General features: G+C 52.3%; 1 protein-coding gene across 1 annotated transcript; it reads left to right on the top strand.

The window, feature by feature from the left end:
• Positions 1-21,481: 21,481 nt before the first annotated feature.
• Positions 21,482-100,596, top strand: COL13A1 (collagen type XIII alpha 1 chain). Its single transcript, XM_064594743.1, has 39 exons — positions 21,482-21,502; positions 24,292-24,327; positions 26,866-26,892; positions 29,229-29,279; positions 35,696-35,731; positions 36,564-36,590; positions 37,657-37,683; positions 42,082-42,108; positions 42,205-42,231; positions 43,028-43,054; positions 44,947-45,003; positions 49,717-49,824; positions 52,117-52,143; positions 52,934-52,969; positions 62,511-62,555; positions 63,499-63,531; positions 64,226-64,252; positions 66,644-66,697; positions 67,489-67,575; positions 69,055-69,108; positions 70,259-70,303; positions 70,691-70,759; positions 71,812-71,835; positions 73,745-73,798; positions 74,829-74,873; positions 75,254-75,406; positions 76,009-76,107; positions 77,439-77,483; positions 79,749-79,790; positions 80,671-80,697; positions 81,648-81,728; positions 85,021-85,056; positions 87,752-87,805; positions 88,910-88,963; positions 89,882-89,917; positions 94,738-94,824; positions 95,735-95,812; positions 98,695-98,733; positions 100,157-100,596. Exons 2-39 carry the CDS (start codon positions 24,313-24,315, stop codon positions 100,157-100,159), a joined length of 1,863 nt encoding a protein of 620 aa, XP_064450813.1. The 5' UTR covers positions 21,482-21,502; positions 24,292-24,312; the 3' UTR covers positions 100,160-100,596.
• The last annotated feature ends 36,691 nt before the right edge of the window (positions 100,597-137,287 follow it).

The following is a 137,287-nucleotide window of genomic DNA, read 5'->3' on the forward strand; positions in this document are numbered from 1 at the left end:
TAGGGGCTGTTAGCACATCAAAGCCGTGATTGTAGAGCCTGGAAAAGTAGAGACCATGACAGATGACAGACAGTAGCTGTGGCCACACCATCAAACCCACTCCGTGAGCAGGGGGTGGAGGGAGAGGGTGTCACTTTGGTTCTTGGCTCCAGCACAGGTGAAATGAGATCCAAGTGTCCGTGTTCCTTAACATGGAGTCGTCCTTCGATGCACGAACCCTTGGGTGTGGAACTCTGGAAGTCTCGGCTGTCCGGTGCAAGGCAGGCAAAAAGAGTGGATTCTGGAATCTCTAAGATGGGAATTCAAATCCCATCTCTGGCCTCTGGGACCTGGGGGAAATGGGGCTCATCATGGGCTCTCGAAAGCCTGGGCCTTGCTTCCGGCAAGATGCAGATTACAACACCGCTCTTGGAGGCCTAGGGAGAGGCCTGGGGAGGGCACATGGGCCCACGTGTGTAAACTGCATGGCTGGGGGAGCTCGGCAGATAGGATTTCTCAACACAGGGCCCTGTGGGGACTTCTCGGTGGCCATCCCCGCTTGGAGGAGGACGCCGCCTCTGCTCAGGGCTGTGCTGGACGTTGCCGTGCTGTCCGGTTCCTCGGCTGTCTCCCACCCGTGCGCTAACAGACAGGCTGTTCTTTTTTTTTTTTAAAGATTTTATTTATTTATTTGACAGAGAGAGGCACAGCGAGAGAGGGAACACAAGCAGGGGGAGTGGGAGAGGGAGAAGCAGGCTTCCCGCTGAGCGGGGAGCCCGGTGTGGGGCTCGATCCCAGGACCCTAGGATCATGACCTGAGCCGAAGGCAGACGCTTAATGACTGAGCCACCCAGGCATCCCCAGACAGGTTGTTCTGTGAGCCGAGGCGCCGGGGCGGCTTAGACAAGGTGGTGCTCTTCAGCCAAGACAGTTCCTGAAGACAACGGACAACGGCACTGCTTTCAGCGTCTGGGGGACAGTCCTTCACCCTCTGAAGGGGAGCCGGGGAGCACGGCACCCACCCCTGGGGCCTTTGTACTGGCGCCAGGACATAGCCTGGACCAGACACTCCACCTCGGCCTTCACAACGGGGAGCCGCGCATCCCTTGGGCAAGTGCCGGGTCCCTGGAAGTTTCTGTGGCATTCTTGTTTACTCTTCAGAACTGGGAGGTTTATCAGACTCGGTGAACACATCTGTTCCCCTTCGGCTCTGACTTTTGAGGATTCCTCTGGCTCAGACAAGTGGGAGAATCAGAGGGAGCTCCACCTCTACCCCTAAGCCAAAGTCTGGACACCCCAAAGGTCTCCCAGTGCACTGGGGACGAGACCAAGCTCCTCAGTCTGGCCTCCAAGATCCTCTGAAGTCTGGTCCCTGCGTGGCCTTCCTGCCAAATCTCATGTCAATCTCTTCTTTTCTCCCAAAGCTCTAAGGCAGAGCTGCTTAATGGAACTTTCTACAATGATGAAAATATTTTATACCTGTGCTGTCTGATAGAGTAACTGTTAGTCACATGTGGCTATTCAATACTTGAAGTGGGGTTAGTGAGACTGAGGAACTGAATTCTAATTTTATTTAATTTTAACATAAATGGCCCCAGGTAGCTTCTGGCTACCATATGAGACATCACAGTTCCAGCCACTTAGGCCTTTTTCTCTATTTCCCAGAGACCCAGGATTGTTCCTACCTCAGGGCCTTTACACTTGTCATAGTTTGTGTGGAATGATTAGCCCTTGGATCCTCGCACACCGGCTCCTTCTCATTTGTTAAGTTTCAATTCCAATAACTTCCTCAGAAAAGCTTTTCTCTACCACTGAGGCTAAAGCTTTTTCCCCAGTCCCAGGCCCATCCAGTGCATTACCATATACTTCTTCATAGCAGTTACCAATGCCTGAATTTTCTCACTTAATTATTTCTGTTTAATGTTTGTTGCTTGCAACTAGAAAGAATAGTAACAATGTAAAACGTAATAATGTACATGGACGTACTGCGTGTTGGCTACGAGTTTGAACACCTCACATACATTGTCCCATGGAATTCTCACCACGCCCCCATGAGGTAGGTGCTGCTTCGTGCCCATTTTACAGATGAGGACACTAAGGCTCAGAGGTTGACTTGCCTAGCGTCACATGCCAGGACTCACTCTCTTTTTCAGCTCTGTAACCGCAGCGGCAACTTTGGACAGTGTCAGACACCAAGGGCGAGGCCTCCAGAAGTAACTGTTGACCCTGGGCTGGCTAGGACTCTGCTGGGTGAGGAGGCTGGCCCATATGGCCCCAGGAAGGCCCTGGCCCTGGGTGTGGGCACTGGCTCTGCAGCTCCGTAGAACGCCAGGCTGGAACAGTGAGCTGGGGGTGAGGTCCAGGGTGGCACTGAGTATGACCTAGAGTCTCACCCATTCAATCCTAGGAGACTCCAGTGGACTGACTGGGGAGAGTAGTGGGCTTGGCTGGGCCAAACGGACAGATCTTTCTCCTGGGCAGTGAAATGTGCTCTCAGCCAAGGTGGACTCTCACTGGCTAAGGCTGGGCTGGGGTTGGGGCTGGGGCAGAGAGGCAGGGGCAGAGGCAGGGCTGGGGCAGAGAGGCAGGGGTTAGAGGCAGGGCTGGGGCAGAAATAAGGGCGAAGTTGAGACTAGGGCAGAGGCAGGGCTGGGGCAGAGACAGAGGCTGGGCTGGGGCTGAGGCAGAGACAGAGGCTGGGCTGGGGCTGGGGCAGAGACAGAGGCTGGGCTGGGGCTGGGGCAGGGGCAGGGGCTGGGCTGGGGCTGAGGCAGGGGCAGGGGCTGGGCTGGGGATGAGGCAGGGGTTGGATTGGGGCAGAGGTTGCTCAGTCTGTGTTTATTGTACTTTCCTGGTGCCTCGGGCAGAAAAGGACCAGAACTTTGGAGACCACCCAGCTTTTTCCTCTGCAGAGAGCTCTCACACTCTCCTGCCCTCCCCGCCAAAGCCCAAGCCTGGGGCTGTCCAGCTGCAGGAAGGTGGGGTGGAGGGGCTCTGTGCAGAGCCGCAGTGGGGAGAGGCTTCTCTGCTGTGAGCTCCTTCATGGGAATCAGCACCTAGTAACACAACCTGGTGTCCTGGGGGACCTGCCCACCCCACCCACCCCCGCCCAAATGGCATCTTCTCATATTTAAAAAGCCAGACAGGGCCTCCTGTGGGGAAGGGACATTCCACAAGGAGGGGATGCTGGTGGGCACAATTGAGAGAGACTTCACCCTCCTCTTGATGCTGTGGTTCTGTCCCCATTTCCTGTAGGGTCTGCACAGCACCCCCTCCCCCTGAACAGACCCCCCCACCCCCGTCACTACACATGGGGCTTAGAGGGGTGCAGGAGTTTTGGATAAGGAGACTGAGGGACACGTGTTAGTTCCAACAGAGCCTCTTTTCTGCTGGGTGACCTGGGTAAGCTTCCTGACCTCCAAGCTCGAAGTACAGTGCTCTGAAAACTCCCAGGAGGGGCACCTGGGTGGCTCAGTTGGTTAAGCAACTGCCTTCGGCTCAGGTCATGATCCTGGAGTCCTGGGATCGAGTCCCGCATCGGGCTCCCTGCTCCGTGGGGAGTCTGCTTCTCCCTCTGACCCTATCCCCTCTCATGCTCTTTCTATCTCATTGTCTCTCTCAAATAAATAAATAAAATCTTTAAAAAAAAAAAAGAAAACTCCCAGGAGTTTTTACGTGCGAGGTCAACAGCAAGTGCAAAAAAAAAAAAGTCATAACGACGGTGTTCATACAAGTTTCTGTGTTGACCCAACAATTCCACTACCTTAGCCTAAGAAAATAATTTATCAAATGTGCTAAAGGCACAAAGGTATTTATTGTAGCATAAAATAGGAAAAAACATAGAAACTTCCAGATCTAGCAGCCAACAAATCTAGGTAAATCATGTTCTATTGTGCAGCCCTTTGAAAAATGGTATTTGGAAGGCTGCACGATGTGGGAATATGTTTACCTTGTCACGTTAAGGGAAAGAGGCAGTGTGCCACGTTACGTGCGTGCTCCTTCCCACCCTGCAAATGTAGGGCTGCGTGTGGAGGAGGATCAGATGTTTCCAGGAGAGAAACTGGAAACAGTTGTGGGAGAAAGGGGGCTGGGGGGTGAGCGACGATGCTTTTCTTTCACAAAATGTCCTTTAATGTTCTTAAAGAGCTGTTTTAACAATAAATAAATGTCAGAAAAACAAACCTTTTTTTTAGAAAGCAAAGCCAAATGTAAGATCCAAAGTGTTTTCACTCTTCTCAGCTCAGATGTCTCCAGTTCTTGGATCCTCCTTCACCCCCAACACCCCACAGCTCCCACATGTACTCTCGAGGTCCTGTGCCAGCCCCACCCCCAGCCTGTCTGGCCTGGCGCACAGCCTACGGGGCCTCACCTCATCCTCTCCTTTCCCTCCTGTCCCTTCTCCTGTCACGTGTCTAAGATAGCGGTTTCTATCTCTGGCTGGAGCCTCTACATCCTCTGTTATGAAAGTTCTTTCACTTGCAGCTGCAGCTGAGACCCTGGCCAAGGAAGGCAACTATGTTTCCTCACAGATGCCAGCTCCAGTGGATTGGTTGTGGCTGCCAAAAGTATAAGAAGCCGTGCTGAAATCGACTAGTTATGTCTGCCATGGGCCCGGGCTGGAGGGTAGGGATACGTGTCTCACGTATTTGCTCTCCCAGAGTCGTCTGGTACTAAAAATAGGGCTCTGACATCTGGGTTTCATCTCAGCCCTGCCAGTGGTTCCCTGGAGAATGGTGGATGCTGTACCCCTTTGTCCTGTGGAAGGAAGAGTGGAAGCGCCCAGTGCTCCCGGCAGTGCACTGGTGTGGAAAGAGGGTGGGCTTTGCAGTCTGACAGACCCCGGTGAGAATCCTGGCCCCATCATTTATTAGCTATTTGGTCTTAGACAATCAATTTAACTTTATTGAACCGTCCTATTTCCACCTGGAAGTGAACATATTTGCAGAAAAGTTGTGTTATGAAAATTAGAAGTCGTGACTAGAAAGCATGCAGTCTGCTGTCTGGCACGCAGTAGGTGTTTTCGTGGCCATCCTGGGGCTCAGGCGTGTGTGGTGGTGTTGAGGCAGGTGGTGTGACAGAAGGCCCACGCAGGGGCTCCAGGCTATCGCCCACGTATTTCTTTCTAGCTTCCTGGCCCATAGCCACACATGCACGCCTTCACCACGGCCTTGTGGGCAAAGAACACAGCTGCTTGAGATATAACTAATTGAAAGACAGACAAGCAAATTTTTCACTTGATTATGCCATTATAAATGAAAACATTCTGTACTATGACCAAGCGTTAACATTTACTAATTACTAATCATGGTATATATTTTTAACTGTATGCAAATTAAAGTAAGATTTAAGAAAAATAGATAGCCAGGGGCAGTTAAGTACCTCACTGATTATTAATTTTTCCCAGTCACGGCTCCATGTAACCCTGCTTCCCCTCCAGGCCTGAGTAAAGCCCTGCTTTCTTCCTCACCTGACATCCTGAGGTTTGGGCCTTGGTCATTGTTAGGCTTCGGCTCGGGGCTTCCATGCCTCGTGGAAGGACGGAGGCAAAGGGGGAGAGATGTAAGCACTCTCGAAGGTGGCATAACCAAACAATTCCACACTGGGGTAAAGCTCACACTCCAACACAAGTCAGTTTCCAAATGCTGTGACAACATCGTTCCTTCCTAGATCCTTAGTTCGGGTGCTAGCCAGGGGACCTGCCCACATACCCATTCACGAATTCGGCAAGGATTAACCGAGCACACATTCTGGGCCGGCAGCTTCGGGCTGTGGAATTGGAATACATCAGGCCTGGAAGGCCCCCAGAGACTGTGTATTGCGAATCAGCAACTTGCGGCCCAAATGCAGCTTCTTTTTTGCCTTGCAGAGTAGTTTTTTAGATTTTCTTCAGTTTATATCTATATTTAGACACCAGAAGATTTTGCGTAAAACATCCCATTTTTCTTGAATATTTTCAAGATCCAATAATAGTGAGACTGCCTCCCATCCTGGCAGTATTTGGTCGGAGCCAACGAGTGGTAACTCCGTTGTAGGCACACAGGCTAGCCCCTAGCACTTGGCCCCAGTATCTGTCCTGCCCTATTGCAGCACGCCTGGTCTGCTCCATTCATTTGTTACTTATCTGGCTCCTTGAGGGCCCTGGGGTTTGCAGCCTCTGGTCTCCCTCAGCTCCTCTTGGACTAGTGACTAAAAAGTGAATGAGCGCACCCATCAGAAAACTTACATTCTAACAGAAAAGACAAGACAAGGAAAACAAGACAAGGAATTAGCATCTGTACATAGAAATGAGAACGACAACTAACTGAATATTTGGAGGGCTTGGGAGAGAATTGAGCATGGTACCATGGGGTCGTGGTAAATCAAGGCCAACAGCTTGGAAGAGGTGGTGTGCAGCGGCCGTACTTAATGATGCGACCTTTGCTGGAGAACATTTTGTGCATTTTAGATATGGGAGGGGAGCACTGTTTGCTCAACTGCCGACTTCCTCAGCCGCTCACTTCCTGGGAAGGACCTAAGGGGAGGGCTGGGGTGGGAACTCTCCTTGAGAGCTATCTCCAGGTCACACGGAGGACCTCGCTGCTTCTCGGAGATTCGGTCAAAGGTGACAAGTTCAAGTGGGACTCCAGATCCATATCGAAATAGAATCGGGGATCAGACCCAGCAGAGCTTGATGGGTGCCCCATCCTTGATGGATCTCCACCCCGACTACACAGGCGGGTGACTTGATGGAGAACTTCTCCCCAGCCCCGGCCCCCTGCCCTCATCTGTGCTCAGGCAGCTCGGCCCTTCTGCTCCGAGCCGGAGGCTGTTGGGGAAGCTGGCTGCCAGAGAACAATGCCAGCAGCCCTGGCCCGAATCTAGAGTTGGGCCTGTAACCTCCACCAGCAAGACCTACCCCCCAGACTTCCTCACTCAGGACCCCAACGGGGAAGGGTGAGGGGCCCAAGGAAGCAAGAAATGCATAATTTGTCCCACTGGTTCAAAGCTGGCGACTTTAATCTGTACTATTTTAGTCAAATGATCACCCAGCCCCATCCTGCTCTGCTGATCTCCGCTTGCTCTGACCCCTGTCTGTTTGTTCTCCCTGGTTTCCAGGGTTTCGGGGGCTCATCTGAGAGAAAGTGCAGCAGACGGACTAAGAGCGGGGGCCCCAGAGTCAGCCTGTGACCCCAAGCAGGGACGTACCACCTCGCCATGCCTCTGTCCTCTTGTCTGTGGAATGAGAGTGGTAGAGGTGGCCGCCGTGTAAGGCTCGGGAAGGGTTGAATGCGGTAATATCCCTAAAACACGAAGAACGATGCTTGGTGCGTGGAGAGAGCTGTTAGCCGTCCTTCCGGTTAGAACACAGAGGAAGGTAGCAGACCCTCCTGGGAGAGGACATCATTATTCAGAACCAGAAGAAGTGTCAGAGCTCCCGTCTCCTGCGTGCTTCCTCTAAGCCAGGACCCGTGCTAAAACCCCTTACCTGCATTCTGGCATTTACTCCTTGAAATCCAAAGAGGTTGATAATATCGTTACCCCATTTTACGGGAGAGGACACTGGGCCTAGAGAAGTGAAGCAACTGGCTCAAGGTCACACAGCTCGCAAGCAGCAAAACTGGGATTTGAACCAGTGGCTGTTTGTCTCCCAAACTGATGCTCTTACCCACCGTTCCGGGCCGGGGCCTGGTTTGATAAGCAAAAGACCCAAGTTGTCAAGTCATGTCAAGTCTGTTCCATTACTTCTCTGTAAAGGAGGGAACAATGAAAGCCCGAGACCATGTGTACGGGTGGCTGGCTGGGGTTCCCGCTCAGATGCGCAATGTCTGCGTGGGGTTGGCAGCCATCCGCAGTCGGAGCGCTCAGGGCACTGGCTTTAAGAAAGAGATGACAGGGGTCTGAAGTAAGCCCGTGGATGAGGTCGCGCCGTCCTCAGGGGGACTAGAAAGGGCATACTGCGGATTTTCTTTCTCCACAGTCTGACCCTCTCGCCCCATCATCTAAGTTTTATTGACTCTTACTTGCTTCCACGGTTGAAGCAATACACGCAGTGGTTAAAGAGAAAAGCTTCAGGGTGTAGCTAGTTCCGGATGTCAGCTCAGCCACTTACCAGCTGTGTGACCTTGGATAAATTATGTAACTTCTCTGTGCCTCAAGAGCCCCATCTGTACCGAACCTGCCTGCCAGGGTTGTTAGGGCTCTTTGGTGAGGATCTGCATAGCTCTGGGGCTACGGATATGCTCAGGTGCCCCTGTCTGACTGTGGGCCTGTAACTTGGCCTTTGTGCCTCAGCTCCCTTATCTGTTAGGTGTGGATAGTAGGAGTGTTACTTGTAGGACTGGAGTCAATGAGACGACGTGTAACACATCTGGCTCCTGTTGGAGGTTGGTGAGTACTCAGGACCTATTAGTGTTGACAACAAAGCTGAGACAGAAGATTCAGGAGGCCAGCCCCTACTGGGTCATCAATAAATGTGACTTGAAAATTAAAAAGCCCTTCCCCAGGAGGTAGAGGTTTGTGTCTAAAGATAAGACTACAAAGCCTATGGCCTGGCCGGGGCTTCTGAGGGATAACGTCCTGTGTGGGTCTGATCAGGGCCTCGACCCTTAGCTGGCCGCCCTCCCTTCTCTCCTTCCAGCAGTTGCCCAGTGGGACCCTGCCCGCAGGGTGGTGACGCGTGAGCTGCCCCAAGCAGGGCCTTCCACGGGAACATCGGATACGGGCAGCCAGATCCGGTGTCAGGAAGAAGGACCAGGGTCAGAGGTGTGGTCCTCCTGCAGGGACCGATGTGACAGCCCAGGGAAGAAAGTAAAGCCCGGCTCCAGGCTGGAGCGGCAGTGCAGGGTCTCGTGAGGACCGCCTGCCCCTACGGCCCTGTCTCCGGCGGTGAGCACGGGTCTGCAGGCCAGGAGCCGCCCAGATGGCTGGAGCCAGAGCAGAGGCTCGCTGGCTGGGCTCTCCCCAAGAGGCTGTGGGCAGCAAGTCCCCCACTGTATCATGGCTCGCCCCCCATAAATGTTCCCACCTTTCAGGGTTTTTTTTCATGGATCAAATGAGGAAAGGTGAAACCAGAGGCTCAAGAAGGCAAAATCTAGCCGCAGAGCACCCCAGGCAGGAGCTCTCTGGGGAGTGGGCACCCAGGTGGCTAAAGGCCCTGAGGGGGAGGGGACAGCAAGACCCACAGCACACCTGGCCCAGATGGCACTCAGGGTCTGGAGCTGAACCCGGGGGGCCGCGGCGGGGCCCGGGGCTGACTCGAGGGTCTGGGAGGTCTGCGGGCGGCCGTAAGTGGGGCGACCAGCACGTGAGCTCTGCTGGAGGGAGAAGCTGGCCCGAAGCTCAGGCTCAGGGATGGGGTGTTGGGGGCGGGGGGGTTGTCACTTGGAGTTGGGGCGGCATCTCCTGAGCTGGAGAAGAAGCGCCCCAAGAACAGCGGTAGCGTGTGATTTCACCCCATCCAGCACAGCTGCCCACACGGCCGGCGTTGAGCGGATGTTTGTGATAAGAAACATGTGTGCAGTGAGCATGGTGGGGACGCAGGTCAAGTGTGCCAGGACACACTTCTTCACCATCCTAATCCTGCGCCCAGCGCTGCCCTCAAGCCCCGGCCTCTGCTGAGGGCGGGCAGACTAGGTAGGGTTAACTCAGCCACTTCCTGCCCACCACTTAGCCTTCCAGGCGCCCTGCTCCCAGGGCTGCAGCTGAGGGGACACAGGGGTGGCCGGTGGCCATCTGTGATCTGAACTGTTGTCCATCCTGCCTGGGGCTGGGCATGGCCCTCTGTCCCCTGGGCAGGACCCCCACGGCCAGGTCCCCACGCTCCTTCTCCTCCCCGCCTATAAGAGCCCTCCCAGCAGCCCTTCAGCCACTTCCCGGGGCCTGGGGGCTGCCTCCCCCAGGGACAGGGCCTGTGGGGGTCTGCAGTGGAGGGAACTGCAGTGCTTCCCTGGTGAACAGATCTCCCATCCCTTGGTGTCCTCAGCTGTGGGCTTCCCCGCTTGGCCTGCTCAAACTGACTCCACCAGAGCCATCTTCATGAGGGTCCTGGCCCTGGGCACTCAACCCTCACCGCTTCCTAGCTGGGCCTGGGCTGGGCTCCTCTGAGGACCTGGGGCCGTGTGGAGAATGGTGGAGACCCGAGGAAACTCGGGGTCACATTAGGAAGGAGGCAGGGAGAACAAGTGCTGGGGAGGCAACCGAGAGAGTGTGAGATCCAGGCATACCCTCTGGGTCCCCAAGTGCCAGGCAAGGCATGGAGCCTACCCTCATCCCGCCACCCTCTGCCTGTCCCCAGGCACTCACCAAAGAAGATGGGAAACCAGGACATGAAAGGGGACAGTCTCCAGATTGAAGGGAAGGGTTTCCAAGGGCAGAATGCTCCAGAAACCCCTGGAGCCAGCCTGAGGCCCCTCCAGGGATGAAGACCACCTCCGTGGTATCTGCAGGGAGGTGGCCACTTGAATTGCCCTCTGATGGCTCCAGATGGGGCAGCAGTAGGTCACCTGGGGACCTCCTGGGGCCGGAGGATGAAGTGAACTGGAGGGGAATCTCCCTGGCTGCTCCCTTCCCTGCTCACGCCTCCCACTCCCTCTGCCATTCTGGACAGCGGGATGGGGTGGGGAGAGAGCGCTGCAGTGAAAGCTAGTCTCTACCCCTGGTGTGAGGCGTATCTGGGGGTTCTGGGTTACCAGCCTCTCCATCCCCATCTCCGCTGTGCCCCAAGGCTAGACTCAGCTCACCCGATAAGTCAGAAAAGGACCCTCATGCTTCTGCTACTGGCTTCCCCGAGTCTCAGCCCCCGGGTGCTTCTAGTTCCAAGATGACTAATAGGTTCCATCTCACGTGCCAGTTCCTGCTGATTTATAGTGGCTGTGTTGGAAAGAATGATGAAGCCTTGTCAAGGCTCGTTGGGGAAAGACTAGCTGTGATTGATTAGCAATGTCTGCAATGAGTGCAGAAGGAGATCATGTGGGATGTGTGATTTTAACTGCTGCCCACTCCTCTCAGGACCTGTTACTCTCCACCAGCCACACTGGAAAGGTCTGTGGATGTCTTGTGGCCAGGAGACATCATCATGGGACAGATCTAAACTGCACTGCACTGGGAAATGATTAACAGATGGCTCTGGGGGTGGGGGAAGCTACTTTGTAGCTTTTGCCAATTTCTGTGGTGTGACTACTCCCACAGTGGCCAAATTCCAGCTGCCAATGTGAAGTCACTGAACACAGAGTTGGAAAGAGATGCGTACAATCGGCTCTCACAAGACTATAGGATGAGCTGGCTTTGGCACACCCTTGTCTGAGTAGTTGTATATTTTTTTCTCAGAAATGTAAAGCCCCTTCCACCCCCCCCACCCCCCCACCAATGCTCTGCCAATGCTCTGGGAAGAGCACTGGACTAGGATTCAGGATCACTTACCAGCCATGAACCATAGGCAAGTATGTCCCTTCTGAGCCTCAGTGTCCTCATCTGTAAAATGGGAATTGGGCTGTGGTGAAGCTCACTGAGTGTTCTGTTAGTCATAGAGCTGGATTGGTCAGGCATGCTCCCAGAGCATCACATCCAGGGGCGCTGCCCAGAAATCGGCCTTGGCCCTCCCTTGAAAGCCAGTGTTCCTGCCATGGGGCTGGAAGGGAGAAGGGCTTCTTATTCTCTTTGATGTGAACCTCAAAAACGGAGGCTGCCTGAGAGCTCATTCAGTTTCCCTTAACAGGCCATCATGCCCGTCACTGATGGATTTCTCGCGATGGTTTTTGAAGCTACTCATGCTTCTCTCCTTTACCACCCCTTAAGACAGAAGTGGCTCCATTTATTTCTCATGCACTTAACTTCAAGCTCCAGGGAGCCCATGGTCCCGGAAGGCTGGGTGCCGCTGCATTCATGCCGCCGTGGCGTCAGGCAGATCTGGGTTCGAGTGACAGCTCAGGCATGCATGAGCTCTGGACCATGAATATATGTCTTAAACTCTTCCTGGGCCACAGCATTTTCATCTGTAGAATGGGAATAATAATAATAATAGTAGCAACTTCACCAGGCTGTTGGGTGGACTGAGTGACATAAAATACCTAAGGGCCTTTGAATAGTGCCAGGCACAGAATAAATGCTCAATACATGAATTATTACTTGTCTTAACAAGGTCTTGAGTGGAGGTAGAACAGGTCAACCTATAGAAGAATGGGATCCCCAAAGTTGGCAGGCCACAAGGTTGAGTGACGGCTGGGGCCTCAATATCGGGGCACGGGCAAGATTGTAGGTACACGAGGAGCCCCCAGACAGGACGGGTCCCATTAGTCTGGGGCAGAGTTTCTTACCCTCAGCAGAGATGACATTTGGGGCCACCTGATTCTTTGTTGTAGGAAGCTGCCTGTGCATCTTGGGATGTTTAGTGGCATCCCTGGCCTCTACCTACTGGAGACCAGAAGCAGCCTCCCGGTTGTAATTATCAAAAAAGGTCTCCAGATATTGCCAATGAACTATCCCCTGGGGTGCAGAATTGCCCTCGTTTGAGAAACCTGGCTCCAGGAGGCACAGCATGACCAGCTCTGTCTGTCACCCCAGCTCCAAGGAGAGCCTGGATGCAAAGCATTTGTCCTGGCAGAATGGGTGGGTCGGCACGTGGCAGAGCCAAGCGGCAGGTGGTCAGCACAGGCGGCTGGCAGCAGGCAGTAGGAGGCATGGGTCGAGGCTCGGACCCCAGCTGCCAGGAGCCCCGCGGTCAAGCAGGGTCAGATCACGGCTCATATGACATGGAACCTGGGCACACCCTGTGGCTCTCTGCTTCCCCCTCCAGGACCAGGACTGGATCCAGGGTCTGGACAGGGCCAAACCCTCAGAGGAGCGGGGAGAGGCTTACCTGCCCACATTAGAAGGGTGTGAGGCTGAGGGCCAGGCATCCCCTCCCACCCCTCATGACTTTCGTGACCTCTAGCTCGAGAGCACAGGCTTCTGGGTAAGAGAGACCTGGTTCAAATCCAGGCTCTGCTGTGCGGAAATTCAGCCTAAAAAAAAACAAAAAAAAAACAAGCAAAAAACCCGCACACACGTAAAAGCCAGACACCACCACTTAAGACAAGGAGATCACCTTAGGTTGATCACTTTGCCTCGAAGCCTCAGGTTCCTCGTGCATGATGTGAGGATGCTGGTGGCCACCTCACATAGTTATTGTAAGGATTAAATGTGCTGTTCTAATGACCGTGCTCAGCAGGACGCTTGCCACATAGTAGGCACTCAGTAAATGTTGTTGATTGAATGGATGCATCCTCCTGCGGCAAACCTTTCTCCCTATATCCTTTTGTTCATTTGTTCTCTTCTCTGGAATTTCTCCAGCTTTCTAATGTAGGGAACTGTTGCCTTCTCAAGGGGAGGAAATGAGTTATTCATCTCTGTATCACTAGAGCTTAGCCTGGGGCCTAGTAGGTATTAGGTGCTTAAATAATGAAGTTTTTCTTCCTCAAAGGGCAACGACTGTGCCTTATCCATCTCTACATAGCCACAGGCCGGCACAGCCCGGCACAGCAAATGACACATGGTAGGCAATTGTCAAATGTTTGTTGAATGAATGAATGAACGAACATACAAAAAATGGTTGAAGAAAGGCATGACCCAGAACGATACCCCAGGATTTTTCCTAGAAGTCCATTCCTCCATGTCTGTTCAGGAGGACCATCACTGTTTACTTGAAGGAGGTCAGCCAAACCCTGGAGAGGACAGCAGCATCCTCACCGAGGTGGTAGGTGACAGACATCAGGCAGAGGGAGGAGGGTCTCAGGCAGAACCTCTGCTGTGGACCCTGCCCTGGGAGCTTCGCTGCAGGCTGCTCTGCGCACCCCAGGGCACTGGGGTGGTCTTGGAAGTTCTCCCAGCTGTGTCAGGCCCAGTGGTGGAGTCAGGTGTCTCCCTCCTCCCTTGGGCTGTGGCAGTGTGGGCGTGACTTTGTTTGGAAGACCCAGGGCTGGGGAGTCAGGAGCCCTGGGTTCTGGCCCCATCCCTATGCCCACCCACACCATGACTGCATGGTCACTACCCTCCCTGGGCTCTGTTTTCCCCTCTGTACAATGAGGACTTGGTATTACCTTGGGGTGAGTCCGCCCTTCGGTGTCTGGCTGTGGGACAGGTCAGTCAGTGGCCATGTTACTGAGGATGGCCAGGTGGCCACATGGGAGACCCATCTGTAACATCAAGGCACTGGTGGATTTCACAAGCCACCTTCCAGCTGCTGGGCATTGAATACAGCATGAGGTGGCATCCAGGGCTGTTGGGGGGCAGGGCAGCAGTTAGGTTTTCCAAGGGCCAGAAGATTTTCCAGGGGAACACTTGAGGATCATCAGTGACAGGGAAACATGTTTATGATAGAAAGTCTTCTTCTTCTTCTTCTTCTTTTTTTTTTTTTTTAATAATTCCCTTATCCCTCTTTCCCTTCTTAAGGTACAGAATCAAGTAACAAACGGGGGCTCTCCCCATTCCTAAAGTCTGGGTGGGGGAGTGGGGGCCTGGAAGAGATTGACACAGCCAGATGCCCTTGCATAACAAGGATCCTATAACCGAGAGATGGAAGGATCTAGAGAGAGGAGCCAGAGGCTGAAAAGCTGGGCAGGCAGGCGAGGGAGAGGTGTGGAGAGGGGACAGATCTGTGAGCAGTTTGGGGGTAAGCGTGGAGAGAGACACTGTAGTGAAGGGTCTGGGGACAGTAGCTCAGATTTTCTGTGCCTCAGTGTCTTCATCTGCAAAGTGGGGATAATAGAACTGTCCCCCAAATGGGAAACACTTAGAATCATGCCGGGCACCTAGTAAGGACCATGGAGGTGATGTGCAGTGACGATGGTGGTGAGGATGATATAAAAACCCTTGAAATCTTCAATAGAATTTCTGTTCTGTCCACTCTGGGGTGGACCCAACAAACAGCTCTCTTGTGCTATGCGCCAGAGCCCCGGGTCGGGGGCCCAGCCGCATCCAGCACACACACACGGCAGGGGCGCCTAACAGCAGGCTGGGCCATCGCCGAAGCAAGGCCCTGTCGCCAGAGATTCCTCTAGAGCCTGCGGCACTGGCAGCTGGGGCCCTGTCAGGCCCGGAAGGTGCAGGGCATCTGCTCTCCATGTGGCTAAACCATCCGAAACTTGCCATGGACTGAACTTTGTCACCAGCCTGCTTCTCATGAGGACACTTCCCTCCGGCAAGCTGCACTCAAGGGATATTTTCAGATTCTGGGTGACATCGCCCTGCCTCACCGCCTAATAGGTCCCAGATGCTCCCTGCCTCATGCCATCTCCCTCCCTCCGGCTGTTCTGCAAACGGAGCCGGCCTGCCCCGGCCCTCCCCACCCAGGCACTACTCCTCTTGACTTATTATTACTTTCCAATTTTAGTATATGTGTTGCCGCAGTGAGCACTTGACTTACTATTTTCTTAATTTAAAACATTTTGTTCCTCCTTAACGTGACGGCTTGACAGGGGCCAGCATGAAAGAGGCTGTTTCCTCCTGGCTGGACAGAGAAGCAGGCAGATGAAGGCAGGGAGAAGGAAGCTGGCTCGGGGAATGCGCGGGGGCCAGGGGAAACATAAGGAGTCTTTCTTGGCCGAGCATAAAACAAGCGGAGTAGCAGCTGTGTTAACGTGGCCAGGTCACCAGGGGCCCGGCAGACGCACCAGGCCCAGCTGGGAATCCCACGGGCCCAGGGGGTGTCATGACTCACGTTGGGCATAAATGCCTTCAGTTCAGCATCCTGCAGCGGCTCCCTCTTCTGCACCGTCGCTCTGCATCCACCCTCCTGCCCCCTTCCTGGAACGTGGGGTTTGTGATTCTTGGCTGTCATGGGCAATGAGAGGGGGCTAATGCTGAGGCATCTGGGGGGCTGGGGGGGGCAGGGTAGACAGAAGTAGAAGAGAAGAGGGGCGTCTGGGTGGCTCAGTTGTTAAGCGTCTTCCTTCGGCTCAGGTCATGATCCCAGGGTCCTGGGATCAAGCCCCACGTAGGGGTCCCTGCTCAACAGGGAGCCTGCTTCTCCCTCCCCCACTCCCCCTGCTTGTGCTCCCTCTCTCGCTCGCTGTCTCTTTCTCTCTCTGTGTCAATTAAATAAATAAATAAAGTCTTAAAAAAAAAAAAAGGAAGTAGAAGAGAAAAAAAGAGAGAGGCGTGGAGGGAGGGGACCCCTGGGCACAGGAGGGCGGGGAGACGAAGGGAGTGGGCAGCAGACCCAGGAGGGTAGAAACGCCTGACTCACAGCTAAACAGAAACCAGGACAGGCCAGATAGACATCAGGTGGGGAACCTAGTGAAGCATGTCATTCGTCCCAGCTGCTTCCTGCTTGTTTTCCGTGCTACTTCGTGGAAGCGTGGAGAGGACAGCGAGCAAGCTAGTAACCATCATCTCTTGAGGTTCTGTCACACCGTTGATGTTCTGCAATGTCGCCTCGGTGCCCACGGCCCTGCGTTCTGCAAAGCAACCGCGTCCCCAGGTTGGGGCGGGACCCCGAGGAGCCCATTTTACGGGGCGGGAAGTTAGGGCCCCAGCTGGGCTGCGCCTGGGGCCCAGACATCTAGATTTCTCATCCAATAATGAAAATATGGAGATGAAATAAAGGGGGAGAGATTATTTTGGTGAAAGTGGGCCAGGAAAATACAAACGTCGAAGACCAGATGGAAAGCCCTCAGCCGAAGGATTTTCGGACGCTGCTTCTGAGGCAGGTCTGCTTCTCCTTCCAGCCGTGACACTGACCCTGGCATTTTCTCTGTCTCTTTCAGGACCTCCTGTAAGTAACACCAGCCGCAGCCGGGGCTAGCACATCTGAAAGGCCTCGCTCCCTGCTGGTAACCGGGCCCTGGGAGGGGGGACTGACAGCTGGGCTCGCCGTCTTCCAGGGGAGCCCCTGTACTCTCCGCACAACTCTGCGGGGTCCCTCCAGAATGCTGACACGGGGAAGGAGGCCTCCATTTCGCTTTCCAACCACCTCTGCACCTCTCCAGGGCAAGACAATGGCCGCCCCTGGGGCACAGCGGGTCCCAATTTCAATCTGAAAAGCTGGCTTGCCCCATTGTTAGGCCCAGCTCCTTTGTCCCCAGAGGAAGCAACTGGACTCAAAGAAGCTCCAGGTATAAGAAAGAAGAAAGATAATCTCTACTCAGTTCTGGTCCTGAAAGGTCTCTTGGCCTTTCAGGAGACAGGTCAGCATGTGGCTCTGCGTGGACGGCTCCCCGGGACCTGCTGTCCACCCTGCTGTGTGGGCGGCTCCATTCCGGCCCACTTAAGTGATCAGCAGGTGGTCGTTGCTGGTGGTGCTGGTGCTGGTGGTATTTTGATGTGAGAGATCAGTTTCAGTGGGCTAGACAGTGTGAGACAACAGATGACCGCAGGTCTGGCTCCTTCCCCTGGCGTCGCCCTAAGGCCCAGGGCGGGGCCGGGAGCCCAATCGCTTCCAAAGAACCTGAGAAGAGCCCAAGGAGACTGTCTCCCTGAAGTAATGAATCCGGAGAATAGGAGCACATCTTCTTTCAGGACAGCATTTGATACCCCAAAAAAAGGCCCAGAGGTTGTTGGCAGGTTGGGCGGGTTGGGGGGGGCGGGGAGAAGCTGGGGATTGGCGTTGAAAGGGCGGAGCCCCCACACCAGATCTTTGTCAAGGTTCCTGAGATCAGCGCTATCCCTGGCCTTGCTCAGAGCCGCCATTGCATGGTCGGTCCTCTCTCCGTCTGCCCTTCGGGAGCAGCCGGCCCAATTTGCAGTCAGACCATTATTTACTATCCTGTCTGGTCCTGAAAAGGCACATTGAGCTCGTGCCGCCCATCCTGCCCAGCTCTCCGACCGCCGCTTACAGAGGGAGGAAAACCGTGTCAGTCCCCAAAAGCAGGGGGATGATTTATCATGGCAGGTTTTAGATGTCAGATCTCAATTCCTGTCATCAATCTTCCAAAATAAACTCCACCATAGGAAACTTCAACAGACCACCTGCTGGAAATGGGCTGCTTTTCAAAACCCTTCTTTCTTGACAAAGCCAAAAAGAGTCCTCACTTCCCCCACTCCTGGGAGCTCCCCCCCGCCAGACACCCGGCCCATCCCCCCGCCACCCCCAGGCTGCGAGGCCAAGCCGCCAGTGTCAGCTCGGGATGAAGCCTCACCTGCCAGCCTCACTCCCCAGATGGTTCCCAGCCAGAGATGGTGCTGCTGCCCCTGGGGGTTATGCAGTAGGGATGGATATGGGTCTCCCTCAGTCCCTGCCCGCCTGGCCACCACCTGAGCCAGGAGTAAGGGGCAGGAGCCCAAGTAGTTTCCCGACCCGGCCTCTGTGCGTGGCCTGCACCTTCACCCTTCCCTGGCTGAAACCACAAAGAGGAAATGGGAAGCTGGCCAGGGTGGGAGTCACCTCCTAGCCCTGTTCTATCTGCTTCCTGCAAAGGAAGAATGCTGTTGAGGGAGGCAAGGGATAGAGAGATGGCGGCTGGTGGCAGTGCCTGTTGCCACCCTGAGTGTCTCTTAGGAGCCCCTCCAGTTGGAAGACCCAGGTTCCCAAGGGCATAGGATGGCCACTGCCTAGAGAACACAACCAAGCAGGATGGATTTAAGTAGCAGCAGGAAACATTTAGATGGTAGAAAAATTGTGGACACCACCACCCCACCCCTCGTGCCCATGGCAGACATTGCTAATCAATCAGGAGGTTTCTTAACAGAACGCTTTACTCAGTCGCTACCAATCCACCTGAGTTTGCACATTGGAGCTGACACCTGCGGGCCACGCCTGCTGTAGATTTCAGAGAACTTCGTAATGGAAACTGTGAAGCTGAAACAGAAGGCGGAGGGAGGTAGGGAGGCCTCTTTCTTCGGAGGAATACAGGGAAGTACATGATGTCCAGCTGCCACCCTGGCTGAAGGTGATCCTTGCTGAAATCCTAGCTAGCACTTACTGTTAGGCACTGTTGTGTTTGCATACAAGCATGGACTGTGGAGCCAGCCTGCCTGCATCCGAATCCTGACTCTGCCACTTCTAGCTATGTCAGCTTGGGCAAGGTGCTTTACCTCTTTGGGCCTCGGTTTCCTCATCTGTAAAATGGGGTTAGTAATAGTGTCTGCCTCTTCCAGGAGTTGTGAGGAATATATATGTAATGGTATGTGTGTATGCATGTATGTATATATGCATATACATATGTATATATGCATATACATATATATACACACATATATACACACACAGTGTGTGTTAGAATATATTCCCAGTTAGAATATATTAACTCATTTAAATCCTAGAGGATCCACAAAGATTCTGGTAAGCCTTTCATTTTAAAGAGGAAATGATTATTCTGTGGTTTTTATTAATTTGTTTATTTCATCTATTTCTACCCACCTTATTCTAAAAAAAAACATTTTGGGGTGATTTATAAACGAGATATGGAAACGATGGAGGAGGGTGGAGAGCCGAGGCAGAAGGATCCAGAGCTAATGACATGACAACCTCTTATGCAAGATGAGCCACTGACTGGGCTCCAAGCTTCCTGGTGGCCAGAGCAAAGAGGAAAGCAGAGTTGTTCAAGTCAGGCTGCAGGAAGGTAGGAGCACCCCTGGCGCTTGACTGAAACACAGCTCTTCCTGGTACTGAGACCCAAAGGAAGTCCCTCCCGTGTGCAGATGAGGTAGGATGAGTAGGTGGTGGGTACACAGGAGTGGTAGTAATCTGTCCCTTCTGTCCCTATTTGGGGTAGACCCACTGTGTGGGGTTGGAAACCCTCAGCAGACCTGTTCCCGTCCCTGGGATGTGAAGGAGGTGGCTGCCCCATGTCTTGCCCACTCCCTGGTGGCATCAGGACCAAGCAACATAGAAGTGACAGGAAGAGGGTACTGGCTCAGTGCGAAAACTCTGGATTAAGGAGGCTATTTGGTGCCTGAGCTGTCTTTGTGGGGGCCTGGGAAAGGAGGCTGAGTTCCCAGGTTCTGAGCATCCGCCCTCAGGTTCCTTGGTCCACAAATAGGAATGAAGGACTGACCATGAGCTCAGCACTCCGCAAGGCACTGGAAACATTCATGAACAGAACAGAAAAATCCCTGACCCCGGGAGCTTACCTTTTAGTGCCATGGGGGCAAAATCAAGCAGAGTGAAGAGATGGGGACGCGTCCTGTTCCCATGAGAACCATTACCCAGCATTCCCCAAGGACTCCCTGACCTTGATTCTCTGTGGGTGAGTCACTGCACCACTGCCTCCGGGGTGTCCTCAGGAACAAGGCCCAGAGGGGGGATGACTTATGCCTGGTGCTGCCCGGGTTTGCCTGAGCAGCCCTGCAGCAGATGGGCTTGTGTTCCAGTGAGCACCCCGAGACCCTGGTCCTGCCTCGGCTTCACAGGAAGAGCAGGACATCTGGAAGGAGAGAAAACACATCTGTAGCAACGTCTCTGCAGGGAGAAACCGAGGCCCGCTCCACACACCTCCTGCCAGTGCTCTTTTCCAATAACTGTAATAGGTAGCATTTATTTAGCACTTGCTGTATGCCAGCCCCTGTGCTTCGCATACATTATCTCCTGTGATCCTAAGAGATAGCTGTCATTGTTCTCCCATTTACAAGATGAGGAAACTGAGATACAGGGAGGCCAAGCAGCTCATTAAGGTGCCAACTCGGGAGTGACAGAGCCGGGATTTGAGCACAGGCAGGCTGACTCCAGAGCCCGTGCTTATAACTAAATCCTTCCTACTGTCTCTGTCACCACCTCTCCTGGACCCCGTGCCCCAGCCCTGCCAGCGCTGCATCTCAGCTCCAGAAGCTCTTTCCAGGTGTTTCCTCCCCTTTACAAGGTGCTCCATGATGCCCCCAAGGCACCATTTGTGCTGTTTCTCAGCCACCCTCTTGTAGCAGATCCATCTGGAAGCTGAGCGCCAGAACTAGAAAGACATGATTTTCTTAGGATTTGCTTGGTTTCGGAGCCACCCGCTCTGCATGTTGCTCGGATGGTAATTATTAGCCCTGATACACATTTTGTTGAAGGTCTTCCTCTTTCCAGTGGGATTTCCGATCCATTACATGGAGCCTTTAGTCTGTGCCCCGGATTGTGCTAGGCAGGAGTAGGAGGGTAATGGGGACAGGGCTGAAAGACCATGCTGTGGTCAGTGAAGACAGGCTCCTGGAGCAACACAGGGCCGGAAAAGAGTGGTAGAATATCGCACTGACTGAGACAGAAAGACTCAAAGAGAGGAGGTGTTGGTGAGACCCACAGCCCTGATGATCCTTGAGTCATGAGGGGCAGAGACATGGGAGGGAACATTCTTGTCTTTCTTTTCCTTGCATCTTCCCTGGGCCTGACATGGAGGAGACCCCCACTAACTGCTTTTCTAAATGAATGAATGAATGAATGAATGAATGAATGAATGCTAAAACTGAAAGGAAGCTTAGTGATCAAGGTCCTGCCTTCAGTTTGTTCATACAATAACAGAGGCTTCTAGAGAACAGTGGCTTCAGGCCACGCGGCTGGTTGGGCAGAGTGTGGGACGCTCGGGTATTAACACCGTGACCTTCGTAAACCTCACGCTTTCCCTCTTTATTTCAGGGTCCCGCTGGAAGACCCGGCCACCCAGTAAGTAGCTTTCATTTCATCCTTCCTTTCTATCTCCCTCAGCTGCTCTCCTCGCGCCAAGGGCTGGCTAGGTTGGGTGGCTGCTTTCCTTCAGGTGTGTCTGGGTGCAAGGCCTCTCTCCAGCACCTCTAACCTACAGCCGAGGGTGAAGCTCCTGGGGAGCCCTCCTGGGGCCCCAGGCAGGCAGATGACAGCATGCAGGCCCTTCCAAGGCTGGACCTGACCTCTAGACTGAAGGCCCTCTAATGGGGGTCTGGAAGGGTGGCAGCCTAACTGGCTATCCTCTTGCATACCAGCTTAGCTTAAGACCACTGTCCCTCCTTTGTCCTGTGACCTCCGGTAAAAGGAGATGCAAAAACTTTGTTTTCCCCCCCAGTTACCATTTCTGAATGCCGGAGAGGCTGAGCCAAGTAACCATGGGGACTTTGGATTAAAAGTAGAAGTAATACCACTAGCCATCTCTTATTGAGACCCTACTACAGGCCAGGCACTATGCTCATCACTCTTCATATATTTGATTTGTTCAACAACTCAGTGAAATGGCTGTTATCATACCCATTTTATAGATGAGGAAACTGAGACTCAAGAGAGCAAAATACCTTGTCCAATTGTCCAAGCTTCAGTGGAGCCCTGTGGGGGCCATGTTGTCACACACATTTCATACCTCTGTTTCCTATGGTCCATGCTTGACATTTGAGAACAGTCTGTAAAGTCTTCAGAGACATGGCTCTGTGGGATGTAGCCTGGGGCATAGATGCATTGAGTGCTAGATGACGGAGGGCCCAGGAATAGCCGGGGAGTCGGGTGAGATGTGGTAGCCAACTAGAGGGCCAAGGTGGGGTGTGGAGGGTGAGCCGGGGCTGGCCCCGGGCTGCCCTCCCTGCACCGAGGACCACATCCATTGGATTCCAGACCCTTCTGTGCATCCTGGTTACTCTTCTTTTAGACATGAATTACACTGTAACGTCTTGACTAATCTAGCAGCTTCTAGAATTCAAGCCCAGCAGTGATTTTCTTAATGAAATGCATGTGGGAGGGTGTTTAGCCTTGGAACTGGAAACTCTCCCAGTAAGTACCGAGCCCCAGAGCAAAGGAGGATGGGTGAATCAGTCCCATGAAATCCAAGGAGGGGAAAAATCAGATGACTGGGGAGAACGTGGGCAGACTTTGTTTTTTTCTGACAACGTCCACCTTTAAAAAGCATTTGGGGGCAATTCACAGAGCAGGGGCTGCTACACAGAGTTCCTAGTCTCTGGCCCTTCCATGCCTGTCCCTAACCTGAGCATTTTATGGCCAGGACTGCAAAGAACATTAGTTTTAAAAAAGAAACGAAGAGAAACCAAAATACACAGCCTGCAATATCATTCAGAAGCCCAGGAGTGAGCGGGCCATGGGGGTGTCTCAGCCCGCGTGCGGCAGGCCTGGTGTCCTCAGCAGGAAGGGCGGACCGCTGGCCCCCAGGTCCTCGCCCCCCTCGTGCTTCCACGTGGGGGAACCTGGGAGGGACCCGCACAAAGAATTGCTGCAGCCAGCCCCTTGTGAAATGCAAAACTCTGAAGCACAAACATGCTGTACAATTCACTTGCCCACAGCCGTGCTGGGCTCCCTACCTGTAGACCCCGAATACGCGACATGCTCCAGGTGCCAAGCGCTGGGAGAAGGCTTTCCCGGGGCATCATTTACTGCATCCTCCCAGCAGCCCCTTGAGAGAGACACGGGTGCTGAGGGAGGCACGGAAACAGATCCAGGCTTATCACCAATGCTGCTAACCCGGCACTCTTTTGCAAAGGGTGAGCCGTTTCCTAGAGACACCACTGACCCGTGTGTGTAAGAAGACCCTAATTGCAGAGCACTTGCTGTCCTCGGGTGCATCCAGATACATCTTGAGATGCTAATTGTCCCTCAAGGCTTGTTGCCTCAGTGGGGTCAGCAGACACAGAATTGCCCCAGAAATGCCCACACCCTTCAGGGGAACCCACAAACCCAGCTCTCTCCTGCCCAGGAAGCCAGGACAAACACTGTCTGATTTTTGGCCCCCATTGCTTTCCGTCCTTCTAGATTCCTAGTGTACCCCAGGCCCCACCCCAGATTTTATGATGTCTGCACACGTATTATTGCAAAAAAATATTTTCTACCAAAAAGGAGAGGAACAAAACTTACTAAGCAGATTTCCAGAGTAAGAAGATGTAACTCCTGGCTACGAAACAAAGTGGATCCTTCTGAGCGGCTGAAACTCGTAATGCGGCCGTATCTACGTGGCTCACTGTCCTTCCTGTTGGTGCCGGGGGTGGCCGAGAGGAGGGCAGGGAGAGCACTCTGTCGTAGCCTTCTTGGATGGAGAGCCTGGGGAGGAGTCGGGGGACGTGGGCACTGCGCCTCAGCTCTGGCACAGATAGACCATTCACCTGGCACATGGGGCCACCACTCTCTGGGCTCTGTGCCTTGGAGTTGAGCGGGACGAAGATATGGCACATCCTGGGTGAAGCCGAAGCTAGACTGTGATAGCAGAAGTCTAAGAGAGGAAGGGCCTTGGATGCTTTGTGAAACGCATAGGGAAACTGAGGCTCAGGCTGGGGACCAGACTCCTAGTTTAGTGCACTTTCCACAGCACCGCGCTGAGAGCAGATCGTGGCAGGGGTGGCTGCTTGCCTAACAGTCCTTGGGGGCTGAGTGGGCATCATCCCAACCGCCCATGCAAAGCAGGTCTTGGGTGCATAGCTAGCCCATGGGGTCCTTCCTACGCTGGCCTGGCTCCAGCCACATCTAATTGTTTCTGCCTCCTTCATCAGGGGGACAAAGGTGCCATTGGGATGCCTGGACGTGTGGTGAGTTGGCGCATTTGTACTTGCTTGGGTGGCTGTTGCTTGCTTCTTCATGCCGCCCTGTCCTCGAAACCATGGCAACCTCCCCAGCCCCAAGGAGGGGGTCAGATGTCTCTCTTCCTCCACCCAAGTCGGCTTCAGAGAGGGACTAGAGAGAAGAAAGGAGGAAGTTTTATTCCAATCCTTCAGATCTTACAGTAGGACTCTACTCTCCATACAGCTGCCATGGCAAAGGAAAAATCCAAGAAATGGCACTGATAAAGCTCTTTGTCGATCCCCCACCGAGGGACAGGATGAGGCCCAAGCCCCTCATGACATCAGGAGGACTCCCACCCACTCCACCGCCCCCCCCCCCACCTCCCAAGGCTAGCAGCTCTTCTTCAGACTTCCAGCTGCTTTGCCACCACTCCCCAGCAAGAGCAGCAACAGATGGTGACAAATGCAGCCTCAAGATGCCCATGGAAGCTGCAGCGGAGCCGGCTTCCAGAGGCGCCTTCCCTAGGCAGAGACTAGAAGCTGGTGGGGGACAGGGCTGACTCCCAGGCAGTGCCTCCAAATCCTCACCATGAGGCTAGGAGTTAGACACTGAATGTTTCCTGCTGAAAACTCAGGATGAAGAAAGGGAAACAGGAATGTTCCGCAGGGAGGGGATAGCTCAGAAATGGGAGGGCCGGCACTAGATCTTGGGGTCCCAGATCCAGGCTGGTCCCGGGTGCCTGCTAGCCTCCAAGGGGCTAGAAAGGGCAGCTCAGGTACTGGGGCAGCCCAAGGGGGTGATGGCCACACGCCGGCCTCACCAGCACCAAGTGAGTCTAGGACATGCCCAAGCTACTCTCCCCATCTACCCTCGACTCCCCTACAGCTATCAGCCTCGACCTCCCTCTGGCTCCCCAGGGCCCCCCAGCTCCCCCACGCCATCCTTCTATGCCACTCACATGCCTTGCCTCTTGACCTCACCTCCTCACGGGTTGGCCTCAGGCCTGGGTATGGCATTCTTGCGGGAGCTTGCTTGCCTGGTGTGAGCCTGGTGCTCAGAGAGGCCTCCGAATCACAGTTAACACCCGAGAGCGCTCACTCTGCGCTGGGCATTGTGCTGAGAGCCTCACTCACATTAGCTCATTGGGTCCCAAGAGCTGCCGGAGGTAGGCACAATTTCTACCCATTGCTCAGATGAGAAAACTGAGGCTCAGATGTTAAGTGTCTTTCCCGAGGTCCTGCCTGACCCTGTCCCTCTGCCTTAGTTCTCTCACTCCAAACCCTGAGTCCCCCAGGCTGTCACTGGTCCTTTTGTGTGTGCAGCAGGGAGAATAGAGCCAGCCAGCCTTTCTCAGGGGCTCACCGTGCATGGGCCTGAAGCAGGCACGTTCTCCATCAGAGCTTTCCAGGAACCCGTCCTATTGATGAGCTTGTTGAGACTCAGTTTGCCTGGGATTGGGGGGTGGAGCTGGGGCTTGCACCCAAGCTGACTGTCAGACGCCGAGATCCTGGCTCCTAACAGGTGGGCGTCAGGACTCTATACCCTGAGTGCCGCTGCCTGCCCTCCCCCTCCTGCCCTCCTTCTTGGGCCCTTGTGGATGTGTGCGCCCAAGAAGTGTCCATCTGAGCCGAGTTCTGACCCTCAGCGGTGGGGGCAGGAGGGAAGGCCACAGGAAGCCCCCTATTTCTGTTTTCCAGCCACTTGGGGGTTTTCATGCTGCTTGTGCTATTTTCAATGTGACAATGGACCCATTTGGCTGCCCAGTAGGAGTCCTGGCCCCAGCCACCTGATAAGGACGAGGGTGGCCGGGGGGTGTGAAATGCCTGAGTTGCCCCTGTGGTTCTCACTGGAGCTGGTACCCCTGGCTTCAGTGGATTAGGGTAGATCGGAGCTGTCTCTCTGCGCATTGCTGTGGTTACAGGGGCCCTTGGTGACTGCCCAGTTTCCTCTGCATCCCAGACCCATCCTCCATCCCCCCAGATGTCTGTCCTACTGTCTGTCCTCCCGTATTCCTCTAGTCTCTCTCCCGACATCTTGCCTGGCCAGGCCTGACGGCTCCCAGCGTGTGTAGCTTGGCAAAACTTTGTGCTTGGTGCTCAGTTGGACCTTCAAACTAACTAAACTCCACTTCACAACACAGTCCTTGGACAAGTCTCCCTCATGCTCCCTCCCCACCAACCACCACCACCTCAGGTGACCCAGTGAGCTGGGGACATGGCTTCTCATGGCTTCTCAGGCAGATTTGCTGCCCTGGATGGGTTTCTCTCTCTCTCTCTCACACACACACACATCTTGCCTCTGTTTCTCTCGGTTATCTAGAATGGCTGACTGGGGCCGGGCCCCGGGGGTAAATCTGTAGCCAACCCTGCACTGTGCTTGTTGGAGGAGGGACACCTGTCATGTGTCAACATCTATGTTTTGTTTTGTTTCTTACTTCACAGCGATTTCTTTTGTTTGGTCTTTGTGCCTTTAACACAGATTCTCACGTGTGTGCCTCTCTCTTATCCTTTCTTTTTTCTCTCCCCCTCTCTCCTCCCCACCCTGTGTTGCATGTGGCTGCCCAGGGAGTAAAGGGCCAACCAGGCGAGAAGGTGAGTCCTCACTTTGCCCTCCACCTTTCTGCCCCAGTCTCTTCCCCTTGGATTCTCGGGGTGCTTCCAGAGGCCCCCATCTCAGCCCTTCCCCCAGCACACAGGCCCCAGCACTCTGCCTTCGCAGGCTCTCCAGGCCCAGTGTCCAGGCCCCTGACTCCTGGCTAAGGGCCCAGCCTCCCTGCTGCATGGGTCTCCCCACACACCCAGGCTGCCTGTGGCCTCGCCGTCCCCCTTCCCCGAGCCGAGGGGAGCACCATCGCTGTTTGGGGCAGCTGGTTCTAGTCCCTCCCCAGCCTACTGCTGGTGCCCTCAGACATAGAAATTCTCTTCGTGCTGCCCCAGAGAGACTCCCAGGGGCCTAGAGTGAAGCCCCCTCGGAAGCCAGAAGCCCAAGAGACCATTCTGGAGCGTTAGCCCTGGTGGATCCTGAGGAATCAGAGAGCAACACATCTAACCAGTTCCCTTTACAGAGAAGGAAACTGAGGCCCAGAGCGGGGGTGTGGCTTGCTGAAGATCCCACGCCAATAATGACGAGCGGGGGCGAGAAGCCAGACCTCCCGATGCCCAGCTTAGTACTTCCTTGCCTGTACATGGCAGTGCGTGTTTCTCGAGTCTCTCCGTCTCCAAAATAATGACAATGGCAGCAGAACACTCGCAGCTGCAATGTCCTAAGCACAAACCGCCAGGTGCCGCGGTGTTTGGCCTCTGTTCTCCCAACTAACACTGACATAGCCCTTCCAGGGAGGCTTCAATATTCTTATTTACATGAGAGCACAGAGAGGCAGCTTCACAGACCCAAGGTCACACAGCAGCAAGTGATAGAGCTGGAGAGGAGCCCCACCCTCACGGCGTCCCCTCCTAGAGCTCCACGCTGCCCAGGAGAAAGATGAAGGACACGATCGGTGCCTGAGGACAATTGCAAACACTTGCTAGCCCCTTCATGCACCGGGCATTCTTTTCAGCACTTTACAACATTATCTCACGAAACGTTCACACCCATCCTATGAGATAGGTAAGGAAACTGAGGCAGAAGGAAGTTAAGTGGCCCAAGGTGACACAGCTGGGAAGGAGCAGAGCTGGGCTTCAAACCCAAGGGCTCTGGCTGGCTCCTAGCCATTGCACTACCCTGCCTCGTGTGGTCATTACCGCTGCCGTGGTGTAAACAGTTACAAATCTGAGATCACTGCTCACCTGGGCGTGAGGCATGACAGTCACAAATACATTTAGGGCCTTTGCTTGGAAGGGTAGCCGAGCAGCCCTCAGCACCCGGTTCACAGAGGGCGGATGTGGGCTGGGAGAGGTTCTGTGACTTGCCTGGCAGAGCAAGACCTGGGAGGGAGGCCTGGGAGCCCCCCTGGTGGGAAGCAGCAGTCAGCCCTCCGCACATCAGGGCACCGTCTAGATCCTTCTGCCCGGGCATCATCTCTGACCCCCATCTGTGTCCCTGACACCTTCATCTTTCTGTCGCCCTCCCTGCCCCCAGCACCCACACGCGTGTGCATGCGCACGCGCGCACACACACACACACGGGTGTAGATATCTGGGCAGCCCGGCCACCCTTGGATGGCACTTGGAGCTCCCAGCTCAGCAGCAGCCGCCATCCTCTCAGGACTGAGAATTCTGGCCCGACTTCACCCCTCTGTGTCACTCTCACATCAGGCCTAGGAGGTCCGAGGCAGCCCCGTCTGCAGGCTCAGGGCCGTGGGGCCCACACGGCGAGCATGGGTCTTGTCCCCACCCCTGTTCCGAGCAACTCCATCCACGGAGCAGCTGGGCTCACCTGCTGCGGGGGCGTGCGCCACATGGGCATCTGGGGGGCTGGGGCGGGGACGAAGGCCTCAGGGGCTCTGAGGCTAGGGTGGGGCTGGGGCAGATTGGAGGGCACCGAGCAGGGCCTAGAGGAGGCCTCTGCGGCCTGAGCGGCGTGGCTGTGTGCCTTCCCCTCCCTGAGCTGCCCTTGCTTATCCCTGCACTGAATCCCTTCTTCCCTCTTCTGCCTGGGGTCCCACCCCCCTCTGTCCCTGGTCCCACATCTTATGCTACCGCTCACCTCTCTTCCGTCTTCCTTCCTCCGGCCTCCCGCTGCCCTTCTCACTCCCTCCCGGATGCTCCCTGTGCCCCCTTGTCTCCTCTCCTGTGATCCCCCACCTCCCTCCACACTGCCCTCCACTCCCCCCCGCCCCCTCTGTTCTCCCGGCCTCTGGCTGGGCAACCCCCCACCCACTCCCCTTCCCCACCTGCCGTCTCCCTTCTTTACCTCCTCCTTTGCCCACCCCTCCCCCCTCCTGTCCCTGCCCCTGTCCCTCTCCCTCTCCTCTCTCTCTTTCCCACAGGGGGCCCCAGGAGATTCCGGCATGTCCATCATCGGCCCCCGTGGCCCCCCTGTAAGTGGTTTTTGCTCTTCTTCAGGGTGCGGGGGCTGGGCTAGCTAATGGCAAGGGTTTGGGTGGAGGGGAGCGAGTCCTGGCTGTGCCTCTGGGCCTGGCGGCCACCACCTATAATGTAGTCAACCAGGGCAGGCCTGCCTAAATATACCGAAATTATAGCTTCTCGGGAGGGTTCATGAGACCACCCTTTGGCCAGGAAGCCAGCAGCTGCAAGGTGGCCCTGCTGTTTACAGGCAGGGAGAAAGTACTCGCCCCTCCCCAGATGGGCTGCTCCAGCTTTCCAGGGGACAAGCCTTGTTTCCAGAAGCCCCTGGAGCAGGTACCCAGCATCCAGATCTGCTGCCCCAAGCACACGCTCCTGGTCTCGGCAGAGGCCTGACCCACCATTCGTCCTCAAAGGCCTCGTTCTTGGTGCCTCTACCCAGTGGCCCGGGGCTCGGAGAAATCAGAAGCTTCCCCTCCGATATGTTTCCTTAGGGACCAAAAGGGGACCTGGGTGACAATGTGGGAAGATACTGTGACTATGGGAAGGAGAGCCCAAACCACGGGGCATCAGGACAATCACCAAATGTCAGGGTAGAAAGGACCTCAGCGATGGTCTAGCACAGCCCCCTCAGAAGGGGAAACTGAGGTCCAGCAAGGGGCCAGGGGCCCACACATAGAGGCTGGGACAGGATTAGAACCCAGCACCCTTGGCACCAAGAGCTTCCCCCATAAATCAGGCCACCATCTCCATGCTCTACTGTGCACTTTTCCTGTCCTGCCTGCACAGTGAGAGGGAGAGGAAAGCAGAGGGCTAGCCTCAGACTCCCAGAGGCTAGCCCAGTGGAGGTGTGGAGTCCAGCCTGCCCATTCCCCTGCCTTCACCAGAGGGAGCCAGTGCAAGCGGGAACATCTCCTACCCATAGTCTAGGGAGCGGGCTCAGAGAGCCGATCGCTAAATCCCATCCACAGGAGGGGCTGTGCCGTTCAGGGCTGCTTGGAGGTGGGGGACGGGTCAGGGTGGGGAGCCAAAGGGCAGAGCTGGGGAGCAGGGCTGGCAGACTGGTCGGGGGCCGAGGCTGGAGGCAGGGTTGAAAGGGTCCCGGGCTGCAGAGTCCTGGCCTCCTGGGCAAGATTCCCTCTGGCTCTGACCCCAGCGATGATGTTATGGATTGACGCATGGCACTGAAGTTTGGGCAGGCAGCGTCCTAAGACCGCTACACACTGTAACTCACCTAATCCTCACAAGAAGCCCACCGGGAGGTACTATTAGCCCCTCCATTTCATGGGTGAGAAAAGCCGGGCACAGAGAGGCCGAGTGACTTGCCCAGGATCATTCACTCGACTGTGGCCACGTGGGGATTCAGGTGCTCAGCCCGGGCCGCATGGCTCAGAGTCTACACTCTGCACCCCACTGCTCAACAGACCGCCAGGCCGCGGGGTTACTGGCATCCGGGCCTCTGGGCTCATGTGGCCACTGCTCCGATGGGCCGTTAGCTTCATGAGAGGAACCGCCATGTGCATGTCCTGAGCCCAGCCGCTCCTGGCAAGGTCACCGAGAAAGGTCACCGAGAAAGCCAGTCCCCAGATTCTAACAGCCAGGACCAAGCCAGGACGGGCCTGTTGGGTGGACAGAAGAGTAACAGAATACAGGCCCTACCCCTTGGCCACCACCTCGGCCTGCCTCCCAGTCTGACCAGAGACCCCATTGTGTCGATCACGGCGGTCCTCCAATACCCTTTTGGCAGTACCGTGCGAATGAGCTACCTAAAAGTTGTTGAAAAGGCCCCCTTTTGGGGGACACGCTCGGGGGATGGGGTCTGCCTCAGCTCCCCTGGCTTCTGGCTCAGTGTGCATCATGAGGAACCGTACCTCCTGCATGGGGTTTGACTCCAATGGCAAAAAGTACTTTCTATCCAGGTAATAGTGATAAATTCCATCCCCTGGGCACCTATCCTGTCCTAGGGCCTATGCTGAGAGCCCACCTATGCCCAGGCCTCTATCGGTCCTCCCAACAAAGCTGTGGGGCAGGCCCGCCAGGCCACCTCCCAGAGAAGGAGACTGAGAGTTTCATAACTCACCTGAGGCCACTCAGCAGGTCAGTGCTAGAGCTTGGGCTGGTCCAGCTTCACCTCATTCCAAAGCCAACATTCTCGCCGCAATTCTGCCCTCCCTGTTTCAAGCTCTACCCTTTAAAAGGGCTATTTACCTTCAGGAGAAGAAACAGTTCTCCGTGTGGGTGCAGCCTTGGTGGTAGGAGAAGGATTATGGTACCAGGAGGCTTAACGAAGCCCAGCCTACTTCTACTTTGGACTGTGGGGGTGACCATCACCCCAGTGACTGGGGCCTCCCCCGCTGAGTCCTCACTAGAGACCACTAGAGACCAGGGCAACCACCTCAACTCCTCCCAGGAAGCCACGCAGAGCTGGTGAGCGCAGGGAGCAGGGGAAGACAAAGGGGGTGGGGTGTTTGTCATTAAGGGGGAGAGGCCAAGTGGGCAAGCCTTCTGTGGCCGAGGATTATGGGGAATGATATACGGAGGAGGCACCTGCCTTGGGGTGTGGGCAGACAGAGAAGGCTTCCAAGAAGGAGGGGTAACTAAACTGTGATCAAAGAAGAGCAGAGGTTCCCAGGTTGTGAGGCTGGGGAGGAGCCCCCGCCGTAAGACAGGTTCTTATGAACTACTGGAGAAACAGGGAAAGTGCGCTGCGTAGCAAAGCCAGGCCGAGGCTAGTGAGGTGAGCAAGGGCCCAGTCGAGAAGGACCTGGACAGGGTCTTCAGGAGTCGGGACTCTATCCTGAGGGCAGTGGAGAGCCTTGGTGTGTGTTCAGCTGAGGATGGACATGCTCAGATTTGCAGTTTAAAAAGATCTATCCCTCCCTGCCCTGGCATGGAGCGCGTTTAGAAGCGGCTACAGGTGGGGGACTGGCTGGTAGGCGCTTGCAGTAATCAAGGGCTGGACTGGTGGGACCTTTGGAGGTGGAATTGACCAATTTACTGATGATAAAAGTGGGGATTGAGAAAGAAAGAGGAGTTCAAGATGACTCCACCTTTCTGACTTGAGTAACCAAGTAGATGGTGGTACCCTTCTCCAAATAGGGGAGCGGATTTTGCCGGGGAAGATGAGTTTAACCAGAACATGATGAACTTGAGATGTCCTTATAATGTCCAAAGGGAGATGTTTGGCCCCCCATTTGCTGCTGGAAGTCAGAGTTGGAGTTGGCTCACCCGGCTCACGAGAGCAGATCATGCACACCCCCTCCCAACTCTGTGTTCAGTGACATCACGTTGGTAGCTTAAAATCAGCTGTGGTGGGAGGTTTATTTACACCACAGAGATTAGCAGATCCTATACAAAGCAGGGCTCTTCTCTCCCACTCTCTATCACCTTAGCCAACGATTACACACTGCCCAACACGGGGGTCTTGTTTGAAAGATAGTCAGCACTGACTTGGAGTGGGAGGCAGGCTCTGGGCAGATATGGGACTGACCCTCATTCAGGGGTCAGAGAGAAGGGAAGGGAGAGTTAGCCTTCTGTCTGTCTATGTGGCTTTACCCCACACGAATTACAGGTAGGAGTAGACATCAGGGTCCACTTCCAAAAAGCAGGGATCTACTTGGCTCCCTTTCCACCCTGGCCTTGAATTAAGGGAAGAGATTTGGGAGAGCAATGTAAAGCTTATCCCCCTTGTTCTTACATGGAAGGACATAGTATTAATGCATTATTAATCTATGAATAAATCTATAATCCATAATTTTAATATGATCCCAATCCCAGTGAATTTCTTATGGGGTTGGAGTCCAACAGAATAATATTCATTTCATTTGGAAGAAAAAAGTAAGCTTTCATAAGGATGTCAGGAAATTTCTGAAAAATAGAGTAAGGGGAGTAGGGGAGGACAGGACTGGTTGTTCTACTCGATATCCAATGTATTATAAAAACAGAGCAGTTAAATAGGACAGAATGGGAAGGCCAGAAATAAAGCCAAACGCATCTGGGAAGTTAGTCCGCGGTAAAGGTTTCATTTCACAGTAGGAAGAGGAAAATAGATTGTTTAAGAGATGATGCTGAGACAGGGGACAAGCCATTTACCAAAAGGTAAAACCAAAAAAAAAAAAAAAAGGTGAATCTGTACCTCACTTGTTATATCAGAATAAATACCAAATGGATAAAATACTTAGATGTAAAACATGAAACCATAAAATACGAGGACAAAGCGTGAGCAGACATTTATGAAGTCCTCACTGGGAGGTCCCCTGGAAACATGGCATAAAACCCAGGAGCCATAGAAGAAGATTGATAAGTGTGTCCACCTGAATGCAAAACTTCCATCGGGCAGGAAATACAGCATGAAAAAAACAAATGCCAAATTGGAAGGACTATTGGCGATGCACGTGACCCTCAAAGAGTTACCGACCTTGACAAAGAGCTGTCCTCGGGCCAATGGGAAACAAACAAGCGAGGGGAAATTTTTGGTAAGGAACACAAACAGGCAGTTCACGAGTAAATGACCGGCCAATAAACACTGCAAGAGAGGTCCAACTTCAGGTTATAACTGAAGAGACGTAATTAAAATCCAGTTCCAGGCCTCCCCGAGTGCCTTACCCAGCCCAGCATCTCCAGGAAGTAGAGTCCCAGTTTCCATTTGGTCAGTGACAACATTCTTCCCAAAATCCCGAAAAAGCCTTGGTTAGCCCCGGATTTGGCTCTGAGTTGGGGAGATGCATCCTGCTCCCGGGCAGGCTCTGTAATTAGCAAACCATGTGCTTATCCCTACCGTGTAAACATTATCCTGAGCAGGACATGAAGATGTTTCTTGGAATCCTCCCCTCCTGACCTTTGTCCTCGGGCCTCTCAGCATTCGGAGTAGTTGAAAGTTTACACTGCGAGGTTCCAGAGGCCACATCGCAGGGTTTCCGGGTTTTCTCCTTAGTGCTATTCTTAGCATCACTTACCCTTGAAAGAGAGTAAGTGAGCCCGGGGCTCTCCGACATTTGAGTGGCATGTCCTCCCTCCTGCCCTTGGGCTGCCTGCCACAAACCCATCCTGACCCCGTAGGACACTGCAGGTCTGTCCCCACTTGACTGACGCTCCCACCCTGATGGCAGGGTCCCCGTCCCACTCAGCCGTGTCCCCCGAGCAGAGGCCTCTGGGCACTCCTGTCCGTGGCTTCCAGGAAGACCCAAGCAGCCTGGTTCCCACTTCACAGCAGATGGATGTGGAGAAATCTCCCTCCCGCCGGGGTCTGATTCGGAAACTGCCACTTGGCAGGGCCCATCGTCCATGGCTCCGAAGGCTTTATTCTGGCGCTCCTTGGTTCGGTTCAATCCAGCAAATATTGATGGATTAGTGGCAGCCACCATTTCAGCAGGCTTCACGAGTACAATCGGATGTGATTCAGTGACCCTGTGAGGTTACGCTCTTGTCCCCATGCTATAGGACCGAGGAAAGGGAAGCCTAAGGACTTAGTCACCCAGCTGAGGCTGCTGGAGGAAGGACTATAGCTCAGCCTGCCAGACTTGGAGGCCCAAGCTTGAGAGGACACTGTGGCCGCCTCAGTCAAAGGGAGACTCCTAGCTGAGGGCTGACAGTGGGAAAGATGGGGTATGTCTGGGGAAAGCAGGGGAACCGTATGCCTGAGCGAGGAGTAGGGGAGATGGGGCAGGAGCAGGGCTAGTGAGACCGGGTCGGCTGTGAATGACACGTGAGAAGAAGGGACCACTGGCTTTGACCTCCCGCTCAGCCCTCCCCAGCCCTGGGTCTGCTCAGCCCCACGCTGCTTCTGACCTCAGCACATCTCTGTTGTCCTGAGTCTGGACCGGAGGCCACCGGGCTGTGACCGGCGGCTTCTAGTCTCCAGCCCAAACACCGACCCGAGTGGCCCTCTGCACCTGCAAGAGAATGGGCGTGAATGGGCACAAAGATTGGGGGACCCAGAGATTGCCCAACTGGGGGCGGGACCTGCTGGGCCAGGGCAAGAGAAAAATGAGAGATCTGACCCGTGTGGCCTGAAAACACACCTTCTGAAGGTCAGCTTCTGCTATGCAAGCCATCCTCATGTAAGTAGCCCTGGGCAACGACTGTATAAATAAAAAGGACTCAGAAGATCGCAGCCGGGAGTTCAGGGTACACCAGGCCGGTCCCCACTGTCCGTGCCCTCCAGCCACCTGCTCATATGTCGGGGTTCAGGGCATGGAGGACCCGAAAAGGGCTGGGCCCCTCCTTTTCCCCAGGCCCCGGAGGAGGCTTCCTCTGGTGTTCTTTCCATCTTTCTCCAGCCTCCCCGCTAGCCAGCTCACCACGGGGAGTATCTCCCCCGGAGGACCCCAGAGGAGTGGGAGGGAACCCACAGACCCTCTGAGAGCAAAGGGGACTCGGTCTAGCTTCATCCCCTCCTCACCCATCCTCACTCCTCTCCTGCTCTTTCCAGGGTCAGCCAGGCACTCGAGGTTTCCCTGGATTTCCGGTAAGTAGGGAGGGCCCAGATGAGCCATGTCCCCAGTGACCCCTGGGCCTGGCTGGGTTAAACTTCATGTGGGGCCAGCCCTCAAGCTCCTCTTGACCTTCCAACTCTGGTCAGTAAGGACCCTTTCCTGCAGCCTCTCCCAGAGAGCCACTCAGGAGAGTAGCTGACACTCAGCCCAGAGTGCAAGACAGGACAGGGACAGTCATAGGGAAATGAAGGGACAGCAGGACAGGGACAGGCGGGGGAAGTCACAGGCTGGGTTAACCTCAGCGGGACACTGGAAGGTGGGACAGATGATGCACCTCAGGGAAGCAACCTCCGACCTGGTCTGGAGAGGAGACCCGCCTGCAGGAGGCGGTCAGGTGACCATCTGGATGCCCGGTGACCCCTGCCCGAGGGGTCGAGGACAGGTTCTAAGAGGAGGGCAGGAAAGCAACTAGCTCTCCTTTTCCCCGGGCCTTGGTGCTAGCCCGCCCCAGGCTTCCTAGCAACACCAGGTTCACTTTCCACTCGGGGTAAGGAGGAGGAGGTAGGTCTGTGATCGCCATGGTGACTGTCATCCCTCAGGCTGTCCCTCGTGCCGGGTGCTGGCCAGGTGGCATTTCGTTCACTCCTCACAAAGACCCCTCGTGGAAGACTCTATTATCCCCATGGTAGGATAGGAAACAGGCTTAAGCTTACCCATGGTCATACAACCAGTAAGTGGTCAAGCAGACACTTGAACTCCAACTTGGAGTCCAGAACCTGTGCGCCCTTAAACCCCGCCCCGGGCCGCCTCTTTGGCAGGAGACCTGTGCTGTTTGTCTTGACGCGGGGCCTCTTTCCCTTTCAGGGTCCCATTGGGCTCGATGGCAAACCGGTGAGTGGACCCTCTCGGGCTGTGAGCTCCTCTCCCTCGCTTGATCCAGGTCACTAACCCTGGGTCCTCAGTCCTTCTGCAAGACCCTTACTCAGTGGGAGAAACTCCAGAGAGAATGGATGTTCCTGGGGCGGGAAATCGTTGCCAATGTGAGGTGGAGAGGGGCCATTGGAATGAGCTGCCCCAGCCCCCAGTGGGCCTCCCCTGGGCACAAGTCCACGGCCGCCAAGCTGGGTTCTCGGCGTCTGGAGCAAGAACTACCCCTAGAAGCTGGTGTTTCTGAGGCGCCCTTCGAAGGGGCTGCGGTAGGGGGTGAGGCGGGGAGGCAGCTGGGAGGGAAGACGGGTGGAGAGCTCAAGCCGCTGACTTGAAGTGGAGCGTGGGCACTGGTCCACACCTGCTCCCCAGCACCACCAGGCAGCTGCCTGCGCCACCCTGTCTCCTCGGGTCTCCCGCCCTGGTGGACCCCCCACACACCCATGTCCAGATGGAGTCTGTGTCCCCATCTGTAGCTCCTCTGTCTGTCCATTTTAATCCTTTGGGCTTGGGTCCCAGACCCAAATATTCATGGCGGAAGGGAGACCCCACCCCACTCCTCGGACGGAGTGAGCCGGGGGAGAGCTGGACCCCTCTGATGTCCTCAGAGATGACAAGGGAAGGCAACAAGTGCCAAGCCCAGCCCCACACACTCGTCTCGCCCCGGAGCCCAGCACGCCGCTGTGAGGGCCTGGCCACCCACCTGGTCAGTTCCCCACTGCAGGCCAGAGCTGAGCACAGCGAGGTGTTTGGTGGTCTTTCCCACTCAGCCCCCAGGACCCGGCGTGCCTCCAAGCTGCCCTGGGTGTGTGCATGGGGCAGGGGCTCTTGAGGGGTTGCCAGCTGCTAAGTAAGACCCAGCAAAGGGGGAGGGGCGGGTGACCACGCCTGAGCCAGCAGGTCCAGGACGGGGAGCAAGAGGACAGGTGAGGAGGAAAGACGTGTGCAAAATGAGCAGTGGGTGATGGAGGGGGCAGGGCGGGGGTTTCAGGGTGCAGTGTACCCGGCACTCACACTCTTCTCCTTCCAGGGCCACCCCGGACCCAAAGGGAAGATGGTAAGACCCCAGCTTTCCTGCCTTCCCTTGAGGGGTGGGGGGTCAGCCTGGTTGCAGCCAAGTGCCGCCCTGCAAAGGGGGCCCACAGGGACCGTCAAGTGGCTGCCCCCACGGTCACTCCCCAGCTGTATACAACGAAACCCCTAGGTCCTCACATCAACGCAGGGGGGAGAGGTGGGCAGGGGGCTTCTCCACCTGAAAAATGAGGAAAAGGAGGTCCGGAGAGGCAGGTGCTCCCAAACTGCCATGCCTTTGCCTCAGGGCTGAATGTAAACTCGGGGGTGGGGGGGTGGGGGGAGGAGCCCATCTAGCTCTTTTTCTGCAACCGGATTTCCTAGTGCTGGCCCTGCGGGGGGCTGCCCCAGGACTCCAAGTACTCCTGTCCCAGCTGGGCACAAAGCCGACTTGGAGAGTCAGACGGTTGTCCCCACCTTCCTCCCAGCCCCTTCCACATTCTGCAAGGCCTTGTAAAGGGATTTCCTGTCTCTACAGTCTCCCCCAGGCAGGCCACTCCTTCCAGAAGGGAGAACCTCCCCTTCTCCAGTGCCGCCCCCTCCAGGGGAGGGGGCCAGTTCTCCATGGAAGGGATGGGCCATTAAAAGTAGATGGGCCAGCCCCTAGCTGGGATGCTATCCAGCCTCCCCGGGTGGTCATCTCTATACTGGGAGGACCCCCCTCCTGCAGAAGGGCCTGGAATGTGCAGCATGGCAGGCTCCCCGCCTCCCTGTCCAGCCCGGCTCTGGTGCACGTCTTGCTCCAAGTGCAGGCATGAGGACACGCTCCGCTCACAACCGGGGTGCAGAGGTGGCTGACTTCGTGGATGGGAAAGGAGACCTGACCTTCGCCCCAGCTCCCCCTAAATTGCACTGGACCTTTAGCAACTCAGCACCCTCTGGACTTCAGCCTATCCAGTTAACTCAGTCCCAGCTAACATTCCTTGAGGGTTTTCTATGTGGTGGGCACGGAGCTAAGTCCTATGCGTGTCTTATCTCCTTCATCCTCAGCAGAAGCCTGTGCTCCAGGTCCTACTAGTAGCCCCTTGACACGGTGGAAACTGAAGCTCAGAGAGTCTAAGTAACTTGCCTTAAGTCACACAGCTAGGGAGCATCAGAAACAGGATCCAAGCCCAATTCTCTAATTCCTTCCCTCCACATTTTATTGCCTTTCTCCCTCCTTCTTTCCCTCTCACCTTCCCTATCTCCCCGCCTCCTGCCTTCCCTTAACACATTCTTACTGAGTATCTGCACTACGCTGGGCACTGTGCCAGGTAGCAGGGGTACAGACAGGAGTAAGCCATCCTGTAGCTCACCATCTAGCAGGGGAGCATGCAGTTAAACAATCAGACACATAATTAACAAATGACCTTGGCAGTCGTTCTATAAAAAGGCCGTGCCAGTTAGCCTGAGAAACCCCAGCATAACAGCTCCTCACCCAGGCTGAGGGTCAGAGAGGCTTTCTGAGAAAGACGTGAACTGCGGCCCGAGGGATGAGGGTTTAACTGAGAGAAAAAGGAATGGGAAAGAGCATTCTGGACATGGGAGAACAGCACGTGCAAAGAACAGCACGTGCAAAGGCCTGAGGCAGGCAAGTCCTTAAAATAGCCACAGAAAAAGGGCAGTGAGGCTCTGGAGGCCGTGGTGTCCGGCCAGCTTTCCTGTCCATCACGGCCAGCCCCACTGCAGGTGCATGTCCTATTGCCCCTCCCCTGTTCCAAGCATTGCTCAGCACATGTGGGAAGCCGTGGAGACCAAGGCAGGAACCCTTCCATGCTGCCATTGTTCCAGAGGCATTGGGGTTTAGATGCCAGGAGTTTGGGGTGCTTCCTCCCTCAACCCCTCCCTGCCACCCTCTTTCCCTTCCAAGTGGCCTGACACTAACCGTAACACAGTCCGTGGCAACCCAGAAGTAATAAGATGGTCAACTAGGCACTGTTCTGTAATCCTCGTAACGGCTTATTATCCCCACTCTACAAAAGGGGAGATCGAGGCACGGAGGGGTTGAGTATATTGCCCAAGGCTACACAGCTTCTAAATCACAGAGCTGGGATTGAGACCCATGTGGTGGGGTCTTACCACATTCCTTTCTGCTGCCAGAGCCCTTTGTCTTGAGGGAAAGGAACCCTTTTATGGGGCACCTCCTCTGCCATCCCACTGCCCCACCCCACTGAGCCACCCATGAGTCTCCCCTGTCTGTTTGGGGGACAGAACTAACTTGGCAGGGGGAAGGGTGAGGTCATCCCAAGTCCCATGAGCCCACACCAGTGTAATAGATCCCCTGTCTGCCTCTTAGTCATCCATCAAAATCTGACAGGCCCCAGAACCATTAGGCTTCTGTTTGGCTTAGCACAGGGACCCCGCACTATTAATTCAATACACTGTCTAGTGTAATTATCTTGGCCTGCTTATCATCTGTCTGTCTCCCACTCACCTCCATCCCCAGATGGTTTCCCCTCTGCTAGGCATCCAACATGGGGGGCTAGGGCTCGCTCTCACATGCTTAGCCAGTGTCCTCACCTCAAAAGGGGATCACCCCGGCTCCACCCACCCCACAGGAGCCCCCAGAACTGAATGTAAGGTATAGACAAGATCGGGGATCCCACAAGTGCCAGGAAGGAGAGCTGGGACTCTGAAGGCACTTCTTATCCCATTGCTCAGAGCTGCCCTAAGGGTGGGAGGATGTCATTAACACCAAGCGCTCACGACAGTGCCCGGCACAGGGGAGGGACCAAGCACCTTAGCGCACCACCTGTGACCCATCTTACGGGGGCAGCCGCTACTCAGCTAGAGCTAATTGGTGCCGTGTGTTGTTGGACCTTGAAATATTTAAGAGAAACTTGAAATCCAGATTTGTGTCGTACTCTCTTGCTCTTAAATGTTGGCAATCCACTGAAATAAAACTGTGTGGTGTCAACGCAATACCTCTGGGGACCGCTGTTGTGCCACGGCCACCATCAGGGACATCTGGATTGGAAGCTCCAAGGTCCTACAGCCCCAAACCTTTGTGTTGCTGTCCTCAGCCGCTGGCCCTCCCCTTCTCATCCCTTGCCTCTCTTTTTCATGAGAGGGGGCGGCCCGGTCACCTGCAGGCTGCTTCCCTGCCAGATGCGGCATGTTCTGTGGGCCTTATGCTGAACACCTGGTCAGCCGGATGGGCTGCGGCGCCCCATGGATTGTCCCAAAGGCCACTTGTCCCCTCCCATGAACCTGCTGGGAATTTCCCAGTTTGTTGGTTGGTCCAGTTGACAAGTCGGGGAGCAAGAGAGGCTCTTCTCCCACCCACATGAGCCCCTGCAGGAAGATCCCAAAGAGACGGGTCCAGCAGGTGGATCCTCAGGATGGTGGCTGGAGGGGACCTCAGGGCCCCAGAGGCTGAGACACTGCCTGTGACTCCAGCCAAGTCTAGAAGCCCTGCCTTCTGAGCCCCAGCTCAGTTCGGAGAGCGTGGCGGAGTGTAAACAGCTGGACTTTTGCAGTCAGTGGACCCTAGCTCTCGTCCCAGCGCCCCCCACTCACTGAGCTGCAGGGCCCCGTCTCCATCACCTCGTTTGGGAGGTGGAGCTGACGTGAGCGTCTTCTCCGTGGGCCAGTGTGGGTGTGAGTCCAGCACATCCTGAACACCAGCCTCGGAGCAGGTCCTCAAAGCACGAGGCGCGTGTCCTCCCCTCTTCCCTCCACACCAGCCTCAGGTCAGCTCCTGAGACAACCAGCTGAACCCTGTGTCCTCCTCAAAGGACAGGGGTCCACCCTGAACCCAGACTTCTTTCTCAGCCCTGCAAACTTGACAAGACACCCCAGAAGGAGCCCCAAGACCCCTTTTGTTCCTCTGAGGGGCCCAGAACATGGCTCAAGTCGCCAACCTCCTGCTTCCTCTCTTCACCAAAGGTTTCTCCAAAGCCCCCCGCATGTACCCCGAAGCCCTTCTGGCTCAGTGGGTTTCATGCTGAGGCAGTGCTGAGCAGAAGACAGAATGTGCCAGCGTCCCCTAGAGGCTTTGGACCTCTACTTCTTGGCTCCATGAGGAGATGGCCATGCGTGAGGCAGGACAGCCCACAACAGCAGAGCACCCCCTGAGGTGTCCATGCAGTCTCCTTCGCTGCTGGCCCATGAGGGGACAATGGAGGAACGAGGAGGGATGGTGTCTTCTCTTTATCACGGCCCCGTGCGGGCACCAGTCACCTAGTCACACCCACAATGGAGGAGGAAGCTGAGACTTGCTGGGCGGGCCACACCACCTAGAACATCTCGGGCACAGGAGGACCAGGCCATGGGTGGTGGAGGCCAGCCTTCAGGACTCTGTGCATTAGCCCCGGGCCCAGCACGATCCCCACCCGGGGCCCACACCTCTGCCCCTGCCCGGCCTCAGTGCGCCCACTGACCTGTGTGTGTTTCCTCCCCGCAGGGCCTGACGGGTCCCCGAGGACAGCCGGTTGGTACCTCGCCTTCAAGTTCCCCAGCAGGGAGGCTTCGGGCCCCTGGGGCCTTAGCTTCACTTTCTAACTCTGCCATTTCTGTCTCTTCATAGGGACCTCAAGGACAAAAAGGAGAAAAGGTAAGCCTGATAGAGGTTTCCTAGAATTTTCATCACAGGAAACCGCCTCCCTAACAGTAGAAAGTGGTCCAGAGCGGTTATTTTCAAATGCTAGTGTTTCTCCCCAGAGCCAGGGCATCCTTGGTGGTGCCGCAGTAGGTGAGAGAGAAGAGGGAGGGTGCTCTGGAGGAAGGGTGGCTGGGAGCCTGGCCCTCCGCAGACTCCTTCTCTGCCCAGCATGCTTCCTGATGCACCGTCATGCGCCTCTAGGGTTTTGAGGTGTCCCTTTGTAAACCACTGGCCTGACTCCCTTCCTGGCCTCGTACATTCTCCATTCCCTTAAATTTCTAATGGAGACTCTGCTGGGCTGGCCTTGGGCGAACGGTACAGGGACCTGGCACCCCCACCTCAGAGAAAGCATCTCCGAGGGCCCACAGCCCGCCTCCATATCTGCACTTCCCATCCAGGGGCTCCTGCTCAGGGCCCTTGCGTGGGCCCACCCAGAGGGTTGACCTTTCTGGAAGCTACCTCCAGCCGGGCATGGAGCATAACTCCTGACTGCGGTCATGGCAAGTGGGATATGGCAGCAGAATCCTGTCCTGTGTTCCATGGGGCCGTGTCCAGGCATGCCTTCGGGGTTTCTTCTCTGCTGCCAGCCAGGGGAGAGGGAGGGAGTTAGTTCTCCTGCCTCAGACAGTTAAATCCAGGACCAGTGCAGGGCTGGTGGGTGGAGAGTACGTGTGGTCCTGAGGATGCTTCTGAGGCGCAATTTCCCCAGAGTGCCTAACGCCCTCTTCTCCTTCCCTCCGTTCCCCAGGGTCAGTGTGGAGAGTACCCACATCGGGTAAGTGAACCCCTAAAACTGACCCATCCCTGGGGCACCGCCCCCAGCTCAGCCTCATCCACCTGGGGCCCCCAGCACCCACAGAGGTTGGGGAACAGAAGCATACACCCCCTTCTGTACTCAGCAGCCCCAGAGCAGCTGTGGGGGAGGGGGAGCCGGCCCCCAGGAGTGTGCCCGGTGGTCCGTAGCGTGCTTGTGCAGAGCTGGCCTCCAGCGCCCGTGTTCCCCCACCCGAGCGTGTCTCCGGGTGTTTGCGCCTGCGCTGGCCGGCGTGCAAACCTTCCAGCGTGTGTGTGCATCTGGAACTCCGGGTGTCTGGCCCTGCGTCTCCTCTGCACATCCCCTCTCTGTAAGGCCGTGCAGCTATGTGAGTCTGTGGGTCTGACTCCCTGCCCGGCGTGCGTGTGTGACTGGGTGTGCATGTCTGGCTGCCTGCCCCGGCTGAATCAGAGGGACTTTTGGGTTAGTCATTGCTGCAGATGACCCAACCCTCAATGGTGGGAGATAACTGGGGGCTGGTTGTATCGATTCAAGGATAAAGTCTCTGCTTTGCCTCCTTTGTTGGGGGCTGGTTGTATCGATTCAAGGATAAAGTCTCTGCTTTGCCTTCTCCAAAACAGGGTGGGGATTTCTGAGCTGGGATGGTCTCCCAGTCACCCCCAGGCCCCAGCTCCTTCCTTTGCTTTGCTTTGTCCCCAGATATAGAGCCCAAAGCCTGCTGCAGTCCTACTAGGAAGCTGCAGAGGTGGGCACCAGTCGTAAGGGGTCATTCTTGGGACAGGGAGGGCGAAGATGTGGGCCCTCCGGTGAGAGCCCCAGTGAGCTGGGACCAGAAACATGTCGCTCTCAGACCCTAGTATCTTTGTGTGCCCATCCCTGTGCCACGGGCCTCACTGTGCCCAGAAGCACACACAGGATGTGGCTTCCCGGGCTGCCACCCCATCAGGCAAGGAGACCAGGGAAGTGGAGACAAGTGCGAGTCAGGCTCAGAGTCAGCACGGCTCCGGAAGGCCACCGGGAGGCCTTTCTAGCAGTGCCCTGCCGCTCGGACTCTGACCCCTGGGTTCCCGGGCCAGGGAGAGGCTGCAGGGGGTCTTCACCACAAGCAGCTGGGGCAGGGGTGGAGGCCAAAGCTGGGCTCAGCCCCGGGCAGGGCGCACCGGCCGGTAGCCGCACAGACAGCCCAGTGAGCGGCGTGTGCTCTGGGGACGCAGGGGCCCTGGTGTTCCGGCCCGCCTGGTCCTGACACAATAATAGAAGGTCAGCTGTGTTGATTTGAAATGATGGACTCACAGGATTGTTATGTTACCCGAAAGAAAGACAGCATCCCCCGGCACAAAAGACAACACAACAGCAGACACGTAATTGGCAGTGTGTCATCGTCCATCCTTAGTGAATGTGTGTGTGTGGGGGGGGAACGGGGAGGAAGAGAGTGAGAGAGCAGGGATAGAAGGCTCCAGAAGCACCTTGGCCACGGAGTGCAGCAAAGCTATGGCCGGCCATGGCAGGGTAGGGAACAAGTCAGGCAGGGGTGAGAACAGGTTTGGGTGCTCAGCTGTTGGACAGAGCAAGGCAGCGGGCACCCCCCTGTTGATCTGGAAGTGGGTAGGAAAGCAAGGGCGCATCTAGGGAGAGGGGCCTGTTGGTTTTCCCAGGGCTCTGTGGGAACGGTGTGGGTGGCAGGCCTCCAGGCTCACAGGATAACAGGAGATCCAGGCTGGTCCTTGCCTCTGCTCCAGCCTGCAGCATCCCAGGGAGGGAGGGAGAGGAGGGGTGGGGAGTGGGGGGACGGAGTACCCTGGGACAGAGAGCAAGGCACCTGGTATCTGTGGGCTCCAGCACTCATGCCCCGGTCACCCTGTCTCTGCCACCTCGGTCCCCTCCCACGCCAGGAGCACCTAAGCAGCACTCTTTCGGCTCTGCACTCCAACCAGATCATTACCCTCAAGGTTTGTGGATTCTGGAAGGTCTCCGGGCCCCTCTCTGCTAAGAGACTCCCTGAACGCAGAGCCCAACATTGCACGTCCCTGGGCCCCACAGTGGGAGGTGGCAGGGCTCTCGGGGCAGCCAAGGCCCCTAAAGACAGCAGGGACCTGGAAAGGCCACAGTTGGGCTCCCAGTTCTCAGCCCAGGTGGCCCCCGGTTCTTAGCACTCATCCCAGGGGCCACGTGTGAGTTAAAATGCTTTCAAAAGCAAGAGGTCAATTATACACCATCTTTGTTGTCACATGGGCTCTAACCACTTCCTAAAGCCGCAGGGCACTCAGCTTCCATTGGTAGAGAGACTGGAAGCAAGGAGAATTTCCAAAAATGAAAATCACATTAGATAATGTGATTGAACGTTGCCTCCCCCCCAAAAGTGGTTGAACATGCTGGAGACATCCTGGCCCAGCCTTTATTTTCCAAACCCACCAGCCCCAGTGGGAGACCTCAGCAGCACTTAGCTTGTGCTCACGCTGGCCACACCCTCGGCCGGCTCAGCCCCCAGGAGCCCGACTTGGCACTGTCCTTGACCATCCTCCTCAGATTCGCTGACGCTAGCCTTTCTCGTTCAACCAAAAAAAGAACCCAGTGGTTGCCACACACCAGCCTGGCTTTGAGTACCAATTTAGCTGGTCCTGTGGCTCCCGACCAGAGCTTCTGCATCTGCTGCCCTCAGCCCAGCAGCCCCCGTCCTCAGCCAGGGACAAGCTGGGCCAACAGTGCAATGGTGGGCGTCAGGAGGCCAGTCTCTCCCAGTCAGGGGGTGCTGCTGGCCGACACCCTCAGGGCCACACTCCACCTTCCCGGATGGTGTGCCATCCAAGGGCAAGCTCGGCACTGCGCCCCCTCAAGCCGCGAGAGGGCGCCATCGACACCTTCCCTCCCTGTGCCTCATGCCTGCTAATCACTCTTCTCTCTTCCTCTCCTCCCCTCCCACTTGGCCACCCTGCCTTCCTGGCGACACTCGGCATCCTTCTGAACATCTGCGATCTTTGGCCTTTGCCCTCTGGCCTTCCAACTCATCTCTCTCCTCAGCTGCTGCCTCTCCTCAATTCAGTGCGACTGGCTCCGCCCCCAGTCATAAAAAGACGGACCTTCCAGGTAGACACCACCCCTTTGTCCAGACCACGTGTGGCGTCCCCAGGGGCTTGGCAGGTCTCCGGGCCCCGACGGGCCAGCTGGGACGGTAGACAAAGGCAGAACCCCACTCTACTTCAGTTCAAGTCAATTAGACAGAACGGGACCCGTGAATGTCACAGATGTGGACATACACAACCCCCGAGCCCAGGAGATCCACCAACACCACACACCCCTGCTCCTCAAAACAGCGACAGCCACCACTGGGTGGTGGGTGCCAGCCACTGGGCTGCGCCTTTGACAGGTCTGATTTCATTTCATTCTCTCAACCGTTTTATGACTCAGGCACGATCATGCTTATTTCACAGATGAGGACTCAAGGTTCAGAGACATGAAGGCGGTTGCCTGAGGTCACACACCCAGTAGATTGCAGGGCACCCAGCTTCTCAGACGCTTATGAGCTGTGGGGTTGGATGCAAATTGCTTAACCTCTCTGTGCCTCCGCTTTTCCATTTGTAAAATGAGGGTATTAACCATTCCTACTGCATAGGGTTATTGTGTGTGCAGAGCGCTTCGGATAGCTCCTGGTGTGGTTCCAGTGCTATTCGTAAATTGAGGCCCAGAGGAGTGAATTTGTGCCCAAGATCCCACAAACAGCGAGAGGCAGAATGGGAAGCCGGCAACCAGGTCTTCAGACCCCACACTCGTGGCTCCCTCGGTTGGACCTACACCCTTTATATTTAGAAAAGGATTGCTTAGCACCTGATCACTTGTCGCCTGAGTTTGAGGAGTGAGGGAATTTGCAGAGGGAATGTAGCCCACACCCAACAAGTGTAATCATTGTGAGCAACTGCTTCCTTCTTCCTGCCTTACGCACCCAAGGAGGCTGGGATAGAACCAGGTTACAAATAACAGAAAACAAGAGACTGCAGAGCCAAGGATCCAGGCATAGGCATTGCAGCTGGATTCTAGGCCAGGCGGCCCACGGCTGCCACTTACACCCCCAGCCCTCCTTACGCTGTGCAGGGGTTACCCCCATGGTCGCGGGGATGCTGGAAAGGGCGGGGCTCTGAGATGTTCTCTGAAAGCCGGACAGCAGGGTCCAGAGCCACTATCTGGCCATACTCAGGAGTCAGGAGCCCAGAGGCCAGCAGTTCAGGCTCCTGATTGAATGAGGCTGAAAAATCCCTCCAATTAACAGCTAAAAATACAGCAGGACACATGGTGCATGCGCTACCCGAGCCTGCGTATCCCATTACAGCAGCCAGATCCTCGAGAGCCTCCATGTGCTCCCAACGCTGACTCCAAGCATGGCTCTTCAGGAGACCCCCTGGCAGCTCAGAGAGGCACCAGCCCCTGCCCCCGTCACCTGCCCCTACCTGTGTCAGACCCCATTCCAGAAGAGCTGTCCTTGCTTCTCAGACTGGCCGTTCGCCTCAGCCCCCAGGAGCCACCTCCTGGCCTTAGTTGCATTAGCCACCTCCTGGGCTCCAGGCGCTGCGATAAGAATGCCACATGGATTATCTGGTGTAATGTCACACTGGCCACCCCGGGGTGCAGGGGCCGTCATTGTCATGCCCACCTTACGGATGAAGAAATTGAGAGGGTGCCCAAGATTCCATCCAGGCCCCTGCACATTACTCCCTCCCTTTTCAAGAGCAAGGCGTGGGCGAGCCAGAACTTTCTGTGCTGCCCTGACCTGGTTTCCAAAGCAGAGAGGGAAGCATAGGGGCCCCTACTCTGCCTGCTGCAGAGTCTGCCTGGAGATTAGGGTTTTTCTGCTGCTGGCCATCATGGGACATAAAAAGGCTTGCCCATTTCCTATCAATAAACCAATATTGTTTTACAGGCTCTGTAAGATGCTTAAACATTGAGTCTGACATTTGCTGAAAGAGGAAGCTATATGAAATATGATGTACTTAGCAGATGGTGTTGGAGGTCATTTCCAAAGTGCAGAAAGTTGGACAGTGAGCAGTTGTTTTTTTTTTTTTTCTGGGGGCTTATTTGGAATGAATAAGAACAGTCTGGAGTTCCAGGTTTGGGTCCTGGCTCCCCACGGAATTCTCCACGTGACCTCGGTCAGGGAGCTCAACTTCTCTGAGCCTGTTTACTCTTCTTTGGAATGGGACTCGTGACCCATTTCTGCCCCCGCCTCTTCCTCTGTGCCCTTGAGTGGCTTCTCAGAGGGTACAGCAGGATGAAGCCCGGGCCCCAGCATGACCATGCTGGGTGCCATCTGCGCTAGGATGTCCCAGCCCAGCGAGGTTCTGGCAGGTGCTGCTGGAATCCCACAGTTCCCACTCTGAGATTGCTCACCCCTTGTTTCTACTCATCTTTTCCTCCCGTGGGGTTGCAGCAGGAATCCTCAGCCCCCTGTTCCTGTCACAGAGGGCTGCTGAGAGCGCCCCGAGAGGGCTAGCCGGCCTAATGCTCCAGCCGGCCGTGTCCCCCTGCATCCCAGCCTGGAGCTCACCCGCCTGCCAGGCTGTTCTGCTTTAGTCAGTCTGCAGCGATCGGCCCCTTCTCACAGGAGCTGAGCCCAGACGGTCCCTGGAGAGCTCACTTAGAAAATAACATGACTGCTTCGGTCTAGATCTAGGAGGACTCTGGTTGGCCCCCGGCCCCATGATGTGGGTCACATGGACCAGGCTCTCTCCTCCTCCTGAGGAAACACAATGCCACCCCTAGCTCCCTGGGCCCTTGGCCCAGCCTGGACACAGGCACAGTGGGTGACGAGGGCTGGGCTCAGAGCAGCTGACTGAGGAGTGGGGGCGGGGCAGAAGAATACTAATCGGGACCCATGTAGGCATACGGCACTTGGCAGGTGTCAAAATCAGCCAAGCTCAGGGCTGCAGACTCAACTGTGCTCTGAGGCCAGGCACAGATGACGGAAGTGACCGAAGCAGGCCGCACGCAGACAGGATGGGGGAGCGGGGGCTGAGGCACCTGGGGAACCCAGGCCAAGCCCGAAGGGTGTGACTGCCCGCGGGGACATGGGCCCCGAGCGCCAAGGCTCCCAGTGTGACATCAGAAGCCCCCAGTCCAAGTGTTTTACACAAGATCGCGTGCCCAGTGGTTTAGTGAACCACACCAACTTCTGTGGCCTCTGACCTAAGGACCCCCTATGACACTCAGGGCCAGAGAATCAGACAGCAGAAACAAGGGACTGCTGCTGTCGTTGAATGCCTAGGAGGCCCAGCGTAGACAGAGGATGTGACTGCCACACGGAGGGAGGGGCCGAGGCAGGCTGGGCTGAGGACCCCCTGGGCCAGACCCCCAGCATCTGAGTGGGCCGGGAGCGTGCTGGCGGTCGGGCAGGGTCATCTCGCTCACTCCTCTGCCTCTGCCCCAGCAGGGCTCTTGCTCTGGGACCAGCTGCTTGTGCAGCAGGTCCTCTCTGGACAAACCCCCAACTCTTGGGGGCCTAGTGTCTTGGCCATCTCCTTGCTGCCACTGGTCCCTGCATGCGGTCATCACCACCACGCCACACCGCCTGCCCACCAGAGCCCACCACGGGGCCTTCACCGGGTGCATGGTACTGGGGCGGGAGCTGCTGCCCAGCCCCAGGGCTCTCCTCTAACTCTTGTTTCCACCAACATCAGGGTGAACAGGGCCAGGCCGGCATCCAAGGCCCGCCGGGGCCACCAGGCCCCCCTGGACCGAGCGGACTTCTGGGGCCCCCGGGACTGCCAGGGCCCATGGGGCCACCCGTACGTATCTTCTTTCTCTCTCTACCACCTCCTCTTCCAAGATCTGTCCCAAGAATTCTCTGGAAGCATCCAAACCTTACATCACTGATGAGAACCTGGGTCCCCACCCAACGGTGGAAACACCTTAGCAAGGCCACTGGACATGGGTGGCTCTTGCAAGAAGCTGCCCATCCCTGCCACACTCACCTGTTGTACTCTGGTTCTGAAAACCCAGCTCTGGGGCCAGGCCTCAACGGCAGCCATCGACTTCCAGGGAGGAAATCGCTAAGAGGCTGCCCCTTTTGTGGCTTTAGATTCCCAGGGGTGGAATTGCTGGGTCGTGTGTGGGCCCAGGAGCCAACAGGTGCCCCCTCCAGGCAAGACAACGCTCAGGCAGGAGTAGGTCAAACCCAGGGTCCACCAAGCCCCACCTCTCCAAGCCCTGGCCAAGACCCCGCTCTCTCGACATATTTAGTGCAACTGAGCAGCCAGGCAGGCATCTGAAATGGGTTCTTTCAATCTTAGAGCCAAGACGAATGTCCTATGTTACTGAAGGGACAGGGTGAAGGACAAAGCCTGTCTAATAATGTTTCTTTCACATGATTGAAAAAGAACTGTTTTTGTTTCTTTTTTTTTTTTTTTTTTAAGATTTTATTTATTTATTTGAGACAGAGAGAGCACATGAGAGGGGGGAGGGTCAGAGGGAGAAGCAGGCTCCCTGCCGAGCAGGGAGCCCGATGCGGGACTCGATCCCGGGACTCCAGGATCATGACCTGAGCCGAAGGCAGTCGCTTAACCAACTGAGCCACCCAGGCGCCCCAAGAACTGTTTTTGTTTCTTATGACAAAAGCATCATGCATGCATTGTGAAAAATTTGGAACACGGACAAAGAAAACATTTTAAATTATCTATTTTGCCATATCCAGAGTTCACCATCATTAACATTTTGGAGGGTCCTGCTATTTTTCTCCTTAGACTTGTCTGCTCGTAAACATTTTCCAGGTTGGTCATGTGCTGAGTAACGTCACAGTTTGGGTCCCATTATGTTTTTCACTTAACACCATAAAGCACACCCTTGCTTTGGGCCGGAGTCTCCCGTGAAATGAATTTTAGGGCTGCTGGGCCTATTTACGAGTAGTTAAAGAGTTCCCTCCTGTGATAGAGATCCCTGAACATAAATGTGTGTGTGCATTTCTGATGCTTTCGCTGCAATAGATTCCCAGCGATAGAATGGCTGGGTTGGCGGTGTCCCTGCCACTCATCAAGTACGGCCGCCTTCTGTGTCGCTCGGCCTCACATCTGGGCCTCGCAGCTGCTCTAGCTGCCGACGCTGAGGCTCGGTGTAGGGCCCCTCTAGGCCAGCGGCAGCTCTGGCCACCCAGGGCACCCAGCGTGGCAGCTCAGCTCGGTGTGAAAACCTCACTTGCCTGCCCTCCTGCCCCGCTCAACCTCCACAATGAATTTTAAATATTTCTATGTTTTGGGACCCTGGGGAGAAAGACTAGTCTCACTGCCATGGGTTTGTAGATGGGAAAACGGAAAACCCGAAAGGAAGTGAAATTTAGGAAACTAAACCAAACCAAGCTGAGAGAATCCCCCCAGAATACCCCAAATCCACTTTTTCGCTGACCCCGGCCCCCCAAACACGTCAGGTTCCCACTCACTGAACCCAAGCCTCGTGGCTTTCTTTGTTAGGGTGTTTATAAAGAAAAAAACCAGGAAGCATGTTTTGAAATCCATGGAAACGGACCAGACTTGGGCATCTTGCTTTTCTCCAGCCTGCGTGTGCTGCCCAAACCTCCGCCCCAGACCGCGGTGGAGCCAGCCTGCCCTCGCCTCTGCCCTCGGGCTCCCGTAGGCCCGGGGCCCACACCACCTCCCCATGGCACCCTGGGCCGAAGGAGACAGAAGACTCCCCTGAAGGCTGGCGGGGCCAAAGGCAAAACCAAGGCTCTGCTGGGCAGGGTCGGCGTCCCAGGGCGGGGTCCCAATTAGGAGGTGGGTGGGTGGGCAGGGACGCGGACCAAAGCACACTTGTCATCTTAACAGGCTGCCGCTGACCTATTTTCCAGTGGGTGAGCACAGCAGAGATGCCCACGGCGCCCACACTGGCTCCAAAGGGAGCTGTGAGCCTGGTGTCCCCACACACATTCCGCAGGTTTCAGATACCGTTCCAGGATCCTCTAGCTCTGTTCTCTAGCACACCCACAGCTCATGAGCACTCCTCTGCCCCAAGCCTTCGCAGCAAACACGCCGACCTGTGCTGTTTGCCAGCAGATTCCATCTGCACTCACCTTGCTCTTGCTTCCACAGGGCTTACCCGGGCCTCCTGGACCGAAGGTGAGGGCCCTCCCGGGCGGTGCACTGAATGGGTGGGAGAGCTCTCTGCGGGCTACTGAGTGAGCAGCTGAGAGTGACCTCCGTGAGAGATGGGTCACGCTTTGCTCACTTCAAAGTGTCACCCTCCTCCTGGTAACAGCTTGGGTCCCACAGAGATTGCACTTGTGTGCCCAGGCCCAGCCAGTACTCTGACCAGTATGGAGGCTGTGGTACCCCCTTCTGAGGAGCTTAGAGTCTGGTGGGAGACTCCAGGTTGATGCCCGGGGCACCGTCACAACATCCCAATAAAAGAGGGTTTCCTACAGAGTCAGAACTGGAAGGGACCTTCGGGATCATCTGGTCTCTTGGGAGACCTTGTCTGGAAGCCCATGTGTCAAACCGACTCTCCCTCTGAAGCGGGGTGGGCCTGGGCCTCGGGGGACCAGGAGCTGCAAAGCACTGACCCTGCCCAAGCATTTTGCACGTGTGGAGGCTGAGAGCCCTGGGGGCAAGTGACTCGTCCCGGTTCGGCAGAGAGTCAGCAGCAAAATTCAGAATCAAAAGCAAAATTCAGGTCTCCTGGGCCCCTGCCAGGTGGACCCTTTCCACCATGCCTCCGCCTCTGCAGGATGGGGACTTGTTGTGAAAAGAAGAGTCTCTGTTGGCTTCAGAGGAAGCAAGCTATTGTTCCAGGGAGGGCTGGAGGATTTACAGTCACTGAGAAGAGGAATGGCAATGTGAGGGCAAGAGAGCAAGCCAAAATGGGGCATTTGGGAAAATCTCACTAATTTTCTTCTCTTTGTTCCCCCAGGGAGACCCAGGAATCCAGGGCTACCACGGCCGGAAGGTAGGGAGGAGGGGGAGGGAAGGACCCTACGTCCCCAGTGGTAACCAAGTAGGGCCCCACCACAGCGCCAGCAGGGGCAGGACTTGGTCACGCACACGCATGTCTGCACACACGCTTGCCCAGCGTGAGCCTCACATCTGTGAGGTGGGCTGCACAGGAGTTTGTGTCTCCATCTGGGGAGGAGGAGGCTCAGAGGGGCAGGGCCTCAGGCTATCAGTGGCCCAGCCCGACCCCAGACCCAGGTGGGTCTCCCACCGACAACCTGCATCCCTGTGTCTCTACCCAGGCAGGCCAGGTTTTCACTGGCCCCCGAGGACCTAGTAAATGGGAGCAGATTACCAGGGTCCGCCCTGGGCAGAGCTCCATGCTGAGCACGGTGGGGGCTACAGGGGTGGGGGTCCCAGACCTTCTTTCTGACAACCTGCAGTCTGGAGAGACAGAAGGATTCCTGTACAAATAACCCTGGTGAAGGCAGATTGTGCTAAGCAATCATCACAAAGCATTGTGTGAATATGGATGGTGCGGGTTAGAGAGATTAATTCCGGATTGGGAGGAGTCTGTGAAGTCTTCTGGGAGAAGACAGCCTGGGAGCTCCATCCTGGTGACTGGGTGGGTGTATCCGGGTGGGTATAGCTGTGTAACAAACCATCCCAAACTTCCTGGCTTAAAAGGATGATTTCTCTCATTCTGGTGCTGTGGATGGGCCATCTGGGAGTTCTGCTCCTCTGGGCTCACTCATGCAGTTGTGTCAGATGATGGAGAGAGAGGCCAAGCCGTCTCATCCACGTGTTGGGTGGCTGGTGCACGCCACGAGTGCGGGGGGGAGCCTCTCTTTTCCCTGCCATGGCCTCTCAGCCCCCAGTAGGCTACACAGCTGTTCTTACAGCACGGTAGGCCCAGGGCAGTGTTCAAACCTGCCAAGTCTGAGTGCGCGAGAGCTTTTCCAAAGCATCCAAGGCCATCACACTTTCTGACGTCCTATTGGTCAAAGCAAGTCACATGGCCAACTCATGTGTCATCCGTGGGGAGCGGGGAAGGGACTCTGCCTCTGCTTCTCGTGGGAGGAATAGCAAAGCATTCATGGCCATTTTTACCCACCACTGTTGTCCCTCAACCAGGAAACCTGAAGGGACATGGCATTTTATTTTATTTTATTTTTAAAGATTTTATTTATTTATTTGAGACCGAGAGAATGAGAGACAGAGAGCATGAGAGGGAGGAGGGTCAGAGGCAGAAGCAGGCTCCCCGCCGAGCAGGGAGCCCAATGCAGGACTCGATCCCGGGACTCCAGGATCATGACCTGAGCCGAAGGCAGTCACTTAACCAACTGAGCCACCCAGGCGCCCCAGGGACATGGCATTTTAGACAGGGAAACAATTTGAGCAAAGGCCCAGGGGTGGTCATTATAACAATGATAAAACATAAAAATAATCTTAGCCATAGTCACCACTTACTGAATGCCCACCGTGTGCCCAGGCTGTCCTTCCATGTGACTGCCCTGCGAGGCTGGTACTGTTCTCCCATCTAACAAATGAGGAACCTGAGGCTTGCCCAGAGTTTCATGGCTTGCGAGTGGCAGAGTAGGAACTCAGTCTGGCCTGGGTCCTTCCGGTGGCACCACCCGCTGCGGGGAGCCCCGTGCAGCGCTCCAGACCTGGACCCGGGCTGCAGGAGAAGAAAGGAGGCAGGAAGGAAAGGGGGGACAAGAAGGGGGAGGGATTTGGGAAAGGGACAGATTGCTCCAGAGAAGCACATTCCTCACACTCTATAATCGGGCGGCTGCCATCACTGCATTGTTTTATGGGTGTTTGGAGGGGGATGAAATGGCAGGACCTGAGAGACCTTTAATTTGTTCTGCATAAACTGAGAAGTTTGTATTGTGTCGGGAAGTGGAAATTATAGCCTCTGTGGTTGCTTCCAACCACGCACGCAGACTCGCAAGACTTACTGCCTCCTGGTGCAGTGCAGGCCCCCGGGGGCACAGCAATGCCAGTGGCGGGCATGTGCATTCGTGGGCCAACTGGAAACCCGGTGCATCCGGAAAGGAGGTTGGGGGTCTAATGTCCTGAGGATGGAGAGGCCTCGGCTTAAGGCTGTGGTGTCAGGTGACTCTCAGGAGGCTACAGGTGCCCGTCCCACGGTCCCAGCCCCACTGGGGCCGCGGGGGTCTTGAGCCAGTGACCACTATCCCCAGACAGAAGTTTGCTTCCCATCAGAGCTCTGAGATCAAGAGGCTAACGCCCAGGGACAAGTGCCACAATACTTCACATCTCTGATTCTGCCAAAGTTCACTCGGTCCCCATCCCACCTGGTCCTCACCGTGACCCGTTAGAGCTCTTTATCCCCCTGGTACAGATGAGAAGTTCAGAGAAGTTACTGCTTTGCCCAAGGTTGTACAGCTGGTGAAGGATCATGCTGGAACTGGAAGCCGGGTCTCACGCGCCCAAGCCCCCAGGCCAGTGTTCTTGTCCAGGCAGCAGAGGGTCTCAGCCTAGGCTGAGCTAACTGTGCACGGTCCCTCCTCCCTGTGCCTTCTCTGGGATGTGGAGGCTTATCTCCCGAGCTTCTTTTTTCTCTCTCTTCTTCTCTCGGCTTGGAATGGGGCATGGGGGGTGGGGAGAGAGCTGGCTGCTGGGAAGAGGACTTTGTCCCCACCCCACCACCCAAGGAGGAAGGAGCGAGTGCTGGTGGTGGGAACACCCAGCTGGGACAGAGGCGGTGGGACTGCCCCTGTGTTTGGGGTGTAAGGGGAACCCATGGGGTAACCGACAGACCCTCCTCATCTGCTTCAATTGCCCTGTCCCGGAGACTTGATACACATACAGGGAGGTCTTTCTTTCAGCAAGGGTGGAATTTAACTCTTAGCAAAGATATTTCTTGGCCTGCAGAGTTTGCCAATGATTAGTTCCGTCCATCATCACCGCTGCCGCCCTCCCCCCCCCCCCCCCCCCCCCCCCCCCCCGCTGGACCCAGCCTGGCATCCTCTCAAAGGCCAGCCAGGCTAGCAGGGCAGGCTTCCTCTCTAGCTCCTTCGGATCAAAGACCAGTGTGGCCAGCAGGCCCTGCGCTGCCCCCAGCCCTGCTTGGGACCAGCACTTCCGCCTAGACACCGCGAGCAGGTTTGCGCACCCATGTGGTACCAATTTGATCCGAATTTATGACCACCGATCTACTTTAAATATGTTATAAGATGCAAAGTGTGTTTAAAACATTACAACCTTGGCTCTCTTTCAAGGGGATTGATGGGTATGGTCAGACTGTATGTGGATCACAAAACCCGGTGAGAGTTTATCTGTAAGCGTGTCGGAGCTGGTCTGGCTGACTCAGCAGCAGGGGGCGCACTGACGCGCGGGCAGTCTTGGGGGTAAGGCTTGGGGTTCTAGTGAAGGACTGTGACTGAAGCGCACAGCCCCTTCCTGCTGGGGGCTGTGCGTTTCCAGACAAGAGAAGGCAGGATGTGCCAGAGCAGCTTCTGAGAGTGGTTATTCCTCCTGGAGGCTGTGGGGCCCCCAGGGGCAAAGGTCAGACGGGCCTTAAGGTCAGATGTCTAGGGCACTGGGGTGAGGGCGGGAGGGGCAGAAGCTCGCCCACCCAGCCCAGGTTGGCCCCCGACCATATGGCCACGCGGTCCTCAATTCTACAAAAGGGCACGATCATTCCGATCTGCCAGTCAGAGCAGGGGGCCACGTGGGTGGACACATGTCTGCAGAATGACAGGTAACATTATCACGGCTGCCTCACTGGCTTTTTCAACGGGCCAGCTGCGGACGTGCCACAGTGCCCGCATCATATTACTGAAGTCTTAGAACAACCCTCAGAGGAAGGCTTTATTCTTAGCCCTAATTTACAGATGAGCAAACTGAGGTCCACAGAGGGGAGTCCCGGAAAGTCCACAGCCAGGAAGTAGTAAAAACAGTTCTGTCTTATCCCAAATCCTTGCCCTGAATGACTGTACTACCTGGGCCTTATGAGCCGGGAGAGGGGCCAGATGCCGCGTTTTCCCATTTCCTGTAGGCCCTCCTCCCCTAGAAGGAAAGAAGGTGGGAACTGGGCTGATCTCCTTCCTGAGGGAAAAGGCTGGGGCTGGATTTGGGCCTTTCTCTGAGCTTCCTAGGTTCTCTGCGAGCCGACCTTGGGGTCCTTGATGCGTTTCAGTCAAAGAACCCAGGAAGTGGAGTGTTTGTCCATGGGCACTGATCCCCCCAAATGATTCCCCCAAGGACTTAGCATGGCCCCGGGACTTCCACTAAAGGCAGGAAAAGGCAACTTGTCTCAGGCCCCCACCACCGCTCTTCCTAAGGCCCCCTGTACCTCTCTGGCTCTCGGAGGGCCTGAGGAACTCCAGGCTCCGGCAGCATTCATGCACAGTGGAGCGCTCCATGCGGACAGACATGGTAGATGCAGGAGCCTTCTGGGGCGGGGACAGCACTTTCTTTCAAAGCCATGAAATCCTACCGGGGACATCCAGACCATTTAAAATAAAGCAGAGCAGGGATCTGAGACAAGGGCCTCAGATCTGAGGCCTAGTGGGGGCTGAGAGTCTCACCCCGCCAGCCTCCAGCCCCCAGCTTGTGCTCTCTGGGCCCTGTTTCTCCCACACTCCAAAGCCCACAGATTAATTAGAGCTGACTTTTCTTTTTGGAGCTAACTACAAAATCAACCGATCTCAAATCGAGATTACAAGCCAGCCGCCCTTCCAAAGCCCCAGCCTTCGATGGGGCGCCTGACCCCGGTAATTCCCCAGATTACTTCCTGCCGGTCCTAATTACCAGAGGAGCTGACATCTCCCCGGTTCCAGTCCTCTCCTGTCTGGTGCTGGCTAGGGCAGCGAAGAAGGAAATGAGCTGCCTTTTCCTGGAAGGGAGGCCGAGGAACACTCTGCCCTTAGGGCAGAAAGAGACATTAGCCTGCCTCACCCGGCTTTCCCAGCCCAGGAAAGGAACCTGGTCCAGCCTGGAGGCCTGAGCCACCTGCTGGCCTCCGCCCCCCACCCCCACCCCCAGCCCTCCACAGCGGCTCTCAGACGGGCCTTCCTCCTCCCTGCAGAGAACAAAGAGTCTGTGTGTGGAGTTGCTTCCCCCGGGGCCCTCCCCATGGCTCTGCGCTGCACGGGAGCTTCATCCCAGGGAGATCCATTCATCTCCCACACTCCTCTGGCCTGACCTCTGCTTGGTTGGGGAGCTGACCTGGAAGCCCCCCACCTCCCTCCAGACTATGTCTTCTTGCCAAATCCCTGCCCTGCTTATCCAACAAACAGTAAATCACCAATTAAGAGGCCACTCGCACAGGACAGGGGCATGGCCATTTTGTGCTCTAAGGAGCTGACTTTCCTCCTGTCTCGGTAATCGAGGGGTCCCTCCACCTGGAAGCCGGGACCAGAATAGAAAACCCACTAGTGCTGCAAGGCGCCCTGTGCCAGGCCTGGCTGGAGAGTTAGTGGCATCGTAAAAGGCAGGGCTGGGACCGGCCTTCAAGGTCATTCGAGGCAGCCCCCTCTCTACCCACCTGTGCTCACCCAGAGCTTTCTTAGCCACAGTGACTGGAATCTACCCCTTCCTGGCCAGCAATCAAGCGTTCTTGGGTTAACCAAAGGTTAAAGAGCCAGGCTCCTCGGTGGTGGGATGTCCTGGCCCCGGGGTCTCTGCCCTGGTTCCCCTACTGCCTCTGCCATCCATGCTCTGTGCCCCTGGGCAACGCACAGAGTGCCCACCACCCCAGCTACAGAGTGGCCCAGGTGGGGTCCCTAGGAGCCCACTGGGGGAGCTCCTGGTGTCCTACTGGGAGGATAAGGGAAGGCAAAGATAAAGGGGATAAACTGGGGACCTTGGACTTGGACAGACTATGAGAATTCCCTCTGTACTTAAGATGAAGACACTCGAGTTAGTGAAACTAAATTCAGCACAATTCCAAACCTAAACCTTTTAAACAGGAACACTTTTAAGAAGAGAGATGGGCAAAAGGACCCTCATAAAGACACACTGAGGGGAAAAATTGTGTAAACAGAAGTCATGGTCCCCCTTTTAGCAATAGCTACCAGAAACCCCCTTCTCACTCCCTGCAGACAGGTGCCCTTGTCCACAGCCACCCCAAAGTCCTTGACAATGACTCAGCCCTGTCTCACCTCACAGATCCAAGAATCAGTGCTTCCCGGTGTCAGACTGGGCTGGTCCCCAGGGCAGAGGTCAGGCTGGGGTAAGCCCCGCCTGATGAGAATGGAATGAGCCTGCAGGGTGGGGTCAGCCGGGGGCACCCCTGCTTCCTGCCCGACAGAAGGGTGGGGGTGAGGGAGGCCTGAAATGGGATCAAGAGAGCCTGGGTCATCTGTAGAATTAAGAGACTTGACCCAGAGGGGAGGGAAGGGGCGAAGGTCAGCCACGCTAACGAGGAGGGCTGCCTCCTTTGGAAGCTCCAAGGGGCCTGGAATTCCCTGGAGAGGGTGGTTTTGTCTTTACATACAAGCCAGCACGGGCTGAGGACTACCCCAATTAGCGGGAAAACCTCACTCCCGGGGTTCGCTCTGCACTGCTCCTGCTGAGATTGGAGACAGAAGCCCAGAGATGGGGCTCGAGCAGACCCCCACCCCACCCCCCTTGCTGAAGCTTCTGCAGCTGTCCTTCCAGGTAGGAGGGAGGGAAAGCAGAGACCCCCTGAGACCCGTCCTAGACCAGCATTTTCCCCACAGCTAAATTCCCACCTCCACAGCCTTGCTCTGCAGCTGCCGACAGACCCAGTGTCCCCTCCCCAGCTCCGAGCTCTCTCCTGGCTAAAGGCCTCAGGCAGGCAGGGCTGGCGGTGGCTGGAGAAAGGGCCAGAGTAGTGGTAGGCCAGGGGACTCCAGTCTGACTCACTTTGCAGAGGAGGAGCCTGGACCCAGAGAGGGAAAGAGGCTTACCTAGGGTCACACAGCCTTTCCTGACTCCCAGCCAGTTGCCCCAGATGGAGACGAGAAGAGGCGGGCAGGGCCATTGAGGGAAGGCGAGGGAAAGACAGGAGAAGAGGGAGGGCCAAGCTGATTTCCCACCTGGACCCCCCACCCCTGGGGACTCTGTCTTCGGGGTGTCTTCGGGGCTAAGTCAACCTGGTTGGACCAGCTGGAACGTTAGCAGAAGATCCTGGGTCCTCTGAAGGAGACAGTGATAGGGGCCCTCGGCTGGGACTCCTGAGGAGGGGGCTCTGACACCCTCTTGGCCACAGTCACCAGACTTCTGACAAGGTCCTGTGGCACCCTCTGCTGGCCACAGAGCAGACCTCTGCTGGCAGGCAGGGCCCTGCCCAGCTCCTTCCTCTGCCCAGCGTGGGGTTAAAGACCCAGCCCCCCAGCCCCGGGAGCTGCCCTCCTGCGCTGACCCCTGCACCCTTCTGAGGCAGGGACCAGAGGGCCCTCCAGCTGAGAGGGGCTTTAGAATCAGCCCATCGATGCTTGGGGTTGGCTTAGAGAAATGGGTACCTGGACTTCGGCAAACAAAGACCTGTGTTCAAATCCCTACTCTGCATGACCTTGGTGATCATACCTGGCCTCTCAGAGCCCATTTGTTCACCTGTGAACTGGGAATAAAATCCATTGCCACATCAGAGAGAAGTCTTGGAGATAGAATAGAGGACAGATGGAAAGCCCTTAGCCTTGTGCCAGGCGCATGGCAGACACAGTAAATGGCCTGTAAGAGGGATTTCCCAGAATTTGGGGCCCCGGGGCAATGACTCGTCTGCTGTGTTCACCTCCTGAGTACGGATCCACTAACCTTGCCTGTGGCTCAGGGGTCAGGGGTCAGGGTGAGGAAGGGCTCCTGTGTTTGGAGCTAAAGATTCTGGGCCTTTTGCAGAATTCGGAGACTTAGCCCAAGGAGGATGGAGGTGAACGATCCCAGGCAGACATTAATTCATGCATGCCGATTACTAATGCTGAGTGGTCCCCACTGCACCCAGGAACCGGCATTGGGTATGGGCATAGCAAAAGGCTTCACAGAGGAGATGGTATTTGACCAAGGCCCCTAACAATGAACAGGGTGTCTAGGGAACATCAGAGAGGCATAGAATCCGGGGCGCCTGGGTGGCTCAGTTGGTTAAGCATCTGACTCTTGATTTCAGCTCAGGTCAAGCTCTTAGGGTCATGAGATCAAGTCCCACATCAGGCTCCATGTCCAGAGCTGGGTGTGGAGCCTGGTTGAGATTCTCCCTCTCCTTCTCCCTCTCTCTCAAAAAAAAGACATGGAATCCTGAAAATGGGTGGTGTTTTCAGGGAAATAGGCAGTAGGTATCGGGATGTCAGGTGATGAGGCTGGGAAGGAAGCCGAGGACGGAATGCCTGGCCCCGTTTCTGCGGTCAATGCCGGGCAGTGGCTACTTTGCAGTAAGGAAGTGTCACTGTCCAGCCTGTGTCCCGGGGAGCTTCCCCAGACGCCAGCACCGAGGCCCAGTCCGGAAGCAGAGAGGGTGGAAGAAGTTCTAGCTTTGGCCAGCGGAAGGGTGGATAGGACTTCCCAGAAGACGGCAGAAGAGAAGGGATGAAGGCAGCGGAAAAGATGGAGGCCAGGTGGGACCAGTGTCCCCCTCTGCCCGGAAGCCTATGGGAACTGGGGCCTAGCCTGAAGGCCACAGCTCTTGGGACCCAAGACAGCGCTGACTGTCCCCTGTCGCTGCTGGCATTCCGAGCCCGGGCTGGGGCTTCATTTGGGCTCAACTCGCTGAGACCAGAGCTGCCCTCCTTCCTCTCCTGAGCACCACCCCCTTCTCTGACACAGTAGGTCAGTCTCGACTCATCTACTCTTGGCCTCCATTTGTCACTGGCTGTCATCTCCAACCCCATCTCCTTCCTGTCCTTCCTGAGCTCACAGCCCCACCCCAGAAGTTTGGCATTTTCACGGGGAGGGAAAAGAGGTTGAGGAGAAAGACGGGACACTGCTGAGATCGTAGAGCAAACCCCACAGTATCCCGAAGCCACAGTCCTCCTGGTGCCCACGGATGGGTTCCAGGCAGCACCCTGCCTCCACCGACCCCCAAACCACAGGCTGGCCCTCAGCTGTGCAGGGCCAAGACCCCCGGGCCCTTGGGAAGGGTTAGACCCAAGGAAGCTGGGAGGAAGGGGAGCCCCAGATGAAGAGGAGAGGCAGGAGCCCATGTGGCTCAGCCAGCAGGTACCACGAGAGCGAAGCTTCTGGGGTGAGAACGGAGCAGGAAGTGCTAGGTGGCGATGAGAGGGAGGAATGCGCGGGTGAGTGGCCAAGTGCACCGAGCTCTGACCCAGCTGGGCCCCTGGCTGGTGGTAGGTCCTGCACAGCCCTCCTGCAGCCCCTCGGGACTCGGACTCTGCTGGTGAGCCTCTCTCTCTTGGGGGGCCTTCTGTGAGTTCACGTAGCTAAGAGGAACGACGGCCTGCGGTGGCTGCCAGGTCCTCGGAGCTCATTGTGAGCTGGACAGGCATCCCAAGCTTCCAGACCAGCCAGCAGGAGTATCTCGTGGACATCCCTGCAGGCTGTGCGCCAAGGGCCGAGGCCTCGGGCTAGTCTGGGCCTCTTCTCAGTGTTTCTTTTATTTCTTCCTTCAGGGAGAACGGGGAATGCCAGGGATGCCGGGCAAACATGGAGCAAAGGTACCTGCCCCTCCCCCATCTCCGGCAGCACCCTCCCCCCACACCCCACGCCCCACCACCTGCAGCCCCTGCCTGAGCTCCAGCCCTCTCTCCCAAGTTCTGGGACACCTGGGAGGCCCAACTCCTTCTCCTTCCCATGTCCGCTGTGGAGACCTGAAGAGGGGGTACACATTTCCCTCCCAGCCCCCTCCCCCTGCGGTGTCAGCCTGCTCTTCGGGGGGCCGGGGTGCTTCTCTTTGGCCCACGAGCCAGCACTCCCCAGCGCCCTCCTGACATGGCCGGGCCTCCTCCTGGGCATCTCTGGGCCATAAAAACGCTTCTCGGGTAAGCCCAGCTCTGGCTGCCGTCCCACGTGGGGAGTAGGGACTCCCTAAATATCCCCTCCACTTACGATTGACTACATGCTGCATCTGGAAGCCTATTTACCTCAAAGTGGCTGGTTTTGGGCTGATGTGGAAATGGGGCTCACTCCCAGCTGCCCCCCAATCCATGAAGGCACAGATCCAGAGAGTTCTCTGTGAGAAGAATCCCACCTGCCCACTCAGGGGTGAAATCAGCCATCTCCCGTTCTTCCCTTCCACGCGGCTCTCCTTCTACCCCCTTCCCTTCCCAGAGCCTCCTCCCCCTTTCCTATCCCACACTGCACCCCAGACACACCCCCATCTGGACACTCCTGGGCTCCCTGCCAGGAGGGCTGGGAGCCGAGCAGGTGGGTGGGAAGCCTGGGGGACTCAACTGTGCTGTTCAGAGCCTCTGCCTTCCTGGGGACCCACGCTCCCTGTGCCAGACTCAGCCACCCACCCTTGCCGTGGGCCCGGCCAGCAGGCAGAAGCAAGCAGTCTGCCTTCGCATCCCCCGCTGAGGGGAGGCTGGGAGGCTGGGAGGCTGGCCCCTCCCTCTGTGCTCGCCCCAGGTCGCCATGCCTTTTTCTTCTCTCCACCAGGGAGCTCCTGGAATTGCTGTGGTTGGGATGAAGGTCAGTGGCACGTTAGCACTGCTCACATGAGGGGCAGGATGGGAGGCAAGGAGAGAGGAAGACGGAGTTGGGGCTTCAGGGACTCTGTGGGGTGGCCCCTCGGCCAAGGAGGAGGCAGACAGGATTCAGAAACATTTCTCAAGGCAACGTGTATGCCATTATGCACAGCTTGAACTAGAGACGTTTTAACCAAGCCTTGCATAGTAAGTAGCTAAGGTTTGCCAGCCTCAGCTAGAGCAGCATCCTGCCAGGGGCCAAGGGGACCCGGTGCTTTCCTTTATACCTCAGAATCCAACAGCTGCGTGCTCGCAAAGCTCCCGACAGGAGAGCAGGAGTCCTTCCCCTGAACCCCACGCTAACCGCATTTGGTCGGCAGGCATGGGGACACCCAGAAGCACAGATGTGGATCTCCCGGCAGGTCCACAGACCGGGGGCATTGTGTCCAAAGCAAATGCCCGTTCCTTCCTCTCCCCCCGAGCTCACACTTGCCACATCCCTCACCTAGGGGAAGAATCGGGAAGAGTCCAGGAGGCCTCCTTTGGCCTGGGACCTGAAGCCTAGGCAGAGGGAAGCCCTGGGCTGGCCAGATGTTTCACGCACCCCATGAGGACTTTTGCTCATTTATTCGTGCGTTAGCTCTCACTCTCTCTCCTTCATCTCTTTACCGGAGTCTTCTTTTTTTTTTTCCACACAGGGTGAGCCAGGGACCCCGGGAGCCAAGGTACTGATACAGAGGGAATGTTCTGGGCTACACGGAGCATCAAGCCTTGGGGAGGGGGCAGCTACTGCTATGCTCTCGGCCCCCCTGAGGCTGGCCTGGAGCTGGGGCCCCGACTGAGCAGAGGAGGGCCCACCCAGGAGGGGCCTGCTGGTCAGGAATGCCTTCCCCTCCCTGATCCTGGCCTGGAGCTCTGTCAGTTTGCCTGCACACCGGTTCCAGCAGGCAGTAACTCTTGTCCCTTGTGCCTGCAGGGCTCTCTGTCTCTCTTGTCTCGTTCTATAAGGGATGTAACATGAAAAACGTTTCCATGCCAAATATGTTTGGGAAGTACAGAGTTAAAAATATTTCACAGGGTTTTTTTTGTTTTTGTTTTTGTTTTTGTTTTTGTTTAACTGCAGGCCTTCTCAGGGCCTTTAAGATGCTGCATGTATATTGGGAAGCTCTAAAACTGTAATCTCTGGTGCAGCATTTTCAAACTTTTTGACTAGAGCATCCTTTTCTTAAGAGGAACATCTTATGGGACTAGTATTCTGGAAATGCTGGTTTACAATCACTGTCCACCCTACCCCTCACCCCCCCCCAATCTTCTTATCAGTGACTTTCTCTTCTTACCCCAAAGGGAGACCCAGGAGCAGCAGGGAAGCCAGGGCCCCCAGGTTTGCCGGGAAAGAGAGGGCAGAGGGTAGGATATTGTGTCTCTGAGTGTGTCCCCTTCAGATCGGCCTCTGCTGGTCCTCCACCCCCTGCCCCCCCCATGGCCCGTGTGTTCGGGGTGCATGTGTCCCCAGGAAGAGGGGAGTGCCCAGATGGCCTGGCAAAGCTGCAGAGATCCTGCACTCGGGAGCACACCCTCCCCCCTCGAAAGCGTTGGTTCTCAAGAGGAAAGAACAGCAGAAGGGAGGCCTCCCCTCCCCCCACCCCCACTGCCCCCACGGCCGGCCTCCGGAGGGCAGCACCTACATCCTTCCCCTTTAGACTCGGCCTGTTTCAGGGCCTGCCCCAGCTCAGCACAGCCCAGGCTGTTTTGTCATTCACCTTCTACCCCAGGGCAGGTGGCAAGCGGATGACACCTAAAGACTTGGTGTGGCATCCTCCGTGGCTCTAGCTGGAAAACTCATTGAGACACCTGGCAAACTATGACCCCAGGGCCCTCCATTTCTATAATTAGCTAGAAGAACCAGCAGCCATCAAGCTGCGGAGGGGGCTCTCGGGTGCTGACCTGCTCTCCCGATACGGGCCACTCTGGGAGGGCCAAGTGCCGTCTTCATGGTATAGAAGATGGAGCTTCAGGAGGGCTGGGGAGTGGGCCAGCCTCTGCCACTTGAGGCCAGGAGGGGTCGTTCACAGCCATGGAGTCTCTTTATCTGTGCAGCGAGAGCAGAGCTCTGTGATGCACGACATGGGGGAGAAAATTCTTCATGGCCGAAGAAGATGCTTAGGGCGGAGTATTAGCTTCCAAGGGCTGCCCGAACAAAGGACCACAGGCCATGTGGCTCAACCACAGAAGCTTATCGTCCCACAGTTCTGGAGGCCAGAAGTCTGAGATCAGGTGTTGGCAGGGCTGGTTCCTTCTGCAGGCTGTGAGGGAGAATCTGTCCCCTGCCTCTCTCCTCGTTTCAGCGGTTTGCTGGCATCCTTTGGTGTTCCTTGGCTTGTAGAAGCATCACCCCAATCTCTGCCTTCATCTTGACATGGCGTTCTCCCAGTGTCCATGTCCCCCTGTCCAAATGTCCCCTTTATGAGGACACCAATCATATTGGATTAGGGGCCCACCCTACTCCAGTGTGACCTCATAACTTCACTAGTTACATCTATAATGACCCTATTTCCCACGAAAGTCACATTCGGAGCTACAGGGAGTTAGAACTTCAACATATGAATTTTGGGAGGACGTAGGCCAACCCATCACAGGAAGCAAACTTCTCAAAATAGTCCTCCAAAGGAGAAGTCTAGTGAGATGGTATTTGTTTTCCTTGGAGGCAGGGAGGAGGTTGGCCGAGACTGGGGGCCTCTAAATGCTAGACATTTAAAAAATGAAAAGAACAGAGTGGTTAAAATGGAGAGCTTTCCCGACTACTGGCCTTCTACACTGCTCGCCTCTCCCCAGGAGACCCGGCAAAAGGAGCTAAATGCTCTTAGCACCTCTTGCTTCATAAATGATGAGGGCCCGGCCAATACTGGAAAAGGAGAACAATGATCCAGGCCCTCACCAGTGTGAAGTGGCCCAGGGAAGGAGTCAGGTGCAGATGGGGGTCTGGTGGGAAATGGCCCACAAAGGGGCAGGGAGGCAGCAGAGAGAAAACCAAGGCCCTATGCTGGTGGGCCTGGTGCCTTCCCAGGCATCCTAGAGAAACCATTCCTAACCCTGCACTGTCTGTATTTTCTCCACAGGGTGAAAAGGGGGCTGCAGGCTCCCCTGGGCTATTCGGCCTCATGGGGCAGAAGGTGGGTATTAGCAAGCTCAAAATGGTGGGTTCTGTGTAAAGGCCTTGGGGTTCATCCGCATCCATGTTCCCGGCCCTGACCATTCAGGGGCCCCAGTATCGGAGGTGTCCCTCCCAGACTGGGGGAAAGAAGCTGGAACACAGCTAGATTCGTGCGTGGGGTGCCACGTGGGAGGCCCTGACTGGCAAAAAATGCCCATATTCAAAGACCAGTAGCTGTGACCTTGTCAGATGTCTTTGTGTCAGCTCTGAAAACGTGCTCCCTAGGACATGAGCTCCATTACATTCCATCAAAAAAAAAAGAAAAGAAGACTTGAGGTCAAGTAAGTGTGGGGAGAGCTGCGTAAGTCAGGCACCCTTGGAAGGTCACAGGGCACTTTCACCTGCCGGGGCTCAGAGCACCCTGCGGGGCAGGAGCCTGAGCTTCTTCATTTCCCTCTGCCTTCCCTAACACCCTTTGGCCACCTTTCAAATATTCCCACCCCCGGAAGGAGGGTTCCATGGACACACTCTGAGAAACAGAGTCTAGGCCCAAGGTATGAGGGGTCTCATTTTTTGCTCCATACCTGCTCCCCTGCAATAGCTATGTCCCTTCTCTCCGCAAATCCCATGGCCAGTCAGACCAGGCCGGGCTTCTGAGGGCCTCTGTGCCCAGCCTGGACCGAAGGGTGGTCTGCTGCCCCTACTCCTTGGAACTGCGAGGGGAGAAAAGACAGGGATGGGCCACCTCCCTCCAGAGCTAGGCAGGCCTAGTGATGGTTACTCCCCCACTCTCCCCTATTCTGTTCCCAGGGAGAAAAAGGTGATGCTGGTAACTCCATCGGAGGGGGCAGAGGGGAGCCCGGCCCCCCAGGGCTACCTGGGCTCCCCGGGCCAAAGGTGAGTTTCCCTGGGATCCACGCTCGAGGGAGATGCTGCCTGTGACCTTTATCTTCAGCCCATTCTTGCGGACTCCATCCTGGGCACCTTGCCTTCTCTCCTGCTCCAGATATGTGGTTTTTCCAGTGGATTCTAGAAAGACAATTTGGACTGAGCTCCTGATTTTAAGTGGTGACTGTTTGACTATCCGAGAGAAACAGTCCGAGGGCAGATGGATGGTCCCAATGACAGCTACGATGTAACTGAGTCAGGGACGGACAGCTGCAGGGCTTAGGACAGCCAGAAGGGCCCCCTGCCCAGGCTCTGAATAGACATCAGTGATCAGTTGGGCCCCACCTGGTGCTGGCACCCGGGGGGGGGGCGGGGGGCCGGGTAGCAGCAGTGGGGTCAGCTGCCAATGGGACTGCCCTCACTTTGAAACTTCAGTGGTGGGGTTTGGGTTTCCCGAAGCAGACGCCTGCACTGCTCCATTTACTCCAGCAGCCCGGGGAAGAGAGGATGGCCTCTTTCTGAGCTTATAAGGCAAGGACATGATTTCAGATGATACACACATTCATTCCACCCACCTGCTGCTGTGGGCGGGGCCCTGCCTGGGCTGCGAGGCTGCAGAGAACCTACCCTCAGCTTGCTCACAACCCAGCAGGAGAAGCAGACCCACAATTCACAGGGGTATCGTGGTGGGGGCCAGAAGGAAGCCCACAGACAGACAAGATGAAGTGGCCGAAAAGGTCTCGGGCGAACCCCCACATGCCCATCTGACCGTGGCAGGAATAGAGCCTCCCTGGCTTGAGCACCAGCTTTGCTAATGGTGGCCCTGCCCCCAGGGCTCCAGGACATCCCCAGGGTCGGAGTCTGACCCCACGGGGTGTTGATCCCTGGCAGGTTTTGGGTTTTGATTTGGGGTCAGGGAAGCCTGATCACTACTGTCCCTGCATTCTGGGACACAAGAGGGGAAAGTTAGAAGACTGTTCCCAAGCCCGTGTCCTCCTTCAGGGCCAGGCAAAGTGCTGACTAAGGGAAGTATGCGTGGGGGGGGCCTCCTCCCATCTCTCTCTGTGCCTCCCATCCTAGGCCTCTTGGGCCCCCTCCCTCCATGCCCGGAGGCTTCATGGTCCCCTCTGTCTCCCAGGCGGGACTGCTGAGATGTGCCTTCCCCGGTGCTTTAGGTTCCAAAATGACCTACCTCCCGGTAGCTGGGGGTGCATGGCGGTCCCCACCTGGGAGCTGCAACAGAGCTGGCTTGTGTGTTAACCAGAACTGAGGAGTGCCTGCACTGCGGGCTGGACCCCAGGAAGTGGTGCAGAACTCAGAGGAGGAAAGGGGCAGACAGGGAAGGCTGCCAGGAGGAGGTGAGACCCAGACTGGGCCCACGGGTGGGCGGGAGGCAGATGAGAAGAATGAGGTAAGTCAGTAGAAGCCAGTGCAGACAAAGACAGAGATCCAAAGACACCTAACACCCATGTCTCTCTTCTTCCCCAGGGAGAAGCTGGGGTTGATGGCCAGGCCGGCCCCCCAGGACGGCAAGGAGACAAGGTACAGAGGCTCACAGTTCTGAGATGAGGTCAGCTTGGGAGTTCAAGCCCCAGCTCAGGGAGAGCAAGTGTGGTGGCCGGCCCTGCAGCCAGACCCCCGGGGCACAAAGCTGATGGGGCGTGACTCCGGGTGGCCATCTCTCCTGCTGGCTGGGGAGAGCCTTCCATGGAGTCAGCAGTCATGCAAAGGCTGGTCCAGGGTCAGACACTTGGGCTGGGGCAGGACCCAGAACCCCTGCTTCTGTTAGCTTCCACGCCCCTGGTAAAGGTGGGGCTCCCACTTCTCCCCAGCTACTTCCTGTGGGAGGGTCAGGTCGGGGCTGCCCTGTCCCTCACGGTGCTCAGGGACGAAAATGCTCTGGGGGGAGGGAGGGTAGGGGCAGGTCATCAGCAGGTGACAGTGGCTCGACATTCCACGAGCTGATCGGCTTCAGGGTCGTGTGGAATTAAGTTATATTAAAGGCTCTGTTGTCCCTTTACATACACTTTCTGTCTTGATTTTTAAAATTTGTCTCTGATGTTAACATTGTCCCAGAACCATTGGGACTGAGGTTTGTTTTCATGCATTCCCCATAGTTCTGTCCTGTTTCCAACAGCAATAACCCCCAACCCCACCCAGCGGGGAGGTTGAGCGCTCCTAGTGCCTTCCGCTGAACTCCCTTTCTCCATCCGGCAGTTTGGGGCTATCACATGCAGAGAGGCCCCTGAAAGAACCCATCGTCCCTCCATGGCAATTATTGACCCCTCAGGTCACGGACTCTTGCTCTGTGAGCCGAATGGAAATAAACAGAAGCAAAGGGCCTGGTCCTCCGAAGAGGTGGCTGCCATAGGGGGCGGGGGAGAGGTGGCCAGGCAGACACGGGTCACAGGTGCAGTCCCTAGCAACTAGCCCAGACCAGGAAGAAGGTCTTTCAGCAAGAAGCCAGAGGAGCCCAGAGGCGCTGGGAGGCCCAGAGGAGGTGAGGCAGGTAGAGATGCTCCTGAAGGGAAGGAGCCTGCACTTCCCTACAGGAAGGTCGGCAGCCTCTTGGCCTGAGTGAAGATGAGCCTCCCAGCCCCTCCAGGGCCCCTTACAATGGCCCCTCTGGGGACAGCAGGTGCTCTCGGATCCAGCCTTATCCCTCTTTCACTCCAATTTTGTCATGCAACAGGGGGAGCCTGGAGCAGCTGGAGACCAGGGACCAGCCGGCCCCAAGGTACGTGCATCTTCCCCGGAGTCAGAGCACAACATCTCGCTCCCCTGGGGTCACAGTGTGAATGGCTGGACTCTGGGCCTTGAACGGGAGGGAGGGAGAGAGACCTCTTTCTACGGTCATGGCAGCCATGATGGGACTCGGTCTTCTCTAGGTCTGTCTAGACCAGAGTCTGTCGCATAGAGTCTTCTGTGTTTGTTCTAGAACCTCTAGGCATCCTCTCTCAGTGTGGGGAAGCCCCTGACTCCCCGGCCTGCAGCTCTGGGTCCTCCCGCGTGCAGCCAGGCAAAGCCCGCCTTGGCTACGATCCCACCTGGTAGAGAGTAGGCAGCCTTGCGCCCCCGTCCCTACTGGCCCCGGCCTGGGGTTGAGGCCACATTTGTCTTGCAGGGCACCAAGGGGGAACCAGGGAAAGGAGAGATGGTGGACTACAACGGAAACATCAACGAGGCTCTCCAGGTGAGTGGGAGCTGGCCCAGAGACTAGAGATCGGGAGGCGCTCAGAGACCTCTGGGCGCTGCACCACGGCCCTATGAGGGGGCACTTCAATGCCCCCACTAGTGTGCTTGAGGGCAGGCTATTGGGCAGAGCTTCCAGGAGAGTGTCCCCCTTGCTCTCTCTCCCTTGGCCTCTGTCTCCAGCCTCCGGGCAAATGCACCCCCTTCATTTGGCCACCAGGTGGCCTGGCTCTTGGTCTGGCCCTGCCAGCAGGCTATCCTGGCTCTGGGGAACAGAGCACCATAACTGGAGCATCCTGGCACCCTGGGGGGTGCTGCTGGTCCATCCAGGGTTCTGGAGCCCCAGGTCTTCAATAACCGTGGGGTCATTTTGTGGGGAGTTGTGGGGGAAGGGGAGCCCTGTATGTTGTAGGATGTTTCGCAGCATCCCTGGTCTCTATCCACTAGATGCCAGGAGCACCCCACCCCCTGTTGACAGCCAAAATATGTCTCCAAATGTCCCCGGGGGCCAAACGCCACCCCCAGGTGGAGAACCATCCCTTTAAAGGAAACTCTGTACCTCTGTGGATCCATTTACGTGGTGTACGATCCTGTCTCCATGCCAACAATCGTCCCCCTGGTTTCTTGAGTGGCTCTGTATCTTCCTATTCTGCATTCGTTGTTTACGAGGAAGTATGTCAGAGCCTTGAAATCTGGGTTCTGGGGAAGAGGAGAGAACAGGGGAGGGTCCCAGTCAGTGATCAGGGAGAAGCAGAGACGTTGTGTCCTCCCTCTTTGGCAAAGTGAAGGGAAGCGGGCAGTCCGTTTCAGGGCCTGTTTGAGTCTGGTGTAGGACAGCTTCAGATCAGCCTGGGTGAGATATAGAGCATTCTCTGCCCAGTCTCTGTGAACCTTGGGGAGAGGTGGGAGCGGCATGCGGTTGGGAGGCACGGAGCCCACCTTACTGTGCTCCTAAGGGGGACCCAGCTCCCATGTTTCCATGCCTGGGCCTAGGGGACCCTCCAGATGGCCCTTGACTTGTTCTTCAACTGATTGCATGGCATTGGTTTTTAGGAGATCCGAACGCTGGCCTTGATGGTAAGTCTTCCTCCTTCCCTTGGGCACCGGGCTGAGGGCTGGGGGGCCCGGGCGGGGGGTTGGGGGCCAGGGGAGGGCAAGGACTTGAGGTCTGGCCTCCAGAAAGCCGGTGCAGGTCTGCTGGGTTAGGACTGACCCTGAAGTGCCGGGGCAGAGGGTGATCCAAGCCTCAGCAGGGGCTCTCCGGAGCCTCCCCTACCCCGGGGCAAGGGGGGGAGGTCCCTGCTATCCTCTGGAGTGGCTCTTCACCCATTCCACTGCGCACTCTTGTCGCAGCGTAGATGCTGGGTCCCCGTGAAGCCGCGTCAAGGAGATGGAGGTACAAAGGAGGATGCTTTTATGTTTCTTGTACTCAACCTTCAGCTCATAAAATCCATAACCCTAAAAAATCAGGAGCTACTCAACGTCCATGTTTTCACCTTTCCTAGAAATCAATTTCATTTTCTGCACTTGGAAAACCAGTGAATTCCAAGCCCAGATTTTGCATGCGTACCTACTACCAGTGACAGGCCTGTGGATTTTTGTAGTGAATACTTATAGTTAAAACAACTACCATGAGGTTTAACATCCAGGAGGAGAGAAGAAAGGAGATCCCAAAGTTCTCAAACTATTGGAATTTCATCTCACTTAATGTTTTATTTTTATTTTTTTAAAGATGTTATTTATGTATTTGAGAGAGAGAGAGAGCATGCGCACACACACACACAAACATGAGTGGGGGGAGGGGCAGAGGGAGAAGCAGACTCCCCGCTGAGCAGGGAGCCTGACGCGGGGCTTGATCCCAGGACCCTGTCGCGGGGCTCGATCTCAGGACCCTGACGCGGGACTCGATCCCAGGACCCTGACGCGGGGCTCGATCCCAGGACCCTGACGCGGGGCTCGATCCCAGGACTCCAGGATCATGACTTGAGCCGAAGCCAGATGCTTAACCCACTGAGCCATCCAGGCGCCCCTGATTTCGCTTACTATTTTTAGTGGCCGTGTGCCACCGAACACTTGGGGATGTACAGCCCCAGACTCAAACACCAATCACATCATGCCTCAACCCCAGAGCTTGGTATTAACATCACGTGATTCTAAAATCAATGAGCTCCATCTGGGGACATTAAAATATATTATTTGAAATAGCTATCCAAAACAAAACTTTCATGGAATCTTTCTTTCGTTTAAAGTCAACTTTGAGGTATAATTTACATACCATGAAATGTACCCACTTCAGCTGTGACGTTTGATGAGCTTCGACAAATGTATATACCCATGTATCCACCACCCCAGGCACTCCAGAAAGTTCTTTTATGTGCCTCAGGAGTCGATCCCACACCTACCCTCAGCCCCCGGACACCACTGATCTGCTTTCTGTCGTGGTGGATTCGATCTGTCTTTTCTGGAGTATCATCTGAGTGGAATTGTGCAGCCTAGCCGCCTGTGTCTGGCTTCTTTAGCTCAGCAAAGAATGTCTGGGTTGCAACCATGACATGGCAGACCCTGTGCTTGCTTAATTTTTCACTGCTGAGTAATATTCCATTGGATGGGTATTGCACACCTGCACCTATTGATGGATATTTGCCTTGTTTCCTGGAGGCATTTTGAAGTCCCTATCGGGGGAGGTGAAATTTATCTTCTTGGAGCCCAGGGGTGCTCGGAGGGAGGACGAGGGGCTGGTAGGCGTGGCTCCAGGATCCCCCCCACCCCCAACCCCAACACTCTAACCCAGACACACTCAGTGCTTATCCACTTTACATTGTAGAGTCCCCGTGCTATTTCCTTTACAAAAAAATGTTCCTGCCACTGATGAGATGTTTGAAAATGACTGATCCCCATAAACTAGCCTCCCCATACATCCCCCTGGCAACAGACCACCCCTCCTTGGGTGGAAAGTTCTTCCACAGGTCTTTCTTTTATTTCCTAGGGGCCCCCTGGTCTTCCCGGACAAATCGGCCCACCCGGAGCCCCAGGCCAGAAGGTAACACTTGTCCTGACAAGGGAGATGCAGACCCCACAGAGGCACTGCCTGTGTCCCCGAGTGCGGGAGCCAGCGGGGGACCCTCCCATCTTCCCTGCGGAGCCACCACTGCAGCCTGGCCTCTGACTCCTCCCACTGCTCCCAGGCACCCCAGGCCCTGTCTTGCCCCCATGACAGCCACCCCCACTCCTGCCACCTCACTCTGCCATTCTTCCCTGCTGTCTGACTTGGGCTCCCGTAATTCACAGGCTTCTGTTCTGTGGTAGAGCTTGGGTCTAGACAAGCCACTGCTCCGGACAGAATCACGAGGGGACCCCGAGCCCCCCATCAGGGAACACGGCACTTGAGCTCCTCCCCGACCTCCCCCCTCCTTTGCTCCCCACCTTTGCTCCCCTTTAGACTCTGCCTCACCCGCGTGATTTTCTCAGAAAGCCCTGCATGTTTGCACCTCTGTCCTCTGCTCATGAGGGCCCCTGCCCTGAAGTTCCTTCCCCTCTTCCCTACCTTTCCAAGTCCTCATATTTCAAGCCCAACTCCAAGGCCACCTCCTCCTTGAAGGCTCCCCTGATCTACCAGGCAGAATTCACTGCCCCTTCCTCTCTGCTCCTCTCATAGCATCGTTATGCCTTGGTGATGTGGCTCATTCTTCACTGGCCTCAAAGACAGAGGCCAGGCCTCTTTTATCTCCCTCCCTGACCTAAAGAAAGGGACTGGGTTGATGTGAAGATGCAGGGAGCTCCCTGTGGGGCGGGCAGGACAGGAGGGCTGGGCTGGGAGCCTGGGGTACCCAGGGTGCTCAGAGGCAGCGTGCAAGATTGTGGCCAACACGTGGCCTGCGGAGCCAGGACCTAGCTGCCTGCTGCGCACACCCCAGGCCTCATGCGCACAGCTCTGCCCTGGGGTCCTCTCCTTGAAATGGAGGCAGTGCAAGTACAGAGCTCCGGGGTGACCCTGGCACTGACGCAGCGTGCCGTAAATGACAGTGCCTCTTCCCTGCTCTGACACTGACCTTCTCTTGTTCCGGCCACAGGGGGAGATCGGACTTCCAGGCCCTCCAGGACACGATGGGGAAAAGGTAAGAACAGATGCCCTGGATGAGTGTCCGAAGAGGGACCTTGACCTGGGCTGCTGGGGGACGGTGGGCGGTGGGAGCCAAAGGCTCTGGAAGAGGCCCAGATGTGAGCCTTGTGGGGAAGGGAGTGGGGGCGTGTGGGGGCCAATCCTGCAGGAGCCTGAGCCCCACATGCTGGCCCCAGAGGAGCCAGGAAGACCTAGTTGGGACGGGCTGGGGCTGGTGCTGAGGTTTCTCCGATTCCGAGGGAGGTGGACAGGCTCTTCGCCTGGGCCAGTCAAGCACAGAAGAGCCATGTCCTTTGGACTTCCCATTCTTTCGTGCTCTCTCTCTCTACCCCCTCCATCAGTGTCTATAATAAATGTTGCTAATATCTTCTAAAGGGACCTCGAGGCAAGCCAGGAGACATGGGCCCTCCCGGTCCCCAAGGCCCCCCAGGAAAGTTTGGACCTACAGGAATGAAGGGAGAACACGGACACCCGGGGAGCCCAGGAGAGAAGGGGGAGAAAGGGGAGACAGGACAGGCGGGCCCACCGGTGAGTGCCAGGGCGGGCCGGCCAGGACCCTACCCTGGGACGCATGCCTGCCTGCGTGGGGGCACCACGCCCAGCATGGCTTCTGTAGCCCAGGCTGGAAACCTGGGGTCCGGAGTTTGGGGGCCGGGGACTCCCCTGGGTTTCCCTCAAGCCCCTGGCTTTATGAAGGCCAGTTGCCCACCTCCCCCCCAAAAGAGAAGGGGCCTATTCTGTCATCTCCTGTGTCTTTGGGAAAGTCCTTGAGGCTTGCAGGACCTCTGTTTTCTCATCTCTAAAATGGGGCTAATCATGCCCTCCCTGGATACTTCCCTGGGTTGTTGGGAAGGTGATGAGGTCATGGGTGTCATCCTGCGTCTTTGGCAAGCATGCAGAAGCCCGACACCCAGGGGAGGCCGCCTGTACAGAGAAAGCACCTTGCCCAGCCCGACGAGGCTGCTGACTTGACCCGGGCGTCTTCCATGTGCATCAGTGGTTTTCTTCTGTGAAATGGGCACCACCCTAGACCCCTGCCCTTGAAGGAAGGGAGTGCATGCCACAGTTGGTCACAGATGTTCAAGCGATGCCCTCGCTCTTGACTAACAGAGATCTTTGTCAATCTGTAGGGTCTAGACGGCCCAACTGGGGAGAAAGGAGAACCAGGTGGCCAAGGGAGACCCGGAGCAACAGGATTGCCCGGCCCTACCGGGCTCCCGGGATTTACAGTAAGGCGAGAGGGTGGGGTATCGAGGTTGTCAGCAGGCCACTGTGGATGAGGGCATGCGAGCGAGGGTGCCCCTCACAGTGGTCACCAGCCTAGCGGATGCCTGGCCTGCAACGAGGCTGCACTAACCCCCGCCTGCCTGGCCTTTTGTTGGGGTGGGGGGCGCTGGCGGGTCCTCTCAATGAACATCTACTCCGTGCAGACCACTGGAGTGTGAATACCGGTTCCCACTTCTCAGGTCACAGCACGGTGGCCTCTGCCTTCAGGCACCAGCCTGGCTCGAAAGTGCTAGAGTCTTAGACTCAGAATTCTCCTCTTAGAAGTATAAAAAACCTCAGAGGTCAAACAGTCCCACCTGTGACCTCGGGAGCTACTCCCCAAGGCTGCCCGACTCAGCTGGGACAGGCAGGCAACTCCCAGACTCCTGACGTGTCCCCTCCACCGCGGAGCAGCTCCAGGCTGCAGGGACTGCTCCTGGATGTGGTGCGGAAGCTTCCTCATCAACCGCCCACCCCTGGCCCTCGCCCTGCACCTAGAGCCAGAGTCATTTCTGTAGCTGCGTAACGAATCACAAATTCAGCGGCTGAAAACAATGCGCACTTCTGATCTCAGTGTCTGGGGGTCAGGAGTCCAGGCTCGCCTCCACCGGGTCCTCTGCCCGGGGGCTCTCACGAGGCTGTGGTCAAGCCACTGGTCTACATGCTCATTCTCTTCCAGGCTCGCCACTGTCAGCGTAAGTTGGTGCCTTGCCACAGCCGGACGGCGGCCCTCAGCTCCTAGGGGCTGCCCACGGTTCCCGGCCACAGGCTCTTGCCCACGGCAGGCAGTTCACATTAGAGCAGCTTGCTTGTTCAAGGCCAAGGCCAGCCAGAGTCTCTGTCAGTGCCTGCGGCCAACACAGGGCTCTCTTTGTGTGTGTGTGTGTGTGTGTGTGTGTGTGTGTGTGTGTGAGAGTGAGATAACCTGAACGTAGGCACGTTATAATTTGTAACATGAGCCTGTAACATTATCACAGGAGTGACATCCCATCACCTGGGCCATAAGACATATTCTATTGGTTAGAAACAGGTCACAGATCACCGCAGGGTCCACACATGATATCAGCCTCTCCTCCCACGTACTGGGACCTCAGATCCCCGAAGACTGTAATCTTGGGCCCCCTGCCCAGTCTTCATACTGCAGGCTGACTGTCCCCTCACCCTCCGAGGTGGTCCTTGACGACACCTCGGCCTCGTCTAGTCCCGGTCTAGTTTGTCACAGATGTGAGGGTGTCCCTGTGCCCAGCGCCCCCGAGTGCCAGCACCCACAGCGTATGGTGTTTTGTGCCCACAGGGAGAGAAAGGAGAGCCCGGGGAGAAGGGGGAGCCAGGAGTAGAGGTAGGTTGTGCGGCTTGGCCTTCTGTGTCATGGGGGGTATTTGACAGGGACCTCGTCAGCCCCCAGTCCTTCCAGGATGCCCTGCATTTCCGTGCTCTAGAAGGAAAGGCACAGGTGCCTGACATGGGGAACAAGCAAGAAGCCGAACATTCACTGAGCTCGGTAGCCCGGCCTCGGAGCCCCGGGGTGCAGTCCCCCCACTGGTGTTCACAGAGCCCCCGCTGTGTTTCCTTCCCAGTGCTAGAGTCTGGAGGTAGGAAAAGAAACAGAACCTCCTCTGTGCAGTGAACGGTCCCCAGCAGCAAGCGCTAGAATGGTGAGCCGTTCCAGGAGCTGGGTGAGCATCCTAGAAGATGGGTCCTTTGAGCAGGATCTTAAGGACTGTGTAGGAGTTTGCCTGGAAGCTCGAGAAGTAAGCTTTCCAGAGAGATGCATTCTACTCTGCGAGGTGTGGTGGTGAAGGGAAGAGGAGAGAGCAGTGGGGAGAGAGGTCCTGGGGATGGAGGCCAGGTTCTCATAAGATGAGAGAGAATCAGGCATATTTGGGGCATATCAGGGAAAGAGCCCAGAAAGCAACAGAGTTCAGCATCACGTGAGGGAGAGGATGCTTGGTGGGAGTTCCTGTGCCACACAGACAGAGCCAGGGGAGGGACCACCAAGGCTGTACAGCCCCGGAGAGGTCACCTTCAGTGTCACCAGGGCCCGCCCACACTCAGGGAAGCGAACTTGATGAGATGGTATGTTCCTGAGTTGGAGACGGATGGCCTCCTGATAAAATGCTCCGAGATTCAGGAAAAGCACTACACACACAGAAATGTTCCTTCCAGAAGGAAGTAAAAATTGGAAACAGGCTACGTTTCTAACAAGAAGGAAATGATTCAATAACTTATGGTAATCATACTAATGGTATAATAGTCCCTGTGTTTGGGAGCGTTCCTTGTGCCAAGCCGGGCTCCAGGCCCTAGCCGGGGAGTAACTCATTTTGTGCCGCTCAGTCAAGACATGGAAAGGAGGCTTGTGCGGAACATGCAAAAAAAAAAAAAAAGTAGAAAACCGGGTTTTGGGTTAAATGCAAAACAGCAGAGAATCAAATTATATATAAAAAATCATTGTTAAGCATGGACATATATTTATGTACATTTTATGCATCAAAAAAAGAGTGGAAGGAAGTAAAGCAGAATATTAGGAGTATTCACGTACTTATTCTTTCCATTCTTTCAATTCCCTGTAATTTACAAAATATTTTAATGGGTCTGTTATTACTTTAAGTTTTTTTATTTTCAAAATTACCGTACAGTAAAATTGACTTTTGGGGGGGGGGTGTATAGGTCTGTGAATTTTATTTAATACATTCGTAGGTCTGTGTAGCTACCACCACAATCAGGATACATGAATCACTTATTTATAATAGAGAAAGAAAGCAGTGAACTTTTTAAGAAAAGAATATGGAGTTTCCAGAGATTGAGCTGAGAAGTCCATGGATCCGAGAGACATGAGAGGGACCCGGCCTGCCCAAGTTCAGGGGCTCCTCTTTGGTGGCCTGACAGAGGGGTCACCACTCTGGCCATACTCTGTGAGATTCGAACCCCGAGAAGGCAAGAAGAGCCCCAAAGTTGAGATGGGGTGACCAGCTCAGAAAGAAGCAGGCAGGTCTCCCTCTTGCCTCCCTCCTGCCTTTAATTAAAGGGAAGCAGAGACCAGCAGTCTCTGTTACAAACCCTAGGGAACTTGAGGGACATTTTCAAAAGCTGCTCAGCCTCCCCCCATTCCATAGAACCAATCTCTGCTCCTGTAAGCCAAAGGTCTCAAGTTCAAATGCCAGGCACACAACAAATGAATGCAAAGTTCCAGGTCACAGACAATAGGGAGTGGTGGGGACTGGGGTAATCTAAAGATTTCATGCCCCACCTGGAGGGGAAAGGTTTTATTCAGTTCCAGGCAATTATGGCCATGCATGAACAAGGGCCTACTGCTGCCAGGTTTTTCTCTTTTCTTTCTTTCTTTTTTTTTTTTCAAGAAAATCTGGAAGTCTAGACTTTTTGACAGCATTTCCTGGCAATATGTGGGGTTTTGTTGGTTTTTTTTTCCAACATTGTGCAGGTTAATGAGTTGCTATGAGTTTCTGCCCTGTTCTCAGCCTTCTTTGGGGAGACCACATGCTGGGCAGTTCTGTCCCCCTCTGGCTTGGACCGTGGACCATGTCAGAAGGGGAAGCCACTTGGAATGTAACAGGGGGTGGGCTAACCATCTCCCTTTGGATTCTAGGTTTCTGGGCCTCCAGGGCCAGAGGGGCCCCCCGGACCTCCGGTAAGTGGGGAGGGCTTGTCAGCATTTCAGCCCACTGTGACTGGGTCCCTACCATCCCCTCCCCCCTGGCAGTTGCTGTCACCTCTTCCTCCCAGGGTGGGATTTTCTCATCCACGAGCCCCTCCCTACTCCTTTGCCCTCCCATGTTAAACCGGCACCATGTCAATGACACCAAAGAGACTGGGCATTGCCGGCTCTCCTGGAAACAGTTGACTGGCATGGCAGCCGCGGGGTCTGGTTCCACCACCCCGCAGGAGTCCCTCTGTCACTAAGCTCTGCCCTTTGCTGTCAGATGCCTGCTCTCCCCCTTCCTCCTTCCTGCTAACCAGCAGCAAAAACATCTGGATTAAGATGGAAAGTGATGTAAAACCAGCCCCACTGGATTGGCCTTTCCAGGTGACAGGTGAAAAGATGGGGCTTTTATAGGGCCCCTAAGCATCCTAAACCAATAGAGGCTGGTCCTTCCTTTGCAGGGTTCCCAGGCCCATGGCACTGTGTCACCCATTGTCATTGGCAGAAGTAGTAGTAAGAACAATGGCAGCCAGCATTTACCGAGACTTCTTACGTGCCCGACATTGCTCCAAGCACTTCGCATCCATAAATCTAATCAACCTTTGCTGTGTTCCTTCTGCATCTTCCTTTCATGAGGCTCTAGGTCAGCTGTGGGGGTCACAGAGACACAGTCAGTCCCTGGTTGGGGAGGCCTGGCTCAGACTCCACCCGAGGGAGCCCCAAGCACAAACCCCCTTAGCATTCCCTCCACTTCCCCTGGGCAGGGACCCCAGGCCCTTGCGCTTTTGTGGTCCAACTTGCGGACGAGGTGTTTTTGACTTACCTAGAAATGCATTTCTGATGTGCCTTGTTTTGATTCCAAACGCAGGGGCTCCAAGGTGTTCCTGGACCAAAGGTAAGAAGAGGTCATGTGACAGGTGCTGGCGGGGGAGGGAAGGGGCAGTGTCAGAGAGGGCCGAAAAGAAGGAAAGTCCTTCGGAGACGGGTGGCTCAGCCAGTCCCTTCCCTAAATGGAATCGTGTTGACACTGGCCAGTGGCTACAACCAGGAGAGAATGAAGTCCTTTTACCATCCATCATTGACACTGGGCAGGCTTCCGATTTAGAATTTTCCCATCCATTAATCCACCCTATGAGTAACGGGTTGGATTCTTAGCAAAGGAGGAAATCCTTTTCCAAGTAACCTGCCCCAGACCTTTCACTCACCCTGAAGTAGGGTGGAGACAGGGAGGGGTGTAGTGTGGGCCCCCTCCATGGGTCCAAGCCCATTGGTCTCTGGCCTGGGGGGGGTCTCCCAATCTCCCCCTTCAAAAGCATTTCAGCTGGGTAAGAGGGCCTTAGGACTGATGGCATATTGTCCCGTGCCCCCCAATATTCCTCAAGAGACTGTTGGGCAATTTTTTGTCCCAATTAGTTGGGGAGCCTCAGAGCTCCCATGCTGGCATTCCAGGCACCTGCCAGCCAATCTCCCATGCTGGCATTCCAGGCACCTGCCAGCCAATCTCTGCAGGGCCCCAGTTTTCCTGCTCTGCAAACGGTCACTTCTGCCCCAGCCTGACCTAGAACTGCCCTGTGGGTCTTTCTCTGCTCCACCCATCCCCTTTTCCTTTGGGGACCTCACAGTTACCACAGGGATACTGAGGAGTCTAATGGAGGTAGAACCAGGCTAGGAATTCAAGGATTCTTAGAGTCTCCATCCGTGGGCCAGCCACCTCTGCCCCCTCCTTCCTCCATCCTCTACCTGCCCCCATCTCCCCAACCCACCCCTATCTCCAGGATCCCAGGATGCAAGAACGAGTTGTCTGAGACATACCCTTGTGTGATCTCCCCCCTCCCTTTCCTTCAGGGGGAAGCAGGACTAGATGGAGCAAAAGGAGAGAAGGGTGTCCAGGGAGAGAAAGGAGATCGAGGGCCGCTGGGATTACCCGTAAGTATCTCAGAGCCAGCAAGCCTGTGAGGAGCCTAGCTGGGTGGTCCTGAGGAGGCTGGGGTGGCGTGCAGGACCCTGGGAGAAGGCTCTGCAAAACTGGGGGTTCTAAAGTTCTGAGCATTCCAGAACATGCCATGTGGTTTTGCTTTCCTACCTGGGCAAGACTATAGACTCTAGTTCCCTTCCCGAGGGCTTCCTCTGGGCCAGGTCCCGACCTGGGTGTCGGAGGTAATGCAGAGCTAAATAAGACAGGGCCCCCTACCCAAGGAGCCCCCAGCTGGAGAGCCTCAAGTGGCCTGAGAACAGCCTCAGGCCCTACATGTGCCTGATTCGGAGGCAATAAAAATCTGCCCTTAATGGGAGCCAAGCTTGGAGAACCTGGGAGCAACAAGATGGTGAAATGTTCTCCAACTCTCACCTATTTCCCTATCTTCAGCACTGGCTACAGCAGAAAAGCTTGTACAAAGGCAGATTCTCTGGTCCCAGCAGGCTAAGGCCACTCAGATCTCTCATCTCAGCCTGCCCTGAGATCAGACCCCAGGTGGGGGCGAGGTGCTGCTCGGGAGGCATCTACATTTCCAGATGTGGGGGCCTGGCCTGGGCGAATCTTTTGCCCCAAGCTCCAGTGGGCTCCTGGCCTCATCACTGCCTCCCCTATGTCCAGGTGCATGCCCTCTACCACCCACCCTGGAGCCCTGGGCTTCCTCCTCCCTCACCCCCCAGTGGGGCTGACACTCTTTGTGGCTTGGTTTTCGGAAGCTGGAATGGACGTCACGGATCCATCTACTCATTTTACTGATGGGCCCAGAGAAGAGAGAGTCACTTGAGGTCACATATGAAGTCAGTGGTTAGGCCATGCCAGAGGCCGCTCCTTTGCTGAGGCCATCGCCTTGCAAAGGGGCTCTTTCCAGCCACTGGGGCTTCCTCTGTCCTGGGCACGAGGCCAGTTCCCACCCTGGGAAGCCATAAAGAGCAGAAGAACAAAGAGAAGCCCAATTACCCCAGCTTGGCAGAGCTTGAAGGTCTGGTTAATATAATCACAGCAACCAAACAGCAAAATCAATAGGTATGATTACACCCTCATTAGTGCATCAGAGGTAGGACATGTAAGGAGCTGATGTGCCTGACAGACTACAGGGAACTGATGACTTTAACAGACATTTTCCCATGTCTTCAGCTGTGTCCAGAATGTTTAAGTACTCCTCACTAGAAAAGAGCCTTCCTGCCCGCACTCAACCACAAATCTCCCCTTGTCCACCTTCAGGGCCCCAAGGCCCTCGTGCATACTGGAGAATTTAGTCTGGGGTCGAAATGCAAATGGCGCAGAGACCAAACAAGTTATATAAACAAAGAAAATGCCAGAGGAAAGACAAAAGTGCCCAGTCTGTCTTTAAGTTGTCAACTTTCAGTAGAGACATGGGTACAGAGAAATACTTTTGCTAGCTTAAGAAAACAACACAGCATCTCCACATATGGCAACGAATGGGGACTTCAGAGAGGCAAGAGGGAGTGGTGGGGACTGGGGCATGCTGGAGGCCATGCATCCCTTCTTAAGGAGAGCAGTCCCTCCTCTGTTCAGCTGTCGTCTGGGGGGAATGAGGGCCCAGTACTTCCAGATGGTCTCATTTTTCCAAGGAAGCTGGACATCTGGCATTTTATGTGAAATCTCCCCATTTTCTAACATTAAATCAAAATTACTTGCAACTCCGCAGACCAAACCAAATATGTCAGTGGCCTGCACATGGCCTGAAAACCACCAGTCCGTGCCCCTGCTCCAGATGTCTCAAGATAACTTGGTATTGGTACTGCGTAGACAAAGTTTGTGGATATTTAGTTGAAGTTCTGATTTTCAGCTTCACCTCCATAGTTTATGCCATAGAGTAGCAGCCTGTTTTTCCAGAACATCCTATGGAATTCTTCCTGTTGGCCCTATGGAAGTGGTTCTCAGTGCTGGCTACACACTGGAGTTGCCTGGAGCTTTTCAAACAAGTCATTACCCTGGCCTCACTCTTGGAGACTCTGGTTGAATTGGGGTGGGGGAGGGCCCAAGCATCTCTATTATTTTACGCTCCCCCTCTCCCCTCAGGAAATGCTGATGATGCCGTGGGGTGGAGAACCTCAGCTCTCTAGGCCATGAGTCAGGATCATCCCAGAAGTTTGTGATCCTAAATCTGAGAAGGGAGGCCCTGGAGGATCCTACTACCCAACACCTTTTTCCCTGTCCTCCCTTGCCTGGGGGCATTCCCCCACCTTTAAAATCCTGAAGCCTAGGCTCATTTCTTGAGGCTCAGCTGGTAGCCGTTTTTAAGAACTCAGTCCTTACTGGGCTAGAGTGTCCCCACTGCCTTCTCTCTGGTTTGTCGCATGGCAATCATTAGATAAATTTCCCTCTGGGTCTCCTAAGTGTGTCTTGGGGGCAGCTTCCCAGCCCAGCTTTGGAGCAAGAGCACCTACTCGCACCTCATGTATCACTGGATGCTGCATAGCAAGTGGGTCTTAGCATCCCACCCGCCAGCCAGTTTACTCCAGGGCATACGTGGCCTTAGACCTCTGTCCCAGTCAGCTGCCCCCAAAGCCTCTTTCTCTAAAAGGGCCCCTGTCTGGGAGAATAGGAATGGATTGCGTTTTTGCTGAGCTTTGCAAACCACGCAGTGCCAGAGAAAGGTCAGGCATCGGGAGGACTAACATCCGAGGGCCTTCCCCCCTGCCACCCCCAGAGCAGAAGCAGGCCAGCTTCTACCCACGTTCCCAAGCCAGGTGCTATAACTCAATACTGATTTCCTCGGGGTTCCTCAGCCTGGCCCGTCTCCACAGCCGTGCAAAAAAAGGCTGGGAAGACAACCCACCCTTCACATAGGCTTGTCCCGCTGCAGGGAGACCCGTCCTGGGAAGGAGGCCCTCCCTCTGGTTCCAGACACCTTTCCATGAATTCTCTTTCTGCATCCCTTTCCCCAGAGCACTGCAACCCCTTGGCAGAGGGATTTCTGGGAGGCGCTACCAGGAGAAAGGGGGGCAGGGGGCACAGAGGATGAGAAGGGCCATCTGCACTGCTCGCCACAGGCCTCCTCGGCAGCCGGCCACACTGCCACTCGGTGTCCGTTTTTGTTGGTTTCCGTGTGAATACCATCACCTGTCCTCCCAAGCTTATTTCTCCCGTGTTGTTTGATGACCAGCATTTGTGTCTGTCCGGAGTCACGGCTTCACTCACCTCTTCCCTCCCCCGGCCCCTTTTTCTCCCTCCCGTTCCTCCCCTCCCCTTCTTTCGGTCAAACATGTTCCCTTCATCCAGGGAGCTTCAGGTTTGGACGGCAGGCCTGGGCCACCGGTGAGTGTCACTTCTCCGTTACCCCTCAGCCCGCCCCACCCCTCCCCCGGCCTGTGACCCCTCTTGTCTGTCCCTGTCCCGCTGTGGCCTCGTTTTCCCAGTGAGTCCTGCCTTATCCCATCACCAACGCCAGAAATGTACCATCTATGCCCAGTTCAGAAATACTTCTTCAGGCCTCTTGACCAAAGATGGGTGGCCTTCCTCTGAATTCCCCTGGCCATCGTATGGACCCAGGGTCCTCAAATCTGGGTCTCCTGACCGCTGGACATGGGCTGAGTGAGGCCTGGGAGCCCAGCCCCAGGGGCTGGGACCACAACTCGTGCCCACCAAGCACAACAGTGTCTGTATGTACCCGTCGTGCTGTGTTGTCTTCATGCTGTGAGCTCTGTCCATCTCCTGTCTGCCCACAAGGGCTTCCTAGTCCTGTGCAGCCCCCTCTGGTATGTACTGGGGTGAGGCCGGGTGTAGTATCTAGGATCATATGGGACGGTCCCAGCTCGGTGCTCTGCGGGCACGTGACCCTGCTTCCTGTGGTGCCCCGGCTGCCCCGCAACTCAACAAGGGGTTTATGCAGAGCAAAGGAGGAACACTTGGGTCCCCTCTTTCTCCATTCTTTCTGATTCCAGAAAACAGGCATCACCTACTCATGACTAGAAAGCACCTGGCCCTTCTTCTGGTGACAAACAACTGAAGCATCAGCAAAAGAGTCTCTCCTCTCCTGTCCACCTTCCAGGCCCCTCCCAGAATGCCTCGTGAGGTCTTTAGGGAAGTGGCATTCCCACTGAAGCCTGGCACCTTCCCAGGGTCTAGGGATCCCTGACCATCCAGGGCCAGGCGGCTGGACTTCCCTGCCCACGAGCCATAACCAGAGCGGTGTGTATGCTCAGCCCCCACCAGCCAGGGAGTCCCAGCTTGGCCCTTGTGGGACAGTCTTAGGCCCAGACGACAAGGTTCTAAGGAGCTGGCTGGGATGACACTCGGGGGGAAGATGAATTTGGAAGGTTCCGCTTATGGAGGGGAGGACAGGCCTAGAGGCGGAGAGGATCCACAACTGATGCCAATGGGAGCCTAGAGCTTTGAGAGGGGGAGGACCAAGAGCAGCCCCACTCAGAGCCTCATCCTATGGCATGTGCCTTCAGAAAGCACAGGAGGTGACGGGCCTTGCCCAAGGCCACATCCTTTCCAGAGCCCCTCCCCACCACGCGTCTGTGGAGGCGACACTGTAGATTCTCCCATTCAGAGACTAGACCTCTGTTCTGGGCTGTGCTCCCCCCCCTGCCCGAGTCCATCCCTATGCACCCTCCTCACACCTAGCGTGCCTTCCCCAGGTGGCCGGTCAGGGCTAGGGGGATGATCTGTGGCTGGAATCAGAGAATCCAAAACTGTCCTCCATTCTTGCTGGACAGAGGGGAGCAGGGCAAAGTCATAGATTCTGTCCCCTTTGGACCTCAGGTTGTATTTTTCTCATTAAATCAACATCACAACCTTAAAGGAAAAGTTTTATGGGAGGAATAACCCTGCCCTGCGAATACTAACATTTACCAGTGCCAAAGGCGTGAGGTGCGTTCATCCATTTCAGCCGGGCAGCGGCCCCGAAAGCAAACACTCATGTCATCATCCCCCTTTTACAGGGGAGGGAAACGGACCGTCAGGAAGCCAAGAAGCTTCTCCAATATCTCAGCATTGATAGGCCTTCGAGGCTGGACTTGTCCTCAGCCATGACCCTGATCAGGCCGCTCGCATTTCTGACACCCCATAGTCTTCCCTCGTAGCTGCAGAGGGGGCACGGAGGACATCTCATGGCTCTTTCTTTTTTTTTCTCATAACATAAATCAGTGTTTCCCCACTTGCTCGAGCCCGGGGCAGCACCGGGAACTGCCCACCTGCCAGCCCCACATCCGCAGGGCCTCGTCTGAGCAGGAAGCCTAAACACGGAGGCAGAGCAATATAGACCTGAAATATAGACCTCCTTCTAGTCGGGGTGGACAATGGGGACCTGGGAAAGGTGCTTAAGTGTGCCATGGCCAGCCCCGCCCCGCCTCTAAGCCCAAGGCTCCAGCTGCCCCGACTCCCCCGGAGCCCGGAGTCCGGAGCGGTGGGACCCCCCTCGCTGCCAGGCCAGTGCCCCCACAGACACCGGAAGCGCACCCATCACTCTCCGGTCCGGCCTGCCCCGTAGGGCCACGGCGCGGGGACAGAGGCTGGAGGCCAGGGTGGCCCGCGGTGGGGCGGGTGGGGTGAGCGGTGGCTGAATGACCCCCCGCGCCTGCCTCTGTGTGTGTGCATCTGCATCAGTCTCTGTGGCATGACCCCCCCCTGCATGTGCAGCTGCAACAGCAAACAGGTGCCGGCCCCTGCCCCCACCCCGATGGCCCCCCCCACTCCCCGCCAAGCGCTTCAGGGAGCAAAGGAAGCAGCAGTTCTCCTACCGTTTTCAGCCTTGGCAAGCTTGGTGGGAAAGCAAAAGGGTTTCCCTCCTCAAATCTGGCTCTGAGGCAGGGGGAGACCTCTCTGCCCGAGGCCCCCGCCCCAAACAGGAAGACGCCCCAGTCCAATGACTGCCTTGAACGAGCCTGGCCTCGCCAACCCTGAAAATGGGCCTTTGGACCTTGCTCATCTCCGGTGCCGGGCGGGCCTCCCGGGGCTCCCCACCGACATCAGGCCCCTCACCTTTGCTTTCTTTCACCTCCCCCAGGGTACTCCAGGACCAATCGGAGTCCCAGGCCCAGCGGGACCAAAGGGCGAGAGGGTGAGTGCTCAGTCGCCAGAGACCCTGCACACCGGGAGGGTTCCAGCGCCCCTGCCCAGCCGCAGGTCCTCGGTCCCAACCCGTCCCCCCAGCCCAGCGAGCACCTTATCCGTGGCCTCGCCCGGTGACCCTCACAATAGCCTGTGGGGGAGCCGGCCGGCCTGAGTTGCCCACTTTATCGCTATGAGCGGACAGACGGACAGCTTCCTGTGCCCGGCTCCTGGTCACCTGGCGTTGGTCATAGGCTCCGTCTGGCTGGGCCCCAGGTGCTGCCGGGAGCAGACACACCTAAGCTTTGTGATGATTTAGGGAGACAGCATGGAACGGAGTGCCAGGTAGTGTAAGAAAATCCCGGGCAACACCAAGAAGTCAGGAGGCCAGGACGTTAGGCCAGCTCCCACAGTCACTGTCTCCCATGGAGTGGGCGCGTGTGTGGTGCTGCTGGGGGACTTGGCTCAGGGGAGGAGGAGGGCCGCCCATCCCATCCGGGTCCGCTCTTCCCAGCCAGGCCCCAGGTTCCGCACATTTGGGGCGGGAGATCACCAGAGGGCTGTGGGGGCGCTAGACCCTGTGCGGGCATCTGTGGACCTTTTGCCGCAGGGGAGGCTCCGTCCCCTGCGCTCACTGACCACACAGCTGGGGGTGTAGAGGGTGGGGAGCTTCTGAAGAGGGACATAGACGTCCCTCCCCGAGATCACAGCCACTTTGGGGACCAGGATGGCTGCTTTCAGAGGTGACAGTTGTGGCCTCAAAGAAGAAAGCAAAGCTCTTTTTCTCTCTCCCCCCTCTTCTCTGTCCATGCTCATTTCCTGCTCCTTGTTTCCCTCTCGGCTTCTGCTTGAGGCCAGCCAGTAGCTTCAGGGCACTGTCCAGTCTTTCCAGAGGGCCTTGGGGAATGGGCTCCGCTGGAGGGAGGGGGGCCTCCAAGCCCCCCGCCATGGTGGGGTCCACACCAGTCACACCCTCCGCTGAGCCCTTGCTTTGTAGAGGGCTCTTTGAAGGGACCGGAGAGGTTCCCGGGGTTTCCTACAGAAACAGAAAACGGTGGGTGGAAGGTGGTTCCCACATCAGGGGGAGCTCATGGGTTTCTTTCTCCTGTTTCAGGGCAGCAAAGGTGACCTGGGGATGACAGGACCAACAGGAGCAGCTGGGCTTCCTGTAAGTGTCATGCGACTGGAGCTTTCTGTCCCCCATCGCTATCCCCCGGCCGAAGCCCTGCCAGGGCAGACTGCCCAGAGCCTGGAGCAAACATCCAGAGCCGAGTGAGAATGCTGATTTCTATGACAGAGGAAGCTGCCAAAAGCCACGTGGTCGTGGAACTTCCCTGCTGGGCACTGCTCGAGGCAAACCTGGGCACACGTGGGCCCTGTTGGGGTACCAGGTCCTCAGCCACATGGACCATCTGAAGGGATGCGGCGGGGGGGGTTCTCTCAGATGAATGTGCACGGCCATCGAGGAAGGGCAGAAGCAAAGCCAGATCATTATAATGCAAGAAGGAGATGTTTCATGACAGGACTGCCTCCCCAGTTTTCCTGCTGTGTTGTTGTAAAAGTGGATGGCCTAAGACAGCCAGGACCACTGTTTCCACTTGAAGGTTGTACATCTGTTCACCAGCTCCATGTGTGGCTGCCCAAGCAACTTTGCTCCGGCCAACCCCAGCCAGTCTTTGCCTGGTGCTGCTTCCCTAGCTGAAGTCATGGAGGACAGCCTATACCTTGAAAAGAGCAGCTTTGGGGTCACTTTTCTGGCAAGAGTCTGGCGGGAGAGCCATGCAAACACCTCTTCTGCCGGGAGAGTTGCTCTGCACACAGACCGTGTCCTCAGCACCTGCCACCTGTCGGGAGGAGTGAGCTGGAAGAACAGGGCCACAGGCCAGGGCCTCAGCTGCAGAGCGAGCGCCCATAACTCATTATGTGTCTAGAGGTCAAGTCCCTTTGTCCTCTTCTGTAAAACGGGGATAATTAAGCCTGTCTCTGAGGAATTAGGCATCAGACCTTTCTGAGCCTGGAAGGAAGGCCTGGACGGCCCTCCTGTCCTTTCTCGTGAACGTGTCTTCATTTCTGTGACTTATTGCAGGGTTTACATGGACCACCCGGAGACAAAGGAAACCGGGTGAGTCTGAGCCCTTGCACTTTGGCTGTGGTTACTAATGTCTTCATGATGTGGTGGAATGATCAATTGGGGATTCCTGACCCAACATTGGCAAATACAGTTCTTCCTGGTAAATCATCCAAAATTAAAAGGCTTTGTAGTAAAGGGCTTACTCTAGCGTGCAGGCAGCCTGGGGCCTGATCCTGAAATGGAAGCATGGTTTTTTCCCACCTGGCAAGGGAAGACCGAATCCCACAGTGGTCATCAGATTAACATTGTCGTCCAGCCAGGGGAGCCACGTGCCCACTCTCTGCAGTGCCCTGCTAATGGACCCCTCGATGGTATTTTTAGACCCACCATTGCCTAGTCGTAGCCTTCTGAGATTTCGTTTCGCCAGGCATCCCAGGCCACTGGTGAGGGAGAAATAAATTCCAGCTCCAAGCACAAGCACACTTCTGTTGTAAGCAGCCAACCCTTTAAAAAATGATCACAGCCATTATTTCTCTTGGAAAGAGCCTGCAGGACCATGAAACGAATTGTACCTTCTGAGGTCCTTTGCTGTCCCTTTGGTTTCTGCCATCATCACCAACACAGAGCTCTTGAACGTCCACGGCCCCCACAGCCATGTGGTAGGATGGGACACATGCCACGTATCTGACACAGGCCACATCTGGCCTCAGCAGGGACCCTTTAACCACCTCGGACCCAGAGATGAGCTGTGGGTCCGTTCACAGAAGGTCTCGCCTGCTGCTTCATCACAGTGGTCCCCAGAGTGTGACCCACAGCACTTAGAGGCCCCAGCGCATCTTCTAGTGGGTCACGTTGTCCAAGGGTCGCAGAGGGAGAGACAGGCCAGGACCACGACGAAATATACCAAGCTCCCGCAGAGCTTTAGAGGCAGAACAGGTGGCTCCCAGATCCCAGGTCCTCCAGCTGATCTTTGAACACTGATAACCGTGTCCATGGATAGAAAGTGCCAGAATCTGTATGCTTATATCCTGCACCAATTCCGGTCTTTTCCATTTAAGATATTTATTGAACTCTTCTTTAGCCCTAAGTTCTCCTTCCTGGCAGCTGGTCGAAAGTAACTCAATTTGTTCCATATATTCTATAAAGAAGAGGAAGCAGGCAGAGTGACGCCTACCAAACTGTCCATGGAAGACCAAGTCTAGAAACCACTGGAATTATCAGACCTACTTCCGGAAATGTGCTGGCTGGTAGGGCAGGTGGGGAAGCCCACCTTCCTTCCTGTGCCATCAAAGAATTGAGGCCACGAAAAAAAAGAAAAAAGAAAAAGAAAAAAATTGATCATTCCACCTCTTAGCTGGCATACTAATCTCCTTTCTAACTTAATTCTAAAGTGTTCTGGTTGTCTTTAGCATATTCAATTAATACTTTTAAGCTATTTCTTATGACTTTTTCAGTTGGCTTGCAGCAGTGAGCCATTCGAAGGCTGCACAACCAGAGATGATCACGTTCCCCTCGGAGGCGGAGGTGGGGCAGGCCAATGCCCTTATCACAGGTGGTGGGCGGCAGGTGGTGGGCGGCGCTGAGGCAAGGCTCTGGGGTTGTTGAATGAGCCAGTGAGGCCCCAGGAATCAGCGGGAGAATATTTCTCCTCCACTTCTCCTCCCTGAGGCTCTACAAGCCTTCCCTGCCCCACCTGTCAATTAGTAGTATGTCACTTAGTAAAGGTCAAGTCCAGAAAACAGGTTGCACGAACTCGCTTTCCGGTAACCCGTAAAGAACAACTGACTAGTTCCAAAGAGCAGGTTTGCGGATCAAGCAACAGCTTGTGTCCTCCATTCGAGAGATCTGACTCTCAAGACACCAGAATGTCCTGGAAGAGTGCCCCCTGCATCTCGCCTCTTCAAACAGACCTCTTAATACCACTGGCCCTAGCAGACCTCTTGGGGGGAGATGTGAGGGCTTCGTAAGAAAGCCTTCAAAACAAAGGAAGTTCTACGCAGAGTCGGCGCTTTGCCACGGCCAGTTCTTTTTCCTGAGGCCTGGAAGCTCAGAATAGTGACGCTTTGGTCAAGGGAAAAGACCAGAGGGGCTTCGATGACATTCTAGTTAGAAGCCTCACCGTTGCTCGTGAAGGCGAAGCTGCAGGTGTTCCGAGCCCCGGCCCCCACCAGGCATGAGAAGGTGTCCAGCTCTTGATCTCAGCTCAGTCTCCATCTCAGGGTCATGAGTTCAAGTCCCACGTGGAGCCAGCTTAAAAGGCGGGGCGGGGGGGAGATAAAGGGTGGCATGAATGTGGCATTTGGCATCAGGAAAATTGGGTGCAGGGGTGGAGCTGCCTGCAAGCCAGCCAACTGGAAAGTCTGCGTGCATGCAGGGAGGTTGCCGTCACTCTTCAAGACACCCCGGCTGGGGTGTGTGTGCGTGCTTGTGTGTGCGAGAGGCCTGCTCCGCCAGGTCCCCCTGGCCTCCTTACCTCTCCGCCCTCCCTTATCTCTTTTGGTCTAGGCCGGACTCTTCCTTCCTTCTCTCCTTCAGTACTTCGCGCAGACGCGCTCGCCCCATCCCCAGACCCCATCCCCCTCATCCTTCCCCTCCACTCTCCCAGCTTCAACTCAGTTCCTCTGAAATCAAGTTCTGTATCTGTATTTTTTAAAGAAAGCTTTTATTTGCCCTTTCCCCGCCTACAATCCCTTCTTTACCAGGGCCACTTTTGTGTCACTCTTTGGGGGTGGGAGGCAGGGCAGTTGTAGGTAAAGCTAGTACTCTAGTACCTTTGAAGGACACCCACTTTATTTCTTTTATTTTTTTTTATTCTTATGTTAATCCCCATACATTACATCATTAGTTTTAGATGAAGTGTTCCATGATTCATTGTTTGTGCATAACACCCAGTGCTCCATGCAGAATGTGCCCTCCTCAATATCCACCACCAGGCTAACCCATCCTCCCACCCCCCTCCCCTCTAGAACCCTGTTTGTTTTTGAGTCCATCGGAAGGACACCCACTTTAAAGCCATTTCTCGGGCCCTTAGGACCTGCCTCCCCATAGTGCAAGCTACACACCCTGAAAGTCAGGACCACCGCTGCCGACCCTCTGTTGCCTGAAGGCAAAGCATCCAGGACCTGGAACTCCACCCCCACCAACTCCTCGGGAGTTTTGCCCACCCCTTGGACATAGGCAACTGCGTTCACTTTTACGCTGGCCTGACCCGAGGAGAAAGAGGGACCACTTTGCTGAGAAAGTTTCCCCTGGGGCTTCCCATCCAAACAGCTAGCGGTTTTGCTGGTCCACTGCTCGGGGACTGTTCACGCCGTCATGTTCTCATCGGCGGGCGTAGCTCAGAGCCAGTGGGATGGCACCTAATACGCTTATACACGTGTCCTCCTGAACACATCACTTTCCAAGGAAGCGTCTGCACTTTAGAAAACTCAGAACAATCCACTGGCGATTACAGGGAACCTCTGGAATCAAGAAATTTGAGGCGTTTCCAAAGATTCAGAGAAACATAAGAAACATTCTTGTCCTTGGACCCCCTGCACCCCCAGGAGCCGTGCAATCTGCCACTACGGGAACACGGTAGACGTGCCGGGCCAAGCCGCGGGCAGCCGGCTTGGCTCCGGGACAGGCTCGCGGGAAGTCATTGTCACCACAGTAATCATGGTGAAGCAGCTGTCATTACTGAGCACGGACTCTCTGCCACCATTAAATGGCACCACTAAATGTGCGCAAAGACATCACAACAAAGTTTTTAGGCAGGAGCTATTATCCATGTGGTACAGGTGAAGAAAAATGAGGCTCAGAGAGGTTGAGTAACTTGCCAAAGACACACTGCTGGTCACAGGCGGGACCCGCTCTGGCTCCAAGCCTTTCTTCTGATCCCTGTGCTACCTGCCTTCAAGGCCTTGTCCACCTCGAGGAGCATTCTGGAAGCCCCCCGGCATGAGACAGTCTGCCTTCTGCAGCAGAGGAGAACTGTTCCCAAGAAGACTCCCCATGGGCACATTTGGCCCCTTTGTAAGGAGACCCAACGTAGGAAAATCCAAACTCAAATTCATTGCGAAGTCCCCGTAGCCTTTCTTGAAATGGAGAGTGACACCGACACATACAGGAGGGGGTTCGATTTAGAAAGATGATGCTCACTGAAGTTTTTCAGAAACAAATGAGTTCCTTGAACCAACTTGTCTGTATACAAATTAGCTGCCTCTCATTCAGACCAGAGACCAGAGACCCACATACAGTGGGAGGACCTATCAGAGCCAGGGGCCACCCAAGGAGCTCTGGACACACACGTACACGTGTGAGCTTGATACACTTATGCACAAGCACACACTCGTATATGCACACACGCGCATACACATTCCCAAGCACACACTCACGCATGCACACACACACACCCCAGGGCTCTAAATAAAATCATCCTGCCTCCTAATAGAATATCAAAGGAATGGAAACCAATCGGGACCAAAGTTGTCAGGTCAAAGTCTTTCAAAAATGGACCCACCAGGAGAAGGAAGTAGGTCCCCCTGTTCATCCCAGGCCCACTCTGGGCTCAGAATTAGCAAAACTGGCCCTGAGTAGCTTCCTCCTACATTTCCCTCCACCTCCAGCTCTGAGCCCTACTGGCTCCCAGCCCCCAGGCCTCGATTTCCTCCGCCGCCGCCCTGCCCACTGGCTTTAGCCAAGGTTCCCAGCTTATAGACGGGTGGGGATGGGTGCTGACCTCAAATCCTATTGGGAAGGATATCCTATTTAAACCACGCTATTTTCCCTCTTTAATTTTTTTTTCCTTTTTCTGTTTCTAACCTTAACACATGAATGATCCTAAAGTTTTGATGTTATTTTTTTCTCTTGGACTAAACCATTATTTACAGGGGGAGAGGGGGAAGAAAGGCTCTAGAGGGTCCAAAGGGGATAAGGGAGACCAAGGAGCACCTGGATTAGATGCCCCCTGCCCATTGGTATGTCTTCATTTATCACTTGCATTGTTCTGGTTTTTTCCTTGAGGTTTGCAAGTTGGAAACCAAGAAGGCAAATAAGCTAAGATGACGAGCGAATGTCTACACTAATGCTATCAAATCTATCCTGTCACTTGGCCAGGAAAATTCTGCTGGTGGTGGTACCCTCAAACCACAGCTGCAAGTCATTCTGGCCAAATCCCTTTTCTCTGAAGACGCAGAACAATTGATGTGTGGAAACAAGAACCCGGTCCCCAAGGAAAGGGATCTTGGAGCAGGCCTCGGCCCTCCGCTCCAGGATAGCTCTGGAAGCCTGCATAGCATCTGTGAGCCACACATTTGCCTTCTTCGTTTCGTGGCCACCTCTGTGGCCAGCAGTTCAAGCTGTTGGAATCCTCCGTCAGGATGCAGGACCCCAGGCCCCAGACGGGGTAGACCAAGGCCAGAAGGGGGGCTCTTCATATACAGCCTCCCACGGCCACTAGCCATGCAACTAAAGCCTGTGAAGCCGGAGACCAAAATCAGTAGACAGAGCCCCTCCAGGAGCCCCCAAACAAGCTTATAAGGAAGGATTTGTGGCACATTAGCCGGGCTTCTCAAGTGCCCTCACAATCCGTTTGAAGGTTCTGAAAATTATGATATGCTAAACTTGAAGTTCATCCACGTTTATTCCAAGCGAGTCTTTAAACGGAGAGGGGGCTGGCTGTACACATTCCAAAGCGCAGCTCTCGTGGAAGCCAGAGAGAGCACAAAAGTTGAATCTGGGAAGTGGGAATCCGCGGGATTGTGGCCCTCCTTGTAGCTGCCTCGAGGGTCCTGCATCCTGGCTGGGGGGGGACTGGGCCTCTCCACTCCACAGTCGGAGCTGGCCAGCCTTGACCTAAATAATCATCGTGGTTGGTTTTGTGAACAGGGACACCGAGGTTTTAAAGGAGAGAAAGGGGAGCCGGGGTTACCAGGGCTGGACGGACTGGATGCCCCATGCCCATTGGTATGGCGTCACCCTCCCCTGCCTGCATGGCCGATTCGGGCTTCCGCATGTGTGTGGTTCTCGCCTGCACGCCTCTCTGGCCACACACCGCCCCCCCACATGCCTCCTGCCCCTTCTCTCTGTGGACGCTAGGGGTCACCCTGCCCTGGCCGGTCCTCAGGGGCTCCCGCCATGCCCCCTCGAGCATGCAAAGTTTGCCAGGATGTTTTCTTGGCTTCTTCCCACAGTTGCTTCGAAAGCTCATCCCCTTCCTGTGAACCGTCCCGTCCGCCCCCGAAGCCAGCTTTGGCTGCATATGGTTCTCCTTTCACAGCTGCTTCTAGCCATCCTACCCCCAGAAAGAAAGCTAGGGAAGTGGACTCTCTGGCCAGGCTCGTAGCAACCCCGACTCCTCTTCCTTCACACACGGCAGTTGGTTCGGCAAAAGCATCTGCTGAGCACCTGGCAAAACACTTGAATGAGATGCCTGAGTCGGTGCCACAACCTTTCCCACTCCACCATCTCGCGAGGTGGCAGGGGACCAGTGGGCATGCTCATAAACACGGGGAGACTGAGAAGTTCTAGAACGGAGGTAGAGGAGGGGGCCACCCTGCCCGTTCCTCCAGGCTGGGTCTGGGGTCGCTGCCCCAGTGGTACCACCAGAACCAGGGGACAGTCCAAGAGCAGGATTTTAGAGACTAAAGGGCTTGTCCCTTTTGCTCAAACCCTGAAAGACCCTAGAAAATCCTCCCTTGGCTTCCCTTCCTTCCATCTTTAGATGGTTCACCACCAGCAAGTCTGGAAGAGAATGGAAAGGTTGGGAATGTCATTGAGGAAGGGAAGACAGGAGCCGGGGAGACACTTAGGAATACTCTCCAAGCATGTCCCGGCGGAGTGGCCACAGTGCGGCTCGTGCTGGGCCCCGGCCCCTGGCCCCCTCGGGGCAGGGACACTCTCGCCCCCACAGCTATCTTTTCACCTCCCTTTAAGGGGAATAGAAGATGGCCCCTCATGCCAAGGCAATTGGCTTAAAAGGTTCCTTCTCTCCTAAATGTCCCCAGGAGTTCTGGAGTTCATGGAGCTATTTTTATACAAGCAATAGTCAGATGAGGACTCCGGGTCCCAAATCCCGCCCCAGGGTCCCACGGGAATTATATTTGAAGAGAAGGGAAAAAGTTATAAGAAAATATGCTCTTATTTTCTTATAACTTTGTTATAAATGTGACCCTGAGAGGTGACCACAGAGCCCCGTGTAGAGACTTTTTAGGACCAGGGCACACAACAAAAGAAGAGCACAGAGTAGCTTGCTTCCTGTTTCCCCACTGCTGACACCCTTGCTCGCCGTCCCCACTTCCCCACCGCCCGGGCCCATGAACCCGAGCATGCAACCATGGGACTCCCTGGCCCCTGCAGAGACCTCCGCTAATCGCCAGCCAGGTCTCCCCTCTGCCACATGCCTCCCACAGTCTGAACGCCTCAAGTCCCGCCCTCTACAGCTCCAGCCACCTCTCTCCCACGCTCCCTCTGCCTGCCTCGCTCTCCTCTGCCGCACCCCCCCCCCCGCCCTGCCACCTTCATGTGCCAATGGGAATACCGCTGTGGCCCGCGGAGGCTCCTCTCCCTTCCAGAGTCATGTGGAGTGTTGCACCGTGGCAGGCTGGGGAAGGGGGCAGAAGGTCTTCATGAGGCTCTGGAGTGTCCCACCTCCCCTTGCAGACCCTCCCTGACCCAGAGGGGACAACAAAGGTCATCTTTATTTGGTCCTTAATGCAAACCGTGTTTCTCGCCGTTGCTCTGCTCCCCGTCTCCTGCACTGTGTTGTTGTGGACGTGGGGACAGGGGCAGCTATCTTAGCACAAGGTAACTAGACTTCTTCGGCCCTCCGTGTCAGGCCGGCTGCCTGCTGAACGTCAGGTGAGCGGTTTAGGCACCTGTCATGGTGCTGAGATTGGTCTGGGGCACAGAAGGCTCCCCTTCAACTGCCTCTGGGCTGACCACTTGCTCCGGTCCCCCCAAAACCCTGTGTCCATCCTTGCTGTGCCCTGGACTGTGAATTCTAGAATCTGGGCTGCAGTTCTAGTAGACACGGACTGAGAACTAGATCTATGCCCCGGTTCAGCCCCACCCTCCCCACTTTGTCTCACGAAAGTTCCAGATTCCCCAAAGGGTATGCCAGAGAAGCCGGGACATCGGGCCCCAAGAAGACTCAGGTGCTCCGCAGGGGGCCCGCCAGCAAAGAAGACAAACGGCGCACAGCATCCCATCCTCCACTTCATCCCCCCCACCCCAAATTCCCAACGATGGCCAGGGCTGTGCCAGAGGCCAGCGTTGCCTTGTGGAAGGCACCTCAGGGCCACGTGGCAATACCTGTGAGGTGGCTTGCCCCGTTGTGTCCCGTCCTCCTCCTTACTGATTATCACATGGACCTGCCTAGACGTCTTCCTCTTACCGCTGAGGAAGAGAGGCAACTGAGATAGTAGGAGAGCTGGGGGCACCATAGCGACCATTTCATACAGTTGTGCCTTCCCAGGTTTTACAGAGGAAAAGACAGGCCGCCAAGTGCTGAGTGACTTACCCATGAGCACCTAGCCCTCAGTCCAGCCAGAGCAGAGACCCGCGGGGCTTAGGGCTGTCCTTGACAGGCTAGGGCTGACCCCACAGGCTAGGGCAGCCCCTCTTGGCCTTGCCCTACAACTACATGGGACCCTAGTCAATGGGAAGTCCACCTGGCTGGCTTCCCAGCCCCTTCCGAGGTTCTGCCCTGCAGCAGAGAAGAGAAAGAGACAAGAGGTGGGCTGCATCCTGATCAGCTGCCGCAGTGTCTGTGGCCCTTGTCCCCCCGTCCCGCCTGCTTGGGGGGCTGTCTCGGAGTCTGAGCCATCTGCCTTCCTTCCTCACTATAGGGTGAAGACGGTTTACCAGTCCAGGGCTGCTGGAACAAGGTAAGGCTGCCCAGCAGTTTGTGGTGCCCCCCCTTCTCAAGTGTGATTAAGCACGTGCAGTTTCCATCCTGGGCCTCTCTGCAAATGACGTGGGTCGAGAAAGGAACGCTCCCGAAGGCAGAGTGCCCATTAAACATCCCACACACTGCATGCACTTAGAGAACTTTTTAAAATGCTTTTTAAGGCATCCACAGACCCCAGCGTCTGGAATTTCCACGTAGCCACACAGCTGACATCTTTATGCTTTGTGTGGTTAATTTCCACAGCACTTTCCTCCAAGGACTACTAGACCACGTTTTAAAATTAGTTATCAGTAGCTATTCTCAGTGTTCACACGAGGTCATTTAAGCCATTAAGCCACATGATGACATTTACCCAGATGTAGGAAATCTGAGTTGCTTAAACTGTACACTCTGATCACTTCCCTACCTCCTCCTAGACACTGGCCGGGTCACCACTCTACCCTTCCCCTTGAACTCAAACTGCCAGAGCTCCATGTTTGCACACACGAGTCCTACAGCCCAGCCCCTCCCGGGGTCCCAGGATTCCTACCAGCAGTGAGTTTTCATTTGTTCGCCCTTGGCATTGCCATCCTTAAAACGGTCTGACACCACAAGGCTATGCCCCTGCACAAGATCACCCCACCCATCCAGGGCCCCCAAAGCACAGGACTCCTCAACTTGACGAGGGCCATCAGTTTGCTAATCCAGAAGCCCTAACGTGCTGCTCACCCTCCCTCCACGGCCCCTCTCCTCTTTGCTCCCACTGAGATGTCTCACAGCCCTCACCTCATGGTCTCCAGCTGTTAGTTTGTCCTCATAAAAGGGCTGGAGATCCCAGCATGTCCACGACTTGGTGCTTAGCTAATCTAGCCCTGTCTCAGTGACGGCAGACGCACACTTACAATCAGACGATAGCTCCTCTGTGCTAAATGCCCAGAATCTCATTAGTTCACAGGATTCAGTTAAAAGTAGTGAAACCACCAAGACACCAGGCCCAAGGCGGGGTCCCTACACGCCCAGGTACCCAAGGCATCCCTGACCAGGAGATGCGAGGGTTTGAGCTTAGCAGGGGAAGAACAGTCACCATCAAGAGCTACAGTGTCTTGGGGAAGCAGCCCGAGAGCCTCGTCTCTGTTGGTTCGCGCCATAAATTCATCCACAGCCCGGCCTCCAAAGGCCACATGGAGAGCAAGTGCCCTCTAGTGTCCACAAAGGGGATGACAGGAAGGTGAAAGTGATTTTCTGTCTTCCGGGTGCAGACAGCACCAGGGCCTTGCACCCAGGGGGCCGTGGTGCCCCTATCCAGAGCCGCCCACCACCACAGCCCTCCAAAGAGCACACTCCTTTCCCACAAGGGAAGGAGACCCCCGCAAGCCCACCGACACTAACTCTACTCTGTTTTGTGTGTTTTTGTTTTGCAGTGATGCCTCTAACCTGGGATGGGCCTGTGTGTGTGTTTGTACATAGAATATTTATTTTTATACAGTTTTCACTTTTTGAAAATGCCAGAAGTATGATGCATCTTACAGATTATTAAAAAAAAGAAAAACCTGCATATTTTGTACAAAGAATGCCAACCTCTTTCCCTTTGTTTACAAGATGTTTTGTATAAGTCTACGACTCTAATACACTTTTTGTTTGTGAGTATGGGCATATGTTTGCATGATATTTGTGCACACTTATTAAGTATTGAAGCGTAATAAATTATTGTGTTCTGGTGCCAAAGGGGGCCAGCCAGCACCGAGGTGCTCGCTAGCTTATGTGCGAATTCACGGGGACGTGGAGGTCAGTGGTGTTTGCCTAGGTGTGTCTAAGAATATTTTAAACTCTTATGGATTTTCATTATTAAAAAAAAAAGAAACCTGGCAATTCATGATCCTGATCAGTCATTAAATTAAATACATTCGCTCTTGTGAAAGCAGGAAGTCCCAGAAGGAGGGGTCCTCAGAAGTATAGGGTAATGTATGGAAAAGTGAGGTCCAACAGTGAGAGGGATGGAGGGGTCGCTTAAGCAAGGTCTCTTGTATGTAACATATCCCAAGTTCCTTGTGGTGCCATTTGAGCGTTTCAAGGTCAAGTTCAGGTCTGCTGAAATCCCCAGGGTTCCAAGGAGCTATTTGTTATTGCTTTTGGTATTGGGGTGATTTTGTGTGTTTCTTCCCTTTGAGGGCAGTGGGCAGTAACAGCCATTGCTGCTGGTAGCTGGTCATGGGGTGCAGATTTGCAAGGCCCCCTCACCCCAGCCGCTGAGAGGTGTGCCTCATTGCCATTCCGCTCCAAGCAAGAACGTTCAGAAAACACTCACAAATCCGGGCCACATTGGCCATCTGAAGTTGGGTTTATTTTTTAAGAAATAGAGTGTTATAGAGTTCTGTTCGCAGTGCACGGCTTAGTAAAGGTCTCAGGAACCGTGCCTGAAAGACTACATATGAACTACCTGTGGGGTGGCCTGCAGGTTTACTGTGTGGTGTTTGAAAACATAAACTGGTATTGCTTTGGGGCTTGAAAATAACAAACTGCTTGGGTAGTATAACCATTCCCCCTCATTTTCTTTCATTTTCATTTTTCTCTTCTTTTTTTTTATTATTTTTAAAAAGATTTTTATTTATTTAACAGAGATAGAGAGAGAGCACAAGCAGGGGGAGCGGCAGGCAGAGGGAGAGGGAGAAGCAGGCTTTCCGCCAAGCAGGGAGCCCGATGTGGGACTCGATCCCAGGACCCTGGGATCATGACCTGAGCCGAAGGCAGACGCTTAATGACTGAGCCACCCAGGCGTCCCTCATTTTCATTTTTCTTAGTAGATCCTTTCTTCATAGACAGTACGGTGGCAAACTTAGACTGCCCACACACAGTCCCATGAACTCCGCGTGAGGGGGCTTCTCGGTCAGGAGACCCTTGCCACTGGGTGGTAATGGGACCCACGGGTTGCCCAGGCCCACGGGGACCAACCATTCCCACTCTAGATGTCCACTCCGTGTTTTGGAAATTAGAGAGCTTCCTCCTCCGAGTCTCACCTTTCTCGTCTGAAACGCAAAATGATGGCACTGGAGCTGGCTTCTGTGGTCACGACAGAGCTCACCTGTCCCCTCCCCACGGGGCAGAAGCACCAGGGCCCCGGGCCCAAGCCGCCAGCTGGCACATGGTGGGAGAGCTCCAGGATGGGGCCTTTTCCAAGTCATCCTGAGTCCAGGGACACTTCTCACCCCGAGCCAGGGCCAATGCTTCAGGCAAAATGCCACAAGCCTGGGCCCGCAGTTCTTCCAGGGGCTTAGAAAATATTTTCATTTTTATTTCTTTTAAATTCGGGGGGGAAAATGAATCTATAATAATGAATCCAGGGGCACCTGGGTGGCTCAGATGGTTAAGCGTCTGCCTTCAGCTCAGGTCATGATCCGGGGGTCCTGGGATCGAGCCCCGCATCGGGCTCCCTGATTAGTTGGGAGTCTGCTTCTCCCTTTCCCTCTGATGTTCCCCCTGCTTGTGCTCTCTCTCTCTGTCAAAAATAAATAAAATCTTAAAAAAAAAAAATAATGAATCCAGCCAGGGTTACATTCGTCTTTCTACCAGAGCAGTCATAAAATACCATTTTGGCCACAAAGGTGGAAGTGTCTACGGCCCACGAAAGTCACAATGCAGCCCCGCCCACATCCTCTGCCTGCCCCCCGCCCCGCCGAGATTTGCCGATTTCTGCCATCAGCAGTGCCGCCCCTCACCCCTTCCTTTGGTTTCCTTCCACCCCAATGGAGATCCTGAAGAATCAGGGCAACCTGGTTCTCATACACCTGCTCCCTTTCAGGCTCTCATTGGAGCAGTCCGAACCCACTGATGGCCTCAGACTAGAGTCAAATATTAGCTGGAAAGCTCCAGACCCTGAGCTTCTGTGGGGGCTGAATGCCCTGGTTAACTGGCCAAGTAGAAGCCTCTCGCACTTTCTTTCAGTCCTGGTGTTATCCATTTCCTTATTACACCCCAGCTAACACCACAGGGATCCAGAGCCCCTCGCACGAATACAGAGAATAGCATAGAAATACGCGTGAGGAAAAGTCTAAAAGTCAGTGTCAAGGAGAAATAAGTACAGAGGAGGTGACAGGAGGCCCAAATGGGCCGGGGAAGGTCCTCCACACATTTCCCTGCAAGCTGCCCGTGGTTGGAGACAAAAAGGAACGATCTGCCCGGTTTCAGTGACCACACCACATTTCCCAGGGGGAGGCAGTTCACGGAGGTGGACTCTGTATGCAGGCTCGTTGGGTCTCCTCAGCCAGGACCCTCCTCCCTGCAGGGCCTGACTTCGGGGCTCCCCTGGGCCTCTCCATTCAACTCGTGTCTGGGTCAGAGGTGGTGCAGGGAGATTAGAAGTAGGGAAAGCTATGGTGGAGAAGTCTGCAGAGTCGCTGGGGATCTGGCAGGCCAGAAGCACAAGGAGTACGGGGCGCCAGAAGGAGAGCAATGGGAGCATTGCAGGAGCGCAGATCAGAGACGGGCAGCGCCCGGGGCCGCTGCCAGAGAGCGTTCACGGAGCTTAGGGACGCTCACTCCATTCCCGGGACTCGCAGCCCCTTCTGCTGAGGACCGCCTGCCCAGGAAGCGGACGCGGCCCCCGAGCCCCGCCCCACGGGGCAAATTACAGTCCTGTTGGCGAACATCCTCTATGAACTGTCAAGTGCCGGGTCTTGAGACCCGTTGCCTTCGGGGCCTCACTACCGTGTCCAGCCCTGCGTGCGGGCTCAGGCACCCTATTACTGCCCAGCACCGCCCACCCGCAGGCCTGCGAACACCTGGCTTCACAAGAGACTGAGCCAGAGCCCCCGCGGGTGACAGTGGAACAGGGTGGTCCAGGCCCAAATCAGCGTTCTCACCGAGGTCAGTGACCTGTTGCCTCTGTGGTCACGTGGGCCGAAGGAAGCCCCCACCTCGCTAAGGAAGGAACGGCTCCTTCCACCCAGGCCCACGTCGCCCCACCTCTGCCTCACCCTGTGCTTCTGCCCTGCCAGGCCAAGAGCTGGCCTCCCTGCCGGGGGCCCTGACTTCATCTGGCAGAATGAAATGCCACAGACCTGGGGGGGTGTTCGGGGTAGCCCAGGGAGGGGGAGGGCGCTGGCCAGCAGGTCAGGAGGCTCAGCTTCCAGTCCCTCCTCCATGGTCAGCTATGTGGCACGGGACGACTTGCGCCAGCTCTCAGTATCCCCAAACGTCAAATGAGGAGGTTGACTTGGGTGACCTCTGACAACCTGAAACCCGCTGACTCCACGGCCCGGTGGGCATCTGGGAGGCCTGGGACGCTGGAGCGTCGCCCACCCCCTCTAGCTAGCGCTCTCCGGCTGGGACAGTGTGCTGCATGGACTTGGCATGGCTATGCTGTGGGCTGCACGCGGGGGTCTGTGACCCTGAAGAACGGGACTGCGAGGAGCCGGAGTCGGCGGGGTCGGTGGGTGGGGTCGGCTCTCCTGGGGCAGGGATGGCGGCAGAGACTCTTCCTCTGACTAGCGTCTACACTGCTAAATTCATCAGAGAGGAAGTGACACAGGTGTAACCACCTGGCACACAGGGGGGATCCCTAAAACCCCACAAATGTTCAAGGACACCGTGCCTCCTTGGTAAGGTTCGCCCGGCCTTCCCCCATATCTGGCTCTCTGCACCCCTAGCGCAGTCCGGCCACCCCCACCCCCAGCCCTGAGCCTGGACACACTTTCAGACACCCCGAGAGTCAGGCACCTCTGGCTCCATGCCTCTGAAAAGAAGGGAAGGTTGGGCCCCTGGTGAGTGACCCGGGAAAGAGGGCACACACGAAGAGGGAGAGCAGGGAAGGAAGGACCAGGGAGGGCCCAGCTGCTCCTTTCTTCAAGGAGCAGATTTTTCGAGGTGGCGTTTCCTTGAGGTAGCAGGCTCCTCACTGCTGTGGGGTCGGGGGTGGGGGAGATGGCGCAGGGAAAGGGAGCTGGGTTTTATAAGCTAAGGCAGAATTCCCCACACAAAGGGACCCCCTGGTCCCTAGGGCCCCAGGTGCCCTGGCCTGCTCTGGGGAACAGCCAAGCATCTATGAAGAGCGGTGTAGACAGAGGCAGAGCGGGACTGAGGCCGAGCCTCAGCCCCGCAGGGCCTTCCCCAGCCTGGGTTGGCTCACAGGTCCCTGTCCTCACCCTCTGCTTTCCCCTCCACACCCGCACCCACGCCAGGCCCTTTGCCTGCATGGCTCTTCTTTCTCACCTGCCAAAATTCTACCCTCCTTTCAAGGCCCAGCTCAGACCACCAGGGCCCTGGGAAGACTTTTCTGGGTTCCTAAGTTGGGTGAGTCTCCCTCCTTGGAAAAACCTGGAACTCTGTGTTCTTTTCTTCCTCCACCTTCTATTAGAGGAGGAAAAATCAGTCTTCCACACCACACAGCGACCTCTTGGAGGGAAGGGACTTTCTAATTCATTAGGCACCTGGAGAACTAGCTCAGTGTCTCCCTCCCATGGTTAAGGCTCATAAACACCCATGACCTGCTGAGTCATCAGTCTACTTGATTAAAGCACCTACTATGTGCAAGCAATAGGCGAGGAGGCCAGAGCTACTATGGATTCCAAGACCCAGTCTGCCCTCCAGGAGTTAACAGGGATGCCCAGCAATGCAAAGATATATATGCTAAGTGCTCGATGCTAAGTGCACAGCCAGAGGACTCCATGGCTGTCAGAGGACTGCGTGGTTGCCAGTATGGCCAGAATACGGAGAGGGAGTTTGCCACCGAGGAAGGAGAGAGGAACTGGCTGCTGCGGACAAGCACTCTCTCCCTTACCTCATCCTCCAGCCCCTTCCATGGAGCATCAGCCTGGGCCACACTTGCTTCTCAAATCAGGGGAGGGCAAATGAGATTTCTGCAGAAGAAAGGGGGTAGAGAGGGTGGGTCCATGCTGGGAGTCCACTGGGGTTGGCCAAGTCTGTGGGATCCCCCTGGCCCAGGGAGGTCCCTGGACAGGGACCCTGGCCAATCCCCAGTGAGGCCCCTTCTCAAACATCCCCTTCTCTCTGCCTCCTCAAGGGCCAGAGTCCATGGTTGGTGGCCAAGAAGTGAAGCCAGCCAGCCCAGAGTCTTGGGGAAAGCGCCTTGCCCTGGAGGAGGGAGAAGACGGAACTGCCCCCGGACAGAGGGTCGCAGGCCAAACCCTTCCCAGGGGACTGGCTTGAGGGCTGATCGGAGGGTGACCACAAGAGACTGGGGGCTATCTGTCCTCCCTAAGGCCCAGAGCTCAACCAGAAGAGTGAAGGCTGGGCATGCCTGTCCCCTCCAGCTCTCGGCTGGGATTTCTGCCGCAGCCTGCAGCTAGGACCCTCTGTGGCTCCTGCATCTTGAAGGGCTCTTGGCTGCCCCTTTCTCATGGACACTTACAGTTCTTTGAGCAGCCTCTCTGCAGAGGGGCTGCCTGCGTGGTCATGCTCCGCCCTGGAAAGCCTCCCCCGGAGGCTGGGGCCAGACACCTGTCACCTTCCTAGCTCCTTCTCAACACATTTCCTTCAACTTCCTTTGGTGCATCCCTGTGAAGCCTTTCACTTCCTGGGCTCTTTCAAATGTCGTAAGCTGATGAGTGTACCAAGCTGGAAAAACAGAGAGAACCTGTCTTCGAGAGGAAAGAGCAATGATGTCAAGAGAGGAGAGAAGCCCGTGAACAAGACCAGGCAATGAGGTAGGATGCCCTCAGAGCCCAGGGCCTCACGCATGTAGTCTGGTGTCCTGAGATGCTCCAGCCAGTGCGGAGCTGACAGCGATGGAGAGACAACATGCTACATATTTTAGAGAGGATCTGGAATAAGCCCTCTTCCTTTCACCAAATTGTTGAAGGGACAGTACTTGGAAACTACTCACCCACCGCCTTCCATCTCCGTCGGTCACCATACACAGACCACCTCTTCACCTGCCTCTCCTGTGAATAGGGTGGCTATATCCTCTCGTTCAATCGAGGACCCTCTGCAAATAAAGGAGGGTGCGGCTGATGATCATGCCATGACCACAGGTGTCGACCTGGCAGACCAGGAGGTGGGGCCACACTGACTGTGACCCAACATACAGGTCATCCCCCAGCCCTTTCAGGGCAAGCTCTGGCAAGGACTCAACCCCTCCTATTTCCTTAGAGCTGCAAGTTGACACCAGGGCCCAAGGGGTCAAGGCCAGGTGGAGCACAAGGAGACCCCCGCCCCCCTTCTCACCCCACTCCCCTCTGGTGGGAGGTAAGATCAAGAACGGGAATGACTTCCACATCGGGAGGGAAGGCAGGCCAGAGAAAAGCATAAACCAAGAGTGGTGGGTTTCCAAAGGAAAGTGACATCTTCTTGAATAAACCGACAGCTCAGAGGAATTCCTCCCCAGGACAGTTCCAAGATGGAAAGACTGGGTCACCAGCACACATTCTGACCTTAATTCGGTAACATCTCTTCTCAGCCCTGCAGGTTAAAGAAAATGCATGAGAACAAGTTCATGGTTATTCCCATTCACGGTGTCCAGCCCACAAAGCTGTCCATCTAGTCCTGACCCTCACTGATAACTCCATATCCTCCCCCTTTGGGTGCTTGCTGTTAGTAGGAACAGTAGCCTCTTTCCCTGAGTGGGAGGAACATATCCAGGGCTGCCGACAAACGGCAGGGGGACATCTCGGACCCCTTTGGGGTCAGGGGCTCTTGTGCCTAACTGAATGTGGCAAAAGTCATAACTAATGGGCCCGGTTGGTGCTCCAGACATGACGTGGGGCTCGGGGGGTATAGCCAGGTTAACCAGCCACCCAACACTCCTGCCATCCTGAGGGCAAAGGAGAAAAAAAAAAAAAGCATCCCTATAGGACATGGCACACAAGTGAATGGGTTTGGGGACTTTTCGATGACTCACAGGATCCTGGACATTTGTATATGGTCAAATGGACTTCATCACCTGCCAGCAAACCACTCTGAGCCAATAACGGTCGAGGAAGACAGACCCAGTATGGCCACCTTTTAAGAGAGGAAACTGCCTGTTCCTGGGCTCACTTCACTGTAAGAAATACAGTGAAACCACCTGCTAACAGACATTTTTCTTGCACTCCACTCATTCCAGAGACCAAGTGTTTTCTTGCAAGCATCCACCAAAGTAAACACGCCTGCAAGTCCCGCAGCCAGAGGGAAAGCGCCGTGGCGGAGAGGAAGCAGGTGCACGTGCTGGCCCTGACTGCCGCCTGCCACCTCGGGGCCACCACGCTCCCAGCCTCCCCAGCCTCCGTTCCCTCGGCTGTTCTGCCTGCCTCACTGGTGGATGGAAGGATCGGGAACACAGCAAAGCACTCTGTAAAGGCTAGACAATGCACTGGTTAGCGTTCACGGTTCAGAAAAAAATCTTGCTTTGCGTAGTCAAACCTCAATTACCTGGAGCCATTTGAGAAACAATGCATTAAAATTTCTGGCAAAATCAGATTCAAAGCAGACCCTCTTGTGTCCACCCAGGGGGCCTGGAGGACAAACTGAGGATGCTAAATCACAGAGTCCTAGACATGGTGGCCGATGGGGGGGGAGCAGGACGATGGTTGTGGACTGCCCCCCTGGGAAGTTGCTCTTTAAAACTAAATCCTGTAAATGCTCCTAGGATTTCATTTTTCTTTTCCCTCAAAGGGAAATTTTTTTTAATCCTTCTTTAAAATTCCCATTACCCATATTCCTGGTTGAATGTGGATTCTCCTTTTTGTTGACGCCGACAGAAGATGTTTTATTGGTGCCGGGCCCCTCCCCTCCCCAGCAGCCCCCCGCCACCCTCCCACCCTCTTTGTGCTCCCCACTGGGCCCTCTTCTCCACCGTGGGCAAGACTCCCCGGCCAGCCATCAACCTGTTGTCTTAAGTTTAACAATCATTACCTCACTACTTCAGGAGAAGAAGTTCTATTGCAGGAAGCTTCAGTGCAGTTATAATTGAGCTTTAATGCATTTTTTCAAAGCGAGTCAGAATGTAATTTTCAGAATTGCGTAACGAAGGTCAACCGCGTATCTGACCACTATATAGATTAGGCAGTAGGGGGAAAAAAGTTTTCAAGAGTCATCCCTAGAAGATAAAAGCACTAACTTACTACTATTTTTTCTTGTGCTTACTTTTGGTAAGGACCTGTCCATACTGCAGGCAGTGGGTCTTTTCTACAGAAGAAAACATTTACCTGTATATAGTTTGCTAACGGTTTAAGTTTTTCTATCATTTCTGTTTTGATGTTAAAGCAAGATGTCTTCTTTTTACTGATTGTATTTTTCCTATGACTTTTAAGAAGTTATTTCTCCTGAGCTCTCCCTTGGGTCAAAAGCACCTCCTGTGAAGGCATTGTGGTGCTAAGCCCCCTGGAGTGAGCCATCCTCCCCCTCCAACCTCCTCACCCCAGGTGTCCCCACAACGTGCACAGCTGTCCCATCCTGACCCCTGTAGGAATCCCTCTCACACATGAGTGCCTTTTACCAAAAAGAAGTCATTTTTTCAACATGCAGGACCTTTCCGGGGCTGCAGGTCAGTCACTGGTCTCCAGGGGGCCCCATTATTACCTCCATACTGTGGCCAGGGGTTGGCTCCTCCTCAGCAGGTAAAGCAGATGGTGAGAGCCTGAGAGGTTTCTACTTTCTTGACGTTGTGGCACTTTGCCAAAAAGTTGCCAAAGCCCCTCCCCCCAGGGCTAAGGCCCCAGCCCTTCGGCTCAGATGGTCTTCCGGCCCCCACTGCAAATCTCTCACCTCCTCATCTGCCACCCGACCTTGGTCTGTTTTCTTTTGTTTTCCGGTCTCTCTCCATTCACCTCTCACCCTCAGACCACTTGGCTCCCTCCTGTGTCCCTGCCCCCATCCTTCTCCAGCTCCATTCCCATCCTCTGTCCCCCAGAGCTCCCCGCCATTCTAGCTCACCTTCACAAGACGAAGTCTCCTGGGAGAGACCTGCTAGCTTGTCAAGTTGTGTGACAGTTCGTTTGCCTCCCAAACACTCCTGGTGCCTTTCATTTCAATGGTCTTTGACAGATGCTATCATTTCTCCTATTATGTTCCCCATAAGCAGGGAAATGCACACTTTTACTTCGTTTCCAGTGTTTATTCTGATAAAACATTGTTCTTAGGACCTACCGGTGAAAAAACGCTTTCTTTGTTTTTATGGTTTCAGAGTCATAAGCAAATCCCTGGGGTTTTCTATTGGTTTGAAGTTCAACATGTTACAGTGAACTTGTAAGTGCAGACCTGTGACACCCCACATCTCCAGGGGAAGGCTCAGGCTGCAGAGCAGACCTTCCCCGTCCTCGCAAGGGTAAAGCTAGATGTAGTATTTTGCGACTCTAGAATTCAATACCTTTTTGTCTGATTTCAACAGGTCAAATGCCTTTGTCTTTATGCCTATCAGGGATTTGTTTGGTTTGGTTTTCTTTTTAACCACATAAGTGTCTATTTTTTTTTTCTAACATGAAGAGGTTTTCTGGCTCTAGGCTGAGCTGATAAACACTTCCTCCTCACCAAACCTGGATGCCAAGCTGCAGTGGACAAGAAGGGGCTAAAATTCCCTGTGGGGGTGCCTTCCTTTTCCCTTAGGAACTCACTTGGTTTCCTTCTGTGCATGCACTGTTGGAATCTGGGATGAGGTCTCCAATATGTGATAAGATGTTCAGAGAAACCCAGTGCCTGGTATTTGCGGCAGAAAATAGAAGAGCTAATCTTTTTCTCAAAAACCAACTTTTTGTTCTATAGCTTACCCCAAAAAGCAAGCCAGTTCCATGGCCATCCAAGCCCTCCATGAAAGACCCTCAGTATATCCCATGAAGGAGCAGGGGTTTGCAGGGTTCCCATCGCCATGGCCATTAGAGTTCAATGTGTATGCTCTAGAATGAGCAATATAAATCTCTAAGGGGTTCTGCTGCTGTCATGGGGGTGTAACAACTGTGTGTAAGAGGAAATTGGCACCTGCATTGTACGTGCTCCTGGAAGCCATCACAGCAGGTTCATGCTGGAGGAAGAGGTGGCTCTGGGAATATGACTGGGCACAGACCATGTAGAACCGCAAGTCATACAGGCTTCAGCCCATAGGGGTGGAAGCAGAACAGAGCAACATTCCACTACACCAACTGGCCGAGATCCGCTGTCCCCTGATACACAAACTCAGAGGAATGGACCAGTTCTGTGTTGGGGCGGGACCTCTAGTCCCCCTGGTCAAACATTAACCTAATTGTAAACGGAGGATGCCCCCACTTGGAAGGGGGCCCTGAAGGAAGTGTGGTTTTCCAGCTAAGGTCTTCTTTTCTGAAAAAGCCACTCGTGCGAGTGTCCCTCACCAAGTCCTGAGGAGGTCATGTCATGTTCTTCACAATGAGTATGGTTCTGAAGAGCAGCGTTCACAGTTCTCCACGCCTCCACCCCCAGGCTGCTGGGGCCGCGGGAAGATGCAGCCTTTCTGGGGCGCTTGGAGACCTAGGGTTTCTGGGGCCCCCACTAGTAGTCTCAGAAAGGCATTGCACTGGATGGTGGTGACCCAACAACATGACGGCCTTTGTGGGGCCTCATAAGACCCGAGCCTCGACCTTGACCTCTTGCTACTGATCAAAGGGACCCCTTCTGGACAGAATCCCTGCCCCTCAGACCACAGCTTTTCTCCAGCAATCCGTCTGGTATCCCAGACTCCACGCAGCACTGTGGCCTCTCCCATTAACGATTTTAAGAAGGACTCCAAAGAATTTTAATGACTCCACCATAAGTCTGAGAGCTTCCTTTATAAGAAAAAATATAGAATCTCATAGCATATTAAAGTGATTCTGTTAAAAAAAATTGCCAAATACTTAGGGCAAAGGTGCCTGATTTCTTTATTGCCAGCACCCTCCTCTGCCCAACTGGATATTGCAACCCTCCACAGCAACCCAGGCTGATCTTTTCATTGAAGCAATTGGACTTTATGCATTTGTTACTTTCCTTTTTTTTTTTTTTTTTTTAAGTTTTCCTTATTTACGTAATCTCTACAACCCTGCGTGGGGCTCGAACTCACGACCCTGAGATCAAGAGTCACATGCTCTTCCAACTGAGCCAGCCAGGAGCCCCACTTTTACTTTTATTTAAGCTTTTCTTTTTTTTCCTTGTTATTTGGTGCATTTGGTGGATAATGTTTAAATGCACAGTGTTTTATTTCTATGATGAGCTTGATAATGGAATAGTTTCCCTTGCTTCCCACAGCTTTCAGGTAATTTCAGAAATGTTTCAATTTTACAGACCCATTTTATATATGTTGTGCTGTTGCTAACTTCTTATATGTAATGTCTTGGTGTTTTAAGAACTGTTATTATCGTGATCAGTACCACTCTTACTCTATTATCATTCATAATTTTGAGTATTTTTCTGGTGCACTCAATTTCTTTTTCTAACCACCCTTGATAACTTGGAAGTATGTTAGTTATTTGTATAAACAGGCAGAGAAGAGCACTTTGCTTAAGCAGTGAGCAAGCTTTTTGATAGACGGATGTGGATGTTAGAAGCTTGGTCCTTTTAGACGCCACCTCTATGGTTTTCTTCCCATTATCAGGTGCTATTTCACCAAATCTTGTTTCTCTGCTGGATTATTCTGTCCTTCCAGTTTCTGACTTTGATTTTTAATTGGCCATGATTCAATTTGCCAATGCCTGAACATACAGGTCAAAAAGAACTTCCCCGGCTCCCTCTGCTGGAGTTTTTACTCCATTTCAGTAACGTCCAAGCTAAAAGTGAACCAGAGGGAAAACAACCCCAGGTGGTTGGGGTTTGCCTAAGGACCTATGAGTAGATAGTTTTTCACAAGTGCCTTCTCAAGTATTTCTGAAATAGAGGGCAGAACTCCCCAGTAACCCATACCCATATCTCTTTGAAATTTCTGGCCTCCCACTTCGACACATCTAAATAGACTAAAATCTGGAATGCTGAACAACTCCATCCCAGCCAGTGGGACCAGGGGAAGGATCTGTGTGGGGGTCAAAAGATCCAGGTTCTAGTCTCAGTTCTGCCACTGGCCCACTAAATGACTGTCCCTTCCAGTCCTTGGCCCTATAAAATACAAGGCTGGACACTCTTGGCCACGTGAATATTCTGTAGAAGACATAGCTGAAAAAAAATCGGACTATTCCTTGAAAAGTAGCTTTGCTCCTCCCAGATGGGGAGAATTTTAACAAATGAGTACAACGGCTACCCAGAAGGACCAGTGGTCTGAACCACAACGATAGAATAGGTATCCTAAGGATGAAACCCAAAAGAGTGGTGTGGATACTCTGTCGCTAATTGCACTGAAAAAAGGCTGTTTAGGAGAGGCCTCTAAGCTTAAAAAAAAAAAAGTGAAGTAGTAACTGGCTAAATTAGCAAAATGCTTAGGCAACAGCTTAATGTTTCCACTTGCTAAGGAAAAAAGTAGCCAGAAAATTCTCTGCTGAAACTGTGGTCTTTACTGTATGTATCATCCTGGGTTTTCTGTATTATTTTGTACTGAATGTCTACGGTGTAAATACTTTCCGCTGTAAAAAAAAAAAAATGTAAATATAAATTATATATTTTATTTCTGTCTTTTCTAAAATGGAAGCTGATGTAAGTAATAAATTACAAATCATGTACGTCGTGGTATTTTATCTTTTGTTTGTTTGTTTAGCACTTATATACCTTTACTTTAATATCTTTCAGAAGGAAAAGAGAGTTTCATGATGAAAAGGAGCCTTCATTCCTAACTAATGAAAGGAAGATGGTGCTGTACAAAAAGGAAAAGATTAAGGGTCAGGAGAGTGGGTTTTGGTTCTGACTCTTTTGTTAACAGATGTGAGACGAGGTCACTTAAGAGTGGAGCTTCATCTCCAAATAAAAACAGCTAGGACAGTTGTTTTAAAGTTCAAAAGATGCACATGGAATTACTAAGTTTTAATTTTCATTATGTTGATTGGTTGGAGGATGGACATTTTATTTAAGGGAAATTTCTGTCTAATATTTTATTTTGCTTGAATTCTATTTTAGGACAAAACCAAAAAGAAATTGAGCGTGAAGTTAACTTTTCCTGTTGAGACTTCTAAAGACCCATGATTAATAACCATAATTATTTTATTAGCTTTAAGAGCATTTAAGGAAGAAATCATTTTCAACAATTTTTTTTTTTTTTTTTTTAGAGTGAGAGAGCAGGAACAACGGTTGGGACTAGGAGCAGAGGGAAATAGAGAATCTTAAGCAGGCTCCATGCCCAGTGCAGAGCCCGAGGCAGGCCTCAATCTCATGACCCTGAGATCATGACCTGAGCCCACATCAAGAGTTGGACGCTTAACTGACTGAGCCACCCAGGTGCCCCAATTTTCAACAATTTTTAATGAACTACTCAAGCTCTGAATATGTTCTTGGTTTGACCAAAATTTCTTCATCGGTGTCTAACATCCCATGAAGAAAATTTGTACTGAGGCAGAAATGTAATCAAATGACCCAGAATTGACAATTCATCCAAAGCAAACAGGAATCCCAAGGAATATCTCAGGCAGCCTCCACTGTGGAGCCAAGGAAATCCTGCAGTATTCCCATTGAACTGAGAAGTGCCAACCTATCCTTCCTGGATGACTAAAACGAAGCTATGGAATTCAAAAGAAAGCCTTGATGAATAGCAGGTTGTTTCCCTCTTCAACAGACCCAAAGGCTTGACCTTGACTTCCTACCGTGTCAGAGTAGAAACAAGCCTTCGAGATCATTGGCACCCAGCTCATCTTCCACAAGAGAGACTGAGAATGTTTACGACTCACCTAAAGTCACTCAACCCCATGGTCCCTCCAGCTCATTCTGAGAAAAACAGCTAGGGATAAGGGGATTCTCGAGGCCCTTCTCCAGAGCTGTGGTCCTCTCCCTCTCTGCCTGCTATTCTAGGAGACCCACATGGAGGGCAAGCAGAGGGGAACTTGCTGTGTTCACTTTTCAGTTATCTGTGGGCCCTCTGTCTTCAGATTAAGGCATCAGAAATGCAGTCACTGGGACACCTGAGTGGCTCAGTCCATTAAACATCTGCCTTTGGCTCAGGTCATGACCTCAGGGTCCTGGGATCGAGTCCTGAATTGGGCTCCTTGCTCAGCAGGGAACCTACTTCTCCCTCTGCCTGCCGCTTCCCCTGTTTGTGCTCTCTCTCTCTCTCTGTCTCTCTAACAAATAAATAAAATCTTTAAAAAGAAAAAAAAGAAATGCAGTCATTACATTGTACAGTTTGCAGGTCTGAGTGGGGGGGCTTCTAAAAATACAAGCTTCTACCTCTCTTCTCCTTTTTTTCTAAAGAACAGTACAGACTTGCAAGGAGATAAGAGGTTCCAGATCTGGGTCTGTCATTAGATGTGACTGGGAGCCCTTCCTGTTCTAAAATGATAGCACTGGGATGAAGCATACAAAAGCAACTCTTCTGTTTTCTGTTTCTTGACATTTTCTTTCCCGCTGTCCTCCCCAACCCCCCATCAACTTCTCTCAGCTCCTTGAAGGAAAATTGGTAAAACAAGTGAGTACTTTAGATACATAGTCCTGTGATTTCAAATTAATAAACCCAACAGTACAGAAAACAGCTGTGTGGTTTTTTTTAAAATACCAATGTTTAAAAGTTCCAGTAAAGAAGTCTCTAGAGACCTGGTCCGCATAACCAAATCTTAGAGAGACATGGAAGAGGAGAGTGGCTGAACTTCTTCACAAGCCATCAGCCTACAGAAGGATTTTGTGTTAAAAGATAATATTCAGAAAAGGTAAAATCATGATTCTCATACAGATATAAAAATGAACTCATGTTAAGGATTTTTACTCAGGCGATGAGGAAACAAGACAGTGTTTTAACCAGCCCAGCAGAAAAGTCAAAAGAGCACAAATGTATATGGAAAAGAGAAATGTTGGGATGAATTATAAAGAGATGGTCAATTATCACTATCAGACACGACAGAATTTATATATTGCTCAAAGACAATGAGCAGATCTAGAATGTACTAACCCAGGAATATATACCACAGATGAAGCACACTTTTCCATTGAAATAAAAAATATTTTCTACAATTGTAAAGCAATGCTTTGCTTTATTTAATACTCACACCTATTTCACGGACATTAAAACCTATCGTCATTTTCAACTCATACATTATGTTGGTAAATGTGTAATCAGGAAAACCCTTGAGCACATACTGATGGAGCCCTGTATTTGAGTATTAACCTTCTGATCCCTGCAAGGTCTGTGCCCTTCCTCTCCTCTATTCACTGTCTCTCTACCCCACCCCACTTTGCTTGTGGCCAGGAACTCTTGACATAAATAACTAAGTCTGTAGAGCTTATCAAAAACAGATGTAGTGAAGGATGTTGACCCTGCATCTCATAACACTCACCGCTGGGTGAGCAATAAATCTCCACGTTTACATGGCTGGAGTCTTTCCTCTGAATTAAAGACCCCTGACCCTTCACATGTGCGGCTGTTAACTGGGACGGACCTCTTTGCTACTGGCCCCTTAATTCAATGTGCTGACAGTTAAGATATTCTCAGAATAATGAATTGCGGTGTCTCTTTTTTGACTTCATAGAGCCCCCTCCGATGATACTCCATGCATATTATCCACCTGACCTTTGTAATTGGGCTGGCAAATGCACAGCATATTGGTCCTGGAAATATGAACTCTATCCACTCCCCCCTTTCCAGTATTCATACAGTTAAGATGACCACTGTATTCTTGCCACTGCTGAACAGTGAGTTCCTTAAGATTGCTGGGTTATTTCAAGTTTAAATAATAAATCAAAATATTAACTCAAGATGCGGCTGGGGCACTAACAAGCTCTGTGACCATCCCCAGCGCTTCATCTCCCAAGGCCCCCCTTCTTCAAAAATGATGTCACTAGACTCTAAATCTCTTCTGATACTATCACAGCCGATATAGCTGGAGACACATTGTCACCATTGGTATTTTCAGTATAATATGACGATAGTTGCCATTGACAGCTATATGGGTGCTTGAACAAAGTCAGCATACAACCTCCTGGAGAGTAGATTTGTAACGTGGGAACTGAGGAGACATTGGTCTGGATAGCACCAACACACAAAGATCTCCTCCCCAACTCATGCTCCATCGAGAGAGCAGTAAACTCCCCAAAATGAGCTAGCGAATGGAATCTCCAGGGATCCTGAGCTTGATCAGGCCTTGAGGAGTTTGGGTACTGGGTATTCCCAAAGTAGACCGTACATCCCCTGGCTTTTCAAGAGTGAGGATGGGTTATGCTGAGTTAAATACACTCTCATTCAGTCTCTCTACCTCCAAATTCTAGCAACATTGGGTGTAAGAATACAGCATAATGGAGGACAATTCAACAACAACACTGGCCTGTACTCTTCAAAAATATCAGCATCATGAAAGACAAAGAAAGGCTGAGGAACTGATCCAGATTAACAAAGAATAAACATTAAGGAGACATGAGAACTAAATGAATCCTGAGCCAGAAAAAACAATACTATCAAGTTTACGATAGGGCAACTAGAAACACTTGAGTACAGTTTGAGCATTAGCTAGTACTATGGTTCGATGTTAGATTTCCCATGTTCGTAATGGTATTATAGCTATATACATGAATATTCTTGCCCTTAGAAAATACACACTGAAGTATTTAGAAGTAAAGGGGTTGGATATCTACAGCTTGCTCTCAGATAGTTCAGGAAAAAAAAAACAGAAAGACATAAAGACAAAAATAAAATAATAAAACAAATACGGGAAAATGTGAACAATTGGTAAATCTAGATGAAGATTAGGTAGGAGTTCTTTATATTATCATAATTTTTTTTGTTTGAAATTATTTTTAAAAATATATTATAAAGCGGTGCCTGTGTGGCTCAGTCGGTTAAGGGTCTGCCTTCAGCTCAGGTCATGATCCCAGGGTCCTGGGATCGAGCCCCACATCGGGCTCCCTGCTCCACGGGAAGCCTGCTTCTCCCTCTCCCACTCCCCCTTCTTGTGTTCCCTCTATCACTGTGTCTCTCTCTGTCAAATAAATAAATAAAATCTTTTAAAAATAAAAAAATTAAATTAAATTAAATATATTAAAAAGAAGATAATGTAAAATAACTTCAAAGTTGAGGCAAAATAATTATGAAACTAAATTCTATATCTAATCAAACTAGTGTTCAATTATTAGAACAAAATAAAGACATATTCAGATACGCAGGACTCAGAATATTTCTTAGACTGTGAATTCTCACTGGAATTATTACTAGAAAGTGTACTCCAGCAAAAAGGAAACCATGGGATATAAGAAACTGGTATGTGCATAGAAATTAGTAAAATGTATAGTTAAGCCTAAATAACTGTTGTTGTTTTATTGATAGCAATCTAGAACAAAGGAAATTCCCAATTTTGAGAGTTCCTATCTCAACAAAGAAAATGGTAGAGACCTAGGGAAAGAGAAAATAAACTCATCCTCATGTTACTCCCTATCCTGAATAAGAGGAAGATAAAAATACTGATTAACTGTGCACATACAAAAGAGATGTGGTGTGCTAAAAACTGAAAGTTATCAGGTATCCAGGGTACCATCAGTTCTGAAAATCCACTACCCCATAAAAGCACTAGAACATTGGCAAAAATTGTCAGAATCAAGTTTTTCAGAACTTTAGAAATTATATGTTTGCAGCAATCCAGAAAGCATTTACTCAAGAAAACTGGCTGACATTTGATTTGCTTTATCTCCATATATCCCTCCCCAGCTCAGCAGTGGACAGACAGCCTGAAATTATAGTGAAAACCAGAAGCCTAGCAGAAATTTGAGGTCGGGGTGGGAGATTGGCAGGCCGAACCAGATTGGAACTCATTTAAGGCCCCATTTCCAAAGAATTGTCATTACCTGACCATTGCCTGGTCATTCTCTAAAAGGACCTATTCATAGGTTTATCTTTAATTGACAAGATTCAGAGTTATCCCAAGGTAAACCCTCTTCTCAAGGGGCATTTTTCAAAAATCATGAGCAGCGGTTATTTAACATTGTGGCTGCATGAGTGTGGAACAGTTGAGACAAACAATAGTCTAACCAAAAAGTTTGAAAGGAAAAATTGGGAAATGAAATGTCCATGGGGGATTTTAAAAGCTCCAACATATTTCTAGTAATCTAAAAAGCCACATGCATGCATGGGGCTGTGCACATGCTCAGGAAAGAGCTGAGAAGGTCTTGACTATCACCTCTGGCACCTTAAGATCCTGTATAGGCAGGGTGCCTTGATGGCTCAGTCATTAAACATCTGCCTTCGGCTCAGGTCATGATCCCAGGGTCCTGGGATCAAGCCCCGCGTCGGCTCCCTGCTCCGCAGGAAGCCTGCTTCTCTCTCTCCCACTCCCCCTGCTTGTGTTCCCTCTCTTGCTGTCTATCTCAGTCAAATAAATAAATAAAATCTTTAAAAGAAAAAAAAAAAACCCTACACAGGTGGTGAGGGCTACGGCAGAGTTGTAAATTACCTGGCTGAGTGTTAAAGACATGCCCCAGCACATAACCAGAGACCTTTGGCAAAGAATGGGAGACTTATTGGGTCTAGCCATTTGAGCAATCTGTCTAATCATTAGCTGATGTTTAAGCTAACTGAGCACAGACTTCAGTGGCTACACAGAGCAAATAGAAATCCTGGGGTTAAAAAATACAATCAAAATGAAAAATTCACTAGAGTGATTTAATAGTAGATTTGAGCATACAGAAGACAGAATTAGCAAATGTGAAATTAGTTCAATTGAGATTATCCAGTCTGAGGAACAGAAAAGAAAAACAAGGAATAAACTAAACAAGCCTCAGGGACATGTGCGATACCACCCACCATACCAACATGTGCATAATAGGAGTCTCAGAAGAAGAGAGAGTGAAAGGGAGAAAAAGAATATTTAAAGAAATATTGACAAAAGGGCAGATGTAAATAGTACCTTATCAATAAGTATATTAAATGTTAATTAAACATGCCAATCAAAACACAGTTTGCCAGAATGAATGAATGAAAAGAAAATATGATCTAAATATATGCTATCTATAAGAGACACATTTACAATTCAAAGTCATAAATACATTCAAAGTAAAAAAATGGAAAAAGATATACTATCCAAACAGTAATCAAAAGAGAACTGGAGTGACTACACTAATATCAGACAAAATAAACTTCAAGACGAAAATTGCTACTAGAAACAAAAAAGGACATTTTATAATGACAAAAGGGTCAATCCATCAAGAAGATATTTAAAATTATAAACATGTATCCCTTAAAAACAGATCCCAGAATATATAAAGTAAAACCTGACTGAATGGAAGAGAAAAACGGAGTATTAAAAAGTAATAACATCAATAATCCTTTTCAGGGTGCCTGGGTGGCTCAGTCAGTTCAGCGTCTACCTTTGGCTCAGGTCATGATCCCAGGGTCCTGGGATCGAGTCCCGCGTCAGGCTCCCTGCTCAGCAGGGAATCTGCTTCTCTGCTTCTCCCTCTGCCCCTCCCCCCACCGCTGCTTGTTTTCTCTCTCTCTCAAAATGAAATAAAATCTTAAAAAAAAAATTCCCTTTCAATAATGCATAAAACAAGGTACCTGGTCAGCAAGAAAATAGAAAACTTGAACAATACTTTAAACAAATAAGATCTAACAGACATCTATGGAAAACTCCATCCAAAAAAACAACAGAATGCACATTCTTCTCCAGTGCACTGAAACATTCTTGAGAAGAGGCCATAAGTTAGGCCACAAAACAAGAATCGGTAAACATTAAAAGATTGAAATTATACAAATTATGTTCTCTGACTGCAATGGAATTAAATTGGAAGTCAATAACAGAGGAAATTTGGAAAATTCACAAATATGAGGTAATTAAAGAACACACTCTTAAATAACCAATGCATCAAAGAAGAAATCACAAGAAACTTAGAAAATACTTTGAGTGAATGAAAATGAAAACACAACCATGGTAGGAAGGAAGGAAGGAAAGGAGGAAGGAAAGAGAGGGAGAAGAAAGAAAGAAAGAAAGAAAGAAAGAAAGAAAGAAAGAAAGAAAGAAAGAAAGAAAGAAAGAAAGAAAGAAAGAAAGAAAGAAAGAAAGAAAGAAAGAAAGAAAGAAGAAAGAAAGAAAGAAATAGAAAAAGAGAGAGAGGGAGGGAGAAAAGGAAAAAAATCTCAAATTAATAACCTAAATTTTGCCTTGAAGAAAATAGAAAAAGAAGACAAACTAAATCCAAAAAAAAGCAGAAGAAATGAAATAATAAAGACTTAATTCAAAATTAATGCACTAGAGAATAGAAAAATAGATAAAATCATTGAAAACAATTTTTTCCCTTTAAAAAAATTTAAATTGATTTGGCTAGACTGAAAAAGAAAGAGAATTGAAATTAGTAAAATCAGAATGAAAGGGATATTATTACCAACCTTACAGAAATAAAAGAGATTATCAGAAATAAAAGGGATACTATGAACTATTATATGCCAACAAATTAGATACCCTAAATTAAATGGACAAATCTAGAGGCATAAACTATCAAAACTGACTAAAGAAGAAGTAGAAAATCTGAATATACTTAACAAGAGATTAAATTAGTAACTTTAAAACTTCCCATAAGGAAGAGTCCAGAACCAGATGGCTTCACTGGTGAATTCTATCAGATTTTTATTTTACTTTTCTTAAACTTTGTTTTTTAAAGTAAGCTCTATGCCCAACATAGGGCTTGAGCTCACAATCTTGAGATCAAGAGTCACACGCTCTACCGATTGAGCCAGCTAGGCACCCCTCTATCAGATTTTTAAACTAAAGTTAACACCAATCCTTCAAAAACTCTTTCAAAACATAGCAGAGGAAGGAACACTTCCCAGGCTCATTTTATGAGACCAGCATTATCCTGATACCTAAATCAGACAAGAACATTGCTGGAAAAGAAAACCAATATCCCTTATAAATATTGATATATAAATCCTCAACAAGATACTAGCAAACCGAGGGGTGCCTGGGTGCCTCAGGTGGTTGGGCACCTGCCTTTGGCTTGGGTCATGATCCCGGGGTCCTGGGATGGAGTCCCGCATCGGGGTCCTTGCTCAGCGGAGAGCATGCTTCTCCCCCTCCCTCTACTGCTCTCCCTGCTTGTGCTCTCTCACTCTCTCTGTCCAATAAATAAATAAAATCTTAAAAAAAAAAAAGATACTAAACAAACCGAATCCAGCAACATGTGAAAAGGATTATATAACATGACCGAGTAGGATTTATCCCAGAAATACAAGGTTGGGTTAACATATGAAAATCAATTAATGCTATACACTATGTTAATATAATAAAAAGACCAAAAAAATGGGCATCTCAATAGACAGAAAAAGTGTTTGACAAAACCCAACACCTTTTCATGGTAAAAACACTCAAAAACTAGTAAGAAGGGAATTTCCTCAACCTAACAAAGAGTTCCTATGAAAAACTCACAGTTAAATCATACTTAATGATGAAAGACTGAAAGCCTTCTCCCTAAGACCAAGAACAAGACAAAGATTACTGTTCGCACCACCTCTGTTCAACGTTGCACTGGGAGTTCTAGCCAGACAACTAGGCAAGAAAAAGATGGAGGGGAAGTGTATTAGAGTTAAAAATGAGTTCATTGAGTTTGTTCAAGACAGATATAAAATATCAATTGTATTTCTATGCATTAGCAATGAATAATCCAAAAAAATGAAATTAAGAAAACAACTACATTTACAATAGCCTTAAAAGAATACAATACTTAGGAATAAATATGACAAAAGAAATCCAAGACTTGTGCATTATAAACTGCAAAATAGCATTGAAAGAAATTAAAGACCAAAATAAATGGAAAGGCATCCCATGTTCATAGATTAGAAGACTTAATATTGTCAAAATGACAGTACTCCCCAAATTGATCAGTGCATTCAATGTAATCCTTGTCAAAATTCCAGCTGCTTTTATCTTGCAGAAATTCACAAGTTGATACTAAAATTCATATGGAAATCCAAGGGAAACAGAATAACCAAAAAAAAATTTTTGGTTGAACAAAGTTGAACTCACCCTTCCAATTTCAGAATTTACCATAAAACTACAGTAATCAAAACAATGTGATGCTGGCATAAAGATAGACATATCATTGTAAGAGTCCAGAAATAAAACCTCACATAAACTGATTTTCAACAAAAATATCAAGATAATTCAAAGGGGAAAATAATCTTTCTAACAAATAGTGTTGCAATAATGGATATATACATGTGAAAAAAATGAATCTGAGCACCTACTTCACACTATCTACAAAAATTAATTGAAAATGGATCATAGAATATAAATCTCTTAGAAGAAAATATAGGATTAAATCTTCATGGCTTTGGTTTAGGCAAAACCTTTTTAGATAGGATACCAAAAGCACAAGCAATAAAATTTTAAAAAATACATATACTGGACTCTATCAAAATTGAAAACTTTTATGCTTCAAAAGTCACTGTCAAGAAAGTTAAAGAACAACCAACAAAATGGAAGGAAATATTTGCAAATTATATATCTGATAAAGGACTTGAATCTGCGATATACAAAGAACTCTTCAACTCCACAATAAAAAGACAAATAACCCAGTTTAAAAACGGTTAAAGAATTTTAATAGACATTACTCCAAAAATGATGTACAAATGGCCAATAAGCACAGAAGATGATCAACAAGTTAAATCAAATCCACAGTGAGATATCACTTCACACCCACCAGGGTAGCTATAATTAAAAAAAAAAAAAGACAGATAATTACAAGTGTTGACAAGGATGTGGAAACACTGGAACCCTAATAAACAGCTAATGGGAATGTAAAATGGTGCAGCCACTTAGGAAAACAAGTTTGCAATTGCTCAAAAATTTAAGCATAGAGTTTCCATATGACCCAGCAATTCCACTCCTAGGACCACACCCAAGAAAACTGAAAACATGGTCACACAAACACTTATATGTTAATATTCATAGCAGCATTATTCGTAACAGTTAAAAAGGATAAGCAACCCAAATGTCTATCAACTGATGAGTAATGGATAAACAAAATGTAGTATATTATCTATACAACAGAATATTATCCAGTCAAAAACCAAACAAACAAAAAAAGAAATGAAGTACTGGTCCATGTTACACTATCAATGAATATGGAAAACATTATGTTAAGTAAAAGAAGCCCGATCTATTGCAATGCAAAGAAATACAAATTAAAGCAATAAAAAGCATGCCCAAGTTACCAAAAAAATTATTTTATGATGTGAACTTTGATAAGAATTAAAGGAAACAGACACCCCAGTATACTATTAGAAAAGATATAAATTCAAGTCAGTTTGGCAAAATCTCTCAAAATTTTTAACCTGTCTATTATGTGAAGTTGAAATTCAACTTAGGGGCGCCTGGGTAGCTCAGTCGTTAAGCATCTGCCTTCGGCTCGGGTCATGAACTCAGGGTCCTGGGATCGAGCCCCGCGTCGGGCTCCTGGCTCCGTGGGAAGCCTGCTTCTCCCTCTCCCACTCCCCCTGCTTGTGTTCCCTCTCTCACTGTGTCTCTCTCTGTCAGAAAATAAATAAAAAATCTAAAAAAAAAAAAAAGAAATTCAACTTAAAGGGACCCACCACATAGAAATTCTCATACATGTTCCAAAAAGAAATGTACAAGAATATCCACTGTAACATTGTTTGTTATAGAAAAAAAATTGGAAAAATCCTATATGTCCATCAATAAAAGAAACATTTTTAAATTCTGGCATTATCCCTTCTATAGAATATGAAACAGCTGTTAAAGAGAATATAGAATAATAATGTGAAACTAATTCTAACATACCTTGTAAATTGAAAAAGCAAGATACAAAACAATATAGAAATCCTATTTGCAAAAAGAAAAGAAATAGCTATATATATACTTGTATGTATGTAGCTACAAAGGAATAAAATTGGAATCATGCTCACCAAATATTGAATAGAAATTTACCTCCAAAGGGAGGGGAGGTTAGAATGCTAGAATGAAGGGGAACTTTATTGTGTCCTCTCTACTTAATCATTATTTTGATCTTTACAGCAAGACTGTACTTGTGTAATCTGTATTTTTTTTTAAAGATTTTATTTATTTATTTGACAGAGAGAGAGCGAGAGAGGGAACACAAGCAGGGGGAGGGGGAGAGGGAGAAGTAGGCTTCCCGTGGAGCAGGGAGCCCGATGCCGGACTCGATCCCAGGACCCTGGGATCATGACCTGAGCCGAAGGCCGACGCTTAACGACTGAGCCACCCAGGCGTCCCTCTGTATTTTTTTTTTTTTTAAGGCAAAAGACAAAGAATCGAAAAAAAACAAATTTTGGGGGCTGGAGAATGTACTAATACAAAACAAAAGTGGAAGGAAATACTACAGTGATAATATCAAAGGTGGAATTAAAGCTAATTTTTCTCCTTTATTTTTCTCTAAATTTTTTGTAACAAGCTTGATTTTTTTTTTAATGTAAAACTTTTTTAAGATTTATTTTTTTTGTTTTTTTAGAGAGAGCGTGTATGGTGGGGGGAGGAGCAGGGGGAGAGGAGAGAGAATCAAGCAGACTCCCCACAAGTGGGGAGCTCAACTCTGAGCTCAATCTCACGACCCTGAGATCACACCCCGTAATGTTGAGAAACTTTTTTAAAAAATTTGTCTCTGAGCTGGACTGTAGATTCCCTAAACACCTGGTATTTCTCGGACTGGCATCCACCAAAATAGCCTAGCACTTCTGAATACAGACCAAAAGACCCTTGCATCTTTGGGGGAATGGGGTGGGGGGGGATCTCTCTCTATTGATCTTTAGAATGGTTTCCATCAAAATGGTTCAGTAAATGCGTTATTTCAACCTTTCTGATTATCATACAATCGTAAAATCGCATGATGATGATAAAGATCATGATGTAACTAGGGAAATGTGTTTGACAGTTGTAAGTGGAATAAAAATAAGCAGAAAACAAGATCGTAGACTCTAATTATATAAGTACAAAACTAACAAATGGAACTTACTCCCCAAAAAGTGCCTTATGTAGAGTGATGGGATTTGATTTTTTTTTCAATATTTCTTTTAAAATTGTTCTATCAAGGGGCACCTAGTTGAGCTTGAGCGTCTGGCTCTTGCTTTCAGCTCAGGTCATGATCTCTGTCTCGGGATCAAGCCCTGCTTCAGGCTCCATGCTCAGCAGAAGTCTGCTTCTCCTCTCCCTCTCCCTTTGCCCCTCCCCCCCACTCACACGCTCTCTCTCAAATAAACAAATCTTTAAAAAATAAAAGTAAAAGTAAATAAAAGTAAAAAATAAAATTATTCTATCAATAGATAAGAAACAAAGGGAAGAAAAGAAAATGGGAAGAAAACCAATGGGAAACCATTTATCTGAAAGATAAGTATTACCTGAAAGATGAGTATTGTCTATTACAAGTAAACAGAAAAATTCTCATCAGTGGTTCCAGAAATTGCCCTTTGCACAACTTCAAAATACTTTTCACATACCCAATATGTCCTATATCATATATATGTACAACTTCAAAATATTTTTCAAGATACTCTATATAACTTATATATGTCTGTATATATGAGCTATGTATATTTTTTTCTGTTAGAGATGTGGAGTTGGGAGGCATTTCATTGGAATGAAATTTAGAGGCATGAGAAGATCTGTTATGGACTGAATGTTGGTGTCCTCTCAAAATTCAAATTCAAAATCTATTCAAAAATAGGTTGAAGTCCTATCACAGAATGTGATGGTATTGGAGGTGAGGAGGTAATTAGGTTTAGATTAAGTCATGAGGGTGGGGCCGCCATGACCGGAGTGGGGGTTCTTGTAAAAAGGAGAGCTCTCTCTCCTCTCTCTCCTTCGCCACATGAGGGCCCACCAAGAAGGCAGCTGACTGCAAGCCAGGTAGATGTTCTCACCAGGAACCAAATCCACCATCACCTTGATCTTGGATTTCCAGCCTTCAGATTATGAGAAATAAAAACCTGTTGTTTAAGGCAGCCAGTCTATGGCATTTTGTTATAGTAGCCCAAGACAAATATCTAAAAAAAGCTTTGTAATCTCCTTCTATAACACACTAAGATTAACCAGATAATTGCATTCCCAAAGGGAGCCTGAGAATTATTTCCATTTCCAAGAGAAATTAAAAACCGAAGACAGTCCATTCCTGAATACCGAAGTCTCATTTTTTTAAAAAATTATTTATTTATTTATTTGAGAGACAGAGAGTATGAGCGGCGGGGACGGCAGAGGAGAAGGAGAAAGAGACTCCCCGCTGAGCAGGGAGCCCCATGCGGCACTCGATTCCAGGACCCCGGGATCATGACCTGAGCCAAAGGCAGATGCTTAACCAGCTGAGCCACCCAGGCACCCAAATCTCATTTTGCTTAATCATCGAAAATAACATCAGTACAACAGGCAAACAATCTCAAAGGTTATTCAAGAAAATGGATGCAATAATTTTTATAAAATAAATCATAAGGATTTGGAACTTACAGAAAAATCTTTCTGAATCCCTACATCACTCAGAGCAGAAAACCATCCACCGCCACAGAGAGAATAAATTCCCAGAGAACAACAGTTGGGCCTTGCTGGTTACCCCAGCCAGTCAGACATAAAATGCTTTTTTCCATAGAGGGCCATCCACCCTTGTCACCTTGTTGAAAAGTCAACTCTCCCAGCAAGGAGGGAGAATTGAAATGATCTCTTCTTCATATACTACTCCAAAACTCCGGAACCTCCTTGACATTTTTCTTAAGAATTATAGTTTCCAGCAATAATTTTCAGACTCTATAACCTCTGTTCAACTTCGCAGCCAACTCCTAAACAATACCATTTGTAATTTACAGTCTTTCAAGCAGATTGCAAGCCACGTGACTGTGTTTCTCATTCCAAGGCATCTTAAATTTTACTAGCAAAATTTTCAAACACTGAAATGTGTTGCTAACATGTATGCATATAACATCTACTGCATCTCCTCCAGTTTAAAAACTATCAAAATAAGCGGCAAAATGTTGCCCGATAAAACTTTTTTTCCTAATAAACCCTCTGTGCTTAAAACTCACAGCTTTACTCTCATACTTGTCATTAGCCAATTCTCTCTATTTCCTTACCATTCATATAAAAATATCAAAGTCAGGGGCCCCTGGGTGGCTCAGTAGGGTTAAGCATCCAACTCTTGATTTTGGCTCAGGTCATGATCTTCAGGGTTGGGAGATCGAGCCCCGCATCAGGCTCTGAGCTCAGTGGGGAGTCTGCTTGAGATTCTCTCTCTCCTCTCCCCCTGCCCCTCCCTACCCCTGCTTTCTCTCTCTCTAAATAAATAAATGTTTAGAAAAATAAATAAAAACATCAATGTCAGTTGTATATATGATTATTAAGATAGCACTCATCTTCTCCATAACTCCCAATGTTATCTTCCATGAGAGCAAAAGAAACACAAGTTTCAGTGACTAGATGGCTATTTTATTCCAACTTCAGCCCATCACAGGTGGGCCAGGAGTGGATCTTAGGAGTGGCTGAGGGAGGAGATCCAGGGATACAGTCAAGACAGTCAAAATCTGGGAGAGAAGAAGAAAGCCAGCATCCTAGAAGGGAGAGTCGTAAGCCTAAGTCAGAAAGAACCGCTGCCAAAATCAATCAATAAAATCAATCAATCAATAAAAGTTGAGAGGTGAATCCAAAAAGTAAGACTGAACAAAACTGAAGTTTCAGGGACTCCAGAACGAGTGAGCAGATGCTAGAACCACCTTCATGGGAGCTTGGGAATTATCTTTATGGGCCAATTGGTGCTTGGTGTATGATTTAAAAGCATTATGATTTAAAAGACGGACAAACCTAATCTTGAGTATGAATTATACCTTCTACAACGGATAAGACCTTCTTCATGAACTTCACAAATTTTCTCTCTCTCCCTTTGCAAAGTTAATTATTCAAACAAGCACCTGCTAGGGGTCACCTCGCACATTGCTACTGGGGGCGGGGATTCTACAGCATCCCTTAAAAGTTATCGGCAGTAGCTATGGACATTCCAAAGGCACATACATCTGACATGTAGGGGCCAAGGGCGGGATGCCCCCAAGATGGGCGCCACTTTGGCATGGAGATTATTTCAAATTAAAGAACATCAAAACCCAGAAGATTCAGGAAAAGCTCTTTACCTCCCACTCAACTGCCTAAAAAGAATTTAGATGGAATTTAGATGGAATTTAGAGGAAGACAGCTATCACCATAGATAACTACATTATGGTATCAAGTAGGTCTGGTAGACAGGGAGGAAAAGAGTGAGACCTGTTTGAGCCAAGTCCTCTGTGTCCCATTGTTGGTGGGGGCGGGGCAGCAAACACTTGTTTACCAAACACAAACCCTTTTTCATCTTCCTGTGAATTGCATTTCCTCCCTTTGAAGTCCCAGACCCCTACCCCCTTCTCCTTAGTTCAGAATGACACATATCCCTCATTTTGCCTGACTGTCTTTGGAATTTCCACATCTACGTGGATTCCCCCTATGTATGAAACTAAATTTTGATTTTCTCCTATTAATCTGTCTCGTGTCAATTTAATTCTTAGTCTGGCTCAGAGGACCCTGAAGAGCAAAGAAAACCTTTCTCCCCAACAGACTCAACACCTCCACCTCTCAGACTCGACCTCATAAAAAACTAAAAGAATGATCGCAGAAGAATAGGTGTACAAAAATGTTTCCTGCAATATTCTATGTAGCTGCAAAAACAGGGGAAGTGTTGAATACATGGACTGTAATGACACTTCCATATATTAAACCAACTTTTCAGAATAATTAGCTAACCTAAAGCAAGAGAAAAAATCCCCAGGGCTAAAAATGGAAAGAAAAAAAAATTCAAATGAGAACGGTAAGAAGGAAGAAAAAAGAAGTCTAATACCTCTGACTTACAGAAGTATTAGACTTAAGGCATAAAAGTTTGAGGTTAGGATTTTAATACCCACCAAAGGCAGGAACAAGGCCTACGGATTAGATGAGGCAAGAGCCAGAATAAAAACCCCTTGAACTGTTGCTCTGTCTTTAAATAAGGACTAAAAAAGACTCTCCACAGGCCCAGGCATGCAGCAAACGTCTTGTCCACCTGGGCCTCCCTCGGTTGTGTATTCTGAATTTACATGACCTGCATGTACAGAAACTTGGATTTTTTTCGTGTTTTTGTCATATACTGCACATACAATAAAATTCACACCACTTTAAAGTGTGCAACTCAGTGGTTTTCATTGATTCACAAAGTTGTGTAAGGATCATCACTATCTCCTCCAGAACATTTCCACCACCCAAAAAGACACCCCACTACTATCCTATTCCCCCTCCACCCATAAACCTAAAATTAACATTAAAGTTGCCCTGAGATCATGAAACCCTTAGAGTATTACTAGAGGCAAATACAAATTTCTCCATGAGAAAAATACTGTATCAGAACTCCAACAGAAAGGGCTCTTGGTAGAGATTAGCTCACAATCAAAAAGTGTAGGCACAAAGCTCCATAAAGGAGAAAGAACATCCTAAGAACCCGAAATATAGAACAAAAGCATATGCTTCAACTGCTTAGATATGTTTAGGTGCAGAAACTACGCTGAATGCACAAGACACTATGAAAGAGGTCCATTTTTTTTTTAAATAAGCAATTAGAAGTCCTAGAAAAGTAGTTTAAAGATTCACCAAAATTCAAACTCAGCGAAGTGGGTTCTGTTCTCAAAATGATAGCCTAGCTTATTTTGCTCTACTGAAAAAACTATAAAAGATAGCCTAGGGGCCCCTGGGTGGCTCAGTAAGTTAAGTGTCTGATTCTTGATTTCAGCTCAGCTCATGATCTCCGTGAGATCCAGCCCCATGCTGGGCACCGCACTCAGCGGGAAGTCTGCGAGTCTGCTTCAGATTCTCTCTCTCTCTGCCCCTCCCCCCGACTCATGCTCTCTCTCTCTCTCAAATAAATAAATCTTTAAAAAAAAAAAAAGCTAGCCTAATTTTTTTTAAGATTTTATTTACTTATTTATTTGACAGAGAGAGAGCCGGTGCACAAGCAGGGGGAGCAGCAAGCAGAGGGAGAGGGAGAAGCAAGCTCCCCGCTGAGTGGGGAGCCTGATGCGGGATTCGATCCCAGGACCCTGGGATCATGACCTGAGCCGAAGGCAGACGCTTAACCAACTGAGCCACCCAAGTGCCCCTAGCCTAACATTTTTTAATCTACTTGAAGGTGTTGGAGCACTATCAAAGTCGTCAGCACTTACAGAGCCAAGAACTCAGAATAAAGGAAAGCCCAGGAAGGGGAATACTGGTCCCACCTTTCCCCACGTCCCTATTTCTCAATTTGAAAACAGTAGCCAAGAAGTGGAGCGGGGTTTTCAGGCCCACCACGGAGGTAAGACCTTTTAAATGAGAGTCTGAGGTGCTAAATGGGAGAGTGAAGCCCCCCAAAACTGGAAACACAGAGTCACAACATCCCAAGGCAGAAACTTCTGGGGGAATCAGTGCCGGGGCAAGAAAACCCAAATTATGATAAATTGCTGGAGGCTCCATGTGGACATGTCTCAGAGTTAGGAACTCCAGGGGAACCCGCTCACAGGGTAACCCCCACACATTTGTGCGTTTTACCTCCTCTGGGAGCCTGATAAGGTCCTCAAAGTGAATATCAGAGAAAAATCCCTTCGTGCTTCCAGCAGGGGAGGGGGGAAAAGAACCATTTTAAAATATGCCAGAACAGTCTGTTCTTAACAAGGCCTGCCCTCAGGAGAAAGCATTCGCCAAAGCCTAACTCACGGGGTTTTATCAACACCAAACCAGCCTGGAGAAAGGGAAATACCCAACTCCAGCCCCCTCAAGCAATCCTGTCAAACCCAAAGGAGGGTGGGGTTACTGAGGACTGGTGAAGTTCACAGTTCAGGGACATGGGCTCACCAAAGACTGGGACTCAGTCATAAGATGAGACAACGCTTCCTTTCCTGCTCCAGCTCCCCACCACATTATTAAAGACCCTCTTGATGCACTTTCCTTTACTCAGTACACCATGTTCCGCTTTCAGCAAAAAATTGCAAGGCATGGGGCGCCTGGGTGGCTCAGTTGGTTAAGCATCCGCCTTGAGCTCAGGTCACGATCTCAGGGTCCTGGGATCAAGCCCCACATAGGGCTTCCTGCTCAGCAGGGAGCCTGCTTCTCCCTCTGCCCCCACCCCCGCTCATGCTCATGCTCTGTCTCTCTCTCTCTCTCAAATAAATAAATATATATATATTTTTTTAAATTGCAAGGCATACTAAAAAGCAAAACACTTGGTTTAAATAGATTGAACAAGCATCAGAACAAGAATCAGATAGGACAGGAACCATTGGCATGATCAGACCAGGAAGCTTTTAAAGCTATAGCATGTTTTCAGAAGGTAAATAGTAGCCTGACGCTACATCACGATGCCTACGTCATTCCCCTCACTTCGGCTCGTCACGTGGGCATTTTATCAGCTCACATCATCCCAAGAAGAAGGGTGAGTCCAGTACAATAAGATCTTTTGAGAGAGAGACCACATTCATGTAACTTTTTTTACAGTATATTGTTATAATTTGTTCTATTTTATTATTACTTATTATTGCTATCTCTTCTGTGCCTAATTTATAAATTAAGCATTATCGTAAGTATGTATGTACAGGAAAAAACATAGTATATACACAATTCAGTACTTTCCAGGGTTTCAGGCATTCACTGGGGGTCTGGGAACATTTCCCTTGTGGATATGGGGGGACTACCATATAGGTAAAGAAGACTCAGTATATGAGTAATAGAAATCTCCAAAGAAGAAAACTAAGACGGGGAACAGAGTAAGCTTTCTTGGGGGAAAAAAAAAAAAAAGTTTTGGAATGACATTTGAAAAGAACACATTCCAGGTACCTAAGATTATTGACTCAGAATGACCCAGATCACAAAATATTCTAATGAAATTACTAAACTTTAAAGAAAAAGAAAAAAAATACTTCGGGCATCTAGCCAAAACGGCAGATGAATTATAAGAGAAAGAAAATTCGATTATCATGAAACCGTTCTACACTAATATTTCTCCAGGAGCAAATGCAGAAGAATTTTAAGATAGAGAAAGAAAAGATGAAATCAAGGATCTTAGAGGCAGCAAAAGTGACATTCAAGTGTAAAGGGGCAAAAAATGTTATCAACATGCAAAAACATGGGGTATCGGTCCCATGAGCCCTCCCTGAAAAACATACTAAAGAATGAACTTCAGAGAAGACCGATGTGCAGAAATAAAATAAGTTTAAAAAAATGAATGAACTTCAGTCCAGCAAAATGACTAAAGAAACATTTAACGTAAGGAATGATGATCAGTAGTAAACATGTAGTTATTTGTAACAATAACACTAAATGAGGCCTAAAAGAGAGAGGTTTATAGTATTCCATGGCTGAAGCTCAAACAAGGTAGATATAGTTCATTATTCTTAAATGGGGATAGAATGGCAAGACTACACCAAAAAAAAAAGTACTTTCGCTATTCTTAGTAATAACACTTGTGGTAGAAACATTGCAATTACTTTTCCGAAGGTGTTTGGTTTGAGTGAGAGATAAAGTAAATGAGTAATTGTGGAATGTCCTAATTCTATCCCCTCTTGTGTCCTTGAGAATCAGGATTCGTGGTATTAAAGAGAGGAGATGCAGATGTCATGTAGAAGAGGTTAGATTTCACAACTCTGTGGGTATGACCCAGAAGGATCAGTAGGAATTCATGAGAAGTTTGGAAACCATCTAAATCTCCTAAAAGCATGCACACATACAAAATTTAGCCCTGTTCACTAAAGAAGCTTGAAAACAAGACTGACCCACTAGCAATGATTGATCCCTACACTCAGATTGTTGGAAATACCATTTTCCACAAAAAAGAAACAAGAGCTTCTTGGGGAAGTTGCTACTCTTGGTTTGGGGCAAGATTTGTATAAGATGAGCTTGGAACATCGCCTCACACTGGCTAGAGAGGCGGGTTCCAAGCTACTAAGGTGTTAAAAGGACTGAGAGCCAACTTGAAGAGGCTCCCCCCAGCAAAAGATGGGACAATTTAAGCTTCAGAAAGGATAATAATTGCAATTGATTAAAACCCATCAATCAATGAGTTAATAATGTTATTAAAAATGATTTTTAAAAAACTAATGGGTCATCTTGAGAGAATGATATGAAACCAATTCATTATCTTAAATGAATCATTTATTCAGCCTTCCCAGATAAACTGTACCCTGGGTAATCAAATAGTAATGAGGCTATGTGTCTCTTTATAAAGGTACTCCATCTAAAAAATGAAAAAGAAATTAAAGAATTAGAATATCACCATTTTGTAATCCTCAATGAATGAATAAATTTAGGCATTAAGCATTAATGTAACATCACAAAGAAAGAGACGGCGAGACATTATGTGCCTTCTGATGAAAGAGAGCAGCACTGCGATCTTGCCAAAGACACTGAACTCAGATCTGACCAAACCTCTGGACCTGCTGCCCATTTGCAGGACATGCAAAAGACCAGAGCCATGTGTTAAATGGTACCACAAATATGCAACAGCAAATATCCACAGCGTGAGAAACTATAGGCCAAATAGTCTGGTTCTTCCACAGATTAAATGAAATGGGAAAAAAGGCATGGTGAAGGATTCTGTGTATTAAAAGAGACTTAAAAGATGTCTGATAATTTTTTAATGAGCAAGACTAAAGTATAGTTTCTAGAGATGGACATTTGGGTGATAAAACTACAAAGTAGCATAAGGAAGCAATCACTCTAAAAGTCAAGATAGGGACTTCTGCTTCCCATCAAGATGGAGTCACAGGGACCCGATTTACCCTCCTGCCTGAAATAACTAAAACATGAGACAACATGTATGGGGGGGAACCTGGTTTTAGACATCGGCTATCTGGCTGCATGACAGTGATCCCTGAGAGAGGGGAAAAAATGACATGGGCTTTATCATTGCCCCAGCATCCTGCCTGGAGAAAACATCAAGTCCAGAATGCAGAGAGGAGGAGCCCCTCTCAGTCTTCCTGAGTTGAACAGACCAAGCTAGGAGTTCAAGAAGGCCACGTGGCAAAGTACAGGGGAGGAGAGGAGCACAAAAAGAGAGCTCCAGAAGTCTGCAGAGGAAACCCTTGAGTCCTGATCAGCACACAGACATAGGAAGCTCCCCAAATCTGGTGAAAAGAACCACTCAAAAGGAGCAGGGCGAACAATTTCTGGAGCTGACATAAAACCAGGATAAGTCCATGGTCTCACCAACCAGGGTGGGAAAACCTATAACTCATGAGGCGTTAAGTAGCGCCCGAAAATCAGCCCTAAAACCAAAAGCTGCTCTGATCCCACCTGACAAAGCTGGAGAGCAAGCCTCAAAGTGATCAAACTGTTTCCAAGTCACCTCACTGAATCCCACAAATGAACTCAAGAATATTTGCGGGAATGCAAACTCTCCAGTGCCCTACATGTTAAACTACGTGGAGCCACGATCTGCAGCCAATAAAAAAAAAAAAAAAATTACCAGGCATGAAAAGGGACAGGAAAATGTGACCCATAATAAGGAGATGCCACAATGATACAAGGAGAATTCGTAGATGAGAACCTAAAACAAATCTAATTACAGCCCTTGTGCTCAATAAAGTAGCATAAAGACCCAAACGAACTTCCAGAGATGAAAACTGCAAGATTGGAAATTTTTAACACACAAGGGGCAGGAGGAACAGCAGAGTAGACATTGCAGGAAAAAACGAGCTTCAAGACATAGCAATAGAAATTATCCAAAATGACGGGCGCCTGGGTGGCTCAGTTGGTTGAGCGACTGCCTTCGGCTCAGGTCATGATCCTGGAGTCCCGGGATCGAGTCCCACATCGGGTTCCCTGCTCGGCGGGGAGTCTGCTTCTCCCTCTGACCCTCCCCCCTCTCATGTGCTCTCTCTCATTCTCTCTCTCTCAAATAAATAAATAAAATCTTTAAAAAAAAAAAAAAGAAATTATCCAAAATGAGACACATAGAGAAAAGACTGAACCCCCTCCGCCAGAGCATCAGCGAGCAGTGGGATAACTTCTTGCAGCATAAAATATGCCATTGAGGCCCCCTAAAGGTGGGGGGCGGGGGAGGGAGCAAAAGCTAATTGAAGAAATATGGCTGAAGTTTTTCCGAATTTTATTAGAATTATTAAACCCATAGATCCAAGAAGTTCAATGAACCAAAACACAAGCAACAAGAAGAAAATTACAGAAGCATATCATAACCAAATTGCTTAAAACCAATGATAACGATAAAAATCTTACAAACAGCCAGAAGAGCGAGATAAGAACACGACCGATTTCTGAATGGAAACAGTACCAGCCAGAGAAAAATGGAGAAACCCTTTTAAAGTACTAAACAACACCAAACACCCATCATCCTCTAATATTACACCCAGAAAAACATGTCTTCCAAAAACCAAAGTGAAGCCAAGATTTTTTTCAAATATAAAGAAGCTAAAAGAATGCATTGGTTACAGACCTGCACTTGAGGAAATGTTAAAGGAAGTCCTGCAGGCGAGAGGACAATTACAACAGAGGGAAATCTGGATCGAGACAAAGGAATGAAGGAGCACCAGAAATGGTAAATATCTGGGTAAATAGAAAAGTGTTGTGTTTTTTTTTTTCCTTTTTTAAATCTCTTTAAGAGATTACTGACAGTTTAGTGAGAAAATAGTAACAATATACTATGGGGCTTATAACATATGTAGAAGCTGTAAATGATAAACTGTCATGCATGATAAAAACTAGAAGAGTAGGAGCACCTGGGTGGCTCAGTCGTTAAGCGTCTGCCTTCCGCTCAGGTCATGATCCCAGGGTCCTGGGATCGAGCCCCGCATCGGGCTCCCTGCTCAGTGGGGAGCCTGCTTCTCCCTCTCCCTCTGCCCACCCCCTCCTCATGTTCTCTCTCTCTCTCAAATAAATAAATAAAAATCTTTAAAAAAAAATTAGAAGAGTAGTTACTTTTGTAGCAAGTGAGGGGGTTGAGTTGGTGATGGGGTAGATCTAGCGACTCCCGGTGGTGTGGGCAAAGTTCTGTTTCTTTATATGATACTGGTTTCAAGAATGTTCACCTTGTGATACCTGATATTAAACTTACACATTTGTGTCATCTTCTATATATCGGTTTTATTTTATAATATAATGTGTTTTAAAACAATATAGAGTAAATTTTTCATTTTTTTAAAATACTGATTTATTTATCTGAGAGAGAGAGAGCTCAGGGGTGGGGGGCAGCAGGAGTGAATCTCAAGCAGATTCCCCGCTGGAGAGCGGAGCCCCATGCGGGACTCAGTCCCATGACCCTGAGATCATGACCTGAGCCGAAACCAAGAGTCGGACACTCAACCAACTGAGCCACCCAGCACCCCTGAAGTAAATTTTTTATGAACGATACAGACATGCTTAGGAAAAAGACAGGAAGGGTAAGAAATAAAGTGTCAGCAACGGTTATTTTATGAATGTTGAGATTAAAGATGATGACTACTCTTCTATTTTTTCCAAAATGCTGACAATAACGTGATTTACTTTTGTAATCAGGAAAAAAAAATAAAGCCAATAAGCACTTAGAATGGAAATACTTAATCCACAAATTGTGTATATTGTCCT

Source organism: Mirounga angustirostris, unplaced genomic scaffold (assembly GCF_029215605.1).
Source record: "Mirounga angustirostris isolate CCGP_5_RB_7025 unplaced genomic scaffold, mMirAng1.0.hap1 SCAF_6, whole genome shotgun sequence".
Taxonomy (NCBI): Eukaryota; Metazoa; Chordata; class Mammalia; order Carnivora; family Phocidae; genus Mirounga; species Mirounga angustirostris.

Bases quoted from the DNA above. Each gene is read 5' to 3' on its own strand.
- COL13A1 (XM_064594743.1), top strand. The intron at 71,836-73,744 runs GTAAGTCTTCCT...TTTATTTCCTAG, and splicing joins TCCGAACGCTGGCCTTGATG to GGGCCCCCTGGTCTTCCCGG. The intron at 80,698-81,647 runs GTAAGAAGAGGT...CCTTTCCTTCAG, and splicing joins AAGGTGTTCCTGGACCAAAG to GGGGAAGCAGGACTAGATGG.